We start from the raw sequence: 144,179 nt of genomic DNA, 5'->3' as shown, positions 1-144,179 counted from the left end.
CAAGTACATGCATAACATTCTCCATGATAAACCATAGGGTGCCAAAAACAAGGGTAACAAGTATCAGTAGAGTGAAGTCATACTGGGTGTCTTTTCCATCCACAATGGTAGGAAACTAGAAATCACCAAAGGAAAGCCAGAAAAAAAAAAAAACAACAAAAACTACCAGTATGTGCAAATTAACCACACTCTACAACAAACTGTCGGTCAAGTAATACATGTTTATAAAGCATCTAAAAAGAAACCCAAAGATAAACAAAACACACCAAAACTTACGGGATGCTGCAAAAAGTTTTCAGAGGGAGGTTTACAGGGATAAATGCATTTATCAAGCAAATATGAAGATCTCGAACAATCTGTCTACCTCAAAGAGCTAGATGAAGAACAAAGCCCAAAGTTAGGAGGAGGGAAATTACAAAGATCAGAGTGGAAAGAGAAGAGATCAGAAACATAGGAAAAAAAAATCAATCTGGTTTTTCAAAAAGAAAACTGACCTTTAGCTAGACTAAAAGAAGATTCAAATAAAATCACTATTGATAAAACAGAAATATAAAGGATCAACCTATTATGAACCATTATCCACCTAGAAACAGGACAAACTAGAAGAAATGGATGAATTCTTACTAACATACTACCTATGAAGCCTAAATCAGTAAGAAACCGACTCTAAAGAGACCAATTGCTAATAAGAAGGTTGAAACAAGAGCCAGAGATCTCCCAGCACAGAAAAACCTCAGGCCCAGATGCACCTTCACGGCCAAGTTCTACCCAGCATTTAAAGAAGTCCTACGAATTCTCAACCTCTACCAGACAATTCAAGAGGGAAGACTTCCTAACTCACATTACCAGGCCACCATTACTGCGGTACCAAAGCCAAGTAAGGACACCACAAATAGAGACCAACATCCTTCATCAACAGAGATGCAAAAATGCTCAAGGTATCAGGAAACAAACAACTTCAGAAGGGTTATATACCATGACCAAGGGGGATTTATCGCTGGGATCCAAGGCTGGTTCTACATACACAAATCGATCAAAGCGGCCCAGCACAATAAAACGAAAGGTAAAAATCCTTTCGTTTCAGTGGGAACACAATGACTATTTCACAAAATGCTAGGTCTCCTCCTGATAAAAGCCTTCAATGGGTTGGTTACAGAAGGAACACATAAAAGGACATTAAGCACAAAACCCATGGTTCATATTCTGCGCCCCGGTAAGGAGCTAAAAGCTTTTCCTCCAAGGCCAGGAACAAAACAAGGACACCCACTCTCCCTCATCTTCCTGCGCGTAGCCCTGGAAGTCTTAGCTTGAGGAGCGAGTCCAGAAAATACAGTAAAAGGGAGGCAGGGGAAGACCGTGAGCTCCCGTCCTTCCCCAGCCAACGGGGACAACGACCCCATGTAATTCGACTCACTCTGCCAATGACTTCAAGACCGTCAGCTTCTTCCACAACTAAAGACAGAGCAGGCCACAGGGACAAGGGCAGGAGGGGCATAGATGCGGTGGGGAACCACACCCCTGACTCAGCCACCCACAAGCAGGGCAGGAACGTGGTGGTGGGGCAGGGATCTCCCAAATGCAGGGGCGCAAGGGGATCAGGCCTGCAAGCCAGGCACCCTCGGGCCCTGGGGGACTTGCACCAGGAAGACGTGCCCCTAGAAGGTCTGGCCTTGAACATCAGTACAGCCTGACTCTGGCCGAGCTGGAGAGCCACGGGGAAGTGCCTGCGTACCCTTAAAGGACCAGGACGCTTTAGGACTCGGTCCCCGACCCAGCAGAGGAGGAGCAGTTTGAAGAGCACCTGGGTTGTATGAGAGGGACATTTAGGGACTCATTTTAGGATCTTTGCGGGAGGAACAGGGATCTGCAGGAGCTTTATCTAGGAACGGAAGTGCTGATGGCTGGCTGACATTTTTCGTTTGTATTTTTCTATTTTATTTTTTTAAACTTTTTAACGTTTATTCATTTTTGAGAGACAGAGACACAGAGCATGAGCAGGGGAGGGGCACAGAGAGAAAGGGAGACACACAGCATCCGAAGCAGGCTCCAGGCTGTGAGCCGTCAGCACAGAGCCCGACGCGGGGCTCGAACTCACGAACCGCGAGATCAGGACCTGAGCCGAAGTCAGACGCTCGACCGACTGAGCGACCCAGGTGCCCCAGCACGGCATTTTTCTTGCCCTACTTTAGCCTACCAATTGACACCTGTCCACCTTGCTCACACTGCTTGCCCAACTCCCGCATGCCCGTGTGGACCCGCCCCACCCAATCCACCCACCCTCCCAAGCAGCTTCTGCCCCACCACACCCAGTCTCTGTCAGGACCAGTGTCTCCCCGCCGTCCCTCCGGTGACTACCTCCCTACCACACCCAGCAGGTGTTGGATCATCAGGTTGTACACCCAAAACTACTAGAATCCTGTATGTTGATTATATTTCACTCAAGAAAAAAAAAAAAAAGTAATTGAGCCGAAGAACTTTATATACTTTTTTTTCCCACCCCAAAGAACTACAGAGGGCCAGAACAGGCACATGAAACAATGCTCAACATTACTCACGGGAAAAACGTAAATCAGGGGCGCCCGGGTGGCTGTCGGTTGAGCGTCCGACTTCGGCTCAGGTCACGATCTCGCGGTCCGTGAGTTCGAGCCCCGCGTCGGGCTCTCTGCTGACAGCTCAGAGCCTGGAGCCTGTTTCAGATTCTGTGTCTCCCTCTCTCTCTGCCCCTCCCCCATTCATGCTGTGTCTCTCTCTGTCTCAAAAATAAATAAACGTTTAAAAAAAAAAAAAACGTAAATCAAAATGACCATGACCTATCACCGTATGGCAGTCAGAATGGCTACTATTAAAGGCCCACTTGACATCCCCAGCCACAGTGGAAGGCAGTACGGAAGTATACCTTAATTACATGTCAACTATACTTCCATTATAAGAAGAAATAAAAAGCGTTCAAATAGCAAAGTGAGATCGTTATTATTTGCAGAGGAAAGACGAGAAAACCCTCGAGACCCAAGAGAATATGTTCGGAACTAATCAAGGATTTCAGAAAAGCTGCCGAAGACATGTATAATATCACAGGATATATATTATTTACATATGGAAGTACAATAGAACATCAGTTATGTTTCCACACGTTAATGATCAAACGTCTGACACTAAAACCCATTTATAATAGCATCGAGAACAGGGCTTGGGGGGGGGGGATGCCTGAGTGACTCAGTCAGTTACGCGTCCAACTCTTTGATTTCCGCCCAGGTCATGATCTCGCGGTCACGAGATTGAGCCTCCACATCCAGCTCCGTGCTAAGGATGGAGCCAGCTTAAGTTTCTTTCCCTCTGCCCCTCCCCAGCTTACACTTGCTAACACTCTGAAAACATAGAAAGCAACCAAGAAAACCGTAAGACTTTGATGAAAGAAATTAAACGCAAATAGCAAAATACCCCACGTTCATGGATTTTAAGAATGTGGTCACGAGGTCCATAGACCCCAGACCACCTGTCAATTCAGTGTCATCTCTATTAAAACTCCAGTGGCATTATTCACAAAAATAGCCTAAACCATGTTAAAATCTGGAGAGATCCACCAAAGACCCCGGGGAGTCAAAGTAATCATGCAAAAGAACCCACTTGAAGAACCCGTCCTGATTTCTAACTGTATTGCAAAGCTATAGCCATTTCCACAGTATGGGACTGGCAGAAACAGACATATGATCAATGGGAGGGGTTATTTCTGGGTACTCTTGATCAGTCAACTACTATTTGACAAGGGAACACTCAAAGGGCCAAGTACAGTTTCTTCAACAAATGGTGTTAGGAAACCCAGGTAACTCCGTGTTGAAAATTTAAGTCGTACCCCTCCCTGTATTACACCAGTTATAACTAGGAACAGATACTGTAAAACTACAAGAAAACATAAGGAAGAACTCCCTGACAGTGGTTTTGGCATGGATCTTTTTTAAGATAAGACTACGTAAGCACAAGCATTCCAACTACAAAGTGGTACTTTATCAAGTTAAAAAACTTCAGTACAGGGGCACCTGGCGGGCTCAGTAGGTTGAGTGTCCAACTTCGGCTCAGGTCATGATCTCGAGGTTCATGAGCTCAAGCCCCGCATGGGACTCTGTGCCGATACTTCAGAGTCTGGAACCTGCTTCGAATTCTGTGTCTCCCTCTGTCTCTCTCTCAAAAATAAATAAGCATTAGAGGCGCCTGGGTGGCTCAGTCGGTTAAGCGTCCGACTTCAGCTCAGGACAGGATCTCGCGGTCTGTGAGTTCGAGCCCCGCATCGGGCTCTGGGCTGATGGCTCAGAGCCTGGAGCCTGCTTCCGATTCTGTGTCTCCCTCTCTCTCTGCCCCTCCCCCGTTCATGCTCTGTCTCTCTCTGTCTCAAAAATAAATAAACGTTAAAAAAATTAAAAAAAAAAAGCATTAAAAAAACCCACTTCATTACACCAAAAAAGAAACCAACAAAAATTAAAAGGCAACCTATACTTAGCATCATAGCCTCTAGGTTCACCCACGTTCCAACAGATGTCAAAATTTAATTTCCCTATGGGTAAGTAATATTTCATGGTGTATGTGTCTGTCTCTACCCACATACATTGTATCTTTATCCATTCATCTACTGATGGACACTTGGGTTGCTTCCATACTTTGGCCGTGGTAACTAAGTCAGAGAAAGAAAAACATCATGTGATTTCAGTCTTCTGTGAATTGAAGAAACAGAGAAAAAAAAGAGACAAACCCATTAAGAGACTCTTAAATACAGAAAACTGGTGGTTGCCAGAGGGGAGGCGAATGGAGTGATGGGTGAGGTAAATAAAGGAGATTAAGAGTACACCTCTCTTGATGAGCCCCGAGAAATGTATAGAATTGCTGAATTCTGATATTGTACACCTGAAGCCAATACAACCCTTTAATTATATTTGATTAACAAAACAAGGCAACCTCTTGAATGGGAGAAAATATTTGCTAACTATTAAATTAGGATTTCATATCTAAAGCATATAAAGAACTCCTACAACTCACCATAATAATAATAATAATAATAATAATAATTTTATTTAAAAATGGGCAGAGGACCTAAATAGACATTTTTCCAAAGATATACAGACAGCTAACAGATACATGAGAAGATGGTATCATTCATCATCAAGGAAATGCAAATCAGAACCATAATGAGCTATCACCTCACATCTGGTAGAACAGGGATCATCAAGAAGAAATAAATGCTGGCAAACATTTGGAGAGAAGGGAAACCTTTCACACAGTTCCTAGAAATGTAAATTGGTGTAACCACTGCAGAAAACCATATGGAAGTTCCTCAAAAAACTAAAAATAGAACTACCCTACATCCCAGCAATGGCACTACTAGGCATTTATCCACGGGATACAGGGGTGCTGTTTCGAAGGGACACATGCACCCCCATGTTTGTAGCAGCACTATCGACAAGAGCCAAAGTATGGAAAGAGCCCAAATGTCCATCGATGGATGAATGGAGAAAGAAGATGTGGTATATAAATACAACGGAGTATTACTCGGCAATCAACAAGAATGAAATCTTGCCATTTGCGACTACGTGGATGGAAATGGAGGATATTATGCTAAGCGAAATTAAAGACAATTATCATAGGACTTCACTCATATGAGGACTTAAAGAGACAAAACAGATGAACATAAGGGAAGGGAAACAAAAATAATATAAAAACAGGGAGGGGGACAAAGCTTAAGAGACTCCTAAATATGGAGAACAAACAGAGGACTACGGGAGAGGTTGTGGGAGGGGGGATGGGCTAAATGGGTAAGGGGCACCTGAAATCACTGTTGCACTATATGCTACCTAATTTGGATGTAAATTAAAAAAGTAAAATTTTTAAAAAAAACGTTAAAAAAAGATGTCATACACACACACAATGCAGTACTACTCAGCCATCCACAAGAAGGAAATCTTGCCATTTGCAAAGACATGGATGGAGCTAGAATGTATTTGCCAAGGGAAATAAGTCAATCAGAAAAAGAAACACCATAGGATTTCATTCCTATGTGAAATTTAACCAACAAAACTCATGAACATATGGGAAGGCAAAGGAAAAGAAGAGAGAGGGAAAGAAACCACAAGAGGCTCTTAGAGAGCAAAGAGGGTTGATGGACAGAGGTGGGGGGGTGGGCTAGATGGGTGATGGGTACTAAGGAGAGCACTTGTTGTGATGAGTACTGGGTGTTAGATAGAAGTGATGAATCAGGGCATTCTACTCCTGAAACCAATATTGCACTGTAAGTTAACTAAAATTTAAATTAAAAAAAAAAAACCAAAATTAAAAAAAAAAAAGGAAACTCATTGGAGCGGTGCTTGGCTGCCTCAGCCAGTAAGGAATGCAACTCTTGATCTCAGAGTCTTGAGTTCAAAGCTCCATCTTGGGCACAGAGCTTACCAAACAACAGCAACAACAAAAAAGCATTCACAACGGAAGTAAACACACTTCTTCTTAAAAAAAAAAACAAAGAAAGCAGAGAGAGTAAAAGCTATCCGCAGTCCCATGTTCACTGCAGCACTATTCAAAATAACATATGAAAACGCCTTACCTTTCTATAAAGGGACGAACGGATAATGGTCATGGGACGTATATATACACAGATTACTCAGCCGTGACAAAACAAGAAATCCGACCATTTAAGACAACACGGATGGATCTTGAGGGCATTATATGGAGGGAAGTCAGGTAAAGACAAAGGATGAAAGACCTCTAAAAGAGCCAAACTTGTAAAATCAGAGTAGAATGGTGTTCACCAGGGGTGGAGGGGGAGAGAAATGGGGGAGATGGGGTTTCAGGGGACAGATGCCACTGGTAGACAGGTCAGTCCCGTGCACAGCATAGTGATTATAGCCAGTCGTATCCTATTATAAACCTCTCAACTGCTAGGACACTAGCTCTTCCGTGTCCCCATCACAAAAAAGAATTAGGCGATAGGATCACGATGTTATACCTGTTGTTAGTCACACTGCAACATATACATATATGAAATCAACAAGTTGTGTCCCTTTACGTTCATCAGATTGCTATATATAGATGTATGAAATCAACACGTTGTAGACCTTAAACTGACCTCGTTATAGGTCACTCGTATCTCGGTAAAAAAAAGATTAAAAAAATGGGGCGCCTGGGTGGCTCGGTCGGTTGGGCGTCCGACTTCGGCTCGGGTCACGATCTCGCGGTCCATGAGTTCGAGCCCCGCGTCGGGCTCTGGGCTGATGGCTCAGAGCCTGGAGCCTGCTTCCGATTCTGTGTCTCCCTCTCTCTCTGCCCCTCCCCCGTTCATGCTCTGTCTCTCTCTGTCTCAGAAATAAATAAAACGTTAAAAAAAAAAATTAAAAAAAAATACTAAAAAAAAAAAAAAATTACCGAAGCCCCCGCTCATCAAAACAGTCACTTTTACTCATTAGTGTGCATTACCAAAAGAAATTTTATTTTCACCTTCTGAGGCAGTGCCTGAAAGCATTGTCCTTTTTTTTTTTTTTTAAAGCCCACGTGGCCCACGTAGTGACTCGTATGTATTAAAGAAGATCCAAAGGAAACAGTCGGATAGGCCCAACAGCTTCTGCGGCTATCATCGATTTGCCTTTGCTGAAAACTCAAACCAGCCTCAGGACCCCAAGGTGGTCAAGGTTGCAAGTGCGTGCTTGAGGATGTGCATGGTGGGGAAAGGGGGCAGAAGGAGGGAAGGAGTGAGAAACTTAGGTAAGGCTCCACACTCAGCATGGAGCCCGAGGAAGTGGGGCTCGATCCCACAATGCTGGGAGCATGACTTGCACCCAGGTTCAGAGTAGGACTTTTAACCGACTGAGCCACCCAGATGCACCAGGCAGGGACTATTTTTAAAAGCGGATCTGGACTTCTATTGGGGTGAACACTGGAGGGCTTTATATTATTACTGCTTACCGGCTACCTGCACCTTTCAAAATGATCTTCATGCTAAATGACCATTTTATTTCGTGTTGACATTCAAGCCCTTGGTACTGGTTGTTCCTAAGGCTCAAGTTTATCTTGTTCTTCCCTCCACTTCCTTCAGCCTCGAAACACACAGGAGTCTTCCAAAGCATCTTTTTTGGCTGAAGCTACGCAGCAGTTAGTTTTTTACTGCTTAACTACGGCACAAGTCAGCAGCTGCAAGCCAGCATTTATTTAGCTCCTGGGACTGTGGGGTAGCTGGATGATTCTGGGCTAGGCTCCCTTTGTTGGTTTCACTTGCTTTCACTCAGGCGGTCAGCTGAATGATCTAGAAGAGGACCCGCGCTTAGGTCCGGCAGGTGGATGGCTGTTGGCTGGGGTGCTAGGTTAGTGACTGGACCACGTGGTTCCTGGTCCTCCCCCGCGGCCAGCCTGGGCTTCCTCACGTGGCATGGACAGGTGAAGTCCAAGAGAGTGCAAGCCTAAATTGTGCCAACCGGAGGCTGCATCACATTGGTCGCGTCCCATTGTCCAAAGCAAGTCATATGGCCAACCCCGCTCCAAGGGATGGATACATTACACGTCGTGAAGGAAGGAAAAGGTTTTGGCCACGTTGGCCATCTACCATAGCACTTCAGACTGTGTTTCCAGCATCCTAATTGGGTTCCTATCCATCGCTTGTGATCAACTACCCCTCGACGCTAATTTTTACCAAGTGTTACTGTGGAATAACGTTTACACTCTTATCTCCTTAACATAACTACCACCTCACTAATCCGGCAAACTTTCCAAGTTCGTTTCAAAGAGAGAAGCCCACAGTGACTTCAAAGCCACCCCCCGCTGGCATTTTATCCGGGCAATCCCATTTCCAAAATCTTTAGTTAAGACGTTTAATCATCTTGGCGACCTGGGGATACAAAAACAGTTTGAGGACGATGTCGGTTTAGGCAGTAATACTCCCAAGTGCTTTGCGGCTAGCAGGCAAGGAGGGACAGTTCCATCGATTGCTGTTCGTGGCAAAGATGCTCACAGCTCCCTCATCCTGTGGCAAGAGAGAGCCGTTTTGATTACTTTGTTACACTTGGTGTGCGTTTCCCCGGAAATGCCTGCGGCCTCCATGTAAAACCCCTCCCAAAGCGGTCCAAGTGGCTCAGCACGTATTATTTCATCTTCCGGCTCAATAAAACATTCCTATTTCCTCAAGCACTGATGAGGCCATCTGGAGCCCAGAATGACCAGACAAACGGCAACATCGGTTACTACTGCCTCTCCTCAAGGAACATTAACTAAAACGTCCTTTTAAAGTAAAGCATCTGGACCTATTCATCACTGTTTAACAATGGGAACCGGGCTGCGTCCCAGCCCCAGTGCTGCACCAAGACGCCGAGTGCGCGGTGGGAGGAAATTCAGCTCGAAAGGTCTGCTTCCCTAGGACTTCTCCCTCTCTGGGAGTGCCGTGTGTGGCCAAAAAAAAAAAAAAAAAAAAAAAAGAAATCCCCCATCGCAGATTCCTCATTTGAGAGTTTTTGACATTTATTTATTTTTTTTTACGTTTATTTATTTTTGAGACAGAGAGAGACAGAGCATGAACGGGGGGGGGGGGGGGGGGAGGGGCAGAGAGAGAGGGAGACACAGAATTGGAAGCAGGCTCCAGGCTCCGAGCCATCAGCCCAGAGCCCGACGCGGGGCTCGAACTCACGGACCGCGAGATCGTGACCCGGGCTGAAGTCGGACGCTTAACCGACTGAGCCACCCAGGCGCCCCAGAGTTTTTGACATTTAAAAAACACGCTGAAAAGTTGTTCCTGTATTAGACTATTCCCAAGTATATGTCATTTCATGGACACCCGGCCTTTCTCGGACCCACTCAAAAAGACACACACACACTCACACCCGATTTCACGGATGAATCTTGAGTTTTCTTCTGAGAAGCCTCCTCATCCAGTGCCTGACCCCTCAGAGTTGAGGACTCCTTTGTCAAGGCCACTACTGAAACTTAGAGGGCTGTAAGTAGCAGACTCACCTATCAAGATCATGTTTAGAGAACACTGAGGGTGGCACGATTGGGCCCATTAGCTCTGACTGTGTAGACAACCCCCCAACACAGACTTGAATCAGCCATTGTTTTATGCTCATGATTCTGTACACAAGACAAGTCACATGGCCATGCACTCAGTGCACACGGGGACCAAAGGCATGGATACCGGAGGGTCTGAGGACACTGGGGACCCTCAGGGGCCATTCCTGCAGCTCCGTACGGCAGAAGGTTGCTTTCCTCTGTGAATGACTTCACACCTTGTGGACCTTCTGTGACCCCTGTGATTTTTTTCCTAACACTTGTTTTTTTCCCCCCTTTTTAAAAACGTTTCATTTTATTTGAGAGAGAGAGAGAGAGTGTGTGAGACCGCGAGCAGGGGAGGGGCAGAGGGAGAGACAGGGGATCCGAAGCAGGCTCTGTGCGGACACCAGAGAGCCCGATGCAGAGCTGAAAGTCACAAACCCTGAGATCATGACCTGACAAGTCGGATGTGTACCTTACTGAGCCACCCAGATGCCCCCTCCCTCCCCCCCCCCCCCCGTTTTTCTTTTTAACCCTCCTATACATTTGAGAGAGGACACTTTCGACAAGGTCACTAAGGAGGATGATCAGGGGACAAAACAGTATTTACCTTCAGTTTTGATTTCGACTTGTATTTAAGGAAAGGGGGCTTCAATTATGCTCATTTTTCTACTGGTCAGAGTTTAGTGTTCTACATACCAAGAGAATTCAGAGAGACATTCAGGGATTATCATCACCAGGTATTAGCCCAGAGAACTTCACCACTGTTTACAGATCCACATCCACAGAAATACGCATTTGAATTTGTTGTTTACAAATTAGTTCCCCAGCTACACAAAGGAAACCACATAATTGATTATTTCAAGGATAAAGGAAACATTCTTGTTCTTTCTGTCCGTATTCGTATTTATCCCTTCCCAAGCCTCTAATTAGGTTACTCATTCATTCTAAGAAGAGTTGTTCAGCTTATTACGTGCAAAACCCTGCAAGGCATCAAAGACAGCATTTTGCCATTTGCTATCCCCTCCCTATCCAGGCTTACTCACTCAGCAGCCCTTCACCCAAGTACGTACTGAGTAGAGGTCATCCGCCAAGTGCAGTTCTAACTCTGCCTATCAAACTCACCCAATCAACAAATACATTCGAAGCGTCTGTTACATGGCAGGGACTGGGCTAAGACATTAAGGCGCCAAGGGTGAGCACAGTTCAGCCTTCCTGACTTTCTGGAGTTTCTAGTGCAGCCGGGAAGAGAGACAGTCACTTTAGACGCGGCACAAACCTGAGTCCGCTCAACCACCAACAGAGAGAGGAGGTCAGCCCCATCAAAGACAAAGAGGATCACCTGCTTTAGGGCACGCGAAGAGCCTTCCCTAAGCAAGCGATGCTCGAGGGGAGGGGAGAGGAGCAGGTTGGGAAAAGTCAGTGGGGGCAAAAAGAGTGGAACACACGCTAAAAAGACAGCATACAACCAAAGGCTCTGTGGCAGGAGCATTGCCCAATAGCCCCAGTGAAGGAAGACCGGGAGGGGACGCCAGAGGCGGTGTGTGTGTGTGTGTGTGTGTGTGTGGCCCGCTCATGCTGAGAAAGGCTGTAGGTCAAGGAAAAAACATGGCCTTTTATGTTAACGTAAATGCTCTCGATTGAAGGAGTTTAAGGGGGGGGGGCGGGGCATTGTCCCATTTGCTTGAAAATGATTGTTCTGTCACACGGGACAGCAGATCTGAGTGCAGCCAGGGGCAGGGAGAGGAAGAGGGGGAATCCCTGTGTCTGCTCAGGGCGAGCCTGGACGAGGGGGCGGCCTTTGTAAAGCAGAACCAGAACAGGGGATGCATTTCAGATTTCTGGCAAGTAAAAACAAGAGACTTTGGCCATGGATATGGGCAGGCTGAGGGACAGGAAGTCACCGCAGCAGACGCACAGATCCCCAAGTGGTTCCATAATACCTCTAATAAGGATTCTAGCTATGACTCTGCACCCAATCCCCGCGTGTGGGTTCGCCCCCCTCCATCACGCTACCAAGCGGTTCTGCGATCCCAGCTGGGCGTCCTACAGTTCAACTCCATTCTGACGACTATCTACCGACAGAGGGCATAACATCTCCCAGGTGAAGGGTCAATCCCACCAGACCGCCACCCCCTACCCCGCCTTCAGACGCCAATCACAAATCCAAGTGGTCACCGAGCTTCTCAGCGACCAGCTACAGATGAGAAATTTCTGGAATCCCCTCCTCAGGTTCAATTAATTTGCGAGAGCGGGCCCACAAGACACCCAGAAACAACTTACTCACCAGATCGCTGGTGAATTACAAGAGGATGTGACTGAGGGACAGCCACATGGAAGAAACGTGCAGGACAAGCCACGTGGGAAAAGGCAGAGAGCGCCTGAGCTCCTGGAGCGCGCCTCTCGCGCTGCACCTCCGGGCCCTTGCCACTTCGGAAGTTCTCGGAACGCCTTCCTTTCGGGTTTTTATGGAGGCTTCGAGATCCAGGTGTGATCGACTCAATCACTAACCATCGATGACTGAGCTCCATCTCCAGTCCCTCTCCCCTCCCCGGAGGTCCGGGGGTGGGACTGGAGGTTCCCACCCTGTAAGCACATGAGCAACCCCGTCTTTAAGTGTTTCCCCCCCAACATCACCTCGTTGCCATAATAAAAGTCACCTTTCCCAGTCTCCTCGCAGGAAATTCCAAGGCTTTTAGGAGCTGTGTGCCAGGAACCGCATATATTTGTCTTATTACAAATCCCAATACCGCACTACAGACTTGTTGGCCATGGAAACAAGACACATTTCCTCTTGGATAAGACTCGCACGGGCCGTCCATGAGGTTCCTCCCGTGGTGCGTCGGTTAGCTTTTACTGTGTCAGCAACCGCTCCCCTCAAACGTAGTGGCTTGAAACCACCATCACTTATGCACTGACCCTTCTGGGCTACACCGCAAATAGGCGGTCCGCTACCGCTGGCCTCTGGGCTGTCGCTTGTGAATGCAGTCGGCTGGCAGTTACCTTAGCTAAGTGCCCTCGGCCGAGGAGACTTACTGACTGTGCCACGTGATCTCCTCTGGGGCAGGCGAGCCTGGCTGGCTGACACACGGATCTCGAGGTTCCGAGCAATAAGGAGAGAAGATATCCCGAGGCGCCATCGCTTTGCCCAGCTTTTGCTTGCACCCCTCTTACTGTTGTCCCATGGACAAGAGAAGTCACATCGTCAAGCCCAGCGTCACCGTCCAAGAGGATCACTCAGGGCCTTGGACAGAGGGAGAGGGAGCTGTGACCGAGTTGGCAACAATTACAGAAACAGCCAACCGCACATGATTTTGAAGGGAATGAGAAATTCGTTCTGTACCCTCCAAGTCTTCCGGCCGGACTAAGAATTAAATGTATGTGACACGCATTACCAGGAGAAAAAAACCCAAAGCTTTACTCGGCGCACAGAGGCCCAGTGCTGAAATTGAGACCTAAAGAAATGACCAAGGCGGGCAGTGTTTCTCCTTTTTTAGAGAAGGACACGATAAATTTGTCAAGGATTGACAGGACAGAGACAACTTAGCTTTGGGAACTTTCAATTACCAAGGAATTCCAAACAGAATTTGGACTGTGGTAGTAAATTAGTAAAAAGGGATCAGGATTGTATACAATACAATTGTATACAATCCTGTATACAATATCTATTTTTTGTAGAATTTTTAATTTTTTTATTTTTATTTTTAACGTTTATTTATTTTTGAGACAGAGAGAGACACAGCATGAACGGGGGAGGGGCAGAGAGAGAGGGAGACACAGAATCCGAAACAGGCTCCGGGCTCCGAGCTGTCAGCACAGAGCCCGACGCGGGGCTCGAACCCACGACTGTGAGATCATGACCTGAGCCAAAGTTGGATGCTTAACCGACTGAGCCACCCAGGCACCCTTAGAATTTTTAAATGTTTATTTATTTTTGAGAGAGACAGAGAGAGAGCGAGTGGGGGAGGAGCACAGAACGAAGGAGACACAGAATCCTAACCAGCTCCTGCTTCAGGCTCTAAGCTGCCAGCATAGAGCCTGAGGCGGGGCTTGAACTCATGAACTGTGAAATCATGACCTGAACCAAAGTCAGATGCTCCACTGCCTGAGTCACTCAGGCACCGAGAGAGAGAGAGAGAGAGAGAGAGAGAGAGAGAATTTACGCAGGCTCCACACTCAGCACAGAGCCTGGCGTGGAACTCGATCCCACAACCCTGAGGATCATGGCCTCAGACGAAATCGTGAGTCAGGCGCTCAACCCCCTGAGCCACCCCGGGGACCCCACCTTAAGTAACTATTTAATTTCAGATAATCAATATGCCGAAGTGGCCCACTTTGGGACGGCATGCCCTTGGCTCTACAATTTTACTGTTTTAACTCGGAGTGACTTCAGAACTTGTGGGAGGATTTACTATGATCTCAGGGATTTATTGACATTTGTATAGAGTCAATACATTATTATCGAGAGCTCTTCTCCTGGATCACCATGGCTTTGATGCATCGATTCCTTAGCAAGCTCTCCAGCCTCCGCACGATCGCTTCTTGCAGGCATTACGCTTCTAATGTGGACGCTTGGAATGGTTTTTTGGGTCTCCGTTATCTTGTATTTGACTGGAGCTGTTTCACGGATCACTATCCGTTTGCTTGTGTAAGCTTTGCGTTTAAAAATGTCCTTTCTTAGGAGCAAAAGGGCCTAATATTTCCAATTCACTTCCAAATGGTTCAGAAAAGTAACATTTTATATCCGTACCGTATTTGGAGGGAAACGATAAGGCAAATGAGGCAAATATAAACAATTAATGGGCTTTTCCGAAGGTTTGAAATTCTAGAAAAATCAGGAGTGCTAGAAACAGAAAAATATAATGAAATAAAAATGTCCTTTCTAACAGACACCATGATCACAACAGTCAGCTATTGGTATGTAATAACCAGTGGGTAAGAAATCTGTTCACTAAACTAAGTTATCAAGTGTATCACTCACTGTGCCCTTTTTATCCCAAGTATATCAAGACATTCTCTCCTTTTCGGGCATTATTATTCACAGAGGAATGATCACCTTCTGTCCTTAACTTTAAATGAAAGTTCTAGACATTTATCAAATATCCAGCACTTTCAAAGGCTGCTCAGGCTATTTTGCCAGTGATCTGCGAAGCAATGGCCATGAAAAGAAGCTCTGAAATCCCCCCAGAGAATCAGTGATAAAAAAGTGAATTAACTCCTGGAACCCATAAGTCTTCTTCAGTTGATGGAATAGGAATTTGCTAATTTAGGATCACCTACTTAGGTACAATTATGTACGCTTTATGGATTAATAATAAATATTAATGGCAGAGGTTACTGAAGTAGAAAATAAAGGCTTGCAAGTAAATATACTTGCAAATATTCATCATGGCAACTTTATGGAGTGAAAGCGGGCTGCATTTCCAGGAAGCAAGCCTGTGTCATAGACAGGAATATGGCATCAAAGTGAACCCAGTAGGATTTCAGAGCAGACAGCTGAATTGCACATACCCATCACCTGTCCCGCCCGCTACCGTTTCTTGGTAACATTTCTCAATATATACATTTGGGGCCCAGAAGTGCATATGGCAGGGCAACAGTTAATCATGATCAGAAGAGTCAATGATGCTAAAAAGTTCAGTAGAGTGAAGAGGTTTACCTTTAGACTCTGCCACACTTGAGCTTGAATCTTAGTTCTGTTACTCGTTTGCTCTTTGACCTTGAGCAAATCATTCACCTTCTCTGGCTGCCTCTAAGGATTCCAGGTGCTTGTCTCTTCCTATGGAAGATTCGACCATCAGCCTCCCTGAGCACCACCCCGCTACCCGCTCCTCACCTACCCCAGGTCTTGGTAGGGAGAAAAACCTGAGTCTTCCCTCTTGTGGAGACTCGGGGCTCGGCCCCTTTGGTTTCCTTTCTTGCCTCCCTGGCCTTAGAAGCATTTATATTTTTTTCCTTCTCTCAAGCACAAAGTCCTCCAATCGTTAAAAGGAAAAAAGCATAGAGGGGCACCCGGGTGGCTAAGTCGGTTGAGCGTCCGACTCTTGATTTTGGCTCAGGTCATGTTCTCACGGTTCACGAGATCGAGTCCCGTGTCAGGCTCTGCACTGACAGTGCGGAGCCTGCTGGGGATTCTCTCTCTCCCTCTCTCTCTGCCCCTCCCCTGCTTGCACTCTCTCCCTCTCTCTCTCTCTCTCTCAAAATAAACTTAAAAAAAATTTTTTTTAAAGGAAAGAAGCATATAGCAAGGAGCAAGCACACTCTAATAGCTGAATAAGCTATCTCATAGAACGGAACTAGTGTTAACTAATTTAAAGGGTATTTATGAGAATTACATGTGACAAAGTACGTGAAGCACTTAGCTATATGGGAACAATTCCGTAATAATTATTATGATCATTATTGCTTACCTATCATCATCATCTCACGTGAACAACATTTTATTAACCAGAACGTCAACGCTTTATGTGAAACCTCTTAGGCATTCAATATTTTTCAGGCTTTAGTCACCTACGTCCCAAGAGCTTCTGAATTTAATGTAGTCTATTCTTAGGTCCCAAGTGTCTACTTTATATGAGTAGGGTGGTGCTAATTAAGATATTGCAACAGGGGCCAACAACCCCCCACCCCCATGGCAACAACCCCCACACAGGCAGCATATGTGGTCTCTGTTTCTACAGAGCCCGGTCTCTCCCTGCTTGCTTTCCTTCTTCCTTCTCTACGGTTTTTGTCTGGCGTCTCCGGGCATTTGCCATTTTGCCATGGGCACCTTTACTATTTTCCCTATTTCTATTTCTATTTACTATTTCCCTACTATTTCTTCCGTGACCCCCTTGTTCTAAGCAATGTGTATTATTTAATTGAAGCCCCATAACTCCAAGAAGCGAGGACTGCTACCTTTCTTTTCTACATGAGGGAGTGATGCAAACAAGTTGAACAATTAGTCGAAGGCCACCCGACTACTGACTGTGGGTCAAACCCAGGCAGAGAGCCCAAGATCTTAACCAGCATGCCCCTTCCCCCATTGCTTTCCTCTCATGTTTTCAGAATGCATTCTTTTCCTTAAAGCTTCCTGCAAGTTGTGATTTGCTTTCAATGTCTCCTCTGTGGTTGTAATTCTTTACTAAACCTTTTAAAAACTCAAATACTACACAGGTATATACAGTAGAAGTGAAAAGTCCCCTTCCCCACGGTCCCCTAGGAAAGCCCTGTTAAGAGTTTACTGTAGGCCTTTCTTATGAAGTCCAGTGGTATTCCCTGACATCACGTGGCCAAAGCAGGAGAAAATCAGTCTCACAGAGTTTATGATAGGATGCGTGTAATAAGCAGGAACTATGTTCGGACCTGCTCTGAGTTCTGATCATTTCTGTTAACCTTTCTCACTTTACCTCAACCCCTAAGGAAAATGCATAAGCAGAAAAATGACAACAGACGCTACTCCTAGGAGACAGAATGGCCCAGGGGCCTTCCTTCACCACCAAACTCTGTGGGAAGCCCAACACTCCAGTGACTGATCACCAGGTACGTGATGAAAAATCATTACCTAAGCCACCGGGAGGCCCATCATTCATAAAGTGGCATTTGAAAATGGCCGTTCCCAACCCAGCAGAACAATAGTCTCTCCTGTAGCTAAAGGTTAATTCTTAGAATGCCGCTCATTTATTCACTGATTCAACACATATATATTCGGCACCTAGCATGGAGGGCTTAAAAAATAAATCCAAAAAAAAAATCCCCGTGTTCAGGAAAAATGCATTCCAGATGACGGTAAGGGAAATGGGTGATGACGTCATCTACCAAAATACATCACGTGTCGGATGGTGATAAGTGCTATGAAGGAAAAATACCAGGGGACACAGGAAAGAGTGTGATTTCCCCTTGTGCTTTGTTTTTCACTGAAGATGTTTTCTTCCGCGGTCCGTTAGATATTTTATTTTTTTAGCCTTTTTTATTGTGAGAAATAATGTACATACAGAACAGTACATAAAACATAATACGTAGCTGAACTGATTAAGTATCACCATGAAGTGAACACCCATGTACCGAACACTCCAGTCACGAGCCGGCGTGGCCATCATCGTGGAAGCCACTGACTGCTGCACACTGAAGGTTTGTGTCCCTCCTACATTCGTATGTGAGAGCCTACGCATCCCCAGTGCGATGGTGTTTGGAGATGGGGCTTTGGGTCATGAGGGTGAAGGCTTCGTGAGTAGGATCAGCGCCCTAATAAGAGATCCCTGGGCTTCCTTGCCCCCACTCTGCCTTGTGAGGACACAGTGAGAAGTGTCTACGAACCAAGAAGCAGGCCCTCTCCAGAACCTCATTCTACTGGTGGGTGCCTTGATCTCGAATTTTTCCAGCCTCCAGAACTGTGAGAAGTGAATGTTCTTGAAGTCACCAGACTAGGGTATTTTTTGTTACAGTAGCCTGAATCAACTAAGACACTGTCCAACCACAAGCCCCTCCACACACGTCCCAAAGTAACCACTGTTCCGACTTCTATGTTAATCACTCCCTTGCGTTTTGAACAGTTTTACCACCTACATACGCTCCTCTAAAAAAAGAGTACAGCCTTTTGGATTTCCTCTTTGACAGTCTCTCATGCAGCAATCGATAACTGATACACCCAGCTCACTCCCAAAAACCATAACTACCGTAACTGAAACGTCCATGTTGTGGACATTAGTGAAACCATCGCTAACTTAATTTTTTTTGTCATTCATTATTTTGAGAAGATATTCATGTACAGTTTGGTAATAATCGAAGTATATTTCACTTCAGTAATCAAACATTTAATGGCAGAATTGGATTTAAATTTTTTTTCCCTTCGATTTCAGAAAAATCTTTAAGCATACGTGGTTAGAATGGCCAAGTTCATTTGGTTATTCTAAAGTCAATAGATCACTAAAGCATGGCAGGAAGAGCCAAACCTGCCTTCCTCCAAACCTTCTCCCCGAGCGGACTAAGACGAGCTCCGCCAAAAGCAATTTTAGAAACAAAACTCATTATTCCCTAACCTAGAAACCTGAGGGCAGAGAAAGGAATAGTGTAGCTCTAAGGCCATTCACTTTATTTCAAGTTAACATGCTACTCACCTGTTTTGGATAAAAACCTTTTTAACGTCTTTCTACGGCACAGCTCCAAAGAGAGCGCTGGGAGCAAGATGGTCTTTCACTAGGTTTTCCTGCTTATATATTTTTAGCGTCTATATACCCACAACTGGATTGTTAATAGTACAACGCAAAGCAAAATACATTACTTCCCTCGGCTAAAAAATAATTTGAAACGCGCAATTGCAAAGTTGTGTATGATCCTTCCAAGAGTAGTATATTCGAAGAAATTTCTTTCAAAAATATCTTATTTTATATAAAAAGAATTCAATTTAAAATATATACTTTCTTCGGTGCGCCTGGCTGGCTCAGTTGGTGGAACACGTGACTCTTGATCTCAGGGTTGTGAGTTTGAGCCTCACATTGAGCGCAGACAGGACTTCAGTAAATAAATAAAATTTAAAACAAAAACAAATACACTTCACTCAAAAGATGCCAAAGAATTAGGATGTTAAAACTGTTGGCTCAATAACTGTTTTGTGATTAAAGGACTTTAATCCTATTTGCAGCTGATTAACATTGATATGAATCTAGAGCATGATTGGTTTTCCAAAGTAAACCCTTCAGTCTCATGCAACTGTGGAAAGGTTTTTTGTTTTTTGGGTTTTTTTTTTTTTTGCTACAAAATATGCTATAAATTCGATTTTTCACCATTTTCTAAATTAGTCAAGTTTTATTTTAGTTGGATGCTAAAGTGCTTATGGTGCTTAGAACAAATGATCTAAGTGCGGATGGGTTGCAGTGATAAAGAATATTTTCTTAATAACGTTGTAAAGCTTACTATGTTAAAAGCTAACGACAACCACAAGAGTTAAAAAAGATTTGTTGGGCATCGAGGCAATAATCATATCAACATACGGTACAATTAGCAACGTTTGGTCTTGATTTGATCATGTTTGTGGACTGTCATGAGATTATTTCTTTATAATTTTCTGGAACCAAATAGGTATAAAACAAACAGAGTAGAATAAAAATGAAAAGCAGTTGGCTTGGTGCTGGGAAAATGGGGGCACGATGATTCTACCGTGTCACTCCCAAAGCCAATTATGGATGGAAACGTTTGAAAAAAATAGCTTTTAAGATAACGGGTTGTAAGATCTTTTGGAATAAATTTAGCAAAGGCATGTAACATGTAATTACCAGAGATACTCCAGTTTTTAAATAATTGATACATGTTAAACCATAGATCGCGAAGGGAATTATAAATCTAACTTTACGATGACCTGAAAAGACTAAGGAAAATCAAAGCTGCAGGAAGTATACATGGATTGACTTCGTTTAAGCCTTTGGTTTCCGTGATCCCCGCACGAAAGCATCACGGACATCTCCCGTGGTCCCAGTGCTGTCATTTAACTAGGACTCCGAGCCGTCAGGAGTACCCCAGCCAGCTTGTGCAACACACATTACAGCTGATGGGAAAGAGGCCGGAGAAGACAGAAAAGCCTGACTGTGGAGAGCAGCGCCACCTAGGGGTTAAATTTGTTCCTAACAAGAAACAGCCCCAGCTTTCCCATAACCAGGCCACCGGATCCGGTTCCGCATGGCTTTTAGCAACCTGATTAGAGGGTGAGACTACAAGTCATGCGCTTGGAAAAGACGGGAAGCTTGTATGCTACACGTGGCTTCATAAACTGTGACTGGATGAATGAGACGTTTCAGGAGAGATGTCCATGTTATAATCCCTTCATGTTGGCATTACGGTGTCTAAAATAGAACTCAATAAAAAAACCATTATGTTTGACATCCTGTCTTCTGTGGTCAGGTGAAAGAAATCTATGTGGACACGTGTAGCTTCACCGGTTCTTCTTCCAGTTGTGGGAAACATCTTTCGTTTGGCTCAACCAAAGAACCTGCATGTGAAGGGAGCAATGTCTTTCCTTGGTTTTGAAAGGCAACCTTCTTCCTGGGACGCCCGTGCAGTTGCCAGGGAGGGCAGTTCAATTAGCCAACTTGCACTAATGGACACGGAGGGATGGGCTTAGACACATACAATTAGGAGGGCAATACGCCTTAAAATATTTCAAGCACACAGAAGAGTCGAGCGTAAACACGTGTGTCCGAAGTGGCAGAGCTTAAGATTTTGCTAGATCAGCTTTAGCTCTCTTAGTTTTTCAAGGAAACACAACTTTGCAGGTTCCCCCCGATCCCACGGTCTCCCTTCCAGAGGTATTTACCATCCCTACGCAAGTTTTAGATTTCTCTGGTTCACCTGTATGTGTCCATACACACGACACCTCCTGTTCTGTGTGTCAACGTTTTTACGTAAAGTTTATGAACATTCAAGATCTATGAACACATTCCCTGAAAGTCTGGGAAAAAAAATAAAAACGAGAGGCATCATTTCAGGATTACGGATTATTTTCTACTCTTCTTTCTAATCTATTTTCCAATTTTTCTAAGAGCAGTATTATTTCCAAAAACCTAGTTGATCCAAAAAAAAAAACCACAGGAATGCTCAGAGTTTTTTTTGTTTGGTTTTGGTTTTAAGTGTTTTTTTTTTTTTTTTGTTTTTTTTTTTTTTTTTTACTAGAGAGAGAGAGACAAAGAGAGAGAGTGAGCAAGCACAGGGAGAGGACCAGCGGGAGAGAATCCCAAGCAGACTCCACACTCAGCACTGAGCACGACCTGGGGCTCGATCCCACAGCCCTAGGATCTCGGCCTAAGCCGAAGTCAGAGTCACATGCTTGACCAACTGAGCCACCCAGGCATGTTTCTTCTCTGTCTCTCTTTTTATTTTTAAAGCAAGCACTAGGCTCACCTTGGAGCTTGAACTTGGGACCCCGGAATCAAGTCATGCGCTCTACTGACTGAATCAGCCGGGTGCCCCAAGGAATGGTTTTACAAGGAGCTCCCTGGGGGGTGCCTGGCTGGCTTAGTGCAGCATACGACTTTTGATCTCGGGGTCGTAGAGTTTATTTAAAAAAAAAAAAAAAGAGCTCTCTAGGCAGAGAACCCAGTTAGACTGTAACCTGGCAAATATTCACTGTCCTTTGAATTAGATTTATATTTAATTGAATAGGTAGATTACAAACAGACCTACTGTTTCTTCCTCTAATGTCTCGAGTAAAGAAAAATGTGGTGGTAAAACCACGGGGACCCCTGGGAAGGTGAATGGAAGGCCAGATCTTTTGTTTCATCATAATCTTTTATGTATTAGCAACTAAAGAATTTTCCTTATTTCCAGTATTAGATGCCTGAGAAAGTAAATGAAAGTGGAACGAAAAGGAATTAAATTGATCAACCTCCATTTTTTCAAGGAGCCTTCCTTCCGAGGGCTCCTTTTAGAGATCATAAACTCACGTGCCGTCAGGGACTGGTCCTACGCCGATTTAACGTAAGTGCAAATGAAAAACAATTCTGCTGTTTTCAACAAGCCTGCGGGCTGAATTTGGCCTGTGGGTCACTAACTTATGCCATAAATGCACCCCTTTAAAGTGTAAATTCAGTGATTTTTAGTATATTCACAAGATTGTGCAATCATCACCACAGTCTAATTCCAGAACATTTTCATCACCCCCCGAAAAAAACCCGTTCCCATTAGCAGTTTATTCACATTTTCCCTCCTTCCAGACTCTGGCAACTACTAACCCACTTTCTCTCTACGGAATGGTCTATTCTGGACATTTCATATAAATGGAATCATACAATATGTGGCTTTTTTTAATGTTTACTTTTTTTTTTTAACGTTTATTTATTTTTGAGACCGAGAGAGACAGAGCATGAACAGGGGAGGGGCAGAGAGAGAGGGAGACACAGAATCCGAAGCAGGCTCCAGGCTCCGAGCTGTCAGCACAGAGCCCGACGCGGGGCTCGAACTCACGGACCGCGAGATCATGACCTGAGCCGAAGTCGGACGCTTAGCCGACCGAGCCACCCAGGCGCCCCATTTAATGTTAACTTTTGACACAGAGAGCGCACGCAAGCTGGGGAGGGACAGAGAATCTAAAGCAGGCCCTGTGCTGACAGCACTGAGCCCGGACGTGGGGCTCAACATCACGAAATGCGCGATGGTGACCTGAGCCGGTCAGACGCTCAACCAACTGAGCCACCGAGGTGCCCCAACACGTGGCTTTTAAAGTTTCTTTCCCTTTGCATAGTTTTCAAGGTTCTTCCGTGTTACATGAATGTATCAGTGCTTTATTCATGTTTATAGCTGACTAATATTCCACTTGCTGGATATACCGCCTTTTGTTCGTCCACTCATCAACAGATAGACGTTTGAATGGTTTCCTCTTTTTGGCTACTATGAATAGTACTGCCACAAACATTCATGTACAAGGACCTCTGAATTTAAGTTAAAAATTTTAGATTTATAAACAGTTAATACATGAGCTCGGTTCAAAACTACACATATGAACAATCATACATATTTAAACTAGGTTAATTGTTCTCACACACACCCCGAAAAGTTGTTTTCTCACCCTTGTCGCTCACCTGACCAGTTATCACTGCTTTCTTTCCCAGTAAGTGAACACTATCAACGGCCTCTTAGTTGTTCTTGCAGCATGGGCAAACCTAGTTTTGTTTTGTTTTTTTAATAGAAAGAGAACACGTCTAGGTACTTGTCTTTTCACTCTTCCTGGATAGCTTGCCACGTTTCTACAGTGTCATTCTTTTGTCATCGTTTTGGTGACAAATGAAGGAATTTCATTTGAAATCTACCTGTCAACTAGTTAGACAATAAGGAAGCAATGAGAAAAATACCAGGTTTCGTAATGAGGAATTTAAAAAGCTACTTAATTGTAATACTGAACAAGAAAGGAAAAAGGCCTGAGGCTACTTTTTCAAAACGAAGTATTTGGGGGGTGCCTGGCTGGCTCAGTCGGTACAGTGTGAGACTCTTGATGTTGGGGTTGTGAGTTTGAAACCCATGTGGCACGTAGAGGTTAAACAATTTAGAGAGAAAAAGAATAAAAATATCCTCATGCTGTCGGCTATTATGCCGTTAGAACTAGTTACCTGAACTAGGATGAAAACTGGCAAATAAAGATATCCGTCTAGTTGAACAGCTCGTTCTTTTTTTTAAAGATTTTATCTTTTAAGTAATCTCTATACCTAACATGGGGCTCGAACTCACAACCCTAAGATCAAGAGTCACGTGGTCCACTGACAGACGCAGGCAGGTGCCCCAAAAGTCACTCAGGTTTCTATTATATGACCTTATGAAAGTTGTTCGGTTGCAAAAAACAATGGATCAAGTAGACTTCGTTATTTAAATATTTTTATATAAAATAAGCTATAAAACTTCAGTTAAAAATAATTTTTGGAACCCTTGCCCATGGGTGGTAGCCATGTAAAATGGTGCCTCCGCTAAAAAAAAACAGTAGGGAGGGGTGCCCGGGTGGCTCAGTCGGTTGAGCTTCCGACTTCGGCTCAGGTCACGACCTCGCGGTCCGTGAGTTCGAGCCCCGCGTCGGGCTCTGTGCTGACAGCTCGGAGCCTGGAGCCTGCTTCGGATTCTGGGTCTCCCTCTCTCTCTGCCCCTCCCCCGTTCACGCTCTGTCTCTCTCTCTCAATAATAAGTAAACACTTAAAAAAAAACAGTAGGGAGAGTCTTAAAAAAAATTTAAAAATAGAATTACCACATGATCCAGCAATCCCACTTCTGGATATTCATACGAAAGAATGGAAATCAGGATCTCGAAGGAATATCTACACCCCCACATTCACTGCAGCAGGAGTCACAACAAGCAAGATATGGAAACAACCCAAAAGTCCATGGACACATGAATGGACAGAGAAAAATGTGGTACATACATACAGTGAAATATTATGTAGTCTCAAAAAAGAAGGAAATCCTACCATCTGCAACATCACTGGACCTGGAAGACACTGTGCGAAGTGAAATAATGCCAGAAACAGAGAGACACATACTACGTGATCTCACTTACATGTGGAATCTAAAAAGGAAAGAAAAACATCGAACTCATAGTAACAGAGAAGGAGCTGGTGGTTACCAGGGGATGAGGAAAGGGGGAGCTGCTGTTCAGTAGGTAAGAAGTTACAGTTACACAAGAAGAGTAAGCTCGGGGGCGCCTGGGTGGCTCTGTTGGTTAAGCGTCCGATTCTTGGTTTCAGCTCAGGTCACGATCTTATGGTTCGTGAGTTCAAGCCCCGCATCGGGCTCCACGCTGATAGTGTGGAGCCTGCGTGGGATTCCCTCTCTCTCCCTCCCCCGCTCGTGCTCTCTCTCAAAATAAATAAATAGATAAACTTAAAAAAATTGTTTTTGTTTTTTGGCAGGAAGAGTAAGTTCAAGGGATCTGCTGTATAACGTCTATACAGTTAACAACACAGTACCGTGCACTTAATACGTTGTTAAGAGGGTAGATCTCCTGTTAAACATTCTTCCCACACACACACAAAGCAGAGGGAAACAAGGAAACTTCTGAAAGAGGTGGATATGTTTATTCCCACGATTGTGGTGATGGTATCGGGGGTGTTTGCACGCATCCAAACCCGTCCAACTGTATACATTAGAGATGTGCGGTTTTCTGTGTGTCAGTTACACCTCATTAGAGCCGGCAACAGATTTTTTTGTACTTCCATTTACTATTGGGTAGACACCGTGAGTTAAATACTACCTACCCCACTGTCAATGCTGCTGGTTTCTGTGCTGTGACACCTTTGGCTTGTCGGTTTGTCACAAGTAGCTACCACTCCTCATTCCATCGCGAGAGAAAACACTCAGAAACCCAAGAACCGAGCTTGGGCACCGCAAAAGAGACACTAAGACTTCTAAGATGTCGTTATAGAAGCACAGGTGTATTACTTGTCCTCCTGATTAACCAGAGAACGGAAGACTGGGGCACTGGCTGTCAGGCTGAGACGCTACCGGCCAACCCAGGTAGAGAGAACAGAATGAATGAAGCTGGCAGAAAGGCATGGTGAGCCGCATGAGACCCTACTGATGACTGCTGACCTCACCGGGTATTTTCTGGATGCCGACGTGGAACAGGGAGGTCTTTTCCCATACGATGATTAAGGTGCCCTTCATTCCAGAAACTACTTTGTAGGCTCTTGGTTCATTCTGCAGAGTGTGCCTTTTCAAGGGCTAAGAGTGGAGTTGCGGGTTTCCTGAAACATCTTTCTCGATTTAACTCTGATCTAAGTTCTAGTCTATAAACGAGAGATGCAAGTAAGAATGAGGGGTCAATTTATTTTAAGTCAATTTATCATTCAATATCAATGTGCACACCTTCAAACATTTATAAATATTGCCATTTCTAGAAAATTAACGTCATCTTAAAATTATTTGAACAGCGATTTAACAATTATTTACAATTAACTCAACCTACTTTTCTAGAAACAGAATTATGTGTAAAAGTGCCCTCGCCACCCAGCAATGATTTCACGGTACCTTTCCATAACACTTTGTCACGAAAGCGGCGGCTGCATTAATGGAATCCAAGTAGACTCCCTAATTTATCAACGGCGCAATCAGGGCCGCAAATGCAAGCGACCATTCCTTCCAAACAACACCTGCTACGCTAATATATAAACATATTTGCCCATTTTCAGCACTGGGTGAGGAAAATAATTAGGCGGCCGTCATTTTCTTATTGGTGGTAAGCAGAAATTACTTTTACGATTTAAAAAACTGACATCAAGAGGCTAGATTATGTTGGTTTTTATAACACGTAATACTACATATTTTAAGAAGTTCTTGGTTTCATTGGCAGCCGTTTCTAATTGCAAACCTTACTTCAGTTGTAATAGGACAGGAAGTGGAGATATCTCCCCGGGATCGCAAATAGAAATTATGGTTGCTTACCATCAATGAATAACATATTTGGATAGAAAGAGATCCTTGGCGTTATTCCTGAAGTTTTTTTCTACTTACGTGTTTAGCCTTTTTTCATATCCCCTCAAAAGAATCCCAAATATGTCTAAAACTATGTCAAAGGAAAGTAACTTTATATGGACTAGAGCTTGTGTTGGAAAACAAGGTTTACCATAGCATTCCATAGCTTTTCTCTTTTTTCCTTTTTAAGGAACATATCCAGCCAGAACAATGAAATAAAAAGGTAAGGTAGAAGAAATATGGGTGAAGTCATAATAAAGTACATTTTCTTTTATTGACATAGAACATATACTTAAACTTTAAATGCTGGCTCTTTAAGAAAAAGTTTCTCCTGGCAAATATGCATAACTGTTGCCTGAAAATGTACACAGTGTTTTCCCCAAAATATTTATACATATAGTGGTCCACTTAAGACCAGTCCCATTATACCGTACTGGATACAATGTGCTCTTAATTTATAAATGGGCTACCCTCTGTATATAAAATATAAAGGCATGTATGTTATACATACAAAGTAAGAAATATAAAAAGGAGATGGAAAGAAAAAAAAGTGTTCTTCCCTATAAGATCCAGACAGAAATTCAGTGTAATTAGTGAGACCGTGTAAAATGTACTCTTAATTTATAAATGGGCTACTCTCAGTATATAAAATAGACAGGCATGTATGTTATACATATAAAGTAAGAAATATAAAAAGGAGAGATGAAAAAAGAAAGAAAAAAGGGTCCTTCCCTGTAAGATCCAGACAGCAATTCAGTGAATTAGCAAGACCACGTAAAATGTCTGAAGAGTTTCAGTGTTGGCCAATACCTTTCCGAAAAATATCTAAGCTATGAGAGCACTAAGTTTCCATTTCAAGAATTTAGCAGAGGTTTCCAGTTAAACATTCAGTGAAGATGCTGTGGTCTCCTTAATGTGCAGAAAAGAGGCCTTTGAGGGTCTGTCAAACAGAAACAAACAAAAAGCCACTCATTTGTAGCTGGTTAGTTATCGCCTCTTAATCAAGTGTGTGTAGTGCAGAGAATCAAATCCCAGACCATCAGCGTTTGAATATGTTTGATGAAAGATTCCAATGAAGGGTCTGAATTCTTCCTAGATCCCAGAGGGAATGGGGCAGGACGTGATGGCAATCCCCAATCCACCCCAAAGGTGGCTGGTCCAATCTTAACTCTTGAAGTTAAAAAACACACCAAATGTTTCTATAGCATTCTTTCTGCTGCATTTTCTTTATTTCAAGCCACAGGTCTACTTGGAGGGTCATGCAGCAAGTGGCTTATAAATAAAATCAGAGTCTATGAATAGTGTCATCACATTAAGAGACAATTGTTGGATTCTCTCATTAGGCAAAGAGCTCGCGTCTTTGGACTCCATGAGTTGGTATTATTTATGGGATACCTAAAATGGGGGACAAAAACCACATATATCAATAACAACATACATGCAGTTCAAGAATTAAGGCAATGAAGACTATTTAATCATTTCTGGAGCTACCAATTCCACATGATTTCTAACTACTGCTTCAGAGTTAAAAGGTAACAAATATAACTAGGCCAATTCCAAAATCAGCAAATATTAACACTATTGCTAACTGTTTACCAAGGCAAACAATCCCCAGTGTTCTCAAATCTCAGCATATGTTACCAAGAAAGAACCTAAAGGTGGTAACCTTATCTCTTTGGAAGCCTAAGAATTCCGCAAGTAATGTACCCCCTAACTTAGAGATAGGCTATATGTCTCAATTTTCAGGGAGAGCAGGCATTTTTGTCCCGTCACGGTACCAAGAGGCAAACAGGAGAAACAAAAAAAAAAAATCAGTGAAAACATTCCGGTGCAATATTTCTCTCCCTTTTCCAAACCATCCAGAAAAACTGAGGATAATGAAAAAATAATAGAGCCTTTCCTAAAATAGCATCTCAGTTTCTTTATAAATCTAAATTATAGTTCCAGGGAATATGTAGACTTTTCCACCAAACATTCACAAGAAGCAGAAAGAAAAATGGACACCTGCTAATTCTGTAAAGGCTTAAGTATACAGAAGCCCTTTGTAAGGTATAAAGCACTAATACCAGTATGAGGCATTGTTTTTATGAAAGCAAAAGATTTGAACAAATTTATCCTGAGTGGGAAAAATATGGAAAAAAGGTAATCTAGTTTTAAGTTCTCGTGCAAGTAACCCGTATTTTTATCATTAACAGGTAACCTCATGTTCTGCTGATGTCAGTAATTTTCATCCCATATTTATATACAGCTCTAAACTGAGGATGCCCAGTGGAGTTAAGGCTTGTCTGATTTCTACAATCTGGATATTCCCTCCATATCAGTTAACTTTACATTTTGTACGTGAAACCCAGGCCACCATCTAATTCGGAGAAATCATTCAAGTCTTTCCCTAATTATGAAACTTTAAGAAACATTTCACTTTCTTGGTAACATATGGAAGAAGTCATTGCCATCTAAGCCCTTCCAAAAAGGATTATTAAATTCAACTTAACACAGGTTATGCAATGTATTTTACAACGTGCTGAGCAATTGTACATTTCTAAGAATATTCAGAAGTTAATGTGCAAAAAATAATGCGGTTTTAATTTCAACTCCAATTTCTTTTAGCAATAATTTTTAAAACTGCAGTTCACAAAATACAGTCTTACAACTAAAATAAAAGTCACTATCAGGTTTCCCCAGTTCTAGAGTTTTCCGGAGACTCTGCTCAGACATACTCTGGTCGAAACTCTTACCAGAACTGAAATATTAAGACTCGCAGAGCAAACTTTTTGAAGCGTGACCAACTTCTGGACGTTTGAAAGCCAATGTAATGAAACGTCAGAAGTATACTTAAACGGTCATCTGTCACTCTGGAAAGTCCTTCCATTTAAGCATTCATAAGACTACTTTCACGTTGGCTTTACTGCTGCAGCTGCCAGCAGAAAGCACCCCCCCCAAAGAAATTGCCGTTTACTGCAAATAAAAGAATGAAGCAGAGTCGCAGGCCTCAATTCTGACTGCCTCAGGGATTAAGTGGTCTAACTAATTAGACCTTTCGTGGATTTTCCAGGTTCCTAAGCATAGGGAGAATGAAAAACACTGAACATTTTCTGCTGAGTTATACACAAATACATTAGCGCTAACTAATAAAATTGTCTAATTTAAAGAGTAACTGACCTGAGATGTACCTTGCTCCGATTAACATTACCATGCTACTCACTATAAAAAAGCCCAAGGGTAGACTACAGAAGATACTAGGGTCACCTGTGGTCATCCAAGTAGAAGGGGGTTCCAGTCAAGCAAACCAAAAGAGAGACACATAATTACAATATTTGTGTTAAGAATCACATGACAGCAAAACAAAATAAGTTATAAAAATAGTATATTCGTAAAAGCTAGCAAAGAGTTATTACTTTAAATCAAAAATATAATCAATATCGAAGGCTTACGATAGTTAACAAACAATACAGAGAGCATGCCGCAAGTAGCCGAGAACATAATACATATAGACCCGCATAAGCCTTCTACTGGCAAAGCAAAAGAGAGGTGATGGAGAGAGAGCTTTTTGGGAGGCTGGTGATTTTAGCTTTCTCGACTCTTCCCCCGAAGATACTAAATGTGCAATCCAATTCCCCCAAGGTTCAAATTACAGATCCTTTAGCTATCAGAAAAGAGTTATACTGCTCTGCTGAAAATGAACTTCAAACCCAACTTTATGCTAAAATATTCGTTTTGTTTTCTTCTTTCTCTTAATTTAATTTGTTTTTCATTTAAATCCAAGTTAGGTAACATACGGTGTAGTAATGATTTCAGGAGTAGGACTTAGTGGTTTTGTTTTCTTTTATACATGGAACTTTCTGTGTGTAAGGAAATATACCTGACAATATTACTGTAATTATACACTAAATTGTATGAGCTAATCAATCAATGTATTGATCTAGCTTTTTATAATAAACTCGACACCCAACACGGGGCTCAATCTATCTGTTTATTCATAGTAAAAACTCTACACCCAACGTGGGGCACAAACTCATGATCCCAAGATCAAGAGTCACAAGCTCAACCGGCTGAGCCAGCTGGGTGCCCTGTGATTTTACATTAAAAAAAAAAAACTGCCGGGGCGCCTGGGGGGCTCAGTCGGTTAAGCGTCCAGCTCTGGGTTTTGGTTCCAGTCATGATCTTGCAGTTTCGTGAGTTGGAGCCCCACACCGGGCTGTGTGCTGATGGTGCGGAGCCTGCTTGGGATTCTCTCTCTCCCTCCCACTCTTTTTTTTTTTTTTTTTTAATTAAAAAAAATTTTTTGACGTTTATTTATTTTTGAGAGACAGAGATAGAGCACGAGTGGGGAAGGGGCAGAGAGACAATGAGACACAGAATCCGAAGCAGGCTCCAGGCTCTGAGTTGTCAGCAGAGAGCCCGACGCGGGGCTCGAACGCAGGAACCGTGAGGTCGTGACCTGAGCCGAAGTCGGACGCTTAACCCGACTGAGCCACCCAGGCGCCCCTCCCTCCCTCTTTCTGCCCCTCCCTTACTCACGCTGTTTCTGTGTCTCTCAAAATAAATAAATGAATAAAATTGAAAAATTAAAAAGTATATATAAAAAATAAATTAATTAAAAAAACTCCCTGTGGATGCCTGGGTGGCTCAGTAGGTTAAGCATCTGACTCTTGATTTTGGATCAGGTCACGGTCTCCTGGTTCATGGGATCCAGCTGTGTCTAGCTTTGCACTGACAGCACAGAGACTGCTTGGGATTCTCCCTCCCTCCCTCTGTCTCTGTCTCTGTCTCTCCCTCCCTCTGCCCTTCCCCTACATTCATGCATGCTCTCTCAAATAAATAAACTTAAAAAAATAATTAAAAATTTGCCTGAGAATATGGTTGTTTTGATATTTCCTAACCTGAATTCTGTCAAAATCCCTTCCGTTAAAGAATATTCTTTATACACATATGCTTCTCTTGAATTTAAAAATTATGTTTCTGTAATATTTAATGCTCTTTATAAAAGAAGCCTGTTCAAAATTAACCTCCAAATGTTAAGGATATACAACCACTGGATCGTCATTTCTTTGCCTTTTTGGGAGAGGATTTTTTCCCCTTGCCTTGTATTTCTCTCTCCTTAGAAGGTAGATTAAAGAGGGATATAAACCATTTGTCTTCATTTTACCATTGCTTATGTTATTTTCCAGATAAAAACAAGGTTTCTTTTTGTTTCCACATTTGTGGAGGCCACATTTTAACCTGATTTTAGGAAAGGGAACATATATTCTAGCTCTTTTAGAGCAAGCCATCAGTTATGCTAGGTTGTTTTTCTTGTTCGTTTGTTTGTTGTTGTTTTAGTTACGCTCAGTGCTGAGAACTGCTTTCCTGACATGGCTACAGTGAGTTCTAGTTTGCGAAGAAGATCGTGAGCAGGGCCTGCATTCACAAGTCCGTACTAATTTAGGTGGCATGGATTTAATGGAAATATATCCTTTTTGGTGACTGACCGGTATCTCCACACACACGCTGGTTATTTAATAGCTGTGTGCATTTAAACACATTTAAACCAATGTGAACTGTTTCCAAAATGTTGTTTTGGCGTGTCTGGGGTGCAAATGCGGAGTGCAAAGCCAAGCTCATCATTTCTGATAAGCTCTCTCCAAAAAGTATCAAATCTCCAATCACTTCTACATTTTAAAGACACACAAATGTCTATTAAAAATTGTTTACGGTATATTCAAATATAGTTAGAAATAAGAAATATGACTTCTTCGAAAGTGGCAAACTGCATCAGAAATTAAGAGAACATACTATTTTTTCCAGAATAACAGCTTATTGATATATGGTTATATGGCTTACACTGCTTAAAGAAATACAATTAGCATGTCATTGGCTGAATATGATTATTCTGATTTAATGTACAGCTTAGAGACTCAACATATTATATACATTAGAGTGATTTTCATCAATCGACTTCACAACATTTACAAACTGGCTTCAATGCACTGCGGTCTAATTGTAACAAAAAACGACGTAAAAAATCTACAACTCTCAAAAAAATCAAATTACTTTTATCATCAATGCTGACAGCAGAACTAAAGAAATCATGTAATTTTCTCTCATCAACTTTTTCTTTCATTTGAAGTTTATTGACAGTAAGGTATGCAAACAAAGTGAAAGGATCAACTGGTCTTGGGGTAATTTTGCAATTAAAATTTTATCTTCAACTGCTACTAAGAAGTGAGTGTGTGTGTGTGTGTGTGTGTGTGTGTGTGTGTGTGTGTCGCACTGTGGTGCAGGGAGGGACACGGGGATGATTGTGTTATTTAAAAAAAAATCCAGGGGCACCTGGGTGGCTCAGTCAATTAAGTGTCTGACTTCAGCTCAGGTCATGATCTCGTGGTTTATGGGTGTGAGCCCCGTGTCGAACTCTGTGCTGACAGCTCGGAGCCTGGAGCCTGCTTCGGATTCTGTGTCTTCCTCTCTCTCTGCCCCTCCTCTGCTCACACTCTGTCTCTGTCTCTGTCTCTCTCAAAAATAAATAAACATTAAAAAATGAAATAAAATAAAATATGAGTCAGAGAAATCATATGACTCAACTTCTCATTAGCCAATGATTGAGGACAACTAGAAAATAAAAGAAATCAGGGTGCACGTATGTTATATCTTGCACAGCAACTAGCACTGTGCTAGGAAAATACTTATGATTGAGAGGTTTAATTACAAAGGGTCTCAAAATTGCAAAAGGTATAGTAAGAAAAGCTTTGCCACCACCTTATAAAAAATGGTTTACTTAAGCCCAATACCTGCCTGCTTAAGGGACTGAAAAAAATGGTCCTGTATTTTCTGCCAAGAGCATTTCCCAATCTGTTATGACACTTCTAATTTACAGTTTGGTACATTTCCTCCTCTCTAACCCAATGTACATTCGCTAAGAACTTGGAATCAGCCTAGGAAGCAGTGACATAGATTGAGCAATTAACATAAGTTTTGGTTGGTTCAGGTCATGAAGACAGCCCCCCAAAAAGATAAAAGAAGACACTAAGTGAAAAAAAGAAATAAAAAGAAGAATCTAGTTGATTTTCTTTTTCATTGAGGAGAAAGAAATCATTTTACTTTTAGAAAACTAAGTTATCCACTGAAGTCCCAGGAATAAACTTAATAAGGAAAAAACAGGCAGGACACAATTAAGTATGTATATATCAACCTGATAACCTACATCTCTAAAGTGTTCTGAAAATGTTAGAAACTCTGGACAGAAGCCACTGATTTTCTTCATAGCAGCCTTGCAAAGTGTAAATGGTTAGACACTTAAATAAGTTATTTAACGCACTAAGACAAAGCGGCAAGAATAATAAAAACATTTTTACCACTTTCTGAGGACTGAGTTGTAACCCAACCCACTGACTTCATCACAGCTTTCTTCCATGTAGAGTACCGAATTTCACTTTCTAGAAATAGAAGGTGGGAAACACGTAAGTCTGAAAGTAGTTTACTGAGATATTCTACACACCACACTCATGTTCACTCAGCATTTTGAACAAATTGTGACACGTATTAAAGTCAAGTCCCTCGCATGGGGGCCTTTACCAGAACTCAGACTCAGGAGAGTACGGGTCCTGGCGACGGCCAGGGACTGGGAGAGACACACGCTTGGAAGGTGAAGGGGCAATTCAAATTCAACATGGTGTACGGGTGGAGGGAGGCTGGGACACAGGCTACCTGGGAGGACCAGGCCACTCACAAACAAGTAGTGACGAATTAGAAAGGGAAATCCCATTTGACGTCCTTTATCTTTTTTCAGGGGGTACGGGGGGGGGGGGATGTGGGATACAGGGTATACTGTAATATGTTAAGACTAGAAGGAGAATTACTTTTGGTGTAGCCGAAGGACTGAACAAGTATGGATTTCTCACAAGATTCAAATTACATTCCTGTGAGGCAGGATTTCTGTAAGAAGGAAATCCACGATAAGAGAACTAAACAAAAATGGCCACCGGTGCGTCCCTGTGAGGCCTCCCAGCCTTTCTGTAGCACCTGAAGCCTGTGACACCTGGGCGACACTGCTCAAATATCACTTGCTTTAGAAAGCTTTCCAGGGCCCCACTATGCCCCTCCTCTGTCTTCCCACAGCACTTCACACTTCAGGCTGTCGGCTGACCACAGTCAACTGTCATGGCTTTGTCTGCCTCTCCCAAGATCCAGGAGTCTCCTGAAGGGCGAAGACTTGCTCTTGTTCAGCTCTATATCCCCATGTCGCAATTTCTGGCCTGTACTCAGCTCTAAAAAAAAAAGTTTCCTGGAGAATGAACCGTTTATCTGTAGATGCCCAGCACGCACGTGTGTGTGTGTGTGCGCGCACGTGCGCACATGCGTTGTTTGCTGTGGGGAGAGGAGTAGGGCTGGCGAAGGGAAGGACAGCTGACCTAACTGACCCACTCTGGGCCAAGGCCATAAAAAATAGCAAAGAAGGCTCTCCTCAGAAAACAAGAGACTCTCTGGTCAAAACTTCCTTGTTAAGGAGTGGGATCAGCATCTCGAGGCCATATACTCACTCTGACGATTGTTTACTAAAAAAATGATTTTTTTCAGAAGTAGAAAAATGTTTTGAACTCCACATTCCATGCAATGTGAAAAGTTAAAAATTTCCTACATATAGAACATCAGATTTCAAAACACGTTTCTACACTGAGTTATGTGGTATACCGTCTGACTATAAAATTACTAGTGTTACAATCCATTTTCTCATCTGTGGAAAGGAATAAAATTAAGCAGCGCTGGCTTAGGCTTCCAGAAAATTGAACACACGTACATTTGGAAGCTTATTTCCCAGTAGTGTAAAAGCCACTTGGATGCTATATTACACTAAGTTTTTAAAAAAAGTTATAAAACCAAATTCAATAGTGCAGCAGGATTCTCGCGCAGAGAGTCGTGACATTGAGGCTTTTCTTCCCAGGAAGCAACTTGACTCGTGCCGGCACCGCTCAGTTGGGTTCGTACACAAAGAACTGAGCCCCGAACGCCACGTGGCATAGTTTTTTATGTATTCACTTCTTTGTCTCCCATATATGGTAACACACAAACATGCAGTCTGATGAAATGGTTTCGTGTTACAAGGTCGCGAGGGATGTTGTCATGTACGCATATAACCAGGTTGCTTTGAGGCTTTTTTGTTTTCTTTCTTTCCTTAGGGAGGGGATCCTGCCACAATATATATAAAACCTTATCTTTATACTCACGTTTATTTCAACCTGAGGGATGCACCACTGTATTTTAATAAAGGTGTCGGTCAGAGCTCAGTTTGTTATAAGAGTGAGTCAGGTATTTAGGTATTTAAGGCTCACTTATTGACATTGTTGCTACTTTTGTCGGGCTAGGCCTGCTGTGCTTAAAAGTTACCAGAATGTCCCTTAGCCTAGCTAATCATGTCCTAAAACTAGGCCCCTGGCACCAAAAGATGGTCAGTTATCTCCCTTCTTACTTTTAAAAAAGGCTGTTAACAAGTTAGAACTGACAGTTTGGCTGTGTTATCCTTCTGCATGAAAATATTGTAAATAGAAGCGAATGGCAAAAGAAGGGATTCTGGAAGGTTTTTTTAATATAAGGAACTTCTGGGGTGCTGGGGTGGCTCAGTCGGTTGAACGTCCGACTCTTGATTTGGGCTCAGGTCATGATCTCGGTTTGTGGGATCGAGCCCTGTGACGGGCCCCGCACTGAGCGTGGAACCTGCTTGGGATTCTCTTTCCCCCCCTGTCTCTATTTCAAAATAGATAAATCAAGATTTTAAAACCATAAGGAGCTTTTTCTCTCAGCCATACCCAGCGTAGCCAATCTAACACAGTGGTGTTTGCTATTTTACTTAGTGTCTTAACCCACAACAAACACAAAGGCAAACTCTCTCTCACTAAGGTCCCCTCCACAGGATACCATTACATTTTCATTTTTAAAAACAATTGATTTTTAAGTAATCTCTAGGCCCAACGTGGGAGCTTGAACTCACGACTGCAAGATCAAGACCCCTAAATTTCCATTTTTGACACATACCCTCAGCATTGATCTGGGGTTCAAACCGCTCCATTGTAACCGCTGACAAATCCTCGGGCTCGAGGCTCCAAACACCAACTCCTTCCGCAGCCCCCGCTGCCATGGCGGCTCCCAGGGCGGTTGTTTCGGGCATCGAGGGCTTCACTGAGGGAAGAGGGCAACAGCAACAGCTTTCATCAGCATCTTCGCAGCTCCCTACGCCTAAAAGACCCGTTCTTGCAAAAGAAATACTACTTTTGGCATGTAAAGGACCCAACGCTTACTGACCTACTGGGATGTACAGAATGTCTGCTTGTAGCTGCATAAGGATTTTGTTGTTGGTCATCCCTCCGTCTACCTGCAGATGGCTGAGTGGTATTCCACAGTCGCGGTTCATGGCATCCAAAATCTTAAATAAACCAATGCAAGGAACATAATGAGCATAATTAAACTGCTACTTCGTAGTAACATCTCTGAAAATGGCAGTCTTCTGATCAAGAGCTTCCCAAAGTCTACAGAATAAAATTTAGATTTCCTGTCAGAGAAAGACAGATATCGTATGTTTCCACTCGTATGCAGAACTTGAGAAACAAAACAGAAGACCATGGGGGAAGGGAAGGGGAAAAAAATAGTTTCAGAGACGGAGGGAGACAAACCGTAAGAGACTCTTAAAAACAGAGAACAAACTGAGGGACGATGGAGGGGTGGGGGAGAGGGGGAAACGGGTGATGGGCATTGAGGAGGGTATTTGCTGGGATGAGCACTGGGTGTTGTATGTAAGCGATGAACCAGGGGAATCTACCCCCAAACCAAGAGCACACTGTATATACGCTGTATGTTAGCCAACTTGACAATAAATCATATATATAAAGAAAATGTAGATTTCTTATTTTGGTCTTCCAAGCCTTCCTTGATCTAGACACACCGATCTTTTCCCTCACTACACTTCTGCCCTCACCCTTAGAGCCAGCCATGCCAAACACCTCAATTTTGCACCCTGGTTTCCTGCCTCGATGCCTATGTTTGAGCTATTCATTTCCTTTGCCTAACATGTACCACTCAGCATCCGCCCCCCACCCCCCGCAAGGGTAAAACACCCAGCACCTGGTGGATAATAGGAATTCCAAAGGTTATGACAGCAGGGTGCCTGGGTGGCTCAGTTGTTCAAGCACTGCATCAGGGTGTCTGCTGTCATTGGAGAGCCTGCTTTGGATCGTCTGTCTCTCTCTCTCTGCCTCTTCCCTGCTTGCACGCACTCTCTCTCTCTCTCTCTCAAAAATAATAAACATTTTAAAAAAGGTAATGACAGCTAAGAAAAAGAGGAAAAAATTTGCGAGCAGGGGAGGAGCGGAGAGAGAGAGAGAATCTCAAGCAGGCTCTTCAGGGTCAGTGCAGAGACTGACGTGGGGCTCAAACTCACCAAACAGTGAGATCATGACCTGGGCAGAAATCAAGAGTCAGATGCTTAACCGAATGAGCCACCCAGGCACCTCTGATAATTTAATATATTTACGTTATTTAATAAACGTTCAGCATTAATATATAATTTGTTTAAGAGTGACAAAAGCACATTAAGCACAAGAAAAAAGCCCATATTATTACCTCCCGGGTTTGGAAACAAACAGCTTCTAATGCAGCAAAAGCAATATGGCATTTATTGGTGAACTGAGTGAGTCCACAGATGATCCTAAAAACACACACAAAGAGTTGTAAGATTAAAAAAAAAGACTTGTAAGATTAGAGTGGAGTAAACGAGTCACCAATCTGAAATGTCCTGAATATGGAAAGGTTGACCTCGGTAGATACAGACGTTCAGGGGAAAAAAAAAACACATAAAAAAAAACGGACATAAACACGAAGCAGCTTGGAAAAGTCATATAGTCCGCAATCCTGCATCCACATAGGAAAAAGTCCAGGATCCAGATGAACAGATGACAATAACATAACACCAAATCAGAATTCATTTGGACGATGTCCCTTGTGCGTAGCTTGCAGATGCCTTGAAGATAAATGATCACAACACTGACACGAACATGGACTTGGCAGGCAGGGCCTTATTGTCAGATGATTTGTAACCTCTTGGAATTTAAAGGTTCTGAAGTTATGTGCTCCAAACAGAAGAGGTTTCCTCGACACTTTAAAATCATTTGAAAATAGATAGGAAACTAGGAACTAAGTCATTAGTGACTTTAGTAAAATAAATCAAGACCCACAAAAGCATACCTCGCATGCAGTTCTTACCCTCTGGCACTGGGCTCCCAGTAAGGCGCATACAGCCCTGAAAACGCAGGGACGAAATAGCAGCCATAAGAAGTACCTACTTCTTTAGCAAGTTTTTCTAACATTAAAAAAAAAAAAAAAAGGGAGAAAAACAAAAATTACTCCAATATATTCTATTGTTTTCGTCAATAAACACAGCTGTATAAAAAATGAGGATACGGCTTTTGATTTCTTATTCACTAGTGCGGCACAATGTTCCTACTTCTGGCACTAAGCGAGGAGGGGCGAGAACCAATTTGCCCGCACCGAGAAGTAAAGGAGCTAGACTGCTTTCATTAAGGTGTCGTAACTCATTTCCACGATTTTTAAGGTTGTTGACTAGGAGATAAAAAAGCGGCCTCCAGGGCGTCCCCAGTCCACAATGTGTTTCTGATTGTCCCCCCCACCCCCTTCGGGCCGAAGTAAACAAGTAGATGAAAGAGAGGGTAATGAGATCACATAATTATCCGTAGATGGGAAATTGCCATATTACTACTTAAATGATAGGCACTGGGGTTTTAACGCTCACTCTAATCTCAGAGGTAAAGCTCCTTCTCATCAGATAAATTTAAATGGACCACTTTACCTGCAGATTCTGGCAATCTTTGCTGTTGGATTTTACACTTGGGTAGTTTTTATGCCCTACCTTGCCAGTTTATGAATAACCATCACTATTTATGTCAATTTGTTGTTTTATAAATCTTCACAAAATAGTCTTTTGTGTATAAATCAAACTCATAATAGGAATTCATTTCATTTAATGTCACATATGGCTCAAATCACAAGTATTCACACAAAGCAAAGGTAAAAATTTCCATTATTTAGATCCCAATCCTTTGTTGGAACATACTCACCGATTTCCTCTGAGCTCTTTATAATTCCAAGATTATCCCTTAGCCAGCGAATAACAGCACCAGCTATAGCTACAGAACCCTATGAAAGAAACGGAATCCGAGAGAGAATTTATATTTTCACTATAAAAAGATTTTATTAAGCATTTCTCTATGTATGACAAGATGGATACAATTTAAAAGTTTCGACGTTGGGGCTTTTACAAATATCAGAAACTAGGTCTATTGATGCAAACATGGTTTCATACAGGTCATTACCGACATTTTTCATGAGCTAGGGAAAAGAAGTGAGCTCCCCAGTACACCCTTGGGCCTCTACGATCTGTTGTTCTATGTACTGTTGCTAAACTATGAGGTATATTATCATCCGGAAAACATTCCCGCCTTATCCACTGAGTTATCAGGAGAGGCCACATTAAAAGGGTTTTTCAAGCCCATTTGCTGTATCTAACAGTATATTAAATCAAGCAACAACAGCAAAGTTAGCCAAGAAACTACAAAGTAATAACTCAACAAAACCACTAAGGGAGGGAGCCAGCCGGGGGAGGGAGAGGGGGCTGTGGCAACAAGGAAGAAAACATGTGCTTTGGAGCCGGACGAACAGGCTTTGGGTCCAAGTTCGAGCTCTTAACTGCTGTGCGATCTTAGGCAAATTAGGCTTAGTGAGCCTCCTTTCCGTCACCTAGAAAATCATGGTGACTATACTAACACCTGCTCAAACTACGATGAGGCTCGATAGGAGAATGCAGGGGAAGGTTAGTACCGAATGTAAATATTACCTTCATCATTTGTTTCTGTGTTGAAAAAGTATAATCCAAATTCCACTGATTGATGAATGGACAAATATAGTATATCCATACAATGGAATATTATTTGCTCACACAAGAAGGAATGAGGTTCTACTACAACATTAAGCTTGAAACTATTACGCTAAGTGAAAGGAGACGGTCACAAGAGACCATAAAGCGTATGATTCCATTGATGTGAAATGTCCAGAATAAGCAAATCCACAGAGACGAAGAGTAGATTAGGGGTTGCTGAGGGTTGGGGTGGTGGGGTTATTCTTTGGGGTGATGAGAATGTTTTAATGTTGGATTGTGGTGACGGGTGCGTGACTGAATATACTGAAAACCAACAAACTGTCTACTTTAAAAGGATGACTCGTGTGATAGGCGAATTATATCTCAATAAAGCTATTGTAAAAAGATCTTGAGGGGCGAAAAAATGACCAGCACAAACCGTTAGGAATTCCAAAAAAAGTTCTTTGGTTCTGACTTTTCATTTCATACAGGCTATTAATGTAAATCTTTTCCACAGTTACCCCAAACCCAAATATCAGGTGATATTAAGTGCAGGAAGCAGAATGTTTTTCTCTGTTGCCTACGTCCCTGCCTCCAGTTTAGTTAAGTGAATTACAAATGGTCACCCCCTCTTGCTGTCAATTTCCAGGCTGTAAACAAACTAGATGTAGAATATGTTGATTCATTCTGTCATTCAGAGCTTCTATGAGAGTAAGTCACTATATGTTACTGCAAAACTGCAGAACACTGCTACTGTCCTCTTTATACACTGGCTTTTTAGCTATAAAAAATTGCTGAGGAAGAGAGTTGACGTTGATGTGCAAATTTAATCAGGTTTTTTATTTATTTATTTTTTTAATGTTTATTTATCTTTGAGACAGAGAGAGACAGAGCATGAACGGGGGAGGGTCAGAGAGAGAGGGAGACACAGAATCTGAAACAGGCTCCAGGCTCCGAGCCGTTAGCACAGAGCCCGACGCGGGGCTCGAACTCACGGACCGTGAGATCGTGACCTGAGCCGAAGTCGGACGCTTAACTGACTGAGCCACCCAGGCGCCCCTAATCAGGTTTTGAAGATGGGGAAAAAATTCAACACATACCAAGGTAGGTGAGGTATGTAAGACTCTAACCCACTGGTCTCCCTCTGGCAAAGTTTTCGATACACTTCCTAACTTTGATATGTTATATATTTAGGTCCTTAGTGGAACCATCAAGGAAAACTAAGTGATTTTTTTTGCTCACAGAGACTTCAGAATTGACTCTCGAATTTCCTTCAGAAGCAAAAAATTCAGAGATAGTAGTTGCTGAAGACAAGTAAATGCGTAAGATTTTCCAGACCAACGAGGTTCGGAAGAAATATAATGTGAGCCACGTATGTAATTTAAGTTTGCAGTTACCATATTGAAAAAGTAAAATGAAACAGGTTAAATTAATTCTAATACATTTAAGCGAATATATTAAAATATCATGACTGCCACGTGGACTCAATATAAACATTACTGAGGTATTTGATATTTGTTCACGAAGTCTTGGAAATCAGGTATGTATTTTACACTTACACCACATCTCAATGTGGCCGAGCCACGTTTCAAGGGCTCAATAGCCACCCGTTCCCAGTGGACCACACTATTGTACATCTGATTGGAAAAACAGGTGTCCTCCTTATACTCTCAAAAGACACTGGCCGCACATCATATCTGACCAGGAAATGCATACATTTTCAATAGTTTCAGGGAGTAAACTATGAACTTTAAACAACTACTGTGCTTAGAAGTCTAGCGGAGTGGTTTTGGGGCCGTTAGCTAGCGGAGGTTCATACGTTGGGAATCCAAATGCCGATGCACCTCATTTCCATGGAAAAGGCAGGATGTTACAGGCTTGAATATTTTTTGGGTTTTTTTTGAGAGGAAGCAATACGGTTTTAGGAAAAGGACTGTCAAGGTTTTAACAAAAAGAACTGGTTGTGGACCAGAGGGCATTGCTTAGATTGAAACCAAAGGAAAAAAAAAAAAATACAAAGTTACTATCAAAGCTCCAGAAGAGCATTATTTTAAATCTGGTCATCAGGAATGTACAGGGCTGTTTAGTTGTAAGTGAAAAATAAATGTAATATAAGAAAATAAGAGGTAGGTTGAAAACACTTATCTGAAAGGAGAATATCGTTTTGGTGCCAGGATAGAATACATGGTATTCGCTAGCCTTCTAAAAAATTAATTAAAAATGGGAGAAACCTCCACGGTGAGCAAAGACGTGGTCTTTCGCATTCAGGGGCAGGGGATAAAGCGGAAGGCGCCGTAACGCTTTCGAGATGGGCGGGAAGAGGAACACAGGAACAGAAAGCTAACACGACAGACAGAAGGTCGCTGTCTGCTTGCTATCAACTCCGTTACGCTCAGTCATGCCCTAAATATAAAGATTCAGCACTTCAGAGCATCATCTACAGATAGGAATGCACTCTAAGATAAGACCTATGGGAAAGGTGCACGCAAGCCAGTCGTACCCTAGGAAGGACATTAACAGAGATGAGAGGGTAGAAAGAAAAATAAATGAAATGATGAACAGGACAAGAGGAATAAATCGCTTAAAAACTAGATACATAGCCTGGAAAGTGGAAGCTTAAGAAACAGGCTAGGGGAAGAGTGAATTAAGAACGATGAAGTAGGGGCGCCCGGGTGGCTCAGTCAGTTGAGCGTCTGACTCCTGATTTTTGGCTCAGGTCATGATCCCAGGGTCATGGGATCAAGACCCACATCAGGCTCTGTACGGGGGGTGGGGCCTGCTTTAGATTCATTCTCTCTCTCTCTCTCTCCCTCCCTTTGCCCCTCTCCCAGCTCACATGTGCTCTCACTCTCTCTAAAATAAAGAATTAAACTTTAAAAAAAGTAATGAGGCAGATCTAATATAGTGTCATAGCAGACAAATATACTTCTCAAGAGCTCCTCGCCATGCATGCCATAGCCACGAATAGTATCTGTGTAAAGGACACATTTCAGGATGTGAGGCAGTTATGGCTAAAATCAGAGGGTATGAAGAAAAATTACGTGAAATTAAGATTATCCATAAATCGCTTAAAATCATCCATTAGGCACAGGAAACAAAGCTTTCTGTATGCGACAGTAACACGTATCGCTACGTACGTAATTTATAATGTACTAATTTGTGTAAGATCACAAATGCAAAATCTAAGTCCACAGCATTTTTAATTGCGTAGAAGAGAGAACGGGAACCTAGAGGTAAAGGGGGGGAACAACATTATTTTTAAAATGTAATCGATACTATTAATACTTCAGTAACAAGTTAGGGAGTTAAGATAAACAGCGTTTACGGTTCAGAAAGTATACTTCCCAAGAAAGTACGTTACTCAAGTCCGGAAACAACGTTTCCAGGCCGTGGCAGGCAGATTCTTAATGAAGGCGGCTTCCTCCACCGTCCCCCCCTCCTGGTGCTCGTGCTGGCGTGCGATCCTCTCCCCCTGAGCACGGTGGGACTTAGGACATGCTTCCAACCAGTAATGCGCGTCAGAGGCGATTGGATGCATGTGAGGGAAGTGTACAGGATGAAGCCAAATAAGATTATCAGGGGTCCTCTGGTGGGTCTTCACATGAGAAGAAACTGCAGGCGGCCTCTAAGAGCCGAGGGCAGCCTTTGGCTCCCAACTACCAAGAAACGGAAGCCCTCAGCCCTACAACCACGAGGACCCGAAATCGGCTGGTAATCCGAGTGAGCGGGCCTGGAAGGAGAGGGAGGGTTGGACGAGACCATAGCCTCAGCCGACACCTTGACTGTAGCCTTGTGAGACAAACGGGTATGGTTGCAAGCCGCTTCTATTTGTGATTAAATTGTTATACAGCAATAGAGAAGAACACAGGCTTATAACACAAATGATTATCTGGCGTTAAGAAGGCTGAAAGAGTCTAAAACAGAAGTCTCCACACTATCATCATAAATCATACGAAAGAGATGGGACAGGGGACATTTAAAGAAACCAAGGGGGCGTACAGAAGCCCTTTTCGAAGCTCATACTTATTTTAAGATTTATTTATTTATTTTGGAGATTCTCCACATCTAAAGTTTCCATGCTCAGCACGGTGCCCGATATGGGGCTCGATCTCATGACCGTGACGTCATGACCTGAGCCCAAATCGAGAGCCGAACACACAACTGACTAAGCCACCCCGGTGCCCCTGAAGCTCCTATTTAAATGGAGAAACAATGGCCTAAGATTTGGTATGTCGACAATATTGATTAAGTATCTCCTACGTGGCAGTCCACTCCAAGAGATGGGGAACCAGACAGGCATCGCGGCCTCGGGGAACTGGCATCCCGGTGACAGAGTACAGAACAGGGAGGTCTCAGATCCTAAGCGAGATCAACCTCAGAAATACTAAAGGCCCCCAAAAGGATTTTTTTGTGTGTGTGAAATAATACTTGGAAGAAGATAAACAAGGAAAGGGAGAAGCATGGCTTAAGGCAGGTGGTGTCCTATTAGCAGGTGGCAGAGAAAGGGCGGAACCACGTAACTGCTCCGGTTTGCTTCAACCTCTCCCGCCACCAAGAAAAATGTTCTAGTGGGGGCGCCTGGCTGGCTCAGTGGGTGCAGCGCGGGACTCTTGACCTCGGGGCTGTAGAGTTTGAGCCCCACATCGGGTGTAGAGATTGCTTAAAAATAAAAAATCTTTAAAGCAAAGGGCAATTTTCTAGTGAAAGAGTGGGACAAATTAAAGCGGTTTAGTAGGAGTTGAAAGTTTTAGAACAACCCAAGGATCACGTGCCCTAATTCCTTTGCACCAATAATGAAAATCGGAGCTTAGAGATGGTAACACGTCGGGCCTGGAGGCATCACATGCCAGGGAGCAGGGAGAAAGAAAAAGAATTCTCTTGGTGATGTCCACATCAGAAATGGTGAGTTTGCACTTTAAAAATCCCCTCTCTCTGTTCTAGACACAGAGGATAACAGGGCAAAATGTAAAAAGGGAACACCAAAACAGCATGTGCTGACTCAAATGCAGAGCGGCGGTGGATGTGGACAGAAAGAGAAATGTACCAACTGCACAGGGCTTGAGACCGCAAGGTTCTGCTTAGGTTTTCTGTATGTGTCAGGAGGCAGGAGTGGTGGCCGGGACCCGGCTCCTCCAGAGGAAAAGGGTCCCAAATGTCTTGTGTGACACAAGGAATAGCATCGGCTTCAGTGCCTGACGCCAAGGGCTAGGTGGCGCTGTCCCGCTTGTGTGGGGAGAACTACGGGCTGACAAAGGCTGTGGTTTTAATACATGAGACTAGAAGTCAAAGTTTCAAGACACACGAAGAAATCTATTATCAGGAAACCAGCAAACTAAACTTAACAGCTGGAAAAGAATTCACCCCATTCTGGGGCGCCTGGGTGGCTCAGTCGGTTGAGTGTCCGACTTCGGCTCAGGCCATGATCTCACAGCTCGGGAGTTCGAGACCCGCGTCAGGCTCTGTGCTGACAGCTCGGAGCACGGAGGCTGCTTCGGATTCTGTGTCTCCCTCTCTCTCTGCGCCTAACCCCCTTGCATTCTGTCTCTGTCTCTCTCAAAAATAAATAAACATTAAAAAAATGAAAAAAAATTAAAAATAATTCACTCCACTCTGACAAAGACTTTAAAGTGCTGAAAGTATTCAAAGAGATAAATTAAGGCATGATTTCTATGTTAAAAAACAGCCATTAAATTATGAATCAAAAGAAAAGAGAAGCAAAATAAAATCAGGTGAATATGAACAAATAACCAGTTAAAAATCCTGGAGGGGATTGGGGTGCCTGGGTGGCTCAGTTGTTTAAGCGTCCGACTTCGGCTCAGGTTATGATCTCACGGTTTGTGGGTTCGAGCCCCATGACAGGCTCTGTGCTGACAGCTCAGAGCCTGAAGCTTGCTTTGGATTCTGTGTCTCCATCTCTCTCTCTCTCTCTATGCCCCTCGCCCACTCACGCTCTGTCTCTCTCTCTCAAGAATAAACATTAAAAAAAAAAAAAAAAAAACAACCTGGCAGAGCGCCTGGGTGGCTCGGGTGGTTAAGCATCTGGCTCTTGGTTTTGGCTCAGGTTGTGATCTCACAGTTTGTGGGTTCGAGCCCGGAGTAGGGCTCTGTGCTGACAGCTCGGAGGCTGGAGTCTGCTCCGGATTCCGTGTCTCCTGCTCTCTCTACCCCTCCCCCAGTCTCTCTCTCTCTCTCTCTCTCAGTCTCTGTCTCTCTCAAAAATAAGTATTAAAACAAAAAGAATGTAATAGGTGGGATCAACTCTAGAATAGACGGAAGAGAGGAGGCAGTGTTCCCATACACTGCCCATGACAGTGTAACTTGATGCCTTTGGTGTGAAAACTGGTTTGCGTTTATCTACTCAGAGGGAAGATACTCGTAATCTACTGCCTACAAATTCTACTCCTACAGAAATACGTACACAGGAGATGTATACAACGTTGTTCACGGTAGCATTTTTCATCATAGACGAAAGCAGAAAACAACTGAAAGGTCGTCGACAGTTGGGTAAATACTAAACCGTGGCATTTTCGTTTGGTAACAAAAAGGAGTGCTATCACAGCTCTGTGTAACAACGCGGACGAACCTCACAGATGTGATACTGAGCGCAAGAAGCCACATCAAAGGATACATACTGTATGACTTGATCTCTCTCACTTTCTCTTTTATATCTTTTAATATATAAAGTACCGAAAACACGCAAAACTCAACTTCGGTGTTCAACGTTGCGCATAGTAAGTGTCGGAACTCTAAAGAAAAGTAAGGAAGTGATTGTAATAAAAGCCAGGACACTGGTTCCCCTAGGGGACAGGGAGAGGCTGGGGGTGGGAGGGGCGCACGGGGGTTCCTGGCTGGGGGCGCTGTTCTGTTTCCTGACCTGGGCCTTCTCCTTATAATCATTTGTCAAGCCGTACTTTGGTCTGTTATGCATCCTTCTGTACGTGTTTCATATTTCACAATAAAAAGAGTTTTTGTTTTGTTCTAAAGAGAGGATTTGGAATGTAAGGTAGGTAGTGAGTAGCTCCCTGGAGAGGCAGCGCAGAGAAGCCAAGGGATGAAACATACGTAAAAGAGCAGTCCAGAGACATCGAGGCTGGGTTGAAGGGTTCCAACACCCATACGCTAGCAGTCACAGAAGAGGGCAGTGGCAATGGCAGAGTAGCAGTGTTTAAAAGAGACAACTGCTGAAGATTTCTCAGACCTCGAGACAGACTCGCATCCAGTTTATCTAACAGGATGAGTAAAATCAAATCCAAACCCAGGCACATCATAGGAAAACTGGAGCACTTCAATGATGTTAAATGTTCAACGGTGTTCAATGATGTTAGAGAGATGTTGGAGAAACAAGTGTTTCGTCTAAGATTCGGTACCCACCCCAGAGAGAGGGCAAAATGGGGCGCTTGGGGGGCTCAGTCGGTTAAGCATCCAACTCTTTTTTTTTTTTTAATTTTTTAACGTTTATTTATTTTCGAGGGAGCGAGAGTGACAGTGGGAATGGGGAAGGGGGAGAGAAAGAGGGAGACGCAGAATCCGAAGCAGGCTCCAGGCTCCGAGCTGTCAGCACAGAACCCGATGAGGGGCTCGAACCCACGAAACGTGAGATCATGACCTGAGCTGCAGTGGGACACTTAACTGACTGAGCCACCCAGGCGCCCCAAGCGTCCAACTCTTGATTTCAGCTCAGGTCCATCTCACGGTCCGAAGATTGAGCCCCAGGTCGGGCTCTGGTGCGGAGCATGAAGCCTGCTTCAGATTCTCTCTCTCTCCGCCCATCCCCCACTCACACTTTTTCTCTCTCGCTCAAAATAAATAAACGTTAAAAAAAAATACAGACAAACCTAAAAGGACTAGACTTGCTACCTCAGATTCTGAGTAAGAGAACTACAAAAGGATGGCCCTCTGCAAGGAAAAAATGGGGGTAGGGCCATGAAAAGTTTCACCCCAAAGAAATGACAGTGGACACAGAAAATGATAAAGTAAGCCAATAAGTATGATATACAATGGGCTAGAAAGAAAACAGAACTTATTCCTGCATGTTTAAGAAAAAGGGGAAATGAAAACTTTACTAAGCTCAATGACATGACTGCTGTTGGAGGTGACAGAGGAAAAGCATTCGAGGTCATCATCATGGGTGGGACGTTAAAAATAAATACTAAACAACTATAAACACGGTTAGGAAAATATATAGTTAAGTAACATCTTAAAAATGAAAAGGTGCTGGGGCGCCTGGATGGCTCAGTCAGTTGAGTGTCTGACTTCGGCTCAGGTCAAGTTCGAACTTCAGATCCTCTCTCTCTCTCTCTCTCTCTCTCTCTGTCCCTCCCCTGCTCGTGCTCTGCCTCTCTCTAAAAAAATAAACACTAAAAATTTTTTTTAAAAAGTTTAAAGGTGCCCACAAAAGAAATGAAACCCAAAACAACAAAAGCACAGAGAAATGCATTATGTTCCTTCCAAATCAGCAGAGGGACAGTGGAAGACTAAAAGATGTGAGGTACACAGCTATCGTTTCAGTTTTTAAAAAATGCAAAGATTTTTATAGATTTTTTTTTTTTATAGATTTTTCAAATAATTTTTTTAATGTTTGTTTATTTTGAAGGAGAGAGAGACAGAGTCGAGCAGGGGAGGGGCAGAGAGAGAGGGAGACCCAGAATCCGAAGCAGGCTCCAGGCTCCGAGCCGTCAGCCCAGAGCCCGGCGCGGGGCTCCAACTCACGGACCGCGAGATCGTGACCCGAGCCGAAGTCGGACACTTAACTGACTGAGCCATCCAGGTGCCCCGCAAAGTGAAATTTTAAGACCTCAGGTCGCCAAGCCTAACAACAATCTGTCAAATTAAAGCAATGATCATCAACTATATACTCTGTAAGCACTTACAAAACATGGAAACTGCTTCAGTGTTTTTACATGTCTGTTAACTGAAAAGAAAGAAGACACAGAAAACAAAATCCTATCTACTACTGTGAACGTGTGTGTGTGTGTGTGTGTGTGTGTGTGTGTGTGTGTCAGTGTACATGTTGTGGCTCAGGCTGCTAGGTTAGGAGACGAAAGAAGTGACCTGAGATGCAGTGAAAAGAACACCGGACTCAGGAAAACGGTGATGGCACATTGGGTGGCCCAGGGGGTCTAGATTTTGATGTCTAATAACCTGAATTTGCATCCTGGATCCGCTACTTACTAGCTTTCAAAAGTTACTTTGGCCAAGTGACTCCAATTTCACTTCCGACTCTCAAATTCCTTGGGAGGGGGTAGAGAGGCCTGTTGTCATCTGATCTACTACTGGCCGTGTCAGCTTTCAAATTCTCTGAATCTTTTAAAAAATTACACGGATTGAAACAAAATCATAAAGCATGTGCCTGTTAAGTCTCCAGATGAGGCAAAACTGGAAAAAGAACAAAGGGTGAAAAGGAACCCACAATGTCACAATAGGCTGCAATCACTATCATGAAATTTAACAGGAAGAAGCAAAGACCTGAACTCAGATTAGCAAAAGATCTGCAGGGACGCCCGGCTGGCTCAGTCATGAGAGCATGTGACTCTTGATCTCGGGGTCTGAGTTCAAGCCTCGTGTTGGGTGTAGAGATGACTTAAGGAAAAAAGCAAGATCTGCCCAAATACGGAAGGGAGAGGACTTGGCTTGATAAGGAGTCATCTGAGAAAGCGCCAGATATTTTAACATCTGCTCCCGGAGGCGATGATATGGTGGGGTTATTAGACTAAATTAATGAACTCTCAGGTTAGAGTGGCAGAAGCAGTGTCTATGGTCAGAGAGGAACAAATCACACTAGTGAGTACAGGTCAGACTACATGCGGAATATTCTATTCCATTCTGGAAGATGCTGACAAATTGGAATGCGTCTAATGAAGGGAGTCCAGAACTAGAAAGGATCCAGAAACTGTATGACCTCAGGGCACTGGAGGAGTTTATCCTAGAGCAAGAAGACCCAGAAAAACCGACAGGTGCCTGTTAGTATTTGAATGCTTTTGACAGCTGATCTACGTCTCAGGAGCCTTTTTGGGTGCCATCTTCAAACAGAAGTTGGAAGGCTATCGGTGAGGGAAAGAAGATAAGATTCTTCATATCGGGAGGGAAGTTGAAACCAGGTAAGCCCTATCGCAGAGTCCCTTTCCAGGTCTAAGGCGTCTATAATTCTAAACGACTGTCTCCAGTATAAGGGGAAAAGGCTCTTTAAGCTGTTCGGCTTACTTAATTGCTATAGGGTGACATTTATCAGACAGTACATATCTGATGTGCCCAGCGCTGTACTAATAAAGCACTTTGCACAGCAGGAAACAGAGCAGAACAGGGCTTGTAGAAATTTAACTTCTGAGAAATGATAGGATACCGTTATTATTCCTAAATGTTTCTATTATCCATAGAAAAGGGGTTGGGGGAGACAGCACAGTGCTTGTGCAGGGAGGGGGCAAGACAAAACCCAAAAATTCTTTGTGCTCTAGGCATAGCAACTAATACAATGTTTGAACTCTAAACAGAAGTCTAACACTTGTGACCAAATTATTATCAGATCCTTTAGGAAAGAAGCCTCAGTAAATCTTCAGATCAATTGTATATTTATACATTACAAGGGAGCCATTTAAAATGAACTGTAGGGGCGCCTGGGTGGCTCAGTCGGTTAAGCGTCCGGATTCGGCTCAGGTCACGATCTCACAGTTCGTGAGTCCGAGCCCCGTGTCGGGTTGACTGCGGTCAGCCTGTCACCGCAGAGCCCGCTTCAGATCCTCTGTCCCCCTCTCTCTACCTCTCCCCTGCTCACACTCTCCCCTAAATAAATAAATAAATAAATAAATAAATAAATAAATAAAATCTTTAGAAAAAAAGGAACGTACCTGATTTTTTTTTTTTATTTTTTTTTCAACGTTTTTTATTTATTTTTGGGACAGAGAGAGACAGAGCATGAACGGGGGAGGGGCAGAGAGAGAGGGGAGACACAGAATCGGAAACAGGCTCCAGGCTCTGAGCCATCAGCCCAGAGCCCGACGCGGGGCTCGAACTCACGGACCGCGAGATCGTGACCTGGCTGAAGTCGGACGCTTAACTGACTGCGCCACCCAGGCGCCCCGGAACGTACCTGATTTTATAAAAACAGTACTGCTTCTTCGACCTTATCTAGCAAAGTTACTAATGTTCCTAATACAAATTCACCATGCCCTACAGGCTTAGGCTGGTATATTCCTACTAGAATTGACAAATGTATTCGAAAGAAACGCTTCCACTGAAAACTGGCATCAGTCTCCTCACTTTCTTTCCCACGTCAAAATGTGAGACAAAATTTATTTTTATGGGGAGCCACATGGAGGGGATTCATCTGCGTTTGCCCCCGGTGGTGCTCTTTGGGACACCGGGGCGCTGCAGTTACAAAAAAACACAGCATTTTCCAGCTGACGGGAATACTGGCGAGCAAGTCAACACCTGCACTAAACCTCTCGGACAGAAAATCTTACACCGTGCCAAGCGGCTGCAAGGTGCCTCAAGTGACCGGCCAAAGATCCAGGAGCCGACGTCCTCCAGATCTCCTGGGAGTGCTGACCCCAGCTCACTGCCAGGTTCCTTCCACTTAATCAAATGCCAAGAAAAAAAAAATGAGGTTGTTTTTTTTTTTTTTTTTCCAGTCTTATCATCTATGAAAATTTACCAGAAAAGGTGTCAGGAAGCACTGTGACTCTCCCTGGCTGTGACTGTTCGTCATATTATCCACATTGATTGAGAGGTACTTACTTCCAACGCATAATACACCGGCTTGTCTCTGCCGAGCTTGTAAGCCACTGTGGTCAGAAGGCCGTGTTCAGAAAACACACACTGCGGGACACAGAAAAATACTTCAGCCGCCAAGAAATTAACAGGTTGGCAGAAGACTATTTGGAAAAGCTAAGAGGAACCAGGTAGAAAACAATTCAATAAATATGTAACAAAAATAAATAAATCTAAACAGTTAAAATTACTAGTATTAAGGACAGCACACTTAAAACAGTATAAAAAGCTTATCCCTTGCTCTAGATTAGATTTGCATTAAGAGTCTGACAAGGTCCGAGCGTAGCTATCCCACCACAATTAAAGACACACATATAAAATTCAAAGAACCTAAAATGATTCTTACTAGAGCCACTGAAATTTAGTGATTGTCATCAATTTTATTGAGCTCTAAATTAAACCCTAATGAAGAGTTAATAACCCAGCAATTGCACTACTAGGTATTTATCTAAGGGATATAGGCGTGCTGTTTCGAAGGGGCACACGCACCCCAATGTTTATAGCAGCACTATTGGCAACAGCCAAAGTATGGAAAGAGCCCAAACGTCCATCGATGGATGAATGGATAAATGTATATGTATACACACACACACACACACACACACACACACACACACACAATGGAGTATTACTCGGCAATCAAAAAGAATGCCATCTTGCCATTTGCAACTACGTGGATGAACTAGAGGGTATGACGCTAAGCGAAGTCAGTCATTCAGAGAAAGACAAGTATCATATGACTTCACTCATATGGGGAGTTAAGAGACAAACCAGATGAACACAAGGGCAGGGAAGCAAAAATAATATAAAAACAGGGAGGGGGACAAAACATAAGAGACTCCTCAATATGGAAAACAAAGAGAGGGTTCCTGGAGGGGGTGTGGGGTGGGGGGGAATGGGCTAAATGGAGAAGGGGCACGAAGGAATCTACTCCTGAAGTCACTGTGGCACCGTGTGCTAACTTGGATGTAAATTAAATGGTACATAAATTTTTTTAAAAAGCAAAGATTAAAGAAAGTCTGCAGAAGCCTAAGTAACTTAATAGCAAATTATGCTCAAGCACTATTGATATGAAGTTAAAGAAGACTTTCAGCAATCTTTTAATCGGAAAAAACCAACCTTACGGCCTGTGTTACACAGTAAGAAGCAGCCTGTTCCATACCTGCAGTTAGGAGAAGAATGAACAGCGTGACAATTTTATTAAAAATACATCATGAAAGAATGATACAAATCATTCAAAACGACGTTTAACTCAGCACGATAAAAGTCATCATCTCCAAGTTTTAGAAAAGTTCCCAAAGTTAAGAAGCATTACATACTCCTTTTGGAATAACGTTTTAAAGATAAGTCTGGAAGAAAACGTACTTAGTGAGATCCTAATGGAAAAATGCAAGCACGGTATTTAGTACTTAGTCATAGCCCAGGACTGTGTTTCTAAAATATCAGCCAATCCCAACAAATTCTATGTCCAGTCACAGTTACATTGCTACTAACCCACATGGAATGAAGCATTCCCCTAAGCGGGCTGCTTCGCTCCATCATTAGCACAGTCGGGAAATGAGACACAGTGCTATCTTCGGGCATGGAGGGGAGGCTGGGTCCAGAGTGCAGGGAAGTGCAGCTGGGCCTCGGTGACGAGTGGCATGGAGGCACATATATCCTCTCTGCAGGATAGGGCATTCTAAACAGGTGGCAGAGACGGAGCCAGAATGGGACACCGCTGACGTGAAAAAGTGCATTTATTTTATGGCAGCCTTATTAGCATAAGCCTTGGACTCGGCGACAAGTGTGGCATTGGACGTGAGTGAGTGGTTATGACTTGGGCCAGGGAGAGAAATTATCCAAACTGATACCAGCAGGGGTCACGGGGAAGCAGTTGGCTGCGACTATCAACCCTGGCTCTCTACGAACAGGCCTGCCCAAGCTTGGGATTCCCTCCCCACGGGCAGCAGGGCCCTGCTGCTGTGTTCTCTGACATTCCAGCAGGTGGGAGAAGGGGGAGCATGCGGTCCCGGGGCGGCCAGAGGGATCCCAGCGGAAGCTACTACCAGTTAGCACTAAGTCAGCAGACCTTATCGGCTGCGTTTGTCGTGCGGAGAAAATAGAAACCGAGGGCAATTGTTTCCAAAAAACATTTTTCCACGCACCGCTGTCGTGAAGAAGAATGAACCCAAGACCTTCTATCCCTTCTCACTTGAATATATTCTCTGACTGTACGTGAACAGTTAACACATTCAAAGAGCATGTGATAAATGAATTATCTGCATTTTTCCAAAAGATTTTATTGGAGCACCTGGGGTGGCTCAGGCATTTGAGCATCTGACTCTTGATTTCAGCTCAGGTCAGGATCCCAGGGTTGTGGAATCGAGCCCGGGATTGGGATCCACGCTGAATGTGGAGCCTGCTTACGATTCTCTCTCTCTCTCCCTCTGTCCCTCTGCCCCACCCGTGCATTCTCTCTTTCTAAAATAAAAAAAAATTTTAGGGGCTCCTGGGTGGCTCAGTCAGTTAAGCATCTGACTTTGGCTCAGGTCATGATCTCACGGTTCCTACGTTCGAGCCCCGCGTCGGGCTCTGTGCCGACAGCTCAGAGCCTGGAGCCTGATTTGGATTCTGTGTCTCCCGCTCTCTGCTCCTCCCCCACCCACACTCTGTCTCTCTCTCAAAAATGAATAAACATTAAAACAATTTTTTAAAGTAAAATTTTCAAAAAGATTTTACTGTTAAGTAATCTCTACATTCAACATGGAGCTCGAACTCACAACCCCAAGATCAAGAGTCACATGCTCTACCAACTGAGGCAGCCAGGCGCCCCAGCAAATATCTACATTTTTTTTTTAATTTTGTTTTTAACGTTTTATTTATTTTTGAGACAGGGAGAGACAGAGCATGAACGGGGGGGGGGTCAGAGAGAGGGAGACACAGAATCTGAAACAGGCTCCAGGCTCTGAGCTGTCAGCACAGAGCCCGACGCAGGGCTCGAACTCAGGGACCGAGAGATCATGACCTGAGCTGAAGTCGGCCGCTTAACCGACTGAGCCACCCGCGAATATCTACATTTTTAAAGACACCAGTCAAATAACTAGGTACAGGCCATAATAAACTTACGAATTAAAACACATAAATCACCACACCCTTTTACTACCACAATGCTGAAAAGGCTATATATTTTAAATGAATCTCCTTTAATAATTACTCTTAAAAATGGAAGTCAATGACTGGTTTCATGCTTTTTAAAGGAGAAATCTGTACCAATTTGGCCCCCATATACACACTCTGTATACCAAACAGTAGTGTACAAATCTTAAAGTACCAAAATGATGCAAAGGCTTGAGGCATTTAATAAAAGTGAATTCTTCAGTTAGTATGCTTAGTAAATAATTAACAAACCTTATCAGTGTATGGAGAGATTCTTGCTACATAGAGGCCACAGCTTTCAAAACAGGACACAGGCAATTATTTTTCTCTTAAATGTTATTATTTCTTCTTCCCAGTCATTAAACATATATGGAGCTTTCAGCATTTATATGGTATACCTATCCTTTCTCAAGATTGTGCTGCGTTTGAGCATCCCAGAAAGATGTCTGGCTTTTCTAACCTCTGTGATGGTAAAGGCTGCCTGCCGTCCCTCAGAGGAGGGCGCCCTCTCAAAGATGGTGCCCAGGAGGAGGCGAGGGGCCCTGGCGGAAGCTGTAAAGGAGGTGAAAGGCCTCCTTTACACTACTTAATGCCTCTGGGGAGAGAGGGCATCTATCTTAGGTTCTCGTCCTGAAGAGCAAAATTTAAAGTTCAAATAATCCCTGTTCATTCAAGAAAAAGTAGAAAATTTGGAAAAGCTGAAAGAAAAATGACTATCGCCCATAATCAGTTCCTCCACATCAAAACAGAGATGGGCTTTCCACTGAATTCGGAGATGGCGGTCCTTTGCTCCCTGCTGAGGTTTGAAGAGACGGGCTCACTTGATCCCAGTATCTCCAACCTCTCAGGACTTCACTCTGCCCATCACTTATCTCTCATTCATTTTCAAGTCCCAACTGCCCTCTACTGAGACTCCAAAGAAGCATTCTCTGGTCTTGCTCGAACTTAAAAACACAAACGCCCCAAACTTGCCATGATCTTGTTAAGTAACAGACCGCCTACTTCGCCCACCACTTCTGGATGGTCATTTTTGCAAAGTACATTCAGTCTGGCTGTCTCTGTTTTCCACCTGCCCACGTCTCTTTTGGCCCTGTGCCACCTGGCTTTCGTCCTGAGCATTCTACTGAAGCTTCGTGCCTAGAAGTCACCACTGAGGACCCACCTTCTACGTAGGATGCTTGCTTCTCATCCTCGGCCTCCGTGACCTTTTTGTAGTATTTTGTACTGCTGACCGAGCCTCCCTCTTAAATATCTCTACCCTGGGTTTCCACGTGAATGAGTGAATGGCCCATCCCTGGGTCTGTTACTTGCCCTAAGTATCTCCTGTACCTGTATACTTTTTCTTGGTATATCTATTTCCACTGCTTTAAAAACCACCTCTAAATAAGGGAAGTTTAAAAGCTCTATTTTGATACTGAACTCATTCCATATTCACGGGTGTGTGCAATGCACAGCCTACCAGGACCACAGACAGGTCCCAAACAGAATGCATACTATTCAGACCTGTTTCTTACTTTGGCTCAGCCTACCCACTGGGCCCAGGTGATTAGACTCAATACCTATTTCCTGTCTCTCGTCCTTCTCCAGTGCCACGGATATCCACCTACAGCCTCCTGCTCCGTCCCCACTCTTTTTCGTCCTTATCTTCGTTATCGGGATGCCTACGTGGCCTCTTTGCGTTCAGTTTCTCCTCGCTTTGGGCAAGGACTTCAGTGTTATCAATGAATGACTCTAGTCACTCTGAAAACCAGTTCATAAACCTTCAGAGGTGTCCCACTGCCTGATCAGGAAAAAACGCCTCAGTCTGAAATTAAGGGCGTCACGACATGATCCTAGCCTTATTTTCTACCACTGCCCTGCCCGAATGTTCACTACATCCTCTAAACACAGTCTTCCATTTCCCTCTTTGCTACTAGTTCAGTGTTCTGTGCACTTGCCAGTATAGCTCATTCTTCAAAACATCTCATTATTAACATAATCTTCCGTGATTTTCCTCCCCTGCCTTTGGAACCCAACAACAGGCTTTCAAGGTTTCTTAATGGCGCAGAAGTTCTGATCTGTAACATGATGAACTGTGTACTTCTGTTCTTTCCCCCTCAGGGAGAGAAATACGAGCCCAGAGATCTTACCATTTGCTATTTCCCGTCTCCAACCGGCAGTGGCCAGAGAGGTACTCGCTAAGCCCTCCCGCGCTTAAATTCGTCATTTTAGGACTTGGCTGGTTAAGGCTTACGCGGGAAGGGAGTAGAGAGGAGGAAAAGCAGACGATTTTCTCGGGCACCTCCCACGTGCTCTACACTCGGTTAGGTACTTGACAAATAGAGTCAAGTATTTACCAGCGTTAGTGTGCCTGGCAGAGCGGGGAAGGTGGGGGAGAAACAGCCTAGTTGTCTATCGTTTCTCTTGGTTCCCGATGCGGCTGCCTGGAATACCCCGAATGCAGAGCGTGTTTCCAGACCCATGCTCAGTCAGGCTCTCTTGATCACACCCACAGGACACCATGACCTGCAAAGATTTTTCATATCTCTTCTCTCTCCTCCAAGAAAAACTCACACAAATAATGTCACACTCTCACATGGGGACTGCTGACCCTGCTAGGCTACAAAATATTTAATTACAAATGTGAGACATTCCATTATTCACAAAAGAAGAACATAACCACTGCGGTTAACGTTGATGAGAGAATTAGGAAATTCCCTACAAAAGAAGAATTCACTGTAGACAGTCTCCTGCTGGGTCTACGGGAATCTTCTCTGCATGGGGTACAGTAACACAGAGAGGTTAAGAGCCCCGGCTAAGTCGCGAATCCGAATCCGATCCACCTGGGGTCAGAGGTGATGTCTTTCACTTAGTAGCTTAACCACTCCTGAGCATCTGTTTTTTCATCTGAAAATGTGAGAAACCTTATCGCTCTGAGATATGGCGCTGGTTACAGACTCCCCACGTATGAGTAGTAAGGAAAAACACGCACCCAATCTCTACTTCCATCATTGCTTCTGTTTCTTGTCGAAGGAGAAACTCCCAAGTAGTGAAGGGGGGGCGGGGAACACAATGCCAGGAAAACAGCAACTGAAGATCCCACAGAAATATAACTTTATAGTTATAGTGAGAAAGTCTAAGATAGGGACAGTAGGTTGAAAAATAGAGTCTATTTAATTAAATTTATTTAATTTTTGTAATTAAAAAGAATTTAAAGTAATCTCTATACCCAACGTGGGGCTTGAATTCATGACCCCGAGATCAAGAGTCACATGCTCCACCAACGGAGACGGCCAGGTGCCCCGGAGAAATGTAGCTTAAATCACGGCTCTGCCTCCCCTCTGCCCTGCCCTCCTCCACTCCCCACCATGAATACTTTAAGCCAAAACTTAGTTTCTGGATGGAATATGTATCGAGTTTTATAAATTAAGGTCTTTACAAGCCTTAGCAGTGTGTATACATACAGCATAATGTATTTTATTTGAAGGAGATAAAGAAAACCAAATGGCAAAATCTTAATGGAACTCTTAAGCTATTGATTTTCAGCCTGGATGAACTTCAACAGATTTTCCTCAAAGCACCAAAGGGAGAAACAAACAAACAAAACACCATTGGTTTTTTAATTTATTTCTTAAACTCACGTATTTTTGGCTTGTCCGTCCTGGAAGCACATTTGTCCCACCAATGCAGCAGACTGGTCCCCCAAACACTGAAAGTACAAATGACAATAAAGAACACTAAGATAATATTATTAATTTTCCTTTTAGAACAGCCATAGGATTTATTTTTCCTTTTTTTTAATTATCAAGGAATTAACTGTCTTCATTTTTACATTGCTTCTGTTTGGTCTTTTTTCCATTTCTTTTTTTTTTTTTAATTTTTTAAATGTTTATTTATTTATTTTTTTGAGATAGAGGGAGAGCGGGGGAGGGGCAGAGAGAGAGGGAGACACAGGATCCGAAGCAGGCTCCAGGCTCCATGCTGTCAGCACAGAGCCCGACGCGGGGCTCGAACCCACAAACCGCGAGATCGTGACGTGAGCCGAAGTCGGATGCTTAACCGACTGAGCCACCCAGGAGCCCCCATTTTCCCATTTCTTAAAGCCCCTGTAAGATAGTAGGTATGGGAAGGAAGAGCTAGAATTTAATCAAAAGATTCTCAGTGGCCCATACTGTGTCACATAAGAACAAGAATCAGCCAATTTTGCGGCTTTTATTTGTTTTCCATAGCTTAGGATGGGGGAGACTGATTCAGATATAGGAAGAAACCCATGACATGGAAGGGGACTAAGGTTGGGGAGGTAGCAGGAAGACGAAACTTACCCCCGATATTGGCACACCTTCCAAGGCCCCAGCTTTCTAATAAAATTTGAAAAAAAGGATTATGAATAATCACAAACTATCGTCTCTGACAAAACTGCAGCAGGAATGAACACGAATAGCAACATGCCAGAGCATGTGGGCAGACAAGACAAAGCAAGTGATTCAACTACATATGTGGTTCAGAGACAGACACTAGACATTTCTAGAATGACAAGAAGAGACATGGCATTGGAGAATGGATGTCAAACACTGGACTCGGACTCAGGAGACGTGGGGTCTACTCTTGGTTAGTCAGCGTTAAGCCACTGAGCAGGCCGCTGAAACTTCTCTTTGCCTCAATTTCTTGATCTACAAAACGGAATCTAGGTAACAAGAAAGCCTGGGTCCGATAGTTCTTTCTATTATTGCCGTTAATAAGGAAAACGGATGCATCCTTTAAAATGAACATACACATAGCTATCAAACCAGCACGGAACATTCTCATTTTGGAAGGCTGGATTTTACCGACCAACCTTCCTACCCAAACTACTCGAGATAAGAAACACAAGCGCGTCTGGGTATTGGGTATTATTTGTTTATAGAGCCAACATCATTCTTCAAGTTTAGCTAAGCAAGAGTTCAATTTAGGTCACGAAGAGCGGTTTTTATTTTGATCAAATATGGCCAGCATTCTAGAACAAAAATGAGATATAAGTGGCTGTGTATGTTACAGAACTTATTTAAAAAAAAAAAAAACATACTCAACTAGGAAGAGCGCCAAACAAAAGCTTTGGACTGACTGACCCCTTAGTCTGCCCTTTGGGAGCCAGTCCCCCAGCCTCCGGGAGCGTAAGGTTCCCTATCTGCTCGACTGAGGGTAAGAACGGAAGCCACCTCACAGGGCTAGAGTGATAAGGAAACAACAGCGTATATTTTTATGCTTCACAAAATAGAAAACATCTTCTAGATGGTGGATATTATTTTCTTTCTTTCATGCTTTCTGCTTAATTCAAGACCTGCCATTTTTATGTACTGTATACATTCTTAGAAAATCTGGACCTGGATAATAAGTGAAGGCTAAATTTCGCGAAGAACACAAAGTGAATCTGTAGGAAACCTAGAGGCTATATATCTTAATATACTAAGAAACTAAAAGAAGCCATTGCTTATACTATTGGAAGTTATTCTCAGACTGCCAGCAGGATCTGCTAATGTGCATTCAGGCACATAAAGCGCTCTTTTTTTCTTCTTAGGGAGGGATCTCCGGAGGATTCCTGGGAATGTCCTCTGGTGAAGCATGCAGAAAAAGGGACAGTGCATTTCCAACTAACTAGTCTGAAAGGCTGGTCAAGTTTCCTTTAAGACAGGCATTTAGGACATTTAAAAACTACATCTCATTTCCCTGTTCTGCTAAAGTCCAAAGCACATCACAACTGTACTTTGTCACGGGGAACATCAGAATTTCTCACTCTGGAAAATTACCTTAGTCTTTTATTTTGAAACACCACTTTCAGTCTTAGGGCAAACTTAAAAACAAACAGAAACGAATGACTTTAAAGAAAACCTAAAGCTTGCCTAGAGCTTACAGTAATTTGGAGGGTCACGAGATTCTAGAAGAATCTGTTTCGTAAATGGACTTCTGTTTGTCTAAAACTAAATGGAAATGCACTGTATCTTTTCCAAATGAATGGGTAGCATAATTGGTGGGCAACCTACTCACCAGACTATGAGAGATTTTCTATAGTCAGCAAGGGGGAAAAAGGGGGACAGAAGCATAATATTTTAAATGCAAGAGAAAAAACTAGGCCAGTAAATGCTTTTTCAACCGTTCTCTAAAACTGTTTCTCAAGAATAAGTTCTTTTTTCTGACCCAAGTCAGTGTATAGACAGCTATGAAGTCATCGAAGCACTTTTAGTACAGATGAGCAGTGCTTCCCCTTAAAAAAATTTCACGGTACCTGAGAAAGCTTTATTATAAGTGAAATATTTAAGAAGTCTGCTGAAGCTTTAGCCAGAGCGATCAGTATTTAACTCAGTTTTTATTAACTCTGTAAGGAGAGTTTCTAGTATTTGTCATGAAATGTCTAAACAGTATTTTTTTTTTAACAATTTATCTTAGACATATTTTTAACTTTTATCGTAAATTCTAGATTTTTGTGTCCAAATACCAGTTCAAATCCTCCTGGAGGTTTTTCATCCCTGATGCGTACTCAGAGATACTCAGTGATAATAAGCACGCTTTTTGCTAAAGTGACTTTTTCTCTCGGTTTCAGTGAAATCGACAGAAAAACGTGCATTATGGAAACCTGTTTAATTAGCAATCACAAATCAGAAACAGACTGTTTGCTTTCAGTTTCTTTGCTAAAGTTTTTTTTGGGCTGACAAAGAATCTAATATAAAAAACATGGTTTGGCTATTAAAAGAAATTCAACAGGAAAAAGAACACTAAAATGTGAAGACACTCTCCCATAAAATAGAAGCCGACACCACAACTACTAAAGTTTTTTCAATTAAAATAATAAACCAGCTCAAACATTCGCATGCCACCCTCTGTAGTTAGATTATTGCAGTAATACTTTAAAAGTAGAATATTCAAAGAAAAGCCAATTAAAGTTTATAAAATGTAAAATCAACCGGTAAGGAGGATTCTAAAATTGTTAAGTTATCAAACTATATAAACAGCACGAAATTCTCGTCTTACATACTACCAACACTTACAGAAAAGTCACAACTATCAAACTAGGAAAGCTAACACAACTGCCTTTGGAGTTTTGAATAGTAAAGCTTTTTTAAAAATGAAATTTAAGCACTTTTTTTTTTTTTTTTTTACCATTAAGCCATAGATCTCAGAAGAACTCCGAACATTTGGAAGAACTTTCATTGGAATTTCAAAAAATCTGAAAAACAATTAAAAACTGCGTATTTAACACCATTTTAAATAAATATTTGGACGCATTTATATGTATTTAGAAGCGAAAATGTAAATAACTATTAGAAAATGAATGTATTGGAGTGCAGAGTTAAATAATAAGCCAGCAGACCATGGTTGTGGGTATGGATACTTAACATTCTAATTTGACACAAATCAATAAAAAACAAAAAGCACACAACACACAAAGTACTTTCCTAAATAAACCTAACCTTCCTAATCAAGACACTTAATTTGGCCTGTTATATACTCAACAATTGTCTCTTGTTTGAATACACAGTATATACACTGTAGTTAAAATACCAACAATTAAAGTTTGGTGCTCTGCCGACATCGGAGAAGAGTAAGATTTAGGTTATAAATAGGTAACGTATCTGGCAATTGCTTTTTAGGGCAAAACCCAACTCACTCGCAGAGCTCTTTATCCCACTCCAGAGAATGAATGTTGAAAAGCATCGTCCTACTTGCATTGGTTACATCCGTGCAATGGACACCTCCGTTGGCCCCTCCCGTCAAACTCTAGACAGAATAAACAGGACAGGACATGTTAAATTTGCACCAATTTGCAACTTAAATTACATGCCGTCAAGGGCTGTAATCAGGAGCAGAGTGCAGAAAGCAGGAGAATGGAACGTGCCAGTCGTTGAATGTTCAGGTTTCTGGCAGTGTCTCACAGAAATATAACGCGAGCTACGTACGTAATTCTACATGGTCTACTAGCTACATTTAAAAAGTAGAGCGAAGTAATGAGCACTGGGTGCTGTACGGAAGCCAATTTGACAAAAAATTGTATTTAAAAAAATTTCAAAAAAAGTATAGAGAAGCAAGTGAAATTAATTTTAATGATAGCATATATTTTATTTAACCCAATATCTCCAAAATACCCTTTTAATATAAAAAAATTCTTTCGGAGACATTTTACCTATTGATTAATAAATTATTTTATTTTTAAGTAGTCTCTATGCCCAATGTGGGGCTTACACTTGCAAGCCCCAGATCAAGAGTCACACACTCTAGTGACTGAGCCAGCCAGGTGCCCCAACATTTTACCTACTTAAACACAGTATATATGTTACACTCACAGCACATGTCGATTCAGACCTGCCACATCTGAAGTTGTCAGTGGCCAAGTGGCCACCATGTTAGTACAGCTTCTAGTCCATTGGTGGTTACACAGAAAAATCAGTTTTGTTTTCATCTGTTATCTTTGCAGAATGCAGTCTTCTCAGATTTGGCAAAGCGAACTATCTTGACACGTCTGCCTCTTCAGGATCTTCCAGAACTCTGTGTTGCTCTTTCTTTGTTTTTGTTTTTTGAGAATAACAATTCTCATTGGGCTGCGCCGACCCAAGCATATATCCCAAAAGCAGAGGTTTAAATTCTCTAGTGTTAATATCCTCAGAGCTGAGCTGAAAGGATTGCCGCTTTCTTTCGTGTGCGAGCGGTTAAGAGGGGAGGCGGGAACTGAAGCGGAGAAAAGGCATCTCGGCCTCCCGTGAGCAGGTCCCCCTCGACCCACAGCAAGTCGCGCTCCCTTGTCTCCTGCAGCTCAAAGTTGCCACAGCCTGCCTCACTCTGGTTCCAGGCAACTGATCGGCAGAACTATGTCAACTGTGACAGGCGTGAAAACGGTGGGCCATGAGAGCGCCACCCACGGCCGGCCCTGGCCAAGCAGAGAAGGCGCCGCTTCCTGGTACTGGTTCTGGAACATCTGCTCAGTGGGTGCGGTAAATGAGAACAGGGACAATATTCTCGCGACGCTCTCTTGAACGTTGAAAAAGATAACCATACACTTACTGAAGTAATTACAGATGAAAGTATGTGTGGGGGATTTGCTTTAAAATGATCCGTGGGTGGGGCGCCTGGGTGGCTCAGTCGGTTGGGCAGCCGACTTCGGCTCAGGTCATGATCTCGCGGTCCGTGAGTTCGAGCCCCGCGTCGGGCTCTGTGCTGACAGCTCAGAGCCTGGAGCCTGTTTCAGATTCTGTGTCTCCCTCTCTCTGACCCTCCCCCGTTCATGCTTTGTCTCTCTCTGTCTCAAAAATAAACGTTAAAAAAAAAAATTTAAAATGATCCGTGGGGAGCTAGAGTATGTGAGTATAGTTGAAACAAGATTGGCCAGAGTTGACTGCTGTAGCTGGCCCACTGATGTAGAGGTTCATCACGCTATTTCCCTCAACCTGGGGTATATTTGAAAATGCCCACGATAAAAATGACAGAGAACGAAAGAGAGAAAGGGAGAGAGAACATGTACTTTTAAGATAAATCTGGGAAATGTCTAAAATGTTAGTTTCTACTCATCCGTGTTCGGCTTAGGCCAAAAGATTAGACAGTGAAATTTCCACCATGATTTTTTATATTCTGGCTTCAATAAGAGACAGCTGTGTAATACTGAAAGCAAATGATAAAAGCCACATAGATGTTTATCATGTTAAATAGTTGTTGCATTTAAGAATGACCGGTGGAGGGGCACCTGGGTGGCTCAGCGGGTTGAGCATCTGACTCTCGATGTCTGCTCTGGTCGTGATCTCACGGTTGGGGCATCGAGCCCTGTGTCGGGCTCCGTGCCGAGCATGAGGCCTGCTTGAGATTCTCCCTCTCTCTCCCTCTGTCCCTCCCTCACTCATGTGAGTGCAAACGTGTACACCCTCTCTCTCTCTCTAAAATAAAAAAAAGAAATGACCAGTGGAAAAGAATATACGATAGGCAAGAGAAAAAGACTACCTTAATTGCTAATTACTAATTACCTAAATTACTTATTCGTAAGAGAATAGACATGACACATGGTTTTGGCGATCATCCTCCATTTTTACGGAAATAAAGCAAGAAAAACTAAGGAGGAAGTAAGGAAAAATGCCTCTTAAATGGAGGCTGAAATGTTAATTTTGCCAACTAACATGTTTGAACTCTTAATAGAAAACAGATGGTCTAAAAAATTTCTGAAAAGCTTTCTCCATGCATACGTTATATTTAAACATACCCAAATAAGCCATGAATCAATGGTCCCAAAAAGAGCTCTATCCTCTTCAACAGCCTTTTGAACTTTTCTCACATTGTCAAGGAGCCAACGAAGTTTCACGGCACTGAAGTAAGTGCTAAGTGGAAGGCCTGTCTTGGACTAAAAACAGTTATGAAGTTCAGCCAGCACAGTGAATTCCTAACAGTTTAAAATAAAGCACCAAACCCCCCAAACGCAACAAATCCCCAAACATTCGATGGCGCTAAAGCCAAGCCCCCTGGTATTATGGATAAAAATACTTTTCCTATCTTGTGGCACAGGAAGGCGTGTTCACGAACAAAGATCAGTGTGATGTGTTTGCAGTTCAAAGAGCATCCACGTTGCAAGGTAAAGAGAAAATTAAATGACACAGTACCCTGGGATCTAGAGCGTGAACACGTAGATGTTAGCTTTTGTGATGACTGGTACGTGCAGAACCTAGTCCAAAACTCTGCTTTTCATTTTGTATTTCCTCAAAGTGATAGTTTAAACTATTAAAAATCAGGGAGTACATCAAATCATAGACTAACGACCACACCAGAGAATTTTGTTTCAAAACATGGACGACTTAACAGCAATAGACTTATGTGTGTAAAGACTATGTCATAAACAAGTATATATATTTACACACACACATATTCAAATACCATAACATAAAGTAAGTGGAGAATAAAGTCGAGCTCAAGGACATGCCAGAGGAAAGCAACATTGAGTTGTTCTATAGAAGAAAAGAGTTGCCTCAACTCAGCAAGGACATGGAGCAAAGAGACGGTGGACTGACTAAAGGGTCAAGGGTCAGTATTCCTTTAGAATGGATCAGTCCAACTCCTATTTTTGTTAGTATATTAAATACTAGATTTATTTATAAGGGCTAATGAAAGTGGTGAAGAAGATACATACATCAAAATAATGCAACTGTCTTTCCCCTCCCCTGATCTTTGGTCTCCTCACTGATCACCTAACTACAGAAAATTCAAACCAAACCATTTAATACTTTAATGCACCCTGTAAGTTAAGACTCTCAACTCATGGTTGTCTAGCTTTCCTAGAAAAAATAAATCGATGCTCAAAAATAATGAAAGGAAATAATTTATGGGATCATTTCTCTTCGAAGGACCAAGGATCATCCCACAGAGCCAACAGTGAGGTAGTCCGTAATATTTCACTGTTATGACTTGGGTAGAGAGTGTAAAAGCGGCCTACAATGGCACCGAAGAGAAAAACATGCATCCCTTGAAGCAAAGGAACTGGAGGTGGGGATGAGGGTTGGGCAGGGTGACAAAGAGGAACAGAATAGGAAGTGGGTGAGGGTATATTCAGGACTAGCCTGAAGTTATTCGGGCGGGTGAGGGTAGGGAATGGTCTGTTCAATTGCTACAGTTAATGGGATCTGAACGCTAGTTTCACAACCAAGAACCACTGCCCTGAGGGTCCTGCTGACAAATAAATATCAAGGGGATAAACAAACAAACACCCCAGAACTTCCTTTGGATGCTAGGAGAAGCTGGCCCTGACCTTGCTAAGAAAAATACCTTGCCAGTTTCAAAAAAATTCTCTCTCCCTTCATTTATCTGAAGAGAGCTCTACATATGGACTGAAATATAGGCAATTTTCATAAGCTTCCTTCATATGAATAAAGTGAAAGAGGAGTTCGGGAGGAGTTGGAGTGACTTTTACTTTGTCCCTCTGAATCCAGATGCCTAAAAATTCGAAAGCATCCGGAACTTTCTTTGACAGATAGTAGAAACCAAGAAGGACAGATTTTGGAAGCATGGTTGAATTATAGGAAGCACGCCCTGGGAAGCATGGCTTAAGCCACTGGGACACTTTATAATCCCCTTCAGCCTATCGACCTTGGAATATGAATCCTCAAATCCACCACAGGGCAAGAAGACAGAAAGGTAAATACTTGAGTTACCCTCAGTTGTCTGCGGATAGTCTATAAAATGTATCCAATAATTACTGTGCGATAGGATACAGGGCCCGAATAGTCTTTCAGGTGAAATCTCTAAACCCTTTTTTTAAACAAGCATTCTTATAGTATACTTTTGAAGACATCTCTTACCTTGACAAAGTTATTATTTCCTGGAATTCTTTTACTAAGATTCTCAACGGTAGACTGGGTTCTTAGATCAAGCCACACTATAGACCAAAATATAATAATATATATGAAAAACTTCATTTAAAAAATCAGATCTTAATGAAATCACTGTCAAGGATAGGAGATCGATTAGTTTCCATAAGCAATTAAAATGCTAGAGCTTTCAAAAGAAATTAGAAAATTAGAAATGAATGGGCATATTGTTAGAAAAAAGAATAAATTTATGAGGAAGAACTGAAAGGTTTTATGCAAAATTACAGACCAAGTTAGAAAAATACAAACCTTAGGGCCCTTATTTTGTATCCTTTTTATAGGAAAAAAAAAAAAAACCACAATGAAAAAATGTTTTGGATAGGCATTTTCTAAGAATGCAGGAGTACGGAGAAAATCTAAATGCTCGTCAGGCTAGTTGCCAGGGCAGAATTCACAGCTCAGGATCACCGTGCTGTGTACAAAACGGGTATCTTAGAAAACCTGGGAGCAATCTGTGACAGAGCAGAGCACCCGGTACCACTTCTTGGAGGAAGAAGTAAGATTCAGTCTCTCACGTATGAATTGCTTATTTACATCAAACTCTTCCATTTCAAAAGTAGGCTACAGGCCAGAATCATTACAAGAACCGTTTAAAGGTCACCATTCTTGCTCCGTGCTAGACTGTAAAAAAAATCTATTTTAAGAGTGCAACATCATTTATAGTAAGCAACTATCGTCCCCTTTCTGACCGTCTAGGAGAAGATATTTCTGTTCTGCTTCACGACAGAAGGCCTGAGAAAGAGAAGGTATCGGGTAGTGCATAAAGCCACGATGAAGGGGAACCAACAGGACCGCAGAGTTTTGTTTGTCAGATTTAAGTTTTGTACTTAACCTTCTCGCACTTTTAATCTGTTAGTGGTCACTTGGTATTTTTAGGCACTGACTATGCTCAGGTGCCTCCTGAAAAGGCTCAGGCCTGTGGTTTATTTAAAGGGCACACAGGCTTGCCCACCACACACGTGAATGTTGGCCACTCAACGCACAGTCTGGTGCACCCTGAACTAGCCGATTCCTCTCTCTCTGTTTAAAAACCAGCTGTTGTCGTTTTTTCATAAAAAAGCAAACTAAAAAAATAAAAAAACCCGTTCTTTTCTGTAGTGAATTTTAATCCGTTCTTTCTGATCCCTTAAATTGTCACTTCCCTCATGGAGGGCCATCTGCGCTTGATTTTGACCGGTGGCTACCTCGGGACAGCAGACTGGTTTCTACGGGTGTGAAAAGCAGCAGGCACAGGCTGGTCACCACCGAGGAAACAGGAGGCAGAGAGGAAGACCGGGGGTTCCGAGGCCTAGAGGGCACATGTGGCACCTCTGCCCACCACGCATCCCTCTCGCTCCCGAGCGCGGGATCTCAAACTCTGCCAAGCAACTCGTCCCTCCCTCATCCTGAGCCGAGCGGTCGGCCTGCGATGCGACCCTACTCCCGGCTCCAGCATCGCGTCCGCATCCCAGGGACTGGCTCAGCGGAGCGCGTGTGGACTCATCCGCCCAACGGAGATTCGTGCTCAGTCTGCCGGACTCGCTTCTCCGCAGCTCTCCTCGGCAGTGTGGCCGGGCCTGCGGCCCCCAAGAAGAGAGAGCCGCGTCGGCCGCATCTGGAGCCATCCCAAGAAAAGACAGACTCGTGGGGCATCCAGGTCATAACGTCCGAGTCTAGAATCAAACAGCACCTGAACTAAGCGACTCTTGCGCTGCTGGTTCCATGAACAAGAACATTCTTGGGTTTTTTTTTTTTTTTAAACTTGATTTAGTTCAGATTGAGTCTTCCGTTACTTGCACTGTGATTGATGTAAGCCATTAGCAGCAGCCGCGTGGACTTGGCGAGAACTGCCATGCCCGGGGAATGAAGGCAGTCCACTTTTCAGAGGGGCAGTATTGCAGGGCTCTGACAAAAGCGGACCTTCCTCATAGGCAAGCAACCCCAGGAGGTATTAACAGGAGTAACGGGGAAAAGGAGAGGAATGCAAGAGAGAGGTTTTGAGCCTTTGAATTAACAAACACATCTCAATTTTCAGTGTTTCAAGCTCCAGTGGGCCGGGGGTTTTCAATCAATTGAGTGTGTTTCAACTACCTACTTTTAAAAAATGAAACAGGATGGATTAGAATGGAAACTAACAGAGTTCACGCAACTCAGTAAGGTAAGTATTGTGAAACTTCTGTTTTAGTTATGGGAGTTTGATGAGTCACGGTGTAAAATGTATTTCTTATCAAGGGACATGAACAAAGGACATGAAAGTCATTGTTCTAGGCTGTTATGGAATGACTCAGAGCCTCCTAGATGAGTGCTTTTCTGTGTTTTAATGCAAATAATCGTTAGGGAAGTTAAAGATGGACCCCATTCCCAGAAATTCTAGGATAGTAGATCCAGGGAGGGATCCCAGAAATGTGCCTTTTACATAGGTGTCCCTTTCCAACCCCCGCTCCTTTAAGAAACACTGCTAGACTCCACAGCAGTGGTTCTTACCCAGAAAGCACATGAGAAGTACCTGGAAAAATCTGAAATTACACACTCCAAGCCCTACCTTGCAGGATTCTGGTTGCAGGTGTATGCAAGGAAGGCCTGACTCTTTGTACTTTTGTTATAAACATCCCAAGTTATTCAGTATTATACTAGAACTTGAGAGCCTCTTTTCTAGGGCCTGGTCTTTAGGATATGGAACTTGTTCCAATTATTTCTTTAAAAACAAAATGACAGAGGGGCGCCTGGGTGGCTCAGTCGGTTAAGCGTCCGACTTCGGCTCAGGTCATGGTTTCGTGGTTTGTGAGTTCGAGCCCCGCACTGGGCTCTGTGCTGACAGCTCAGAGCCTGGATCCTGCTTCAGATTCTGTGTCTCATTCTCTCTCTGCTCCTCCCCTACTTGTGCTGTCTCTGTCTCTTAAAAATAAATAAATGTAAAAAAAAAATTTAAAGAAACAAAAACAAAAACAAAAACACAACGACAGGTAAACTCATGCCCAGTTGTCTTCTCTGAGTCCCAGTGGCTCTGTGACTCTATTGCTCCTTGACAACGACCACTTAAGTAACTGGGGCACTTTACTCCTCACTTGAGACCTTGAGAGTATCCAGAATGGAATGCACAGAATCAAACTCTCACCAAAAAGAGTCAAAACACTGGATGTCAAATCAGGAGACCAAAGTTGTTTGTCTTCTGACTTTGCCACCAATAAGCTACGTGACTCAAGCAAGTCATTTTACCCTTTGTGGCCTTGATTTCCTGAGTATAAAACGAGGCAGTCAGACTAGATGGGCTCTGCAGTCTCTCTGCTGCCATTATTCCATGATCACAGAAGGCTGGCAGGTTCACTTTGTTTTTATAGCCCAAGAGTTTAAGGTAATTAGAATACATGGAATGAATTAGTACAACTGCCAAGGAGAAAAATGTCAGTGGTTGATACACTACCAAACAATTCACAAATGCTGAAAATTAATGGAATTAAGAACAAAAAAAAAATTAGAAAACTCATTAAAGAAGCTAAGATGGCAGAATTAGATTGGCAGAATAAGAGACCAAAAGCCAAAGAGAAGGCCCCAAGCTGGAGGACTAAGCCCCTTGTGGAGGTAATTTCTGAGAACAATCAAAGGTGCCAGATCCATATCCAGCAGCGGTGGTCAATTTCAGTGGTCAATTTCCCCCGTCGCGTCTGAGTCGGAAGGCCGGGAAGGGAGCAGGAGCCAGAACAGCAATACCTGAGGAAGCGCCAGCAGCTGGAACTGAAGAGCCAGAGGGGACAACGGCAACCGGATCGGAAGGGCCAGGAGAAACTGGAGCGGCTGGAGCATTAGGAGAAATAATGGCAGTTCACGCTAGAGGTGGCCAGATTCAAGGTCTGTGTTCTCTTGCTGACCGCTTAGGAAACGGTAGATCACTTGGGCAAGTTCATGAGAACGAACACTTTCTACACATTTGAGTGTAGAAAAGGAAAAGGAAGAGACATGGAGTAGAAGGGAAACAAAGGCAGTCTGGTCAGAGTCTCTGGTTCGGTGGACCCCGTCCGTGTGGACAAAGACCAGGTAAATAGGTGCTTCTTGTTCAGGATGACTCTTCCCCACCTGGCCACCTATCTGCGTCCTCGTTAGAAAAGTGGCCCAGGCTGGTTACTGACTGTTCGCCCAACCAGTAAATCGAAAGGCTGTGCTATGTAGTGAGTGAGCATCCCTTACAAAGGAAGGCTAAGGAGTGAGCCACAGTCACTGTTGGGGCGATCCACGGGAAGACATGAAAAGGCTGCTTTGGGAAGTCATGGCCCCAAGAAAGCACTTCCCCGGGAGGCTGGCAGGAGGGGAAGCCCACCACCACAAACGGGAGAAGCGTGTCTGGAGGGCACAGGGAATGGCTAAGTTCCAAAGTGATTTGGAAAAAAATAAGAAGGAAAACAGACGCTCGGGAGTCCCAAACACTAGATAGCCTGCTTCTATAAGGTATGTCCCTTATTTAGACCAAGAAAATCTGATTCAGATGGTTCAAATCATCAAATAAACAAGTAAAAAAAATCCAATTTGGATGACGTGATAAACTTTCATTTGTACTAAATAGAGTCGCATCCACTAGCTGTCTGTTAGACTTAGTCAGGTCTGAACAACATAGTTTGCACAGTGAAGAGAGATGCGGTTGCCTCACTGCCCACGGACCGGGGTTAGTTAGGCGATGCAGTAACAGTCCAGAGGAAGAGACGACATTTAGAATATTTAGAAAGGTGCATCAGTTCGGGTTTGTCATAATGATAGAAGGGAAAAGGACCTAAGAAAAAATTTCAAAATTAACTAGAAACAATCTTAATTATTTTCAGTTGACCAGAAGCCGAGGCACACAACACGTCTCTGAGCGGGTTTGCTACGAGCACGCGAGGAGCTGCAGGCGGGCCGAGGAGGGAGATGAAGCCGGGGCTCCGGGTTACGGAGCGCACCCCGAGCGAGGGCTTCTGGCAGTTCCGCAAAGTGTTACGGGGCTGTCTCCCCAACAAGAAATATAATAACAGTAAACCAGATGGAACTGCTATGCGTTACCGCTGGCCAAAAGTTATTCATTAAGCGGGGCAAGAGGTCACTTGCAAAGGAGAAGAGACCGTAATCGATGACTGTCCTTCCCCTGATCACATTTTCAGAAGTCACTGGGGGCCAAAAGAAAAATGCAGAGTTGGGGGGGGGGGAGGCGGTGATTTAAAACGTGTATATGCCACAATGTGGGGGGCTGAACCTATTTCGGGTCTTAGGTGTATAAATGCCGGGACGCCAAGGACTGACACAAGCGTGTGTGATCCACGTAGGCTCTGCATGTCCCCTAAGAACACCTGGCATGTATAAATCAATCATTCCATCTGGCATTCCTGGGTGAAAAAGACTATCAGTCAATTCCAAACAGTGGCCGTGGCTAACACTGAAGCCTTCTACTCTGCCAGGCACTATTGTAAGCACTCTACGTGTATTAGCTCATTGATCTTCGCCTCGTGCCTAGGAAGTCCACACTGTGAATTTCTCCAGTCTAACTGTCAAGGGAAGACACAGAATGGAGAGAAGTGGAAAAGCCAGGATCAGAACCCAGAGTCTGAATGCAGCATGAAACCCCTATGACACAGGTAAGCCAGGATGAATTTAAAGTCATCAGTGGAATATAAACAGTAAAGATCAGAAACCTCAAAGTTGAAATCAAATTCAGTTTCTTTTTAAACTGGCCTGGAGTTGAAGACTTGAATAATTACAAAAACAGCAGTATTTTTTTTTTTTTTTTTACCCCAAATGGAGGAAATGGAAGGCATTCAAAAAACCCTGTAATAAAGGACTGGACATAAGGAGAAATGTAAGTAGATCTTGATAAAGCCGAATATTCTAGATTTGACAAAAGTAAAAAAAATCTCCCTTCCAAAGCAAAACAATAAAAATGAAACGAAACAAAAAAAGTATGCTTCCACGTTTTAGATAGTTGGCCATTTATGGTTTTCTTTCATGCTGATACTCTGAAACCTAATCCAGGTCCAGACGAGGTTAAAAAAAAAACAAACAAAAAAAAAAAACAAGCTCAAGGTTCCTTCAGATCTCAACAGATAATTACACAAGTTTAATCATTGGCCCAGGGTTAACCAGTACATAAACATTAAAAAAGGCAAAGAAGATGACCAGTGTTTAAAAGTGCAACTCTCTGCAGAAAAGAGTTTATACGTCACAGGGAACTTTTTTTAAAAGATCTTACTTGAAGTAATCTCTATAGTCAACATGGGGCTCAAGCACCCCTCGAACTCACAACCCCGAGATCCAGAGTCACACGCTCCACCGACTGAGCCAGCCAGGTGCCCCATAGGGAATTTTAAATGCAACAACTTAGAAAAAGATGTTTGCAATGACATTTAAATAAGGAAAAAATGGACCGGAGACCAATAATGTTTGTCGGTGGTTTTCTCTAACATATAAAGATCTTAAATCAATGACTCTTGCCTCCCTGGATATTCGTCTTTAATATGAATCATATTTTGATATTAAACCATGAACCGTGCTCCACAGAAAGCTACTGGAGCCCGGGTGGTATCGCAGCAGGTAGCGATCGTGAAATGTGCACACGAAGATATGAAACACCCCGGATTCAAGCCTTTCCCCACGTGACACGCACACCGCTTCGGTGCTGTGGGGTTTGGGTGCGTAGTTGCAGTTGTGCTTGGCTTCATCTATGGTGTGTTTGTAACCCCCAACCTTTCTCGTCAGTAATACTCGGGAGACACCAAGGTGTGTGGACCCCTAGTAAAAGCTGGTTTGGGAAGGGAAAGGTTTAGAAAAAGGGCGAGGCTTGGGGTGAAGGGAAGTCTTCGGAGAAGAATACTGATGAAGAGGATGCTAATGGCGGGGAGAGAAAAGCACCGCCCGGGGTCAGGGACACATCAACTGCAACGTTTACCTCACTCATCACACAATTAACGCATCAACTCTCACACTATTTGCAACTTCTGAAACAGGCCACCTGTGCCTCAATGGACTGATTTAAACTTTCTTTCCGTGCTTGTATCTGTTACAAAATATGTCAGTAAACAAAGACACGTTTAAAAAAAGCCTTGCTCAGTGTTAAGTTTCTTCATCGAATGTGCTTCGGGTCCACTGATTGACCCTGAAATCCTCCTACCGGTCGCCGTTCCGGGGGCGACTGAGCTGACTGCATATCAGGAGACCTCGAACCGTAAAACAGGAGGCCACATAAAAAGCAATTTTTAAAAAAGAGAAGTGCAGACTGCTTCTCCCATTTGCTAGTCTATAACAAATATTGCTCATCAGTTACATAACCGAGTTCTGTAAGTAAAGCGAGAGATGAAGAGAAAGACAGGCCTAGAGCGACAGATTTACAAGAAAGGGACAAAGAGAGGGTGAGAGAGACTAAAACCCACAGACTGTGATATCCACAAAGACGAAGCTCAAGGACAAAGATCTGTGAAAATCTGATTCTGTTTCCATCAATCCCACCTGGTGTTGTTTTCGGAGAAAGCTGCCGAAGGCTTAACACCATGTAAATATTCTCAGCTCAGATTTGCATGGAGACAGGACACCTTGGCGTTTTCCTGGGTGACATAAAACTGGAGGCAGAACCTATATCCTTGTCATGACCGAGTGGCTTCTCTTCCCAGCTCATGACTCCTTCTCTCTCCTCTGTCTCTATTCCCCTTCCTTCTTCTCACTTCCGGGTATCGATCCCTAGGCTCCTGACTCACAAAGGCAAGCATGGTGTCTGCCTCCTGCCTGGCTTGTCACTGTCTGCGTAGGGGTCACCACGGAACCTATACACAGAAAGGCACTTAAACTCTTGTTGAAGGATGTACATTCATTCCTCTAGTGAAGTCATCCATAATAAACTGAGACTAGCACCTTTCTGGTACCAACTTTTAATCTCCATCTAACATCTGGACGGTCTCTTTATAAAAGAGCCACAGACCTACTTGCCGAGGGATGAGCTTTGATTCCAAGTCTGGGACTCACGTTGCTCAAAGAAGCGAGCCATTTTTCTCCCAGGCTCGCACCCCTTAAATACTAGTTTCCTTCTGTTCTCTCAGGCTAAAAATCTTGTAGCCCTGTCCCGCACCCCCCACCACCCCGCCTCATCTTTATGCTCTGATTTACAAACCTACAGGTTGTGTCTTTCCTCGAAAAGGTCTCTCAGGTTTGCCTTCTCTCCACTATTCCCATTAACTGATGAGCAGTCTCAACCCCTTTGCTAGATTTTACTGTGGAGAAACGAAATCTTGTCCTTTCTAATATATTTTTTTTAAGTTTATTTATTTATTTTGAGATAGAGACCACACGAGCGGAGGAGGGGCAGAGAGAGAGGGAGAAAGAGAGAAAGAGAATCTCAAGCGGGCTCCGCACTGTCAACACAGACCCCGATGGGGGGCTTGAACTCACGAACTGTGAGATCATGACCCGGGCCAAAGTCAAAAAGACACTCAACTGACTGAGCCATCCAGGTGCCCTGAATCTTGTTCTTTGGAATATACTTACTTACATATTTGGATTTAAATGGTTTCTATTTGTCCTTCCTTCGCATTTCACATTCCTTTTTCTTTCCTTTCTTGCCTTTTTTTAAAAAAAAAGCATTTAATTTTCCCCCTTTATAAGCTGGTTAATTATACATCATTTTACTCTCATTGCTTACCCTAGAGATTATTAAAACATATATCCTTGACAATACAAGGACCTCAAAACAGTTGAAACTCATCTACCCCCAATTCCTTTCATGTACAACTGTTGCGATGTATTTTAATTCTTAATACATTTTGAACATCATAATGTTATTGTTTTATGCAGTCAAAATTCATTCAGACTGACCTACATATTTACTCTTTCTAGGACTTTGCATTGCCAACTTTCCGCGTGAGAACATTTTCCTTCTATGTGAAAAACAGCACTCACTTTTTCTTTCAGTGGGGGTTTGCTTGTAATGATTTCTATCAGTGTTTGCTTGTCTTTGCTGTTATGTTTCACTTTAATTACTTAAGACTATTTTCACTGGGTATAGAATCGTAGGCGGAAGTTCCGGTTTTATTTGAGCACTTTAGAGATTTCATTCTATTGTGCTCTGACTTACTTTTTTTCCATCGAGAAATTAACTGAAAGTCAATGTGACGCTCTCTCTTTGTTAAAGATTTAAGTAATCTCTATGCCCTACGTGGGGCTCAAACTCACGACCCCAAGATCAAGGGTCGCATGCTCCACTGACCGAGCCAGCCAGAAGCCCCTGCAAGTCAGGGTGGCCCTCTTGAAGGTCAAAGCTTTCGGCTACTTAAAAATTTTTACTTTTTGGAGTGCCTGGGTGGCTCAGTCGGTTGAACGTCCAACTTCAGCTCGGGTCATGATCTCACAGTCTGTGGGTTCGAGCCCCGCGTCGGGCTCTGTGCTGACAGCTCAGAGCCTGGGGCCTGTTTCAGATTCTGTGTCTCCCTCTCTCTCTGACCCTCCCCCGTTCATGCTCTGTCTCTCTCTGTCTCAAAAATAAATAAAACATTAAAAAAATTAAAAAAAATTTTTTTTTACTTTTTATCTTCAGGTCTCCGCATATGTTTACATATGGCTTTCTGTGTATTTATCGTGCCTGGGAATCACAGTGCTTCCTGAATCTGAAAAACCTTATCATTTCTTTTTTCTCCTGGGACTCCAGTTACAAATATGTTAGACCTCCTCACCTTACTCCATCTTTCTCCTGGAGTCTTTTCTATATTTTCCAAACCTTTGTCTCTCTGTGCTTCACTCTCTTCCAGTTCACTAATTCATCTTCAGCTGTGTCTAATCTGATATAAAACTCATCAGCTGAGTTTTTAGTACAGTTCTAGAATTTCTATTTTGAAACTTCCAACTCTTTACTAAGGTGATCATTCTTGTCAAGGAATTCCTTGAACATGTTAATCATGATCACTTGAAAGCCTGATAACTCTTGGGCTGCCTGGGTGGCTCAGTTGGTTAAGCGTCTGACTCTGGATTATGGCTCAGGTCATGATCTCAGGGTCGTGGGATCGAGCCCTGCCTAGGGCTCTGCACTGACATTGTGGAGCTTGTTTCGGATTCTCTCCCCCCACCCCTTCTCAAAGTAAATAAACTTGGAAAAAAAATGAAGTTTGAAAATTCTAATATCAGGATTTCCTATGGGTTTATTTCTAAGGTCATTTGTTTCTGCTGGTCTTTAGTCATATCTTGTTCTGTATGCTTGATTCTTTTTATAGAAAACTAGAAATCATACATGAAAGCCTCTAGAGAGAATTTTTCCCCAGAAAGGGTTCATTTTTGTTTCTGAAAGGAAGTTAGGCTAGAAGCATTAGCAATGTTTGATCACCAGAATTCACCCAGTGCTTTAAATGACTTCAATCCAGGCTGTAGTTCCTGTGAGGGTTTGTGTATTTCCAGTTTTCCTCACTTCCAGGGTCGGCCCTTTGCACTTGCAATCACAAGTCTAGGATTTGACCAACATTCATCTCCAGCCCTGGCAGCCTGACTACCTTTGACCTCCCTATGTCCATCGACCTGTGAAAATGCTGCTTAACTTCAGCTCCTTCTTTTATTTATTTATTTTTTTAATTTTTTTTTTAACATTTATTTATTTTTGAGACAGAGAGAGACAGAGCGTGAACGGGGGAGGGTCAGAGAGAGGGAGACACAGAATCCAAAACAGGCTCCAGTCTCTGAGCTGTCAGCACAGAGCCCGACGCGGGGCTCGAACTCACGGACCGCGAGATCATGACCTGAGCCGAAGTCGGCCGCTTCACCGACTGAGCCACCCAGGCGCCCCTCAGCTACTTCTTTCAGAAGCTACAGGTATCTCTACAGAATAAGCAACACCAAACGCCAGGCTTAACTCTCTGGGCTTTCCTTCTCTCCTGTAACGTGGCCCCACAATTCCTCGCTGCCTTGATAGGCTTCCAGTCCCTCAGACAGAGTTTTGCTTTGTTTTGTACAACTTCTTGAGCTGTGCTCGGTAGACATGTGAAACAACCCATTCCACCATATGGGAAGCTAAACTCTCCTTTATTATTCATTTTGTCATCCCATGTCACCCAGTGAATGGCTTTTAGAGCCCTCTATATCCTTACCAAGCCCTCTTTATCCAAACGAGAACACAGGCTTTGGGGTTGGAGGGGTTTATAAACGTCCAAACTGTGGCTTTACCTCTACTTTTAGCTAGGTAGCGTTGGACAAAATATCGAGCTTTTCCAGAATTCACTTGTAAAATAAGGCAAGTAAAACCTGCTTCAGGGTCACTGAGATTAAATAATACAGGTAAATAGCTCGGCACAATCCCTAGTACATAGTAAGGTTAGCACTTACTGAGTGAGCATTATCATCACTATTAGTTTTATTCATAATAACTCATAAATAAATCCTCCTATCCTCGAAACTCATCAGTGTCTTTACTCTGGGTGAAATACGTGTACACATTTTCACATTCAGAGCTCGTTCACACTAGCCTTCAATGTTCCCTTTTCCTAAAGTAATCCAGTACCTTCTTCAAGACCTAAAATGGAGTTCAACGTCCTCAAAAGGTATGCCCTGAATTCAACATCCATACTAACGTACACTTGCTCTAATTCCCATTCAATTTAGCAGCATAGTTCATCAACTATTCCCTAATTCTGTGTTAGTGTCTTCCTAAAACTAGATTACAAAGTGCTTACAAAACCGGCCAGTAATTCCTATCCTCTATAATACATCCGGGGTAGCACCAAACCAGGAGGTTCTCAAACATGTGCGTGCTTCAGGGATTGACAAAAGTTCTTCATACCTCGTAGGTGCTGTATAAATTAATATTGAAAAGCCCAAAGAATGGGGCACAGAAGGACACAGGTAGAAGAAAAGAAAATGAGTAGATCAGCACATCAGAAAAAGAAACTATTTCCGGTAAGATATTTACTTAAGTCTTTAACTATAACTTCAAGTAACCTAGTTGCATTATTTTAAAATGACAACTCAAAGTCCAAAGTTGCATTTTTACAATTCAAAGTTTAGAGTTTAACGGGAACTTTCTGGTTCCTTTTAGATGGTCCCTCCACTTCCCTAGGGGAAAAATAAAATAAAACCCTAACTAGTTCAAGAAGTTGGCTAACAGTGATGCAGGAAAGAATACTCCCTAGGTATCAGTCACGAACACCGTAATATCCTGCTTTACGGATACTCAAAATTACTTGCTCAGGAGAATGAGAACAAAATAAAGATTTAAAACATGCACTTTTGTGAAAAAGGACCTGTGGTTGCAATTCGTTGACATTTTTTGAAGTCTTTAATTTTTTATCACAAGTACACACGACATCCTAAATGCTTCCTGATAACACGATAACATTAAATACCTTAACGTTTTATGAAGATTATTTGCAAAGGATTCATGCTACTCTTACAAGGCACGTTTTTAGTATATTTTCTGCTTGAATATCACTTTCTTCCAATCAATACTAAAGGAACTATACCACTAAAGTAACTCTAAAGGAAAAATAGCTCACTCTATCGATCATCCCATCTCTGACAATTTCTGCCTCCAACGCCACCCCACAAACGTGGTATTTTATGGACAAAAACTTGTGTTTCGCTATTTGTAAATACAACGATGCCTTTTAGTGACCATATTTACAACAAAATTTTACTTTCGGCAAGTGACAGTGTCATTTAGCGCAAATGTCATGTGCTAAGAGTATGCTAAAATATACTCACGGTCATTTACATTTGAATAAGAGGGGATACCTAACGTTGGTGTATTTGAGATTTTGAGGGTTTGAACCCCTGCTGAACGAGCCAAATGCGTAGCAGAAGGAGCTCACGTTTGGAGATTTTACTGTCCTGACCTCAGATGAGTCCATTAAAATTACAAACGGGAAGAACGAGATGACTGCGAACACGTATAATGTATGATTTGGAGTCTTGAAGGGGAGGAGGTGAGATTTCAGGGACTATGAAACAGTTCTGGCTACACTGAACCACTTGTATAATACAAATAATCGGGAAAAGGGGAAAGCAAGGTAAACAGATAATTCAAGGTGTGAATAAATATCTGTAAATACATAACAACTAATCTCTTGGAGGACTCTTCTGCCCATCCCATCAGAGTAGAAGAAACATGACTGCGTGCTCTTTGAGCCAGACACTTCAGTGTGACAATGTCTGCCAGTGGAGAAAGGCATATGACATCAATGAACAGCAGCTTACCCACAGCGTTGTAGAGAGGCTCTCCAGTTAGCTTGTCCCAGACTACAGTGGTCTCCCTCTGGTTACTGACACCAATAGCTTTAAAGAGAAAGTTACACAGAAGGGAGTAGAAAATTAAACAAGTAAAAAACGACTTCAGGAGAACAGTTCTTTTTAAAAAAAAAAAAAAAAGGTTTTTTTACATGCGTAACTAAACTTAACAGTTTGAAAAAACATTTGGCACTTTTGTAGTGGTGTTGAATGCACTGTCTTTGAGCGGCTCCAGGAAAAGTGAACAGCCAAGGTCAACAAGTGCTTCTTTTTATTTCCACAGACTGCTTCCCACTTCGCTACCGGCACATGACAACATGGACCCAGACTCAGATCAATATCCAAATGAAAGGCTCCCAGGTTACCTTATAAAAAGGGAATACAATAATTCGAACTTTATAATAGCCAATTCATTATTCTATAGTGACCCGCAATCACCTCACTCATTTGTTTACTAACTGCCATGAGCAATTTCTCTGTGTGTGTGCACGTGCGCGTGCCTGTGTTTTGAGAAAATAGCTACAGATAAAATTCTTCCTGCCAGGCAACCTCATATTGTGGTTCTTTGCAAATTGTTTCGGTCCTGTATTTTAATAATGTAAGACATACAAATTTAAATAGGGCATGAATACAATCCGTGATGGTATTTACAGTATACTGACCTCTACGGAACTCAAATGCTAAAGTTACAGTTATTATAAGTAAAATACTAATGCATACCATTTTATTCAATTCAGCTTATTCAGCCAAATCAGAGGTTCTCAGACTTGGCTGCACATTAGCATCAACTGGAGAGCTTCTGAAAAAAATATCAATGTCCACTTCATGGTCCAAACATTCCAATTTCACAGACTGGGACAGGACCTGAACGTTAGTGTTTTTCCTTAAACTCCCCCCGCCAAGCGATTTCTACTATGCAGCCTAGGGTGAACGCACTGACCTAAAGGATCGAGCTCTTCCAGAATGTACGGTGAGGACCGACTTTAAAGGCTGTATAATCAACAACACATCTTTTGCTTAAATCTTCCCGAGAACCACTTGTCACGTGACCATTCGGCTAGCACTTCCGTTGACAAGATACTCTCTACCTCTCTCAAAACAGATCAATCTCTATTCACAACTTCGGTGTTTAAAAAAAAGAAAAATCCTTTTCCTTGTAGCTTTAAGTACTCCCTTTGCCCAGCACGGGGCTTGAACTCACACCCCCCAACATCAAGAGCCAGCTGCTCTACCAAGTGAGCCATCCAGGCACCTTTCCACATGGCACGATTTAAAGTGCCTTCACCAACTCTCCAAGCAACACGCAACTTTCTGTTCAAGCTGCACGCCCAGAATAAAACGCTACAGGAATGTTCTGACCGGCACAGAGCGGAGGGGGCCCAGCAGTTCCTTTGTTCTAAGTAATCTTTTTTTTAAAGCTCAAAACAACAGTTTCTTTTTAAAACAATACACTAAAATCTAAATTTAAAAAAGCAATTACTTAGATTTTACTGTAAGGAGATTTTATGTGTAATAGAGAGCAATGAAAACTGGCCTAGGGAAAATGAATACATGTATTTTTTACTGAGGTGTAACTGACAATATTATACTGGTTTCAGGTATATGCCTAATGATTGGATACATTGTATAGGCTACAAAGTGATCACCGTAGTAAATCTAGTATCGTCCTGGCACCATACAAAGTTACACAATATGCAACGCAACATTGTTGACCGTAGTCACGAGGCTGGACATTATAGCCCTATGCCTTATCTGTTTTATGACTGGAGTTTGTACCTCAACTCCAATTTTGTCCCCCCTCCAACCAGGAACCACCAGTCTATTCTCTGCATTTACGAGTTTTGTTTCATTTGGGTTGCTTTTTGAGTTCCACATACAAATAAAATCATACAGCGTCTGTCTTCCTCTGACTTTGGCAGACCCTCAAGGTCCATCCACGTTGTCACAAGTGGCAAGGTTTCCTTTTTTGTGGCTGAATAACATCCCATTGTCTGTATATACACTTTTTCCATTCATCCGTCAACGAACACTTGGGTTGTTTCCATGTCTTGGCTATTGTTAAGAACTGCTATGTACATAGGGGTGCATGTATCTTTTTGAATTTGTGTTTTCACTTTCTTTGGATAAAGACCAGAGCGGACTTGCTGGGTCACACGTTAGTTCTATTTTTGGTTTTTTGAGCCACCTCTCTACGGTTTTCCACAGTGGTCCCACCCAGTTACATTCCCACCAACAGTGCGCAAGGGGTCCCTTTCCTCGACATCCTCACCAACAGCTGTTTTGAAAGCAGCCATTCTGACAGGTGTGATGCGATATGTCATTGTGGTTTTGACTGGCATTTCCCTGATGATGAACGATGTTGAGCATCTTTTCATGTGCCTGTTGGCCATCTGGAGGTCTTCTTTGGAAAACAACATTCAGGCCCTCTGTTCATTTTTTTTTTTTACTTAGACTGTTTGCTATTGAATTGTAGGAGTTCTTTGTAATTTTGGACATTAACTCCGTATCAGATACATGATTTGCAAATACATTTTCCCATTTAGTAGGTTGCCTATTTTGTTGATGGTTTCCTTTGCTGGGCAGAGGCTTTTTAGTTTGATGCAGTCCCGCTTGTTTATTTTTACTTTTATTACTACTGATTCAAATTCCTTGCTAATGGTTGGTCTATTCAGATTTTCTATTTCTTGATGGTTCTGTCTAGACTCTATGTTTCCAGGAATGTATCAGTTTTCTCTACTGTTGTCCAATTTGTTGAGCTATCATTGTTAGTGGCACTCTCTTAGGATCCTTTGTATTTCTTTGCTATCTGTTTTAACGTCCACTTTCGTTTATTTATTTGAGCCCTTTCTTTTTTCCTTGGAGAGCCTATTAAATGTTTATCGAAATAATCTTTATCCAATGCAAATTTACTTACTAAAACACCTTTTCTAAGGGTACAAAGATGACTAACAGTCTACTTCTAAGAAACTTGGAGGCATAGGGTAAAAGGAAGAGATTTGGTTTGTTGTTTTTTTTTTAATAGAAGACACTAATGTTTGCAGGAATCAAGATGGAAGGCAAAGGACAATGTGGCAGACAGGGGTGCTGGGAAACAATGACACAAATGACACATGGTCCTGATTCTTTTTTTAACTTTTTTTTAATATCTATTTATTTTTGAGAGAGAGAGAGAGAGAGAGAGAGAGAGAGAGAGAGAGAGAGAAAGAAACAGACCATGCACAGAGCAGTGAGAGAGGGAGACACAGAATCTGAAGCAGGCTCCAGGCTCTGAGCTGTCAGCACAGAGCCCGACGCAGGGCTCAAACTCATGAACTGCGAGATCATGACCTGAGCCCAAGTGGGCCGCTTAACCGATTGAGTCTCTGAGTCACTGTCCTATGCCCTTCAGGCTATCTCTCTTTATTGGCTCATTCTAACTTGTGCTCAGGATGAAATCTAGAGCTATCTCTATCTGATTCATGGGTTACAGGTTCCTCCCTCACCACTCCTTCTTTCCTTTCTATCTTAGTTTGATTCCTTTGTGCCAAGTAAAATTGCTTTTCTTGCAGAAAACCCAAGTCTGGTGAAATAGGTTCTCAGGATTCTCTTGTAGCCATAAAAACATCTCCATTACTGCCCCAGGGCACATAGGTCTTGGGCAGCACCTCTGAACTTTCTCAGCGTTCCAGCTTCTTGTCCTGTTTACCCTAAATTCCTGGGGTTTTTTTAAGTTTTTTTTTTTTTTTCAATGTAATCTCTACCCCCAATGCCAGGTTTAAACTGATGACCCTGAGATCAAGAGTCACATGATCCGGGGCACATGGATGGCTAAGTCAGTTAAGTGTCCGACTTCGGCTCAGGTCATCCTGTCATGGTTCGTGAGTTTGAGCCCTGCATGGGGCTCCCGGCTGTCAGCAAGGAGCCTGCTTCAGACCCTCTGTCCCCACCCTCCTCTGCTCCTTGTTCTCTCTCTCTCTCAAAAATAATAAACATTTTTTTTTAAAAGAGTCATATGATCTATTGACTGAGGCAGCCAGGTGCCCCTGTGTTGTTTTTAAAGCAAACTTTTCTGACTGCTAATCCCAGCACCTGTGCCTCTCTTAATCTTAATTCCCTCTTCCTCAGAATAACACATTCAGGTTCTGTAATCGTCCACCCTGGTTTATCACCCATTTAGGAGCATATGAAAGTTACAGGCATGAAGTATATATAATTTCCTGGCCCCTCAGTCATTTAGTTACAGATATTATCAGCAGCAGCATATATGCAGCCCAATGTAGTACATTGTATCTAGCAGGTTCCTGCTTCACCTGTATGTTCCTTCTCAGGAGGGATTTTTCTCAATAGTGAGTACTGCTAGGAAAATGAACGAGTTAACTGCTAACTTCAAAATCTCTGGTTCAATTTGGCTTAACACTGCCTGTGGAAAGTTATAATCGCTGTTAGGAAAATATACTGAGAAAAAGCCTTTGGAAATACTACCGGATGTTGTAATTGTTGTTGGTGGAATTATGGATGGCAGGCATCCTTATTTAAAAATAAAGTCAGGGGTGCATGACTGGCTCGGTCGGTAGAGTCTGCGACTCTTAGTCTTGGGGTCGTGAGTTCAAGCCCTGCTGGCCTAGAGCCCGGTTATAAAAATTAATAAAAATAAAATCATAATTTATAATTGGAACATGTTCAGGAAAAAAAAAAAAACAACAACAAACCCTGACACTACACGTGGCGAAAAATAAGAGTCCCGGAGGAAGGCTACTAAATTTGCCAGGTGGGAGGAGGGACAAAGCTTCAAAGAAAAACAGTCTCTGGAAGATGTGTGCTTCAGGGATGTTGTAACAACTGGAAATGAGAGGCAGCCGCAGCTGGGTATCTATTTGGGACAACGAGGTGCCTTGCTGAGCCCCCCCCCACCAGAGACCCCTGAGAATAGGAGTCTGACAGAAGACAGAAATGTGTGTGGATATGTTTGGCAGGGTGAGGCAGTGGGTATGGGGGGGGGTCCCTTTCCCTAACAGTGTGGCAATTACTTTTGACACAAGAGAATTTAAATGCTGAAAATTTTATGCTCTCAGATTTTTTTTAAAAAAGATTAAGTAATCTCTATACTCAGTAGGAGGCTCAAACTCATGATCCTAGCCAGGCCCCCCTATGCTCTCGGCTTTGAAAGTGGCTTTGAAAGTGGCTTCATACTTTGAAGCAAAGTATGTCATGCTTTGCTTCGATCACAGGAGGATGAGCGTAACCAGTAATTCCAGTTTTTATGCTTCCTCGCTCCTTCAGTCCAGTAACAGGCAAACAGGGCTAAGACTCCCTAAGAAGGAAAGAAGCAGCCTATGTACCTGTGTGGGGCCACGCGTGCTGTCCAGCTACAGAGTGAAGGTTCATCTTGGAGACATTGCTCATACGGACCTGAAATCAATGAACTTTCTGGCAGATGACAGACAACACCGATCAAACTGGAGTTTGCAAAAGAAATACAACCAGCCTTAACGACTACTCGCCCTGCAGCTGCAGAAACTGATTTATTGGCCACACCGGAACCAAACGGTGAAGCGGTGTGTGAGGTTATCAGCGTGGCTCACGAGAAAGAGCACTGGCCCAGAAGACAGGGGAGCTGTGCTTTATTTTACTGTGATCTGCTGCTATGTAGCTAACGGGACTTCCAGTAAGTCCTTTCCCCTCACTTGCAGCTAGCTTTAGGTGACGGAAAATCCTTTGGAGCACAAGCGTTCTGAGATCTAGAGTTGTACATAGTTCAACAAACTACCTGGGGAAAAACATTAGCACAAGTGGCCTGGTATGGAGGCAGTTGTGGAACATAATCTACCTAGCTCACCCGCCGGTGTTTGTTGAGAAGGAAGTGCTGGGTCACTTTGGCTCAGGTATGGGTTTGCCAGTGGTGAGCCACGGAGGAGTGTAGAACAGAGAGCTGCATTAGCGCCAGGGGAAGACAAGTCACTTCGACTGGAGTTGTGTGGCACTTTCACAGATATCACAAAAGCCAGAGGGAAAGGAACACTCTCCGAGTCTCACGGTCCAGAAGGCCAACACACTGCAGCCTACCTGACCGATAAGGGAGATAGCATGAGGTCAAAACCAAGGCTGACCACCCTGGAATCCACATCCTGAACATGGCTTTATAAGCCACCTAGATCTTTCGCATCTTCGGTAATGGATATCTTAGTAACGGGTGCACTACCGAATGCCTCTTACACGTGTAGGTTGTTCACACTGCAAAAGCTGCGAGGACAGTTCAAGGAGACAACCGGCTGTCACTTTGATACACAACTCATCTAAAACCTGGTGAATGCAGCTCTAAAAGAAGTTTGAGGGGCGCCCGGGTGGCTCAGTCGGTTAAGCATCCGACTTGGGCTCGGGTCATGATCTCACGGTTCATGGGTTCGAGCCCCGCGTCGGGCTCTGCGCTGACAGCGATACTGTCTCCCTCTCTGCTCGCGCTGTCACTCATTCTCTCTCTCGAAAATAAAAATAACCACTAAAAAAGAAAAAAAGAAGTCCGAGGCACGTCCACAGAGACGCAGGGACGAAATGAGGGTACGATACTCCACTAAGGTGCGATGGCATTGACACCTGTTTCCCCCACTTGGCTGTTAGCCGCACGACCCTATTTGTACTCCACTGTTGCCCTGGCATTCCTCGCACATGAGTCTGCTCAACGAATGGTTTTGATTATGTTGAGTCTCTCGTCCCTCCCCCTTTTTTTTTTAAGATAGAGACAGAACCCAGATGCGTGAGTGGTGAGGGGCAGAGGGACAGAGAGAGAATCTGAAGCAGGCTCTACACCCAGCGCAGAGCCCGACTAGGGGCTCGATCTCATGACCAACCGTGAGATCATGACCTGAGCAGAAATCAAGAGTCAGACGTTCAACCGACTGAGCCACGCAGGCACCCCTAGGTTTAGTCTTGTTAGGGTAAGTTTTATGGATACACATGGAGGAAAGGTTGGGGGAAAAAAATGCAACTTTCTCCCCAGTATCTCTACCTAAAGCAATAAGTAAATTGATTGATTGGGTGTTGGTAAATCTCAGAGTCGACATGATGTGAATCAAGAAACCACCACTACCAACTGATGGTTACCCTTATCTAGAGGCAAATTACCTACAAAAGAAAAACATGGCCCTTGAAGGATGAACCTGAAATTTTTAAACTATAAAGAGAGGACCATCACCACGTGATGTTTCCACCCTTCAGGCTAGCATCATCAAATCGTTGATAAGCGGGTGATTGTTTTCTCCTGGAATGAATGACGCAAAGGCAAACGGAGATAGATGGTCTATGAACACTGCCTGGAATTAATAGAGATCTGTTAATAATCTACCTCTGTCACTGATCTCAGGGAGATTCTGGAAGTGAAATGTTTTGACTTCCGATACCGCTCCCCCAAGCTGTTCCCCGACAGATCTAGGAGCTCCAGCAAAAAACCCAAGCATCGTCTCTGGCCCATCACTTCCCCGGACAGCGCCACTGTCCCTACTACCCTGACATCCAATCTATCAGCAAGTTCTGCCCCTTCACTTCGCCTCCACTGCTGCCACTGTCCGGTCACCATCCTCTGTCTCAAGACTTCCACAGCAGCATTGGTCTCCCTGTGTCTACACTCATACCTTTACCGTCCACCCCACACACAGCTCCACACTGCAGTCAGGAAGTTGTCTTTAAACTTCAAGTCAGATCCTGTCATAATCCCGTCGCCTTGCTTAAAACCTTCCTGCAGCTGGCTCCCTGTGAAACTAACACCCAAACTCCCTGGCCACTTCCCTGATTGCGGCTCCCACTGAAACCCCTTATCCACCCCCGCCCTCATCCTTCTTTTCCTCCCCTTTTGACATGCTGGTGTTTTCCTGATCCAGGAATATGCCAAACTCATTCCCACCCCAGGACCTTTGCACACGCGGTTTCCTTTTCCTGAAACTCTCTTCTCCCGGATATTTGCATGATTGCCCCCTTTTGGCTTTTGAGACCTCAGCAAAACTGTCACCTCCTCAGAGAGCCCTTCTCTAGCCATCCAACCTAAGGTAAGCTTGTCTAGGCACACCCCACCATACCACGCAGTTTTAGTTTCTGCATCCGACTGATCAGTATCTGAAATCAGCTTGTATCGGTGTGTTCTTACTGTTGGTCTCACACCCGCCGAAATAAAAGCTTCCTGCGAACGGGGACCTAATCTTCCCATTTACGGTCCCATCCTCAGTTCTCACAGAAATACTTGCTACGGCACAGGCCCTCGATCATGCAGTGAATGAATGAATGAACTTGATGGAGATAATCATGCATGGAGAAAAATAGTCTATTAAAAATACCTTTTATGTTGGAAATGTCAATATTGAGCTGTCCAAGTTTCTCACATGTTTTCTCTATACACTCATAGACAGACTGCAGAATTTCCTTTGGGTCTTGTTCCACCCATCTTTGAACAAAAGAATGTATTTGGTTAGTCCACAACAAAGCAACACGAGTATAATTTATTTGTCTAGAAATGTGCACTTATGAGGGTGTGGCTGGTGCATGAATCAAAAAAAATTAGATGAGCAAAGCAAAGCACAGCCAATATTCTAAAGAAATGATTTCAACAAAAGCCTAGTTCCCTTACATTTTTATTATTCTTCGTCTAGTAATTAACCATTTGGAAGAAGGCAAGTGATCATAGTCCACAAATGGCACATATTCTACCTGTGTTTACATATTTTTTTCAAATCCAGTAAGAAATTAGTTTCCTAATTTGTTATATCCTGTGGCTTTGATGAGTTTTGACAAACTATCTGCATGTTTCACTCGTCACTAGCTATTTCTAAGTAGACTGAGAAATACGTACATATACATACATATATATACATATATATATATATATTACTCTTGGGATGGATGGATAGATTTATCTACTTACTTATTTATTTGTCTATGTACTTATTTATTTATGAAGCAAAAGGAATTCTGAAAAGCCAAATAAGTAAACTAACGTCTTTTGCCATTTTCTAAAATATTTTGTTAAAATTTAGGGGAAAAAATTTCAATTTCTTCCAGTAATTATTTCATGTAGACAAGTGACTGATTCCAGTTTTCAGACCCAATCCCTGTGCCATTATGGTAAAGTACGAGGACCTCAGAAAGATGAAAGGGACATAATAAATGACAAGGAAGAGAAATGTGGAAAACACAAATGGCAGTTGAGGAAAACCACGAGTAGAAAGGGCCCAAGCTTACAAAATCCTAGCCCACAATCGGGAAGCCTTCTTTGCCTTCCTGCAGCCTGCCTGGCTTTCCTGAGCTTTGAGTTCTGTTTCTAAATTTTTTCTAAAACCTAAGCTCCTTCCACATATTTCTAACTTCTGTCCCTCCATGACCCAGGCGCTCTCTCTCCAAATTACACTGGGATTAGGCCTGTGGACAGTCATTCTAATGCTGGTCCTATATCAATATCTTTTATTGGTAAAGAAATTCTCTAAAATGGAGGAGAACATTTTTTCATGGAAAGAAACCACTAACATTTCGTAAGACATCAGTTTTTGTCTTTCTTAAATTGAAAGTAAACTTTAAAGTAAAATAAACAGATCGAAAGCGCACAATCTGTTGAGTTTTAACAAATATATGTACCCATCTAACCAACACCCCAGTCAAGATATAAAATATTTCTATCACTCCTGAGAGGTCTTTCATGCCTATTTCAAGTCAATCACAAACTCCACAGGCAACCAGTTTTTGATTTCTATCATCTTAGATTACTTTAGCCTCTTCTTAAATTTCAGACACAGCCCTGTACATGTGCTCCTTGGTGTCCAGCTTCTTGCGCTTTCCATGAGATTAGTAAGACTCAACCATGTTGTTGCATGCATCAGTTCACTTTTTCAAAATTGCTGAATGGTATTTCACTGTTACTCATTCTACTGATGACAGACATTTGGGTTGTTTCCAGTTTAGGCTATTATGAATAAAGCTGCTATAAACACTCATGTATGTCTTTCTATGGCCATATGCTTTCAATTCTCTTGGACAGATTCCTAAGAGTGCAATGCTACAGACACAGGGCTGATTTTACAAGAAACTGCCATGCAGTTTTTCCCCCTGGTTGTATCATAAACATCATTAAATTTTCAATAATATACTTAACATTCTATTTAATCACCACTACCACATATGCAAGTTCTTCCCAAGAAGGATGACTCTCATGATAAGATATGTGGATGCTTTTTTAAGCAACAGTTATCTTTACTTAAGGAAAAAGCCCTTCCACTCAAATCAGCCAAGCAGTGGTTTGGCAGTGATGGAGACAGAGAACTAAAGGACTTCAAGGTCAATGTGGACTTTCTGATATTTAATACTCCTTTGCCTTATTACCTGATCATCCCTTCCTTTTCCGTCACGGGATTCCTAAGCCATCAATCTCCCACACATTTTTGCCGAGCCACCAAGGTATTGTCTCCTTCCTTGACTGAAATCTATCCCTCCAGTCTTCTCAGGAGGGACTTGGTCAAGTTAACTTTACAAAGCCACAGGGCAGGTAAGGTGAGATAGAGTAATAAACAGGAGGTATCTTTACATATTAAATCAGGAAACATACCCTTCTCTTGGAAACTCTTGTTTTATTTCCACTTGATGATGACTAAGTAGTTCAGCTGTTTTTGAATTGAAGACCTGAAAAACATATCGCAATGTTAGGGTGAAAAGGCAGGTAGAGAGCAAAGATGTTTAAAGCTATTCAGCCGCCAAAGTTCCTAGTCGCTGACAGGAAAAGTCTAATCGGATGAAAGGCCGCAGAAGATGTTCTACCTTCTCTACAGATAGAATCAAGATAAAGAGAAATCTAGTGAAGGTGAAGCTAAAGAGGCAACTCCTTCGTCTTTAAAAAAATTTCACACATCAACCAGTTAATAGTATGGATCTCAAAAGAGGATGGGATGGGAATGCAAGCTGGTGCAACCACTCTGGAAAACAGTATGGAGGTTCCTCAAAAAACTAAAATTAGAACTACCCTACGACCCAGCAATCGCACTACTAGGTATTTATCCAAGGGATACAGGTGTGCTGTTTCAAAGGGACACATGCACCCCAGTGTTTATAGCAGCACTATCAACAGCAGCCAAAGTATGGAAAGAGCCCAAACGTCCATCGATGGATGAATGGATAAAGAAGATGGCGGTACATATATGTATATGTGGGGGGATGAGCTAAATGGGTAAGGGGCACGAAGGAATCTACTCCTGAAATCATTGTTGCACTGTATGCTAACTAACTTGGACATAAATTTTAAAAAATAAACAATAAAATTAAAAAGAAAGAGAATGGGAAAACCAAAAAGAAAAGAGAGCTGGCAAAATGCTGATGGTGATGGTACAAGTTTCCATTCTGCTTCCATCTTGGATGTGGAGACACAAAGAGTCATAGAGAGCCAGGCAGGGAAGGGCACTGCGTCAGTTCCTTTGAAGGGAGGTGCCCCCCATGAATCTAGCTCTTATAAAGGTCAACAGAGCTGTGTATCGATCAACAGGGGAGAAGTGCATCCCCACACCCATCCGGCTGAGTGCTCTCTGTGACATACCTGCCGTGAACTGATGACGCTTGGTACAAACCGTGAAGACCAATGGACCAAAGCTACCAAAGAAGTGCCATACGATCCTCCACAATTTTAATACTACTAAAACAATACTTAAAAAAAACCTGGTAATCCTTTCTCCTCTATATTTTCGCCTGCGTGCACCTCCACTTGAGTACCAAAGTACTTAGTCTTTCAGAGTAAGGATTCCTATTTTAATTAAACTCAACTTCCGGAATCACTGTAATTACAGCAGTAGAGTTACATCCAATTAGGTAAGCGTTTCCATGCCTGGGTTTCCCGTGGGAGAAAATTACCTGCTCACTGCAGTCTAAGAAAGGGAAAGGAAGAGAAAACACACCAGGAGTCGCTGCTGCCCTCTCTCCCCAGCACACTACCTCCCCTTTTGGGAGGAAATGATAAATAGAGCGAAAGCAAAAAGGTATATATTCTCAAGTCCTGTGAAGAGAGAAAATATCTTTTAAGTCAAAGGTTAACTCGGCGTGTCCTAAACAAAAGGCATGTCACAGAATCCTAAATGATACCCCCTCTGATTTACAACTTAGCCTTAGGGTATACTTTGAGGATGTTCCATCCGTTTTGGTCCGTCAGGTCCTTATTAGGAGCAAATTATTAAAACCAAATGACAAATGGTTGAAACTCTAATAGGAAACCACAGTTTTACTATTTTTATGCATCTTACTACTGCTCCCAGGGTCTACTTCCAAATCCCCAAGGGATTTGGGGTTAAGAGACACGGTGCCTATGGGGCTCTGAATGGAGTGAGATCCTTGTTCCAACACCTACTGGTTTTAACTAGGCTGGCTTCGGGGCCCCCACACTAATAACGGATTTGTAGACCTTTGGAAAAGGCACAGAAAAGGGGAGAATTTTGGTAAATTCCATCTGACTTACTAGACCGTGATGCCGGTGATCACACAGCATTTGGACCTAACAGGATGGAGCCTGGCCTTCCCTACGTCTTCAGAGCCCTGAACCTGTACAGAATATGGATACTACCTTTAGATGTTTACAATCTGACCCTGGGCAACACTTCCACGTCTGTGGGACACTTTCTAGGTTTAATATTTGTAGACTCTTCAACTTTCTTAGGGTTGCACTGTCCAACCGACATATGATACAAACCACTTGTGGAAATTTAAATTAAAAAAAAAGTTTTTTAAATGTTTATTTATTTTTGAGGGAGAGAGAATGTCAAGAGCATGAGCAGGGGAGGGGCAGAGAGAGAGAGGGAGACCCGGAGTCCGAAGCAGGCTCCAGGCACTGAACTGTCAGCATGGAGCCCGACGCGGGGCTCGAACCCACGGGCTGTGAGATCATGGCCTGAGCCGAAGTCGGACGCTTAACCGACTGAGCCACCCAGGCGCCCCATGAAATTTAATTTCTTTGAAAAAAAAAAAACAGTAAAAAGAGGCAAGTGAGATTAGTTGGAATAACATTGTATTTAAGCCACTGTGTCTAAAAAATTAGCATTCTGACATGTGATCAATACAGAAACAGGAGATCTGCTTATTTTTAGAAGTCTCTGAAATCTGGTATATATCTTATGCTTATGGTCCATCTCAATTTGGACTGAAAGTGACCACACTGAAAGTGGTCAATTTCCACGTGTTGTTAGTAGCTATCGGACAGGGGAGTAAAGTTCTGGACTACTGTTTTTCTCATACATCTAGGTTCATGTGAAGAGTTTTTAAAAAAATTTTTTAACGTTTATTCATTTTTGAGAGGGAGAGAGAGAGAGAGAAAGAGACAGAGCATGAGCGAGGGAGGGGCAGAGAGGGGGGAGACACAGAATCTGAAGATGGCTCCAGGCTCTTAGCTGTCAGCACAGAGCCCGATGCCGGGTTCCAACTCACCAACTGTGAGATCATGACCTGAGCTGAAATCTGACACTTAACCGACTGAGCCACCCGGTGCCCCCCAGTTTTAATTAAGACTGTCCGTTTGGGGCGCCTGGGTGGCGCAGTCGGTTAAGCGTCCGACTTCAGCCAGGTCACGATCTCGCGGTCCATGAGTTTGAGCCCCGCGTCAGGCTCTGGGCTGATGGCTCGGAGCCTGGAGCCTGTTTCTGATTCTGTGTCTCCCTCTCTCTCTGACCCTCCCCCGTTCATGCTCTGTCTCTCTCTGTCCCAAAAATAAATAAAAAACGTTGAAAAAAAATTAAAAAAAAAAAAAGACTGTCCGTTTGTCTGCAGATGGACAAATGTACAAAGAAGGCTAATGATGTTTCCACAATACTTTCTGCCCGGAGGGTTACTAACACTATAAGAGATCACAAGGCCCAGTAGCCAGAATGCTCGTCTGATCTTTTCCAGTAGATTTCAAAAGCCACGGTCAACTGAAGATGGCAGTGGCTATATAGTTTGTTTTACAAAAGGTCAAGCATGGTCATTTGTTTAAAACTCATTAGATGGCAAAGAAGAAAGACCCCAGCATTACAGATGCTCCTCACCTCTTTTTCTCCCCTTTCAAATTTGAAATTCACCAAATTTAAAAGTCAGTTAAAACTTCAGATGCACAGGGGTGCCTGGGTGGCTCAGTCAGTTAAGCGTCTTCAGCTCAAGTCATGATCTCACGGTTCATAGGTTCGAGCCCCACGTTGGGCTCTTCGCTGACAGCTCGGAGCCTGCTTGGGATTCTCTGTCTCCTCCTCCTCCTCCTCCTCCTCCTCCTCCTTCTTCTTCTTCTTCTTCTTCTTCTCTCTCTCTCTCTCTCTCTCTGCCCTTTCCCTGCTCATGTTCTCTCTCTCAAAAATAAACATTAAAAAAAAAAAACTCCAGGTGCACAACAGCACAGAATCGAAGGCTCTCCTTAAGAAAATTAATTAAAAGTAGTATTTGAAGGCACAAAGAGTCCCTGGTTCCTGGAAGAGATCCTCGAGATCCCATGGGCTAGCCTTTCCAAAATGTGCTCCTTGCATCTCCGGGGCCCTTCAGAAGCTGGGAAGGAGGCACAGGGAGCTCCAGGCTGAGCCCCTGGGCCACGCTGACCTTAGATTTCACATTTTATCACCTCCAGCTTCCAGATTTGGACCTATCCAGAAAAGAGCTTACCAATGGAGCTCCAAGGCAAAAAACGCAGGACAACACAACACAAACTGAAATATATAATATAATGCTCTAGTATTCACAAAGGGAGCTCCAAGAAGTTGGATAATACTGACAAACAGGGCTAAGCTCTAGGTTTTCTAAATGCCGATTCAGTGTTTTTCCAATACAAAATCATGCTAATACCATTTACGATTTTTTTTTCATCCTTCATTAAGTGGCAGGAAATACAAAGTTTTAGGACATAAAAGGAGAAAGGCCATCAAACTCAGACTAGTGGGGGTCTGAGAGGGGTTATCAGAAGAGGGAACTTCTCGACTGGGACTTCAGGTTGCCTAGAAGGGAGTGTGTGAGCGGCAGGGAGCGCAGGGGAGGCCAGGCTGAAGGAGAGCAGCCGCCAGGTGTCTGTGGGGACCCGGGGAATCCAAGGGGATCCAGGGGTCTCCAGGGGAGACAACTGAGGGCTCCAGTCAGAGGGCCAGCAGCAGTGGGGACTGAAAGAAATGAAATGCGCTGCTGAGAGAGATCTAATAAGGATATAAGCAATTAGATGCGACAAGGGCTTGGATGGAGGGGAGTAAAGAAAAAGGAGGGATGCTCACAGATGACAGGTGACAGGCCAGCCAAGACCGTGTTTACCAGACAAAGGATAGGGTGGGAACAGCAGTGGTGGCACAGAAGGGGGTTAAGGAGATGGCAGAGTTCATCTTCAATCATGTGTTGTTGGGGTGTTACTGGGGCACATGCGTAAAGATGCCCAGCGGGCCGTTGCTTATATTTGAGGTCGGAAGCTTAAAGAAAGAGATCTGTTCAGGTTAGAAACTTGGGACTAGTAGATAGAGAAGTTCTGGGGATCTAATGCACAGCAGTGATTCTAGCCAAGAATACTGTACTATAAACAGCCAAGAGGCTAGATCTTAATTGTTCCCACCACATAAAAGAAATGATAATTATGTGACGTAAAAGAGGTATTAATGCTACAAAGGGTAAGCAACACCCTGTACATCTTAACCTTACACCCTGTTACATGTCAGTTATATTTTAGTGAAAAAAAAAAGAGGGGTGCCTGGGGGGCTCAGTCAGTTGACCGTCCAACTTCAGCTCAGGTCATGATCTCACCGTTCGTGGGCTCGAGCCCCACATCGGGCTCCGTGCTGACAGCTCGTAGCCTGGAGCCTGCTTCCGATTCTGTGTCTGTCCCTCCCCTGCTCATGTCTCTCTGTCTAACAAATAAATAAACTTTAAAAATAAAAAAAACTCTTTAAAAAAAAAAAAGAGAGGAAGAGATCTGTTCTCAGAATCCTGTGTTGGCCAGAAAGGCAGATGAGGAGGTCACACTTCATATATCATGGAGTCAAACAGCACAGGCCTGGGGAGCACAGAGCTGGGGGTGGGGGATCAAGCTCCAGTCCTGCCCAAGTCAGCTGCGGGACTTGAACTTTTCTGAACCTCAACTTTTCCATCTGTAAAAGGATTAAATAAAAGAATTTATAGGAAGTATTTCACACAGGGCAGGCGCACCGTAGGCGTCCCAGACATGTGACCACTGCTGTCCCTGCCACGACTGCTATTTTTATTACCGTTACTATCACCGGCAGCCACCGGCACAACTGGCCAGTGATAGTTAGGATTCAGAGCTCCCAGCGCTATATTCATCTGTAAGGCCAAATCATGCATCTGTTCCAGATTCTGTTTTGCGGGGAGGCCAGTTACAAACTGAAAAAGGGAGGGAACGTAGGAGATTAGTGGAGTGCCCGGGTGGCTCTGTCGGTTGAGCGTCCGACTCTTGATTTCAGCTCAGGTCATGATCCCAGGGTTGTGGGATCGAGCCCCGCAGTGGGGCTCTGTGCTGACTGTGAAGCCTGCTTAAGATTCTTTCTCTCTTTCCCTCTGCCCCTCTTCCCTGCTGGCTTTCTCTCTCTCAAAAAAAAAAAAAAAAAAAAAAAGACAGGGGTGCCTGGGTGGCTCAGTCGGTTAAGCGTCCAATTTCAGCTCAGGTCGTGACCTCGCGAAGCCTAATTCATAACTCAATTCCCGCTCTGGAGGAGAGGGATAGTTTAAACACTGAAGAAACGTGGGAAATGACCTTTTTGTTTTTTAATATGTAAGGCCTTTCTAAAACAGTGCATGCCTTCCCTGTCTTAGAAGAAGAAGGAGAACGGGAGACGGACCACACGCCGTCTTCACTAAGAAACTGTCCCTTAGCGTCCTAAGCTGAATTCACTTACCTCTGCTCACTCACCCTGTAATTCGGCCAGCCCACGAGAAACATGCGCATTCACTTCCCTCCCACGTGACTTCCCCCGCTAGTCTGCGCTTTTACGCCGCACTCAGCTTGAATAAAACAGTTTTCAGGAATGAGAACTCCCTCTCTAGGACTCTGTGATACTATATAGATTTGAGTGACCTAAAACAAAAGCTCCGGCTACAAATATATGGCAAACCTGACCACAAAAGGCATAGTGGCATGTTCCAACAAGCCAGAGAAGGAAAACATGGCAAAGGGCATTATATTTTCCTTAAAAAATGAGGCCACATGAAATAGCACATACATATATCTGATACGGCGATAGGTGCCCCCTGAGGACTTTTTCCAAGACTCCGCGAATTAACCTCCCTAGTCTTCCGATCGCAAAGTTCTAGTCAACGCCTCTGAAGGGCTCGGGTACGTAGTCATGTAATGAGCGCCTAACACATGCCAGATGCTGTGTTAGGCTTGGGGGAGGGAGAGCTCTTCACACATGATGTTTGTGAGAGACAAGACAGGGTGGCAGCTTCGTGAGGGGACCGTCTTCTTGCCATCTGTGTAAGGTGATGGGCAAGAAAATGAGCCAACTTGGTGGAAAAGAAGAAAGCACAAAAGTAACACAACCGTAGTTATCACAATGGTGGCCTCATTCTGCCTAAGAGCCACATCAGTTTTTACCACGTTTACGGTGCATTAGTCCCTGGCCCCTGATGGGCGCTTAATAAATAGGCGTCGAATAAATACATGAAAGGAAGAAAGCGGAAATCCGTCCCTAAGCCTTATGAGATCTCTAAGGATGAGGCCGCTGGGGCCAAGGCAGTGCTTCCTGCCCAAACAAACACCGAACTACAATTCTAGTCATTCTTTGGAGATGCTGGCTATTGGAACACGGCGGTTGCGAAACCGTCATCCACGGTGACTACACCTGGGTCCAGCCCAGGACCCGCTGGATCTGAGTCACAGGGCGATCAAAACCAGCACTTATTCAAAGGCAACGTTTTCTGTTTGTTTTTTTACATATTGCGAAACCAGTGTGTGCATATGTTTTCCTTGGTGAAGATTCATCTGTGATTATAATCAGAACTGACACCTGAGAAGTGGGTAAGCGGCCTCTCCCCAGCCTCTCCTCTTCCCTTCACAGGGCTTCAGGCAGCCGGGGAGCCTAGGGCACGATTTAGGGCAGGCTTCTGGGCGCACGCGACAGACCCGGCCTTGAATCCTAGTTCCACCAGTTACTGTGACCTTGGGCACGGTCCTCAGCATGGTCCGATGACCTGTGGAAAGGAGCTTACCAGTGCCACCTACATTGAGGTTGCTGTGTGGGTTAAATGAGATAAAGCTGGAAAAATCCTCCCCTGCAGCATCGGACACATTTCAAGTCATAACACGTTCCAAGTCTTTGCTTTTCGTAACTTTCAACTTAATGGGGAAAAACAAAGTTACCAAATAAAGAGGGAAGTTGACTGTTTAAGCTGAAACTTTGGTCTTATAAAGAAATGGCCCCTCCTTAAAACCTGTTACACTGATTCTCTTTCCAAGAAGTTCCTATTCTGTAATCTGAGTAATCATGTGCCAACCCCAGTTCACTTTCCTATCAGACAAGTATGAACGTTTCCCTTTAGTACAAAGCATATGCATAGGGTCCCAGGGTGAACTCTTTGGCAACTAGATGAAGAAATGAACATGTTCTCAAAATGTCTACTAAAATATAAGAAACTGGGGCGCCTGGGTGGCTCAGTCGGTTAAGCATCTGACTTCATTCAGCTCAGGTCATGATCTTGTGGTCCGTGAGTTCGAGCCCCGCGTCGGGCTCTGTGCTGACAGCTCAGAGCCTGGAGCCTGTTTCAGATTCTGTGTCTCCCTCTCTCTCTGCCCCTCCCCTGCTCATGCTCTGTCTCTGTCTCAAAAATAAATAAACGTTAAAATAAATAAATAAATAAATAAATAAATAAATAAATAAATAAAATAAAATATAAGAAATTAAGTAATGAAACACACCCAAGTCAGGAAGTTTTAAGATATTTTTGGGACAAGGCAAAAGAGCTAACCATAATCAAAATTCAGTTGACCTACTAAAGGGAAATAAAAATCTATGGAATCAATATGTATAAAGTGCTCCCTGTAGACAAAACACGTGTTCAACAAACAAACAAACACATGTTCGTTTGTTGCATGGACCAAGATTTTTTTTAAAGTTTATTTTTATTTATTTTGAGAGAGAGAGAGAGAGAGAGAGAGATAAAGAGCAAGCAGGGGAGGGGCAGAGAGAGAGGGAGTCAGAATCCCAAGCAGGCTCCACGCTGATCTCACCGTGAGACCTGAGCCAAAGTCAAGAGTCGGACGCTTAACCGACTGAGCCACCTGGGTACCCCCGGACCAAGATGTTTTAAGGAACACAGAGACCAACAGGACCTAAAAGGAGGTCCCGGCTCTGAAGTACAGCAGGTATACAATTATAATACAAATCAGGTGATCAGAGCTATTAATAGATGTATAAGAAAAGCACTATAGGAAGAGGTAGAAATTCTAAGGGTTTGAGGAAGACCTGCTAAGAGATGGCATCTGAGGCACTATTTGGAGGCAGAGTTGAATTTCAAGAAGCAGATCTAGGGACGGGGGAGGAGACGACTCCCTCAGAGGAAAGAACATGCGGCTCGAAATGTTGTGTCCATTAGGGGAGAAAGTTAACGATGGTTAGTACAGAAAAAGGAAGAAGAAAGCTTGGAGAGGTTATTGGTCTCGTGAAAGTTGAATGAGATATGCAAATCTAATGAACACTGATCAGGAAATTACTCAAATACCTTTAACTTGATAAGGTTCCTTATGACAGCTCTTATTGTATTCTTCCCTGAGAAGGTAAGCAATTATTTGTGAGTCATAATTACAACGTGGAACAAAATGACTAGAACCCTTGGGAATTACCTCGTGATCTGTGATCGAAGCACTTATTCAGCAAATCTATTATCTGCATTTTGCAGGGAGTGGTTTAGCAACCTCTTTCCTTGTAACTGAAGGAGAAGTTGACTGTTAAACCATTCCTAAGTTCTGTTCGACTTCACGCATGATCTGGAAGTCTTTTGTCGACCCGCGAAGCATCTTTCATAGTTGTTTCTCAAGAAGCGGCAAACTTGGCCGATCAACTTTTACACATCACTCTATAAGCAGGATGGGAATCTTCTGAATTTGCACCTCAGCTTACTCAATCAGACCATACTACACCAGAGCTCAGAAAACACAACCCAGGGTCAGCAGGCTTGTGACGTTCATGTCACACACCGAATGATTCATGTCACGCACACAAATGATTGCGATAATATGAAGTCGATTAATTCTTCCCCCACCAATGCAGAAAGATGCCCCTTGGGCAACAGACTCCGAGGGACCAGGAACAGCCCTCAGTAGGTAAAGAAGCCTGCCGGGCTACAGGGACGGCAACGGTGAAGAGTCAAAAGAAAGAGAAGCACAGTAAGGCTGGTTCCTAAAAGGGAAGGCATACCGAACTGAATAATGTAAGGACATGAGTAATAATAGTGAAATGAAACATCAAATACTTTACCCATGTTCACAGTGGGGAGAAGCCGTATCAACTTGAGAACAGTCGCCCCGTTCAGTGTGGCCCCCACAATGCTTAAAGAAGTAGTTGGCCAACGTTCAAGAATAATGAGATTTCACTGCAAACTCAAGACGATCAACATTTCTTAAAGAATTTGAAGATCTGGCAACACTGGGCTTGTGGTACCGCTTGGCTCTAGGCTGTCCCCTTGGCCTGAGTCGGCTCTCCACCTTCTACCTGGCTGGCTCCTGCAGGCACTTGTGTGGGCAATTTTTGAACAGGATTTCCAAAATCAACCCACACTTAGTCAGGACACAGGTCTTCAATGGCCTTTCTTAATTTGGGAAGATGGCAATGATGATTGTGTGTTTTATAGATTAATCAAATCCAGTTAGGCAGACTATCTTACTTATGATTCAGGATTCCTTTACAGACATTTATATGAGAATAGGACAAAGTGAAACCTGCCCGGGGTGATCTAAAGATAAGCAATGTAAGAGACGGTGGTTTGAGCTTGGCAGCTCAAACCTGGCTAAGTCATTAAATAGGATTCAAACTACAAGTGGACAGAAAGCTTTTCAGTTCAGACAAGAGAGACAAGTATCAAAATGCAGGCACAAATGCAGGTTTTAGTCAAGTGGCCAGTTAAGCAGAACTTGGAAGACATGTACTTACTGTATATACAATGAATACATGTAGTATACGCACACATACATATACATACAGAATAATGCACGAAAAAAAGATTTGAAGTCAGTGAAGAGCCAAATAATCATTCAGTATTTACATCAATCTGCTAAGTGAGCCAAATGCCCACCGAAAGCATAAGTTCTTAACCAACAAGCGTTTATTTAAATTACTTTTAAATCATCTTACCAAACTCGGTGCTAGATCACTTTAAGAGCAAGTTTCTTAATTGCACACGACATTAATAAGCAGAGTCCCTTAAATAGCACTCCGTTGTGATAAAACTGCTCTCAGACACGGTAAATAAAAAGAGGAACAGCATTTTCCTGTCACTTTAAGTTGTGAAGCACGGAGAAAACAATCATCTGTTTGTGACGGGCAAAGCATCCGAACTGAAATTTGCGAGTCTTCGGAATCGAATAAAGATGCCGGTAAAAACACAGCAGCGTGACTTTTTCCTAACGTGTTCAGCACCGCCCCCCACCCCACCATGCCGGCCTTCCACCTTCTGCAATTTGTGTGGGAGAGGATGACAGCGCATCATCACGCTAATACTATATTCGTTCTACTGCCCCAAAGGACGCCGTGTTAGGCTACCAAAGCCGTGACACAGCTTTTGCCCCATCCAAGGACGTCCTGCGCCCCGCAGGCCAAATGCTCCTGGGGAAGACCGCAGTAGCGGTCAATGTGGCCACCTGTCCCTGGCTACAGGCGGGCCGCTCTGACGGATGCTCGGCGAGTCCCAGCTCCCTTTGGGGGTGGAGTCCCCCTATGAGTAGGTGATTCGGCTCCACCACCGAGGCCGGGGCTGCTCAACTCGGCCACGGGGGTCGCGAGAGGCCGAGGTCCCCCAGGCCCACGGAGGGCAGCTCCAGCGTGGCGGGTCCCGCTCCGGGGGCCTCGGCCTCCACCCCCTGCCTAGCGACTGGGGCCCGGGGTCGGGGGAGGCGCGGGATGGGGACGCGACAGCCAGCCCCGAGGTCCACGGGCGCCCGCCCCGGCTCAGCGCCTCCTCAAATGTCACCCTGGGCTCACCAAAAAGCGCGTTGAGCTGGTGCCCTGGTCCACTGCCCCCACCAATGGCCCCAAAACTGCTTTCTTCGCGGCTGCCATGAAACCAGCTTCGGGTCAGCGGGCTATCGCGGCCCGTTTCCCGGGAGACGGCGGCGGGCGGGGGAGGGGCAGGTCGCTGGCCGGGCAGGCGAGGCGGCGTGCAACAGCAGAACGCTGGGATCGCGCTCCAGGCAGCCCCTTTACCCGCGCGGAACCTTCTCACCCCGCCCCTTGGGCCCAGGCCCCGCCTCCAACCGCGTTCCCCATGACTCCGGGGGCGTGGCGGGGGGGGGGGCGCGGCCCGCCGGGCCAGCCAATTAGCGAACGCGGAAAGAGGCGGAACGTTCCGACAGTCAGAGGGCGGTGAGACGTCAGGGAGGCGGGGCCTGGGCGCGGCGGAGGCGGTGGCCCGCGCCGCGGATCACGTGGGCTCCTGCGGCCCGGCGGCCGAGCCGGCCTGCCGCAGGGCCGGGGGCGGAGGCCGGTGCTGCCCTTTGGCGGGGAGCGCCACCGGCCCGTGGAAAGGGCACAACCCCCACGCCGCGCCTAGGGGCTTCCCCCCGCGAAAGGTCCCAGAGGACAGGACTGCTTGTTCCCCTGGTGGGCTGTGCAGAGCGCGGCGTGAGTCGCTGTTCAGGCCGACCCGGCCGGGCCTTCCCGCGCTTCCCACGCCCCGCCCACCTCCCCTCTCCTTGCCCTGGATAAGAATTCCCTGCAGGGAACTGGCCCCACGTAGCGTGGCCCCCGGGAGCACGGCTAATCCCTCATCTTCGGCCGCTTTTCAGGGACAAGGAACGCGGAAGTTCTTTCGGTTTAGCATGTAAGGCAAGAGCGCAGAATCGACCTCGGGTCCCTCAATTGACAATCTGGCATCCGGCAACTCCCTGTCCCGAACCGCCCTTGCTCCTCGCTTGACCTCACTCTGGTGTCCCCTCCCTCTCACGCCATTTCCTCTCCCTCCATTAACTGCTCTACATTGCAAAGGGAGAGCAAAGGGGCTCTTTGATTTGACCTTGAATTTACCTTGCCAGGAGAGTTCCGCACGTTTCAGGAGCTTTTCAAACTTTGAATGAAGACCCACCGTGAGAAATAGTTTACGACTCCAGGTGTGTGCGTGCGCATGTGCATAAATTTATTTTCTATGTAATACATATAGATACACATAAATATATTTTCTGTATATTTACATTATTGAAAAAATGTTTCCGAAACAATTTATCCTTCCGTGCTACGCATTCTGTATTGCTTTATTCTATTGCTGATCATGTTATCAATTGAGTAAAGGAGGCAAAACTGAAAGAACAAAGGCCTTTTTTTGGGGGGGGTCTCAGAATTGCAGTTTCGGTGCAGGTTCTGGAGGACTCAGAAAAGGGTCTTGCTCATGTGGGGAAAGCAAGGGGTTTTTACGGGAAAGAAAGAAGGGGTGATTACATGACTTAAGTAAAAGAAAAAAAACCTACTTTGGTGCTGACTGGTGGAGCCACTTCTCATTACTATCTTATTGATTATTTTATTGCTGCTATCAAATAAAACTGTCCCTGGTATGTATTAATTCACTTTGCTGTCCTCATATGATCTGTCAGTTGCTCTCTTTAAACTTTACAATCAACTGCCTGTAAAACAGTTGCTGCTTCTGGCCTAGTTCAAGAGTTCATTGGGAAGAAAAATGCAGCTGCAAAATGGAGAACCTTATGGCCAGAAATTTTACACAATTCCACAGTTCCCTTTTGATCCAAGATTTTTTTTTTTTTTTTTTGAAAATTGTCACAGATCAATACTATTCCCTGGTAGCCAGTTTAAATGTTCTGTTCTGGACCTTAAGTAAGAGGTCTGTTCCAAATCTCATGAACCAGCCCTACTCTTGAAAATGTCAGGGGCGCCTGGGTGGCTCAGTCAGTTGGGCGTCCGACTTCAGCTCAGGTCACGATCTCGAGGTCCGTGAGTTCGAGCCCCGCCCGCATCGGGCTCTGGGCTGATGGCTCAGAGCCTGGAGCCTGCTTCCGATTCTGTGTCTCCCTCTCTCTCTGCCCCTCCCCCGTTCATGCTCTGTCTCTCTCTATCTCAAAAATAAACGTTAAAAAAAATAAATTAAAAAATTAAAAAAAAAAAAATGTCAGTTCAGGGGCGCCTGGGTGGCTCAGTGGGTTAAGCGTCCACTCTCAATCTCAGCTCAGGTCATGATATCACAGTTTGTGAGTCTGAGCCCCACCTATGGCTCAGCGTTAACAGTGAGGAGCCTTCTTGGGATTCTCTCCCTCTCCCCCTCTGTCTCTGCCCCTCCCCCACTCATGCTCCCTCTCAATAAATAAATAAATAAATAAATAAATAACTATTAAAAAAAGAAAATAAGTCACTTCAGTTAAACACTTGTGTCTCGTTTCAGGAAGTGGTCTTCGAGGGGGTTCCCCAAATTAGGCCCATATTGTGCAAGCAGTCAGGTAATTAATAAGAGGCATCTCTACGGAAACAAAAGAAACACAAAGGTTAATGGTTGGAGCGTATTATAAACCCAGTGTCTGCGTCCCGAGTGTGGCCAGTGAGAAGACTTCTAGATGTCAGGCTCAAAGCATCTTCAGAGGGAGTGAGAGCAGGCGGTGGCGATCTGACAGATTTTCCTGGTTTGCAGTCTGAGTATCTCTGGTGATCTTTCTGAGAGGCCCATATAAAGCAACAGGCACGAAGACCGTCTGAACGTGGGCTGTCATGGCAGTTCCTCTGAAGTTTATCTCAAGTTGTCTAGCTTCAGTTTGCACGGCTTCGGGAAAAATGGCGGTTTTAGTTCTCAGCCATTCCAAGTCAAAAGAATGAAAGAAAATTGGAAACCTTGGTTTGGAGAGTCACAGCCAGATATTTGAGGAAACCAGAATTCAGGATACGGCCCAGTTTTGCAGGGAAACAACAAACTGTCAGACGATCAGAACTAGAATCTAACATCCACACGTGTGTGTTATGGGAATACAATTTTTTTCTCTTTTTCAAAAGAAAACCACAGGCCCCAAATGGTGTTGCTTAGGCCGAGTTCCCAAACTGGGGCTTAATACCTAATTTAACCGCAGTTTCAACCTCTCCCAGAAATGTAATCTTAACTGGTCAGTCAGGAATTTTCCAGATCAGCCCACTGAGTCTGTCCTATGGGGCCTCTCTATCCCCCAAAGGAAGATGAATAATCTACATGATAAGACCCCTCTTCTTCTCCCCCACTAAGGGAAAGTGACCTTTCGGGAACAATCCTTTTCATTTACTAATAACTTTCTGGCCCCACCCTCCTTCCTATAAACACTTGCCATTTTGTACAGTTTCTCAAAGCTTCCCTCTACTTGCTAGATGGGATACTGCCTGACTCGGGAAGCATTTAATAAAGTCCATTAAATCTTCAGATTATTTCAGTTGGATTTTATTTTTTAACACTCTCTAAAATCACCATCATTTCCACCAAAGATGGCCAAAGGAATACTAATTTGCAAAATAAGTCCAATTTCAGCACGTTGGCCTGATTATTTTCAAAAGTGTAGCAAGAATAGTGACTGATTATATAGGTTCACTTAAATCTGCTTTGCTGGAACTTTTCTTTTTTTTTTTTTTTTAATTTTTTTTTTCAACGTTTTTTATTTATTTTTGGGACAGAGAGAGACAGAGCATGAACGGGGGAGGGGCAGAGAGAGAGGGAGACACAGAATCGGAAACAGGCTCCAGGCTCCGAGCCATCAGCCCAGAGCCTGACGCGGGGCTCGAACTCACGGACCGCGAGATCGTGACCTGGCTGAAGTCGGATGCTTAACCGACTGCGCCACCCAGGTGCCCCATGCTGGAACTTTTCGTAAGACATTTTAGATTGAACTTTCAACAGCCTCTCCAAGCTAAGGAACCAAGCCAAATACTTGCCATCAGACTTCTGTGTAATTAATAGCTAAGGATTTGGGTGAATTCCTCCCTTTTTGAAGTCCCCCCAAATAGCCTGAGGTTCCTGTGCCTGCCAGGAAGCGACCTTCCATCCTTATCTGGTAAGGCTGCTGGGAACCCTGTAAGCAAAGTGTCAGGATGATTTTTCCAAGGGGCTTCATTGGCTCCAGAAAGTCAGCCTTAGATCCTTCAGGCTGTCTGGTCATATCTGAGTCTATGCATGTCTCTGAAATACGACATTCCAGTCAAAGCGTTGGTAATACAACCAGTGTTTCCAATGCTGTCCTGTTACAAGGAGAACGGATTCTTATTAAATTTATACAAATAGCTATAATTGCCATGAAAACAGGAATACTCACTGAGAGTTTCTAAATTCTGGAAGGATCAGGTAGGGAGAAAAAGATAAATGTTTCAGATCTGTTTACAAAGGAATAGTTTACCAAATTTCTGTAAGTCATAGATAGCCTAAGAGAGAACATTTCTTTAAATCTGGAAGAGAAAACATTAGAAAACCAGCTTCCTCAGTTTATTCAGGCCCGTGTTATTAATTCTTGTTTTTTTTTTGAATCCAGATTTCCCAATAGCTGCAGAAATTCTTATCCAGTTCAGTTTTGTGATCTTAAGGTTATCAGAAACCTGTATTTGTCAAAAGTCCTTTCCATGAATCTCCTTGAAGCTGAAACACATGTGCAAGACCATCAAGAATAAAACAATGACTGTAAATGACAAGAAGACTCAAAATGGCCACAGTTAAAGATCTGTTGGGAGCTCATTATGGTCTACAGCCATAGCACCCTGAGCGCACCCGATCTCGTCTGATCTCGGGAGCTCATTATGATACAATTGAAAAGGAAGTTTGGTTATTTCTGTGACACACAACACGTTAATAATTAGAATTACAAGCAATAACACTGTACCAGGACATATTAAAACTTTAGGAATTTCATATTATTTCCAGAACAGTTACATGAATAGCAATTCACCCATACAATGTAACGTAAGATGGTTTATCCTCACTTAGTACCTGACAATGCTTTGGTAATTTGACAATTCCTTTGGTAATATAATATACCAGATAAATAAGCCTAATTAGTCAAAGAGACTTCATTTAGAATTTGAGTTTGGGGAAGTTTGTGAAAAATATCAGAAGGTTTTAAATTTAAAGCACATAACTAAAGAGGATCCCAGATCATTATAAAATTTAATACTTACCTGTCATCCCAGGCGACGATGAGATCCTAAAGACAAATATAGAGGATTACAAAGTCAGTCGTTAGCGAAAGTTAGCTCTTTTAATACTGGGAAAATTCAGTGTCCTTAAGTAATTAAAGACCTGATAAAGACAAAACAGAAACTTTGATTTTCTTACCTGGATTACATTAAAGACAAAGAAAAACCTTTGTTTATAATTTTATATTAAGAGTAGACCAATAATTTAAGAAAACTTTGGTGTTTTAACAGTGAGACAAAACCAGTTCTAATCTTGTACCATTATACCTTTGACATTAAAACTCACCCATTCCAATCATAGTTCTGACCCTGCATAGACTTTTTTTCAAAGATTCCTTTTTTCACAAACTTTCTATGACGTTCATTCCTACATTCAGATTTTGCCTGATTTCCCTCTTTAAATAACCGGCCTTGCCTTAGGTCAAAAGTTCTTCCTTTTACCTCAAAAAAACCACATCTCCATTTCTAATATCCTTTCCTACCAAAACACATGACATCCTATTTTACTGGCATGTGGAGACGTTTTCTTATTATTTCTAGTAGCTTAAATCATATTTAGCAAAATTCTTAACTTTTAGAGACCTTTTTTTTTTTTTTTTTTTAAGTAATCTCTACACCCGACATGGGGCTCAAACTCACGACCCTGAGATCACAAGTCATATACTCCACCAAATGATCCAGCCAGGCACCCCAGTTTATCTATTTCTAATGAAATTAAGAAGTAAGCAGTTGTGAACTGTTATACTAGCATTCTTTTTTTTTTAATTTTTTTTTTATTTTTAAGCAATCTCTAACCCCAACACGGGGCTCAGATGCACAACCCCAAGACCCAGAGTTGCATACTCCACTGACTGAGCCAGCCAGGCGCCCCTATATCAGCATTCTTTAGGCTGGCAACTTTATGAACACATTTCATAATTTTTAGAAACAAATGCCTTCTTATAGTAAACTTCTCAGTATGGCACAAAACATATTTAGCAATAGACCCAAATATCTTTAGTTTCTCTGTAATAGGAAGTCAAAAGTAAATAAGCTTATGTTCAGTAGTTAATGTTTCAGGATTTCATCTTATTTGGAAATGATCTGGATATTTCAAGACTACCCATTATGTAACTTAATTTAACAAATCCAAAAAGGATTTGGGGAAACTATTTAAGTAGACATAAATATTGCTGAAAAGTTCATTTACAAACTTGTATTTTACTTACATCAATTTAATTCACTTGTTCTTAATAAATATGTTTAGATTAGTCAGGAAAATTTCACAACACACTAAACAGCTAACCATCACCTTTAAGTTACATTTCTTGCTGACCAAGTCTGTAACAGAGATAACATGAGCTAATTTGACTTTTAGCAAACCTAGGGAGAATAATAGTTTTATATTTACTGCTGACAACTCTAAAAACATGCCTGTTTTAATTAAGCCAACCAACTTCAATGAGCTTTTATATATTAAAGATTAATCTTAGATCACATGAACTTGAAATATATTTGGGTTCATTTCTATTGTCTGAGAATTTAATTTATACGAGCACTCATTTTCTTTAAGCCAATTAAACAGAGCTCTTTTATAAATTAATTTCGGCAATACCATTCAGAGGTAGAAAATACTACACATCTATAACACATTGGAACATAAAGACGGACACAAATGGAAACCTTATAGTTATTGTTGTAAAGTTTTTAGCCATGAGGGGCACCTGGCTGGCCCAGTAGGAAGACCGTACGACTCTTATCTTGGGGTCAAGAGTTTGAGCCCACACTGAGCGGAGAGATTGCTTGAAAATAAAATCTTTTTAAAAAAAGTAAGAATTTTTTTAGCCGTGAGGCTGAAAGTAGGATAATTCAGAATTCACTAGTTTAGAAAAGAGCAACTGAGTGCAAACTGTTTTTCTGGGAGATGGAATTAGTTAAGGTTATGTGCTCAGATAGCTAAAACTTTTGCCACTAAATATTTGTGGGGAAGACAATTACCATTGGTATTTATCCTTGCCCAGTAACCTTATGGAAGCTGTGGGCTAGATTTGGGGCAAGGGTGCTTCTACAGCCATTTGTAACTTTAAAAAACTTCTCCCCAACCCCAAGTTTTAGGAATAGAGGATGATCTACACATGAGTTCCCAGAGACGGTTATGAGACTTTTGAGATAAATAGTGGATGTTTGGGATTGGTGAAAAGGGGAGGTTGAAGGATTTTCAGTTGTTTCTAGGCCTTTATTTCTGGTTTTGCAAAGATTTGTAAGATAAGGGCAGTTGCTTTTAATCCTTCAAGGAACTGGGTTGCAATTTAAATGACATTCTAGGTTGATCCACCCATCTGACTACATCATCCTCAGTTTGCTTCTTTCCCTCTGGGTACATAGTTCTAATTTTAACTTAGGGGAGAGGCCTTAAAAAAAATTCTTATCAGGTGCTGAATATCAGCTTCCAATCTGGCCAACTTTGGACTACAGGGCCACTGTAAAATAAATTCTTGCCAGTTTTGAGTTTTATGCTTTGGATGTAAGACGAGTCCCCAAAGAGGGTGCAAAGATACTACCTTCCCAAGATCTAGAGTCACTCCCAAAGATAGCCGAAAGAAAGAAATGACAACCTGCATGCCACAGCAAGGCAGACAAAACGAGTCAAGCAGGAAGATAGTGGCTATTTCTCCTGAGCGACAGGGTCTCAATGGCCTTCAGCTCAAAATGCCAAAGTGGCACACTCCGGGGAGACTTGCTCTGAACCCTTTCAGTCTCCTTCAGTCTTAAAGAAGTTTGACTACCCAGAAGCTAAGTTAAATTTTCTATGTGCTGTGCCACTATTTCCAAAAATATTTCCCTCTTTTGAGGGAAAGAGATGTGTGCTGATACCTCCCCCAAAAATTGAGGTCTAACAGGTGAATGGGGTCTGTAGGGACCAGAAGGAATTGATGAGTGCTGTAAGGGCCCCAGCTGAAAAGAAACGGGTAAAAATTTTAAAACTGTCATGGGATATTACACACTCCCACAGCTTGTAGTGTTCGGTACTCTGGGGAAGGCGGGGAGGCAGGTGGGTGGGGTTTAAAACTGACAGTGTTGTTCCCACGTCTAGAGGGGGAAAGGGAGTGGGAGATACAGGCTTCCAGTTATGGAATGAGTAAGTCATGGGAATAAAAGGCACAGCACAGGGAATACAGTCCGTGGTGTTATAAGAGTGTTGTCTCGTGACACAGGGTAGCTACACTTGTGATGAGCATAGCATAACGTATAAACCTGTTGAATCACTGGTTTACTCATGTAAACTCATGTAACATTGTGTGTCAGCTGTACTAAAAAAAAAAAAAACAGAGAGAGAGAGAGAGAGAGAGCTCATCTCACCTCATTCCCAGTAACATCTACTTCCCCTGAAGTATTGGGTAGAATTAACGGGAAGATCCCCTTTTGTCCTGGGAGCTGCGCTTTTCGGTCATATGAGTATTAGTTCCCCTGCTGTTTGTGCCCTTCGAGGGGAAAGTGCTCGTAGGCTGTTGGAGCCAATGCTGTCTCACAGGTAACAAAGTTGGAGTTAAATTAAAAAAAAAAAAAGTTAAAAAAATGGGTTTTCACGATTAATTTTGTCAATACCAAAGTATTGTTTACAAGTTTTTCTCTAATCTATCATGATAATTAAAAACCAGATTCGTTTGGCCACTGATTACATCGTTGCTTTGTTTCTCCAATCTATAGTCTTTTGGAAACCCTGAGGCGCAGTTTTATGTAAATCTTCAGCGAGCTTAAAAGCTTCTGTTTTACCTACAGCTTTTCACTTAGCAAAATCAACAGGCTCTGTCCGGCCTGCTTTTCCCATTCATTCCCTTACGTGACCTTCATTTACAAGCATGCGTAGAAGTTGATAAAGGTCAGAATTACCAGGTTTACGGGTCTGAATAACTAAAGCGAATCCCCTAGCAAATCCTTGAAGAGGGTCTTCAAGGGCATGGGGAAAGTCCTTGGCAGTAAGTAGTTCATGGTCGTGCCTTGGTCCACGGAGTATAAATGACTGATAAAGTCTTAGAGCGTCCTTCATTGGGTTTAAGTTTAGAAGGAGTTCAGATCGCTGGAGGGTCTAGAGGAACCTCCGGGTTGATATTAGAGAAGGGAAGTTCTGTGCAACTAGGATCGCCAGGGGGAGAGCAGGAGGGAGAAGGTGGAAGACAAGCAATGGGTGTAGCGTTTCTCAGAAGCTCCTTGAGCTTAGATCCTCGCTGAGAGAGGTCAGAGTCAGCTTTAGAAAGTTTAGGTAATTTCGTTCCTGAGGAAGCAGGTTTAGAATCATTTGATTGGTCAGAGGCCTCCAAATACGAAGGGAACTATGCTTCTACTCAAGCTGCTTGGTTTTTTCTTTTTCCAGTTGTGCCCGCAAATAAACTAATTTTGGAATCTCCAAAGATCCCCGAGTGGCCACTGTAATGACAAGTCAGTGATCCCACAAGACAGAAACTTACAAAAAATGGACCTATAACAGACACCCAGCTGGCGTTCCAGTCAGGGGCTGCTCTCCAGCAGCAATTTTCCAAACCAAAGGCCCCGCTGAGTATGCACCGGGCAGATGAGAGTAACTCTGTAGTTCAGACAGACAGACAGACACAAGCCCACATAGGTAAGACAGACACCCAAAACCTGGGCCTAAGCGTCAACTGAAAAGAGGGAGGTTGGGGCATTCGTGGCTCGCTCAGTCAAGTTAGAGCCCCATGTTGGGTGGAGAGATTACTGAAAAAAAATTATGATAATCGTGAGGTTCAGAACTGAGAGGACTCACCGGCAGAACCCCGAACCGCCTGCTTAGGCAGGTACCATGTTCGAATCCAACGGCAGTCCCAGAATCAGAATGGTACATCGCTTCAGATCCCCTGCTGTTCTGATACCATTTATGTTGACTGAGAAAAGGAGGCAAAACTGAAAAAGAAGAAAGGCCTTCGTTTGTGATCTCAGAATTGCGATTCGGGCACACAGATTCCAGAGGACTGAGAAGAGTGTCTTGCTTATGTGGGGAAAGCAAGAGGCTTTAATAGGAAAGAAGCAAGAGGTCATTACATGATTTAGATAAAGAAGAGAAAAAAAACCCCAGCTATTCGGGTGCTGACCGGTGGAGTCGCTTCTGATTACTATTGTTTTGATTATTAGTGCGATGAAACAAAACTACAAAAAAGTAGTTAACTTTACTGCCCTCATATAATCCGAATGCCACTTACTCTGTTGAAATTTTATGAGCAATTGCTTGTAAAAGAATTGTCACCTCTTGTCCCGTTGGACAGTTCCTCAGCTGGAAAGCAAAATGGAGCTTCAAAACTGAGTCTCTTCCGTCCAGAAACTTTATACAATTCTACACTTTTTAAAAGACGCTGATTGAAAATCACCAGGGTAATTATGCAAACCACTAGGCTATCAATTTCAAAGGCACTCTATTGTCACCCTCTCATTTCTTTCCATCCTTTTCCCTAATCTCTCGGTGTTCTGGAACATCATTTCTATTTTTTTCCCCCTCTGGCCCTTACTCTACAACACACTCTCTTATCCATCTCTGTGTGTGTAGTTTAACCACGTTTGCTCTGGAAGGAAATTGTCCTGTACTCTGTGTAGACATCACTCTGGTGTTCTATGTGATGCCTGCTTATAGAAATGCTGACTTGATAACTACTGATAAACTGGCCTGCTTAGGAGAGGAGGGCAGATGAATCAGTATTTCTGAATTTCCTGGAAGAAGACACAGACAGGCATTCAGGCCAATGTAAAGGAAGTAGGCTAACTGGCCTCTGAATACCATGAAAGGCATTAATTAAATGATATAGATAAGGATCTCCTTGATTCTGGAAGGCAGTAAAAAGGAAGCCACCAAACCTACCATATCAATCCATTAAAAAAAAAAAAAGTGACCGGGGCACCTGGGTGGCTCAGTTGGTTAAGTGGCCAACTTTGGCTCAGGTCTCGGTCCCATGGTTCGTGAGTTCCGAGCCGCACATCGGGCTCTTTGCTGTCAGTACGGAACCCATTTCGGGTCATCTGTCCCCTTTTCTCTCTGCCCCTCTCCCGCTCACACGTTCTCTTTCTCCCTCTCAAAAAGAAATAAACATTAAAAAAAAAAAAGTGACTGACATCGTTCTAACTTTCACACAGTCCTGACCCTCAGATTCTCACAGGACAGGGTCACACACTTCTAAGCTCCCTCTTGGAGTTCAGGGAAAGTCAAAGGGAAGAGTCTTAAACAGAAGACTCTAGCTCAGTGTATCTAATCTCCACACCCTAAATATTTACTCTGAGCCTCCTAGTCCTGTTTCGTCGTATCCAACTGGAATGACCCCCATTTCTCTGCTCTTTCTCATCCCTTCAAGCCCTGGCTGCAGTCTGAAAACTCACATTTATTCAAAGGTACAAACTAACCAAGAGATAGTCTGCTTTCATTTTCCATACTATCCCTGAGGCAGAGTTGGAAATAACAACGGGGCACGTGTGTTCCGGGGAGCGTGAAGTGACGCGTCTGAGACTCGCCCGCCTTCTGTGGCAGAACCGGAACTAGAATTTCCGTCTCCTGACATCAAGCCCACTGCCCTTTTGTGGCCGTCTGAGGGAAGGGCAGCCAGGAAAATAGATAAAAACGAAGAAGGTAGGATGCTGGTCCACCTCGAGCTCCCCGTGACCCATTCCAGACCTGAAAGTAAAGCAGTGGGAGAAACACTGGATTGGACAGCTAAGGAGCTCCTTGGTCTGATCTTGGCCTTGCCATTCAACACTTGATCTTCCTGACCTGGAATAACTAATTTTCCCCCCTGGCTTCCTCTTGCTCATCGGTCAAACAGGGAAAATGTCATTGACCTGGATGGCATGATGTGTGAAACCACTCTACAAGCGAATGATTTAAGTAGCTTGAGTTTTCTCAAGTTCATCGTGATGATTTCGGGCCGGTAGGGCAAGAAATCAACGTCAACTCCCATTTGGAGAGACTCTTGGGGTTTCAATTATTCCCCCTCTGGTGTTTCCTGTTAATTTACACAGAATTTATGTAAGCAGAAAGACTACATTGCCGTAGAGATTCTTTTGTGGGGGGGGGGGGAGGAGGATCCAGTCATGTTTCTTGGCCTTCTCATATTTGCCTTATTTTTTCTAGTCTACTTGGAAAGCTAGCTCCTTAATCTCTTCTTGCTATTCGAACGATGACTGGGATAGGGACCGACATGGACATGGAAAAGATAACATGGAAAGTTACTGAAGGAAAGGATTACAGTAAATAGGTCAGGCATTCCTTTATTTTATGGGACTGGGATGACTTAGGCAGATATAAGAAGTGATTTGCCCAAGATAGCAGAGGGAGTTAAAGACAGATTAAGAACTTAAATACAGTTGATTTAAAAAAGCCAAATTAGGACGCTTCCTCACCCCCCATGCAGACTGGAGAATCCACTCACGTGCATGTTAATAATCCAGGTGTAGCGACCTAAAAATTATGCATCACTCTCTGCAGTGTTGCAAGTGTAATAGAATTAGGATATGGCAACGATTCTCAAACTCTACCTATATCAGAACCACCTACAGGACTTGTTAAAACCCAGGATGCTGGGCCCCAATCCCAGAGTTTCTGGTTTAGTAGGTGAGGTCTGATAATTTGCATTTCTAACACCCTCCCAGGTGATGCTGGCCAATGGACCATGAATATGCTGGAATGTCTATTTTTCTAGAACTTGGCGAAACTGTGGTAAGAGAATCTTTTGACTTGTGTTAGTGACTTTTTCTCCCAAATATTAGTTCTTTGTTAACAAATAATCCACTCAGCATACCGGTAGGGGCGTCTGGGTGGCTCAGTCGGTTGAGCATCCGACTCTTGATGTTGGCTCCGGTCATGATTTCAAACCCCATATCAGGCTCTCGCTGGCAACGTGGAACCTGCTTGGGATTCTCTCTCTTCCTCTCTCTGTGACCCTCCTCCGCTCTCTCTCTCTCTCTCTCTCTCTCTCTCTTAAAATAAATAAATAAATAAACATTAAAAAAGAATACTGGTGGAGAAAGGCTTTAGGCAGACATTCTCAGTTATCAGTCTGTCGCCTAGGGCACTTGTTCCAGACGCAGGTTCCTGCTACTTTCTCCCTCCCCACCCCCTCGGAATGCAACAAGCGAGGCTCCTTGATGCCTCGGGTTTTGTCCTGATCATTATTTTAGCACTAGGGGCTGGGTGTTCTATAAGCAACTGCTGAGCGAGTGAAGGAATGAATTAATCAATCAACGGAATCATACCTTCTGGTAATAATGTCAACCGGGCTGTACCCTCCCGCATGTCTTTTATTGTTTTCAAGTTTGACTGCAGGCTTTGCCGCCAGATACAAAAAGGCATACAGCTGTCACAAGGAGGGCACTGCACACAAAGTCTCAGCTGTAAACACCACTTCAAAATATAAACTCGCTCTTTGGAATGCATTGTGTCAAAGGCTTCCCATATGAGTACCGTTGTTATAAAACGGCGACATTTCCTTTGATAAGCAGACAAAACGCACCCGTTATCTTACACACATTTCCATCTCCTTGTAGCAATTCCCGTCTCTACCTGCACTACTCTCATCCACCCAGGCACAGGCCACTTCTATTCCTTCACAAGGGCGGAGGAGACTGGGCTTGGGCCGTGTGACTTGCATGGCCATCAGCAAACGTGGTGCGGAGACTTGATAGGTGATGTACAAAAGTGAGCCCTTCCTCCTTGGAACCCAGCTGCCATGCTTTAAGAAAGCCAGTCTAACCGGCTAGCAGATGAGAAACTCCGCACTCTCGCTGACCAACGCCAACTTCCGGAAGTGTGAATGAAACCGTCTTGGATGTTTCCATTTCGGCCCCAGGAGAGCTCCCATCTGTTTGCAGCCGCTGAATGAGCGACCCAGGTGAATGAATGACCTTGGTCAATATCGCCCGGAGGAGGGAAACCACCCAGCCGAGCGCAGATAGTACACAGAATTGTGGCACATAATAAATGGTTATTGTTTGGAGACGCTTGGTTTTGGAGTCGTTTGTCGTGCAGCAACAGGGGGATGACACAACGAGTACGTGTTGGTGTGATCTCCATTCCTCACAGAATTTAGCGTTTGGTCATATGTGGTTACAGCCCAGACACTGGGTCTTTTGGAACGATCACCACATGAATATCCACAAATGTTCTCATTTGCCAAACATGTTTGGAAAACCTGCCACGGATGCAAGTCGACAGGTGTTTCAGTTTGTCCCGCTGTTCCTGAGAACGTTCTGAGGCAGGGATTATACCCACAATGCCCTGAGGACCCACAAAAATGAAGCCAAAGTACCCCCAATTATGTTCACAATCATGTTTAATTATGTTCATGATTATAAATTATGTGTCGCACTCATCATCACGGGGCACTGCCTTCTCAAGGGCTGCATTTACAGTCGTATCATTAAAGAAAAAGAAAATTTATTTAGCGCCTTCCCTGAGAAGCCACACAGAAGGCACAAGGCATGTTGAATGAAGGGAATTCACTGATCTCCATGGATTATAATCGTACATTTGCTGATTCCTTTTTAGAAAGCACACTTTTGAAAAGAAAAGGTAACTTTACAGTTTGCCTGTTTGGGCTTCATATTGAAACTTGATTAGGAAAAATTTGGGAAGACATTATATCTTTCATCATTCAGTAAATGGCATGTGAGTAAAAGGGAACAATGATCTGAATTCAGGTACATTCATTGTGTTTTTTAAACTTTATTTACTTTGAGAGAGAGAGAGAGAGAGAGTGAGCAGGGAAGGCCCAGAGAGAGAGGGAGAGAGAGAGTATCCCAAGCAGGCTCTGCGTTGCCAGCACAGAGCCCTACACGGGGCTCAAACTCATGAACCATGAGATCGTGACCTGAGCTGAAATCAAGAGTGAACACTTAACTGACTGAGCCACCCAGGTGCCGCCATTCATTACCTTTTTAAAGGGGAAACTCTCCTTCCTTTGCAAACATTTCATTAATACCACACATCTTTGGGGGCACTTCTTATTTGGGAAGGAACATATGAATGTAATTTCTTAAAGGACTCAGAAGAACTTTTCAGATCACCTAGCTCATCTCCATTTATTAGAGCTGAAGAAAATAAAGGCAAGAATCTGGGTTACTTGTCCAACGTCACTTACATGTATGAAATGTATGAAATTGGTCAGCAAGTGGTGAGGTGCACATGTGTATCTTATGAATGTATTGCTATTGATGAAGAAAAGAACTGAGTATAAGCCAACCGACAATGAATAAACAGTGCTCTTTTCCCAAAGATACTGTAAATATATACACATTACATATATAAATAATTAAGCAAGCCATCACTGGGGGAAAAAAAGCTGTGGTCTTCTTAATTTTATTTTTTAAAGTAAGCTCTACACCCAACACGGGTGCCCATGTGGACTTTTTCCAGAGTTTTCTACGGTACTTTTTGTAGTCTATCCTCCCAAGGCCCCATTTCTCACCACTGTACATAAAATCTAGATCTTGTTTTGATTTCAATTCCCCCCCACCCCAATTTTTAAATTGTAGTTAGTTAACATACAGTGTAATATTGGTTTCAGGAGTAGAATTTAGTGACTCATCACCTACATATAACACCCAGGGCTCAACACAACAAGTGCCCTCCTTAGTACCCATCACCCATTTAGCCCATTCCCCCCCACCTACCTCCCTCCATCAACCCTCAGTTTGTTCTCTATCGTTAAGAGAGGGTTTGCTTCCATCTTTCTTTTTTCCCCCCTTCCCATACGGTCATCTGTTTTGTTTCTTAAATTCCACATCTGAGCGAAATCATACGGTAGTTGTCTTTCCCTCACTGACTTATTTCGCTTAGCATAATACACTTTAGCTTCATTCACCGTCATTGCAAATGGCAAGATTTCATTTTTCTTGATGGCTGAGTAATATTCCATTGTGTATCCATGACATCTTCTTTATCCATTCATCAGTTGAAAGACATTTGGGCTCTATCCATAGTTTACCTATTGTTGATAATGCGGCTATAAACAACAGTGGGGGACATCTATCCCTTCGAATCTGTATTTTTATATGGTTTGGGTAAACACCTAGCAGTGCAACTGCTGGATCTTTCTACTTTTTTAAAAAAAAATTTAGTGTTGACTTATTTTTGAGAGAGAGACAGAGAGACAGGGTGCAAGTGGGGGGAGGGGCAGAGAGAGGCGGAGACACCGAATCCGACGCAGGCTGTCAGCACAGAGCCTGACGCGGAGCTCGAACTCACAAGCTGTGAGATCATGACCCAAGCCGAAGTCGGATGCTCAACCGACTGAGCCACCCAGGTGCCCCTGGATCATTCTATTTGTAACTCTTCGAGGAACCTCCATACTCTTTTCCAGAGTGGCTGCACCAGTTTGCATTCGCACCAACAAGGCAAGAGCGTTCCCCTTTCGCTGCACCCTTGCCAACGTGTGTTGTTTCCCATTGTGACAGATGTGAGGTGGTATGTCAATTGTGGAGACCTAGGTCTCTATCTCTATCATCCATGTCTGTTAGAGAATGAGGAATTAAAAACTAGAGAGAAACGCCAAACGCTGGCAAGGATGCGGAGCCACGGGAGCTCTCATCCACTGCTGCTGGGCACGCAGAATGCAACAGGCACTTCCACAGTGTGGAAGTTTCCTACAAAACCAAACACACTCTTACCCTATGATCCAGCGGTCGTGCTCCTTGGTATTTATCCAAAGGAGCTGAGAACTTGTGTCCACATAAAACCTGCAGCAGATGCTTATAGCGGCTCTCTTCATAACCGCCAAACTTGGAAGCAAACAAGAGGTCTTTCAGTAGGTGAATGGATAAATAAACTGTAGTACATCCAGACAATGGACTATTATTCAGTGCTAAGAGGAAATGAGCTATCAAACCACGGAAAGACCTGGAGGAAACTTAAGTGCATAGTACTAAGTGAAAGAAGCTAATTTGAAAAGGCTACATGTAGCATGATTCCAACTAAAGGACATTTTGGCAAAGGCAAAACTTTGGAGACAGCAAGAAGATCAGCCCTTGCCAGGGGTTGCTGGGGGTGTGTGCAGGGGGTGGGGGGGAGTGTTAGGGATGAACAGGTGAATAGAGGACTTTTCGTGCAATGAAACTACTCTGTATGATACTGTAATGGTGGATACATGTCATTATGCATTCGCCTCAACCCATAGAATGTAAACACTAAGAGTGAACCCTAATGTGAACTATGGCCTCAGGGTGATGATGTGTCAATGTAGGTTCATCTGTTGTGACAAATGTACTACTCCGGTGGGGATGTTAATAATGGGGGAGGCTGGGGATATGGGGGCCGACGGGGGGGAGGGGGATACAGGAAATCTCTGTTCTTTCTGCTCAGCTTTCCTGTGAACCTACAACTGCTCTAAAGAAGTAAGTCTATTTTTAAAGCCTGGAGAGATAGTTTCAGCGTGCTTGAATGGTTCTGTCCTCTATTCCTCTCCCTTGGCTGACTCCACATTACTGGGCATTCTTTACCTTGGTTGAGAAATCACCTGCTTCCCTCCCATTGCCATTTCGATCTTGCCCTTCTTTACTTTTGACCGCATTGCTTGTGTTGGCCTATTTCCTTGCTTCTGATAACATATACTTCATTACAGTTCTTTGTATTTGTAATTTAAATAAGCTTACAGAGTTTTAAAAGGTTATTTTAAAATTGTGTGAAATATCGGCACACATGAAATGACTAACTTATGGAGACCAGAAGGTTTTTTCCTTCTTAGAAAGGGGCTGCCTGGCTGGCTCAGTCGGTAGAGCACGTGACTTGTGATCCTGGGGCTGTAAGTATGAGCCCCGCGTCCGGTGTGCAGATTACTTAGAAATAAAATCTTTAAAAAGATAAAATAAAAACAGTTGGTCCCCGAATTCCTGCTCTTCAGGAAATTTGCATATACTCTGTACTTAGATTTTCAAAGACAGGATGCCTTAACTTCTCCACCTCCCTTCATAGCTTTTCCCCTGATCGTTGGTTAATAACACTGCAGTCTACAAATGGAAATTTTCTCTTTGTAGTTTGCGTCTTCTGCCTGGAAATGATGGTGATGTCACAATTGTTGGTTTGCAGTTAGGCAACACGGCAAGAGGAACAAGGTTAAAGGAGAATGATCTTATATTTGTAAATTAGCATTTGCATAATGAGGAAAGTGTAAATTTCTCTGGCTCTCCTTTGATGACTCCCTCTTCCTGATGGCGTATATCAACCCCCTTCAGCTCTGCCTATTCAAGAGAACTTGCTGTGATCTAGTCCCTATGGCTAGACACTGGGATGGCTGCATATTCCACAGGCGACAGCACATAGTGCTTTGACCTTTGCAGGTCCCCGGTCTGCCAACCTCACAGATATGGATGCCCAGACTGGCATATGTGTTCAGGAATAGGGAATAGAATGATCACTTTTAACTTATGATTCGCAGCTATGTGGTTATGATACTCAGAGGGACGCGCTCCATTTCAAGTAATGGCTTGGTGCTTTCGGTGGTACCCCCAGGGAAGTGTTTGCAACAGAAGAGTCCCCCCCTCATAAACATGTTCATTATTTGGAAGCCCTTTCTGCCGTCAAGTACAAGGGAGCTTGTTATGTAAATTATATTCAGGACAAACACTTTATTTTCAAGCTTCTGATATTTGCCCCCTGTTAATTCTACCGAAATGCTTCTTTTCTCAAGGAGGGAAGGAAGGTTAGGCATTCCAGCAAGAGTGAAATACTACAGATGCTTATTGTATATTTTAACTATTTAGACGAGTGTTTCCGTGACGGTAGAATAACAAGTCACTGAGTTAAAATCTTGGACTCTCGGGGCTCCTGGGGGGCTCAGTCAGTTGTGCATCTGACTTCAGCTCAGGTCATGCTCTCACGGTCACGAGTTCAAGCCTCTGTGTCAGGCTTGCTGCTGTCAGCTCCGAGCCTGCTTCAGCTCTTCTGTCCCCTTCTCTCACCGCACCTCCCCTGCTCATGCTCGCTTGTTGTCTCTCAAAAATACACGTTAAAAAAATAAATAAAATCTTGTACTCTTCCAAAGGCACACAGGTCAAGCTATAGCAAACTGGAGGTTTTCTTAGACTCATTCCCTTGAAAATACCACCCTCCTGGCCTTTGGCCCTCGCACACAGGCCGTTCTTGGCAGTATTCCTTTCTGCATCCCTGTCCATTGTACTTTTGCTATGTTGTTGCAATAAAGACTTCCGAAGTGTTCACTCCTCCCTGTGTCTAAGCCCTTGCTCAGTCTCCATCACCCTGAGTCTACACTCTACCAAGTGATTTGTTTTGGCTAAGGGCCACTAGTAACGATGACATGAGCAGAGACTTAAAATGAGCTTCCTCATTTGGGTTACTGCTCTTTGGCTTCTTCTAGACGTGTGAGACCATCCTAGAACACCCAGCCTCAGCCCAGCCGGATAAGACCAGAAGTACCATCACAGATGTCCCAGATATCCCAGCCATCACAATCCACAAAATTGAGAGCAAAATATTGCTGTTCTACACTTTTTTTTTCTTTCAGGGAGAGAGAGAGCGAGAGAGAGCGCACGCACGCAGGCGTGAGCAGGGAAGAGGGGCAGAGGGAGAGGGAGAGAGAATCTTAAGCAGGCTCCGTGCTCCGCGTGGGGTCCAACGTGAGGCTCGATCCCATGACCTGGGATCATGACCTGAGCTGAAATCAAGAGTCAGACACTCAACCGACTGAGCCACCCAGGTGCCCCTTGAAGTTTCAGAGTGTTCTACACTCTGAAACTTCAAGATGCTTTCTTATACGGCAAAAGCTACACGAGACACAGTCCCACAGGCAGTCAGTTCGGTTTTCTATCATGGGAGGGCATAACCAGTTCTTTACTTGCAAGGAGCAAAATCCATTTAAGCTAGCTAAAAATAAAACTCTCGGTGTGCATACGTGTGCGGGCGTGTGCACACGTGCACACGCTGAGTGGGAAGTAAGAGATGGTTTTGATGACGCAATTGACAGTGCCTCAGACACAAGACCTGCAACCCAACCAGGCCTCAAGTCCAGGGGTGCTGAGAGCCTGTGGGAACTGAGCTCACTCTAATCACCCTTCTGTTATTTTCTCTTCCTGGCACTCTTCTCTGAAGCTCTTTGAACATGTGCTCCGTTTTCCTACTTCGCTCTCAAGACCGGCTTTCTCTGTCGCTTTATCAAGTTATATGGGGTTCCAAATGGCACCTCAGTTTCCAAATCTTCCTGACTCCGACCCTTACCGATTACAATTTGTTTCCACGTGCAATCCCTCAAGTGGTCACCCAGATCTGATCAGCGGTGGTGACAAGTGACAGCGTAGGCAAGAAGACTTTGCGCGTCTGCTGTTTGGCTGAAGGTCTGATTGAGGCCGGGCTCTGCTGGATGTCACTGCTGCAGACTGGGGCACTTAGGGTGGCCCTTTTTCTCACTTCAGGTTTTGTGTTGGATAGGGTGGTTCGGCTCCGTGCGTGTCCTTCTTTTTCTTCGGTCCGTGTGGCCCATTCTTAGGCATGTTCATCTTGTGGTGATGTTATACGTGCAAGAGAACAAATGGGAACGTGCAAGGCCTATTAAGGCCCAGGCTCAAAATGGTCCCAGTGGCGCTTCCATCCAGATATCATTTCACCGAAACAAGTTACACGGCCGAGCCCAAAGTCAAGCGGCAGGGAAATCCACTCCACCCACGATGAGACGATGACAAGTGTCTGCTTGCCCGTAGGGGTGGAGACGGGGCCAGCAATGAAACCTAGTATACTGTTCCCTTCTCATGCCACCACCGGATGGTGAAGAGCTGGAAGAGAGGAGTCCAAGGGCGAGAGGAGCTAACTTATCTCTAAGAATGGCCTCTAAGATTGTCAGCAGTCAAAATGGCAGTTTAAAGAGAGATGGTGGGTATTGGCTTGCTCTGGATCAAAACTGTTATTCCAGAAGACCCAATCTGGTGCCACAGGGGCAATCTCTAGGCTATGACATGGCCCTATAGTGGCGAGGGCCAGCCAGGTTGTTCAGGGAGGAGCTGTACTCCCTGGAATGAACAAGCTGCTGTGCACATCAAAGAAAGCAATAGAGATACACAGCCGTATGTCTGGCCAACGTCGAAGGGCTCAGAGGCAAGGTTTGTTAGCATGACAGTAAGCACTGGCCTGAGGCTAATTGGACAAAACTACTTTAGGCCCCAGAAGGTCTGCTTTGGTCAGGCTTGGCAGGGGTCAGAGAGGCAAGGTTACTTAAGGTCCTCAGGGCAGGGCAAGAAAAACGAAACAAAACCAAACCATGGATCGATCCCGTTGGCTCACACTGCTTTTTTGTCTTGTAAACCCACTGCTTCCTTTTTATTTATTTTATTTTATTTTATTTTTTAATTTTAGTTAGCCAACATACAGCGCAATGTTGGTCTCAGGAGGAGAATTCAGGGTTTCATCACTTACATACAGCACTCGGTGCTCATCACCACAGGTGCCCTCTTCAGGCCCCATCAGCCATCTAGCTCATCCCCCCACCCCACCTCCCTCCACCAGCCCTCAGTTTGTTCTTTATCCTTAAGAGTCTCTTGTCGTTTGTTTCCTTCTCTCCTCGTTCCCATGTTCGCCTGTTGTGTTTCTTAAACTCCACATATGGGTGAAATCAGATGGTATCTGTCTTTCTCTGACTGACTTAATTCACTTAGCGTAATACATTCTAGTTCCAGCCATGTCATTGCAAATGGCAAGATTTTATTCTTTTTGATGGATGAATGTGTGTGTGTGTGTGTGTGTGTGTATTCCATTGTATATAGATTCCATTGTAAACATATTCCATAAAAATTCTTCATCCATTCACCAGTCATGGACATTTGGGCTCTTTTCATAGTTTGTTGATGCTGCTGCTATAAACATTGGGATGCATGTACCCCCTTGAATCTGAATTTTTGCATCCTTTGGGTAAATACCTAACAGGGCAACTGCAGAATCGTAGGGTAGTTCTATTTCTAGGTTTTTTTTTTTTTTTTTTTTTTTTTTGTGGAAATTCCATACCGTTTTCCAGAGCGGCTGCACCAGTTTGCATTCCCACCAACAGGGCAAGAGGGTCCCCCCTTCTCTGCATCCCGGCCAACACCCGACGTCTTTTATGTTGTTAATGAACCCACCGCTTTCTGCAGCCAACACAACCATCCCCCTTGTCTGAACTCCGTTGGCAATTCATCATGCTTCACTTTACGTGTTTATTTCTCATGTATGGTTCATGTAAAAATCACGTAACCATTTCAAAAAATAAAATTCAGGGCAGACTGATGTCCACAGCGTAGATCCTGATTGTTTAAATCAGGGTGACCGAGTCAAAAGAGCCAGCAGGTGTAAAACTGAAGGTAGGAGGAAGAGGCAATGAGAGGAACTCATTGGCAGGGCTTTACTCTGATAGAGCCCCAGAAGGGGCTCCGGAAGCAAGCTCGCTCCTGATGGCGGAGAGGGGGCTGTGGCCTGACTGTAAGTGGTAGATTTGAGAAATGGACGAGGGCCAAGCAGCAGTGGGAACTCGTTAAACTTCCTCATCTCTGACTTCAGAGTAAGCTCCTATTTACCTTTCCAGCTGCACCCCCGCAACTTCCGCATCTGCACCCTACCCCTTGCCAATGAGTGTGCTTTTTTTTTTCCCCCAGTGAGCGTGCCTTTTGTTCCCCAAACGCATCCTGCTCTTTCCCCTATTCCGTGCCTTTGTGCTGTTCCCACCCTCTAGGAGGCTGGCTCTTCTATATTTGCCTATCAAATTATTCTCCTCCTTCAAAGTCCATCTCCAGTTTGTCTTCTTCCATGAAGTGGATTCCTTAAGCAAATACGACCTGGTCCCACTTCACCTCGCACAGTACATCTCATAGTCTGCCTGGTATTATCATTTCCCCTATACTTGTTTAATCCATTCTTTCCCTCCTGTTCCCTGTGTATTAGTTAACTATCGGATGTCTTACATTTTATCTGCACCTATCAAAATGCATGGCCTCAAAGTCTCTGCTCCCAAAAGACTCTAGTTGGTCTAGGGAAATGCAGACAGGTAAATGGGAATTGCAACGTGTGGTAAAGACTGAAGGGAAGTAAGCATAAGCGCTATGGGAGCCTCTAAGAGGGTTATTTTAACCAGCCTTCTAGAATCAGAATCCTCAAGGTAAAAGGCAGAAGTCATTCTGGCACAGGCAGCAGTATGTGCAAAGGTCCCGGGGTGATTCACAAACTGCTGTAAGGAGCAATACATAAAATACTCATGTGGAGATCTTGGTCTATTAACAACCTAAATGTATAATTACAGAAATACTTCCCTATTTGTTTTATCTTCTGGCAGCCTTCAATAAGTTATCATTCATCCCTGTTTATAAGTGAGGAAACCAGGTAATCTGGGGTCAATCAAACTCAAAGTATCAGAGTAAGGATGATGACAGAGGTTTTTTTTTTTGATGCCAAATCTGTGCTCTTTCCTCTAAATTTTGCCTCTCAGATCTGGCTCCTCCTGGTAGGAGAGATCTGGGCAAAAGGTCAAGGAGAGGATCTAGGAGAAAAGATAGGAGCTGGAGGGTAAATGACATAAACCTTCACAATTTTTGCCCAAGACTAACTCTACTTACAAAAGCATACAAGATTCAGTGTCCACTGGGTAGATCAGCGCCTTAATCCCTTCCCATAGACTCTACTTTTAAAGGTTCACGCTGCCATTCACATGGGTGACAAAAAAGGGATGTCTATGTGCAGAATGGCCTCTAACCTACTTAAAGAACTGACATGGATGAAGTGATGACAGCCAACAAAGATGTCGTAACATTCAAGTGTAAAGAATTGGCTTGGAGTGGCAGAAATCACCTGACAGGAATCCTAACCTCAGGGCACGTGACACCCCCATGACGCACCTTAAAAAAAAAAAAAGAAAAAGAGGATATTACTATATTCTAACATATTCGCTGTGTTTCCACTTAAAAATATACACATGCCAAATACAACACGTAGCAGACGTAATAAGGGTTTTGTGAAATCTAACACGATCGTTGTAACTCCAAAAATTCTGGTGTCTACAGAGACAAGCACTGCCACCCTCAGTAAAAGATGGAAAGTGCAATTGGCAAGTAAGAATACTGCAACTTAAATTACATGTAAATTGCTCCCCTAATGAACAGCCTGGGACGATGGAATGTTTGTGTTGGAAGAAATCTTGGAGATCACTCATTGTCTGCATTAAACATTGTGATACAGAGAAAATTCGTGATTTTGCCTGGGATTACCTTTCACTGGGATTTTCATATATATGATGCCATTTTATCTTTGAAACCTTGCAGAGTGGACGTGAAAGGGGGGGGGTTCTGGTTTCACAGATAAGAAAACAAAGCTCAAAGAGCTGAAGCCTTGCTTATCAGCACAAACGGTACAGTTACAGCCGTAACAAATGACAGTACCAGGATTTTTGCGCTTTTTCCTGTACCACGTGAGCCTTCATGAGTTTTTGTTGATCTAAAGGAACTTTCAGGAAGGAGTAATAGTAACAAAGAAAACACTTAGTATTTCACTGTTTTCTTAGGCGATCCAAAACCGAAGTTGAGACGGGTCTAGATTGAAGCTTGAGACTTATTTTCAGCAGTTATTGGCTCAGTGACCTTGGGCTAACTTCTTCCATGTGTTCATCTCTGAAGTCACAAGTCTGGAACTTGACCTGCCCGACAGGGGTTGGTGTGAGGCTCAAATGAGATAATGGATAGGAAAGTGCTGCGTAAACAACAAAATGTTAAGTGACGGTGTGGTGAAAACAAAGTCTGCATGATCCATGCTTCAGAAATGTAGGGGATAATAAAAACGTTAACTGTTTAGGTACGCATCTGACGAGGGTCATCTGTAACCTATAAAATAGGATTGGATACCTTTAAGAGCAGAAATGAGAATCCTGACCACAAGAAATACACACGCTCTTGTTTGGGAAGGCGATATAATAAGGAACGTATTTCACAAGCTGATTTACAGATTTAATAATTTACAATGTACAGATATAATAAGAAAGGCAATGTTTTCCCACAACAGTGAGTGCTAAAATGAAAACAACTGGATGAGAAAGATACCGGTAACTGACGTGTATGAACAGAAATTTCAGCCCAAAAATATGTATGCAAGAGAGATATGGGTTAATAAAGGCAACAGCTACTTCCTACTGGAAGCGTGGTTAAAGAATACGAATGTATGGTTATGTAAGAAGAAACCTATCAAATGTTATTCAAAAGTTAAGCTTCCAGAAGAATTTCAAATTTTGTGAATTAGAGCAACTGTGAGGTGTCATCTTAGCTATACTTAATTAGTAAAAATAAATCAATTTAAATAGGTCTTTGTTGACAGAGTTGGGGGAAAGAAAGCTATGTTTTATACTTGGCTAATAGAATTCCAGTCAAAATTGGAAAGTATGTGCAAAACCACCCTGCGGCAGTTGCTAGGTAAACTGTGATACGTTTAGGCAATGCATTAATATTCCCACTAGAAATGACAAATGCTGGGACCATATAAATATGTGGAAGTAAATACCTAAAACGCTATAAAGTGAAACAAATAAACAATGGATACAATTGGACAATGTTGGTGCCAGCCTTATAAAATTCTTCATAAAACAGTATAAGCCACAGGATTGGAAAGAATCCTGTTGCTAAATAATTTTTTCAGTTTATTTATTTATTTATTTATTTTGAGAGAGAGAGCGAGCGAGCAAGTGGGGAAGGGGCAGACGAACCATGAGATCGTGACCTGAGCCAAGATGAAGAGTCGGACCCTTAACTGACTGAGCCACCCAGTCACCTCAAAATAAGAAAGAATTTTGAAACGAGGGTTTACTCCTTCATGTAAATATTTTGGTTTGACTTTATATAACTAAAAGTGTGAAAATTCTCTTAAAAAGCAGGCTTCAATAAGATTCTCCCCCAGGGCTGTGCAGTGTTATTCTCCTTAGTTTTTTTTTCTTTTTACATCTATACCTAGTGGCTTATTTACCGCTATAGACTGAATGTTTCTGTCCCCCCAGATTCGTATATTGAAACCTAATCCCCAATGTGATGGCGTTGGGAGATAGGGCCTTTGGGAAGTGATTAGCTCATGAGAGCAGAGCCCCCATCAGTGGGACTGGGGTCCTTATAAAAGTTCCCGGAGAGCTCCCTCGTCCCTCTTACCATGTGAGGTTTCAGTGAAAGGACACATAAACCCGGAAGCGGGCTCTTATCAGACACTGAATCCTGGTGCTTTGATCTTGGACTGCTCAGCCTCCAGAACTGTGAGAAATAACTTTCCGTTTTCTATAAACTACCTCATCTATGGTGTTTCATTAAGGCAGCCCAGGCAGCCCAAATGGACTAACACATTTACTGTTTGTAATTGTGAGCGGCTCTGATCCTTTTTAAAATTAAAAAAAAAATCATTATTACTATTTGTAAAGTAATCTCTATGCCCAAAATGGGGCTGAAACTCACAACCGTGAGGTCAAGAGTCACACACTCTACTGACTGAGCCAGCCAGGGGCCCCTGATCCTTTTATCTTTTATCCACTCGATCGGTAGATCTGGAACTAGATATGTTCTTAGAGCTTCTCTAGCCCAACCTAACTGTGAGAGTGAGGACACTGAGACCCAGGGCGATCTGTTCAAAGTCACAGAGCTCGTCAGCTGCAGATGAGTTTTTAGATAATTTACAAACGTTACTCGTTTTCTCATAAACAGATTTGTCACGCTTCCAAGTATTATTACCTCAACCTTGCTCATAATTAAAGAAACAAAAATCAAAACAGAGGCACCTGGGGGGGCTCCTTTGGTTAAGCCTCCGACTCTTGGTTTCAGTCCAGGTCATGATCTCACAGCTTGTGGGTTCCAGCCCTGCATCAGGCTCTGTGCCAACAGCGTGAAGCCTGCTTGGGATTCTCTCTCTCCCTCTAGCTCTGCCCCTCCCCTGCTCATTCTCTATCCCTCTCTCTCTCTCAAAATAAATGCAACTTAAAAAAAGAAAATCAAAATAATAAGATGCTACGTATGACTCACACGATTAATCAGACGTTAAAAACATATTATGGTATCTGGTGATGGTGAGGGTTTGGGGAAATGAGCATTGCCATATTGTGTGCGAGGGAGTATCAGTCGATGCAGTGATTTCTAGAGGGCAGTTATTTAAATGCACTTTTCGTCCAGAAATCCCACTGCTAAGAATGTACCCTAGATGTATACTTGCCAGAGTTCCCCGAAGTGTGTTCAAAAGGATGTTCGTTGCAACATTATTGTATAGGAAAAAAAGAAATCACGAATGCATTCATGAATCGGAAACCGGCCAAAGAAACTGGGAATAGCCTTCAGATGGAATCCTGTACGACCGTTAAAAATGAGGTTGTGTATGTCAAAGTGGGAAAGATTTATAATATTAATTAAGAGGAAAAAAGCAAGGTACATAATCACGAATGGTCTCTGGGATGTGCGCACATACAAATACGTTCTAAAAGAACACACGAGAAACCCTGAATTGTAGCTGTCTTTGGAGAGAGGACTATGGAGGAAGGAAAAGAAGAAAGCTTTTACTTAATATCTTGTACTAATTTGTACAATATGGATTTTCTACCCATTTACATCTACTACTGATATTTTAAAATTACCAGCCGACTTTACGTAGGTCGTAGAGTCATGGGTTAATATTTTTTTCTTTGTTTCTCGTTTCAGCTTTATACTTTTCCGTATACCTTATTAATATTGCTCTGATAAAAAGAATAAATATTTAACTTGTATATTGAGTTACGGCTGAACTTACCTAAAAAAATGTCCAGAGAATTTTAAGTGACAGAGACAAGTTGCAAAGTGAAATTTTTCATTTAAAAAAGCCGGGGAAGAATAAATAGTACATTATAACCTTAGATGGGCAGGACTGGTGAGGAAGGACAGAAAATCTCTTTTCTAAATAAAAAATCCAATAAAGTAAAAACACTAAATGAAAAAATACCATCAACTAGCCATATGGGGCCTGCTTTAGTTTCCTACTGCTGCCGTAACAAATTATCACAAACTGAGGGGCTTCAGGCAACACACATTTGCTACCGTAGAGTTTTGAGGCCAGAAGTACAAAGTGGATCCCACTGAGTTTAATTTTTTTTTTTTCAACGTTTTTTATTTATTTTTGGGACAGAGAGAGACAGAGCATGAACGGGGGAGGGGCAGAGAGAGAGGGAGACACAGAATCGGAAACAGGCTCCAGGCTCCGAGCCATCAGCCCAGAGCCCGACGCGGGGCTCGAACTCACAGACCGCGAGATCGTGACCTGGCTGAAGTCGGACGCTTAACCGACTGCGCCACCCAGGTGCCCCGGATCCCACTGAGTTTAAATCAAGGCACTGTCCAGGCTGTACTTCTGGGGGCTCCAGGGGAGAATGTTCTCTTGCCCTGTCTAGCGTCCGGAGGCTGCCTGCATTCCTTGACTTGGGCCATTTTCAAAGTGAGTCCAATCATTCTCATATTGCATCAATCTGATACTCTTTTTTCCATTTTTAAACAAAGTTTATTTATTTGAGACACACACACACACACAGAGAGAGAGAGAGAGAGAGAGAGCACACATGAGTGAGCAGGGGAGGGGCAGAGAGAGAGGGAGAGACCGAATCCCAAGCAGGCTCTGCGATCATTGCAGAGCCTCACAAACTGTGAGATCATGACCTGAGCCAAAATCAAGAGTCGGACACGGATCGGACTGAGCCACCCAAGCGCCCCTCTGTTTTCCATTTTTAATGACTCTTGCGATTACACTGGGTCTACTGAATAATCCAGGAAAAGTTCCTTAACAAAATGTCAAGGGATTAGCAATCTTTTTTTTAATGTTTATTTATTTTGAGGGGGAGAGAGAGAGAGGCAGAGCGCAAGCAGGGGAGGGGCAGAGAGAAAAGGAGACACAGAATCCGAAGCGGGCTCCAGGCTCCGAGCTGTCAGCACAGAGCCCGACGCGGGCCTCGAACCCATGAAGCACGAGATCATGACCTGAGCCAAAGTCAGACGCTCAACTGACTGAGCCACCCAGGCGCCCCTCACAATCTTAATTCAACCCCCAACCTCAATTCCCCTTTGCCAGGTAATAGGATATCGGGACAATGATGACTTCTGGGACGACACAAGGATGGTCCCAACGTGAGCCAGAGGGGCTGGGTTGCTGGTCATTTATCTAGAGAGGATGAATGTGACTTTATAATGTCAGGCTGACAGTATCTCAGTCTAGCGTAGCCTGATGGAAAACCTGTTAGGCTAGTTTAATCCCTGCGTTGAACCTGGAAGCCAAGAGGACTCCCAAGTGCTTCATCCCTTTATTTCCCCTCCCCCGTTTTAAGCTGTAAAATGTATTTGCTGGCCCCATGTCTGCATCGGGGCTTTTGCTCTTTCGTGGAGCCCTTCATCCACCAACACAACCACATCCCTAGGGTGAAAATACCCAGAATACACCATCCTCAGCATACCTCCTGAGAAAGTTCTATCACTCACCAGAACGTCTGCGGAAACGTTTATCATCACTCTTCACTGACAAATGGTGTGAGTTAGCAACACTTTTTTGATGTATATATATGTGTCACACACACACACACACACACACACACACACGATCTACTCTGAAGATTTAAGGAAAGACGTGAACAATACAATTTGACTTGAAGTAGAAATCCCATGCAAAATTAAGTAATTAAGTTAATAATTAAGTTAATTAATAAAAGTTAATTTGAGGATAATAAGAGAAATTACCTCTATAATTAAACAAAATCATACCATTTAGGAACATCAGTTCTTTTCTAAGGTCTTAAGTGTACATTTTTGTGAACAAATATATAATTTTCCCCCTAAATGTAATCATCCCTTCTAATTTTGTGGCATTAGTAGTATTCAACTCCGAATTTCACGAGGTCAGAAAAAAAAAATCACCATCTGAAATGGAGCTAATGTGAACCAAGATGGGAGAGATTAATCATGAACAAGAGTGATCTACTTAGAGAAGTGGTAAGGGTTTTGAGGGAACTAAGCCAGAACTTAAGTGCATGTCTTTGGACTCCTAGTTCCAGAAGTTTTACCCTTTAAGGTGGAGACGAAATGCTGATCTGTTGGCATTTCAGAGGGATGGGCAAAGCCTCAAGGTCGGGGTGGCTGTCCCAAACAGGAGAGTTCCTCTGGTGGGCAAAGAACAAGGTTAGAGACTCCTGTTGGGAGGGCACTTCCCGGTTTGATGTACTTGATATCAGGTAAATGTGTGGACCCGTCACAGTCTCTTAGCAAATATTCACTTGCTGATGATGTGGGTTTTTTTCTCCGGTCTAATGTTCTTTTTAATTGGGTTTAAAGGTGAAAAGAATCAGAAACCAGGTGACAGCTCCACAGTGGTTGATTCACAAGGAAATGATGTCGGGAGGGCACAGGCTGGAGACGGACTGGGGTGGGATAAGGAGTGGAAATTTTGTGTGGCTTTGGGCATTTAAATCCAGGGAAAGGCAACAGAGAAAGACACAGTTCTATGTCATTTTCAAGGCAACATAGAGAGCTCCTTTCGTCTGCATGGGGGGCTTTGTGTAATTTGGGTGTGTGTGTTGGGTTGGGGACACGAATAGGGAACCCATGCCTGCCTTTCTCCAAACAGGCCTACTGGAACTTTCCTGTCATCCTTGCCTCTCTCTTCCATTTCCTCCCTCTCTATCCACCACGCGGAAAGAAGGCAAGCAGCAAAGCTCACGTCAAACTACACTTAGTGAAAAGCCAAGTATCCCCGTGTGGTTAGCCTGTGTGACTGAAGTACAATACAGAGGGATTAGCTCGGCCCCTGAGCAAGATGACACGCAAATCTGTAAAGCGTTCCAGATTTTTCTTTGTTAACTAAACGGAATGAAAATAAAAACTTAAGAGGTGCCTGGCTGGCTCAGTCGGTAGAGCATCAGGCTCTCGATCTCAGGGTCATGAGTTGGGCGTGGAGCCTACTTAAAATAAAAAATAAAATAAAACAAAATAAAAACGTAAATAAAAAGCAAACGTTGTTGCTGATGACCTACCCTGAAAGGTTATGTAATCTGCTTGTGAAACGCATAACAAAGAAAGGTTATATCTTAATTAGCAATTGTGTGTAAATTGCACACCTATTGTTTGCCCGGCACCCAGAGTGACTGTATATCAACTCGCCCAGTTCATCAGCTTTGGAGTCCAGAAGGGGCACATCAACTAAACGAGAGAAGAGTTTTATTCTGTTAAAGAATAAAAGAAGGTCAACCCTAGTGACTTCTATAAAGCTTTATTTCCTGAATTAACACAAAAAACGCTTTAGCATTAGAAATTTAATGGTGCCCTGCTTTATTTTCTCTTTTCCAAATAAGATTTATTAATTTTGTTAATGTTTATTTATTTTCAAGAGAAAGACGAGTGCGAGCGGGGGAGGGGCAGAGAGAGAGATAGAGAGAGAGAGACACAGAATCCAAAGCAGGCTCCAGGCTCCGAGCGGTCAGCACAGAGCCCAATGTGGGGCTTGAACCCACAAACTGTGAGATCGTGACCTGAGCTGAAGTCACATGCTTAACCTATTGAGCCACCCGGGCACCACCCAAGTGAGGTTTATGTTGTGGCTTATCTTTTCTGTGTGTCCTTATTGTCGCCCTCTGTTTATCCTGATTACAGGTCAAAACTAGTTAAATGTCCTTCCAGCAAGAAAGAACACTGAGAAATCACAAATCAATGTTCCGTTTACATTCCTATCATAAAAGTTAAATATTTGTTCCAAGTCAAAGATTATTACTTTCAGTCACTTCTTTTAATGAAAGCCATTTAGTAATGATACTCCAAAGCTATGAGGACATGCACATTCTGTCTTGTTCTTATCCTATTTTATAGAAACCATCAGAATTCAGTCCATGCTCTAACTTGCAGAGACCCCTAACTTAACACAGGACTAGATTTTTTTTTTTTGTATTTTGTCTTTGTTGGACAATATTTAATGAAGTTATTAAATGTTCTTTGGAAATCAAGAGGTAGTTCTAGAAAACCAACGGGGCAGGGGTGGGGAAAATAATTAGGTGAGGAAGTCTGAAAACTTAGTTTGAAGGCCATAACTTATTTCCTGGGTGACCTTGAGCAATGGATTGATCTGAATCGCCTCTCTGGTCTGAGTTATATGAATTGCATATGAATTGAAGGAACAGTAGCTGTAAAACCCTAACAGGGGATAATGAGTATACTAATTGGGTCCTAAAAAGGACTCTGGAGTCAGGCTGCCTGGGTTCATATCCCAGCTCAATTGCCTACTGCATTGTAACGTGAAGAAACTTACTTAACCTCTCTGTGCATCACTTCACCAGCTATAAAATGTGGCTGAAAACAGTACCTCCCCAGTCAGAGAAAGACAAATATCCTATGACTTCACTCGTATGTGGAATTTAAGATACAAAACAGATGAACATAAGGGAAGGGAAGCAAAAATAATAGAAAAAGAAGGAGGGGGTGGGACAAAATATAAGAGGCTCTTAAATACAGAGAACAAACTGAGGGTTGCTGGAGGGGTGGTGGGTGGGGGGATGGGCTAAACGGGTAAGGGACGTTAATTAAGGAAGACACTTGTTGGGATGAGCACTGGGTGTTATACACAGGGGATGAATCATTGGAATCTACTCCCGGAATCATTGTTGTACTGTGTGCTAACCCGGACGTAAATTAAAAACAAACAAGTAAATAAATAAATACATAAATAAGAAAAGAGCACCTCCCTCACAGAGTTACCATGATTTAATGAGCTGGTAACACAGAACGGACCACGTGGAAGTTAGTTATTATGCTGAGTGATCTTCCTATTGAAATTGGTTAATGATCATTCCATTAACAGAATAACTTGTCGTGCATCGTGCTGGAATTTGACCAGCAGGAAGGAGAAAAGAAAAACCTTTGTGGATGACAACCCAAACCATGCACACTGACAGAGCTTACCGTCTACACTCATTCATGTGACTTTATTACTTCACTGCCATTGCCACCTTAATTACTCTTGCCCAAGAAGATAATAGTTGCAAGTAACTTCAGCGCTCATTCTGGGAACTTCCCACAAGACGCTTTACTCCCCCAGACTCTTCGAATTCCTTGCCTTAAAAATCTTCCCCTTGTGGTCACCGATCCTCAATGACATCACCACCCTGACCTAATCCTAACCAAGACTCCTCACTGAAAGGATCTCCTTAAGCCAGACTTGGACATCTCATAAATATCCTGGCTTCCCCCCCCCCCCCGCCCCCACCCAAGATTCTGTGAAGGTTGCTCTCTTTTACTGCAGTTCAGAATAAACTCAGCCCCGTCCTCTCAGCAAGTCGTCTTGGCGATACCTGCGGGGAGCCAGCGTTCCACGTAGATTGGTAAACCGAACTCTGGAACTGGAGTCAGAAGGTACGAGTTGAAGTCACAGCTCTGTCACTTGGACAAGTCACTAATTCTCAGATGCCTCGTCTGTAAAATGGATGTGTACCAAATATATGCATATATGCGTAGCGTATACACGAATGCCTACGCGGTCGAGAACACTTGAACGTTGCTTCCATTTCCCTTCCTGTTCTTCTGGGTTGCCCGCTGGGGAAGGGTACACTGTGGGTCTGCTCACACCATCACTTTCGGGTCAACGCCTGTCGGCCCCTAGTAAACCACCTTATACACAGAGCAAGTACTGAACTGTTTTTATCCGCAGACAGCTAATAGGCGATCCAAAACCTTACGGCCAGAGGGCTGAGGAGGACCAGCACGGGGCTCCTGTGTTCCTCAGAACCTTGTGGGCAGGTGGGAGGCACGCTATAGGGTCATTTCCCAGGCCTTCATCCTGCTTCCTGTCCTCTGCGCCAGTTTTGATTCCTTGACTCTCAGGTCCAAATTTACCCTTCTCACGCGCGATGGGTAAACGGGTCAGGACCCTTGACACTGTCCTCCTTTGCTAGCTGCACACTGTTAAGCTTTGTCAGTAAAAGGTGGTGGAGGAGATATTTATGTATTTTGAGAGAGAGGGCGCGGGACAGGGGCAGAGAAAATGGAAACCGAGAATCCCAAGCAGGCTCTGCACTGTCAGGGCAGAGCCTGATGTGGGGCTTGAACTCACGAACTGCAAGATCATGACCTGAACCAAAGTCGGACGCTTAACTGACTGAGCTACCCAGGTGCCCCTCACTGGGCTCTTTAGACGCTGGGCTTCACCAGGGCAGCTTCTTCGGTATACAGGTCCCACAGTGCACAGAAGCTGGCAGCATCTATTGTCCAGAAGCTTCTCCTGGCACGCATCTCGAGCAGTTTTATAGCAGAGTGCCTCTTAGAAAACACTTCCTATGAAAGCTTCCCAGGAATCCTAGAGGATAGGTTTTTCCCAGCAAGTTACTGGTGGGTTCCCAGGAACTTCTTCTGGCATGACACCACAATGACCTCTCTGTCATCCAGCGAGTCATGACCCTGACTTCTCAACAAGATCTGGATTTCAGCCCTGAGCCTTCAGTCTTTTTGAGTCTGGGTACTCTATTTTGAGTCTAGGGGTGGTAATGCTTCTGTATTTATTCTTATCTTCTGTAGAGTTCTCTTTGCCTTCTTTATTTTTTTTTTTTAAATTTTTTTCAACGTTTTTTATTTATTTTTGGGACAGAGAGAGACAGAGCATGAACGGGGGAGGGTCAGAGAGAGAGGGAGACACAGAATCGGAAACAGGCTCCAGGCTCCGAGCCATCAGCCCAGAGCCCGACGCGGGGCTCGAACTCACAGACCGCGAGATCGTGACCTGGCTGAAGTCGGACGCTTAACCGACTGCGCCACCCAGGCGCCCCTCTTTGCCTTCTTTAAAAAAAAGTTTTTAAATATGTTTTAATTTTCTTTTTTAATTATTTTTATTTTTAAATAGGCTCCACACCTAACATGGGGCTTGAACTCACGAACCTGGGATCAAGAGTCACATGCTATACCAACTGAGACAGCCAGGCACCCCACCTTCTTAAAAAGTTTTTATTTAAATTCCAGTTAGTAGGGGCGCCTAGCTGGCTCAGTCGGTGAAGCGTCTGACTCTCGATCTCTCAGCTCAGGTCACGATCTCATGGATCTTGAGACTGAGCCCCGCGTTGGGCTCTGGGCTGACAGCGCGGAGCTTGCTTGGGAATCTCTCCCTCCTTCTCTCTCTGACCCTCCCCCATGCTCTTTCTCTCAAAATAAATAAATACATCAACATTAAAAAAAATAAATCCCAGAAAGTGAACATGCAGTGAAATATTAATTTCAGGTGTACAATATAGTGATTCAACACTTCTGTACATCACTTGGTGTTCATCACAAGTGCCCTCCTTAATCATCTCCATCACCTAATTCACCCATCCCCCACCCCCTTCCCTCTGGAACCTATAGTTAAGAGTCTGTTTCTTGGTGTGCCTCTCTCTCTTTTTTTCCCTTTGCTCATTTGTTTCTTAAATTCCACATATGAATGAAATCATATGGCATTTGTCTTTCCCTGGGTGACTTATTTCACATAGCATAATATCCTCCAGATCCATCCATGTCATGGCAAACGGCAAGATTTCATTCTTTTTTATGGCTGAGTAATATTCCGTTGTGTGTGTATCTATCTATCAATCTATCATCTATCTATGATATAAAGGTTACCTTTTCCTTTTGTTGATTGTTTTCATTGTTGTACAGAAGTTTTTTAGTTTGATGTAGTACCGTTTGCCTATTGTTGTTTTTGTTGCTTGAGCTTTTGGTGTCATATCCAACGTATCATTGCCAAGACCAATGTCAAGAAGTTTTTCCCCTATGTTTTCTTCTAGGACTTTTATGATTTCAGGTCCTATGTTTCATTCTTCAATTGATCTTGAGTGAATTTTTGTGTATGGCATAAGAGTTCAGTTTCCTTCTTTTGTAGGTGGATATCCAGTTTTCCCACTGCTAATTACTGAAGAGGGTATCTTTTCCCCATTGTGTGTTCTTGGGACCCTCGTCAAAGATTAGCTGACCATATGTATGTGGGTTTATTTCTGGGCTCTCTCTGTTCTGTTCCATTGTCTATATATGTCTGTTTTTGTATCACGATGCTATTTGGATTAATGTAGCTTTGTAATGTATTTTGAAACCACAAAGTGCGACGTTTTTAGCTTCGTTCTTCTTGCTCGAAATTGCTTTGGCCCTTTGGGGTCTTTTGTGGTTCTGTATGAGTTTTAGGATTATTTTTTCTATTTCTATTAAAAACGCCTTTGGAAAAAAATGCCACCGGGATTTTGAGAGGGATTTTGCCCGAAACCTGTAGAACCCTTTGGGTAGTATAGCCAGTTTAACAAAATTAATTATTCCAATCCAAGAACATCGGATGTCTCTCCATTTATGTGTATCTACTTTAACTTCTTTGATCAGAGTTTCATAGTTTTCAGCATACACGTCTTCCACCTTCTTGGTTAAGTTTATCCTAAGTATGTTATTCTCTTTGATGGTATTGTGCCGAGACTGCTATCTTAATTTTCTTTTTGCATAGTTTTTTGTTGGTGTACAGAAATGCAAGTGATGTTTGTAGGCTGATTTTGTATCTGACAACTTTATTGAATTTATTTATTGGTTCTAACAAGTTTTCTGGTGGAGTCTTTAGGGTTTTCTACATATAAGATCATGTCATCTGCAAACAAACGATTTTACTTCTTCCTTTCCTATTTGAATGCTGTTTATTCCTATTACTTGCCCAATTGTTCTGCCTAGGACTTTCAGGGCTATGTTGAATAGAAGCGGTAAAAGTTCGCTTCTTCGCCTTGTTCCGGATTTTAGAGGAAAAGCTTTCATTTTTCACCACTGAGTATAACGTTAGCTGTGACCTTTTCATACATGGCCTTTATCACATTAATTGATTTGCATATCTTGAACCATCATTGCATTTCACTTGGTCGTGGTGTATGGTATTTTAAAATAAGCTCCTAGGGGTGCCTGGGTGGCTCAGAGGGTTAAGCGTCTGACTTCGGCTCAGGTCATGATCTCGTGGTTTGTGAGTTCGAGCCCCGCGATGGGCTCTGTGCTGACAGCTCAGAGCCTGGTGCCTGCTTCAGATCGTGTGTCTGCCTCTCTCTCTGTCCCTCCCTTGCTCGCTCGCTCTCTCTCTCAAAAATATATAAACATTAAAAAAACATAAAGTATGCTCCAGAATTAAGTCTGTTAATATTTTGTTGAGGATTTTTGCATCCATGTTCCTCAGAAAAATCGGTCTGTACTTTCCTTTCTTGTGGTGTCTTTGTCTAGCTTTGGTATCCAGATGATGCTGATCTCATAAAATTAGTTTGGAAGTGTGACCTCTGCTTTTTTCTTTTTTGGAAGAGTTTAAGAAAGATTGGGATTACTTCTTCTTTCTGTATTTTGTACAATTCAACCGTGAAGCTATCTGGCCCTAGGGTTTTGTTTGGAGGTTCTTGATTATTGATTCAATCCCTTTACTAGTAATTGGTAAACTCAGATTTACCATTTCTTTATTATTCAGGCTTCCTAGGTTGTTTCTAGGAAATTAGCCTATTTTTCTAGATTATCAACTGTGTTGGCATATAATTGTTCATAGCGGTTTTTTACGATCCTTAGTATTTCCATGTTGTCACTTGAAACGCCTCTTTCCTTTGTGATTTTATTTGTGCCTTTCCTCTCCTTTAGTCGAGCGAAAGGTTTGTCACTTGAGTTTACCTTTTAAAAAAATCAGCTCTGGGGCGCCTGGGTGGCTCAGTCGGTTAAGCGGCCGACTTCGGCTCAGGTCACGATCTCGCATCCGAATTCGGCTCAGGTCACGATCTCGCGGTCCGCGGGTTCGAGCCCCGCGTCAGGCTCTGGGCTGACAGCTCAGAGCCTGGAGCCTGCTTCCGATTCTGTGTCTCCCTCTCTCTCTGCCCCTCCCCCGTTCATGCTCTGTCTCTCTCTGTCTCAAAAATAAATAAAACCTTAAAAAAAATATAAAATAAAAAAATAATAAAAATAATAAAAAAATCAGCTCTTAGTTTCACTGATTTTTTTCTTTTGTCTTCCTAGCCTCTTTTTTGTTTATTTCTGCTCTGATGTTTGTTCTTTCCTTCCATATACTAACTTTGGGCTTAGTTTGTTACTTTTTTTCTACTTCCTTGAGGTGGAAAGTTAGATGGTTTATTTGAGATCTTCTTTTTTAAGGTAGGCTCTAAATTTCCCATCCATTAGTGCCTGTTATATCCCATAAGGTTTCATATGTTTTGTTTGTGTTTGTGTATGTGTTGTGCTATTTTCTAATTTCTCTTATGATTTCTTCTTGGCCTCAATAGTTGTCAAGTGTGTGTTGTTTAATTTCCATCTATTTGTGAGTTTTCTCATTTTTCCTTTTGTTAGTGATTTCTAATTTTATTCCACTGTGGTCATAAAAATACTTGGAAATACTTCAATCTTCTCAAATTTGTTAAGACCGATTTTGTGACCCAGCACATGATCCATCCTGGAGAAGTTCCATGCGTGCTTAAGAAGGGTGTGCATTATGCTGCTGTTGGGGTGAATGTTCTATGTATGTCTGTCAGGTCCGTTTGATCTGTAGTGTAGTCTGCTTCGTTACTGATTTTGTGTAGATGATCTACCCATTTTTGAATATGGATTACTGTAGTCTCCTATTAAGTACGTGCTAAATTCCCCAACAGAAATAATGAAATCACAGTACCCGTCAGTCTAGGCTGGAGCTTTGCAGATCTGTAGTTTCAGGAACTTCTAATTTCGATATGCTTTTTCTATTCCTTCTAAATTACCACTGCCTGGAGGCAGATAATCTCCGACTCTGGCGGTCACTGCTGAGAAAGCTCGGGTCATGAAGAGTGAGGGGCTCTGGCTGATCTTGTAGAGAATTTAAAATCAAATACATCCTGCTTTCACAAAAATTAACACTCTTCCCAAACTCTGTCTATAAGAGACAACCAAAATGCATATGAGAGAAATCCATTTTTCCCCTCTAATACATACGTGACTATTGGAAAGTAACATCCTTGTTTTATTACCTTAAAAAAAAATTGCCTTCTCTCAGCCCCAATTTACACTACAAAGCATGCGACAGTATCTGATAATAACTGGTCACAATGATTGCAATCTCCTTCCTCATTGAAACGGGTGCGTGTTTTTCTTTTAAATTTTAAGTTTTTTAAAAAAACCTTCACTTTGAGGAATAAGACAGGTTACGCACAACATATATTTAGAAATAGTTTATGAAATGAAAAACAATTAGCATTTATTTCTAAAATTGCTTCCCCTTTCTGTACTAACCTCTCAGTTGGCTGAAGTTATTTTTACATTCTTTCTACCCACAAGGCAGCTGCCCTTTGACCATGTTTCTCGCTCTGTTCAGTACTTCTCAATCTTTTGTACTGACGCCAAAGCACCAAATGCCACAGTAGACGTCCAACTTTTAGAACACAGCAAGCCAGCGTACTGCAGAAGGAAAAATAATTATTAAACGGTATGACCGAGCTGTAATTAACATACGGTGAACTTCGCATATTTGAAGTGCATACATTTGATGACTTTTGACAGATGTACACACATCACCCCAATCAAGATAAAGAACGTTTCACTCCCAAAAGCTTCTTCACACCCCTTGGCAATCCTCTCCTGCACTCTTCATCCGCTTTCCCCAGGCAACCACAGGTGTAGTTTTTTGTTGCTCTTGATTAGTTTGCATATTTCAGAGTTTTATATAAGTGGAATCACACAGTATGTACTCATTTCCATTTGGGTTTTTTTTTTTAATACAGAAAAAGTATTTTGCGATTCATCTTTGTTGCTGTAGGTACCACTAGTCTATTCCTTTTTATTGCTTTTTAAGCAGATTTTACTTTTAAGTAATCTCCACGCCCAACGTGGGGCTCAAACTCACAACCCCAAGATCAAGGGTCTCGTGCTCCACTGACGGAGCCGGCTGACCCCCCCTCACCTCCTTTTTATTGTTAACTAATAATCCACTGGATGACACGTCACAATATTTTTAAAATTCATTCATTGATGGACATCTGGGATATTTCCAGTGTTTGATTATTACAAAGCTGCTATGAACATGTGTATTTAAGTCTTTGTAGGGATATATGCTTTTATTTTTCTTTCACTGGGCAAAAAGCCAGAAGAGGAATAAAGGAATCATATGGCTGGCCTATGTGTAACTATTTGATAAACGGTAACACTTTTCTTAGGTGATTGCACTGTTTTACATTTTTACCAGCAATGTGTGAGAATCCCACTTGGTCCACATTCTCACCAAAACTTGGTATGGCAAGCCACGTGAATTTTAGACATTCTAATAGGTGTGTAGTAGGAGTAAATTTTTTTGCCCACTTTTAAATGGGGTTGTTTTCATATTATTGAGATCTGAGAGATCTTCTTTTTTTTTTAATTTTTTTTAACGTTTATTTATTTTTGAGACAGAGAGAGATAGAGCATGAATGGGGGAGGGTCAGAGAGAGGGAGACACAGAATCTGAAACAGGCTCCAGGCTCTGAGCTGTCAGCACAGAGCCCGACGCGGGGCTGGAACTCACGGACTGCGAGATTATGACCTGAGCCGAAGTCGGCCACTTCACCGACTGAGCCACCCAGGCGCCCTGAGATTTGAGAGATCTTTATACATTTGGATGCTATTTATCGGATATGTAATTTGCAGATATTTTCTCCCAGTCTGTGGCTGTTTAAGTTCCCTTCACAGTGTTTTTTATTCATTTATATTTTATTAAAAAATTTTTTTAAGGTTATTTATTTATTTTGAGAGAGAGTGCACCCA

General features: G+C 43.2%; 1 protein-coding gene and 1 long non-coding RNA gene across 3 annotated transcripts; one reads left to right on the top strand and one right to left on the bottom strand.

Moving 5' to 3' along the window:
- Positions 1–28,122: 28,122 nt before the first annotated feature.
- Positions 28,123–103,509, bottom strand: GK (glycerol kinase). 2 transcript variants are annotated; one of them, XM_042975006.1, is made up of 20 exons: positions 103,347–103,509; positions 91,784–91,857; positions 89,529–89,635; positions 81,199–81,276; positions 67,984–68,060; positions 65,901–66,038; positions 63,330–63,439; positions 62,822–62,888; positions 60,013–60,048; positions 59,332–59,399; positions 53,693–53,735; positions 52,541–52,621; positions 40,014–40,092; positions 39,142–39,238; positions 38,503–38,587; positions 37,189–37,309; positions 36,922–37,065; positions 34,248–34,328; positions 30,076–30,162; positions 28,123–28,311 (listed from the first exon to the last, which is right to left on the bottom strand). In XM_042975006.1, exons 1-20 carry the CDS (start codon positions 103,422–103,424, stop codon positions 28,301–28,303), a joined length of 1,662 nt encoding a protein of 553 aa, XP_042830940.1. In that variant the 5' UTR covers positions 103,425–103,509; the 3' UTR covers positions 28,123–28,300. The 2 variants fall into 2 exon arrangements, with proteins under 2 accessions (XP_042830940.1, XP_042830941.1); XM_042975007.1 differs by lacking the exon at positions 30,076–30,162.
- Positions 103,510–103,822: 313 nt separating this feature from the next.
- Positions 103,823–117,425, top strand: LOC107179892. The gene is made up of 3 exons (XR_006213449.1): positions 103,823–104,470; positions 116,115–116,181; positions 117,009–117,425. It is a non-coding gene; the product is annotated as an uncharacterized LOC107179892 (long non-coding RNA).
- The last annotated feature ends 26,754 nt before the right edge of the window (positions 117,426–144,179 follow it).

This window comes from Panthera tigris, chromosome X (assembly GCF_018350195.1).
Source record: "Panthera tigris isolate Pti1 chromosome X, P.tigris_Pti1_mat1.1, whole genome shotgun sequence".
Classification (NCBI taxonomy): Eukaryota; Metazoa; Chordata; class Mammalia; order Carnivora; family Felidae; genus Panthera; species Panthera tigris.
This window is presented reverse-complemented; position numbering and strand designations above follow the sequence as displayed.

What these genes read in the sequence shown, in the direction of transcription:
- GK (XM_042975006.1), bottom strand. Translation starts at nt 103,424, where the DNA reads ATGGCAGCCGCGAAGAAAGCAGTTTTGGGGCCATTGGTGGGGGCAGTG. An exon ending in GAAATAATAACTTTGTCAAG is followed by an intron (nt 66,039 to 67,983) that starts GTAAGAGATGTC and finishes AACTGTTTTTAG; the next exon opens with TCCAAGACAGGCCTTCCACT. An exon ending in CTGAGATCTATGGCTTAATG is followed by an intron (nt 60,049 to 62,821) that starts GTAAAAAAAAAA and finishes AAATTTTATTAG; the next exon opens with AAAGCTGGGGCCTTGGAAGG.